The sequence below is a fragment of the Haliotis cracherodii genome, unplaced genomic scaffold, assembly GCF_022045235.1.
Source record: "Haliotis cracherodii isolate W230 unplaced genomic scaffold, xgHalCrac1.p SCAF_17, whole genome shotgun sequence".
NCBI classification, from domain to species: Eukaryota; Metazoa; Mollusca; class Gastropoda; order Lepetellida; family Haliotidae; genus Haliotis; species Haliotis cracherodii.
In genome coordinates, this window is record NW_027266272.1 from 22,876,799 (window position 1) to 23,020,977 (window position 144,179).

General features: G+C 42.3%; 3 protein-coding genes across 3 annotated transcripts; 2 read left to right on the forward strand and 1 right to left on the reverse strand.

Annotated features, from left to right (window-relative positions):
- Positions 1 to 2,811: 2,811 nt before the first annotated feature.
- LOC139464968 (ATP-dependent RNA helicase DHX8-like) lies at positions 2,812 to 33,617 on the forward strand. Its single transcript, XM_071246606.1, has 22 exons — positions 2,812 to 3,193; positions 4,602 to 4,687; positions 5,352 to 5,507; positions 6,371 to 6,543; positions 8,352 to 8,417; positions 8,644 to 8,887; positions 9,671 to 9,769; positions 10,009 to 10,119; positions 10,952 to 11,243; positions 12,466 to 12,563; positions 14,047 to 14,194; positions 15,803 to 15,984; positions 16,914 to 17,108; positions 17,670 to 17,855; positions 20,287 to 20,373; positions 22,612 to 22,735; positions 24,101 to 24,423; positions 25,622 to 25,915; positions 27,271 to 27,399; positions 28,294 to 28,490; positions 30,638 to 30,817; positions 31,970 to 33,617. The coding sequence occupies exons 1-22, from the start codon at positions 3,100 to 3,102 to the stop codon at positions 32,205 to 32,207; spliced, it is 3,702 nt and encodes a 1,233-aa protein (XP_071102707.1). The 5' UTR covers positions 2,812 to 3,099; the 3' UTR covers positions 32,208 to 33,617.
- A 9,378-nt stretch (positions 33,618 to 42,995) lies between these two features.
- LOC139464969 (bcl-2-like protein 2) lies at positions 42,996 to 78,390 on the forward strand. The gene is made up of 3 exons (XM_071246607.1): positions 42,996 to 43,074; positions 48,461 to 49,059; positions 73,431 to 78,390. Exons 2-3 carry the CDS (start codon positions 48,619 to 48,621, stop codon positions 73,569 to 73,571), a joined length of 582 nt encoding a protein of 193 aa, XP_071102708.1. The 5' UTR covers positions 42,996 to 43,074; positions 48,461 to 48,618; the 3' UTR covers positions 73,572 to 78,390.
- Positions 78,391 to 141,865: 63,475 nt separating this feature from the next.
- LOC139464691 (uncharacterized) lies at positions 141,866 to 142,941 on the reverse strand. Its single transcript, XM_071246208.1, has 2 exons — positions 142,384 to 142,941; positions 141,866 to 142,258 (listed from the first exon to the last, which is right to left on the reverse strand). The coding sequence occupies exons 1-2, from the start codon at positions 142,939 to 142,941 to the stop codon at positions 141,866 to 141,868; spliced, it is 951 nt and encodes a 316-aa protein (XP_071102309.1).
- Positions 142,942 to 144,179: the final 1,238 nt, after the last annotated feature.

The window sequence follows — 144,179 nt, forward strand, 5'->3', positions numbered from 1 at the left end:
TGCGCTTCCCTGATGATAAAGGTTAATCGTGTGTACATAAACAGATCTATTCCGGAACAAGCCGAATGTAGGTTACGGAAACATGCGAGTGGTGACGAATGAAAATTCGATGGTCATGAGTTTGAATCCCGTTTCGTTCCGTTTTTATTTGTTTGTCAGCACCATGACAGTGCTCGTGGATTTAATTGGTTGGTTGGTTTGTTGTTTAACGCCGCACTCAGCAGTATGCCAGCTATATGACAGCGGTCTGTAAATAATCGAATCTGGACCAGACAACCCAGACAACGTAATTGGGATCGATGACATGCATCAACCAAGCCAGCGAGCCTGACCATCCGATCCCGTTAGTCGCCTCTTACGACAAGCATTGTCCCCTTTTACAGCAAGCATGGGTTGCTGAAGACCTATTCTACCCTTCACGGGTCCGTGGATTTAATTGGGTTATAAATAAAACGGCATCTCAGCAAAACGTCACCGATTGGCGAAAACGTCACCTCGTTAGGCGTGGCGACGTTTTCGCCAATCGGTGCCGAAAACGGCTACTAATGCCTGGCGAAAACGACTCCTTATTTTTTATCTTTTACCTTATCGTTATATAAAATAGAGGTGCCGTTTTCGCCCGAAAATTAGTAGCCGTTTTCGCCAAATAAGGTGCCGTTTTCGCCCGAGACTTTGGTGACGTTTTGCGGAGTTGCCGTTTTAGCTTGTATCCGACTTAACTTGGGTTTTAAGCGTCTATGGCTTTCATTCCAAATTCAGCTGACACGCCTTTACAGAATTGAAATACTGTTCAAAGCGGCGTTAAATCAAACTCATTCATTAACAATTCAATTTACCAGTTTCTTTGTGGTAAACGTACATATAGTTTCATTGCAAATGATAGTATCAAGTGATAAATATAAGACAATAACATAGTCTGACCCCGATGAAGCAAACTGCATATTTATCAGAACACCGGTGGCTTGTAATATATTCTTGTACAGAATGTCGCAACACTGCCTATTTGGATGGGGCTGCAACGGGATTGAAGTGAAAGACAGGCATCGGTGTAGCAAGGCGTTATTGTCCCCACGTACGTCGGATTATTAATACTATAATATAATAAAAAAAAATGTCACTTATTCATTCATTCATTCATTCATTCATTCATTCATTTGTTTGTTTGTAAGTCATTCTGCTGTGGGGGTAAAACTGCAGGTGACCTCTTGAATCACTGATAGTAGTGTACTAATGGAATATATATAACATTTGATATTGAGGGTCTATATTACTAGCGGAAGACATAATAAAAATATATATTTTTATGTTTAATTTATTTCTTAGACGGGCTGCTTTTCATTCGGGGTGGATGGCCCGTGAAATGAAAAATAAAAAATGTGTGGCCTAACAAACAATATAGAAGTTGTTATTCACGAAAATGTGATGTCTTCAAGTTTTTCAAACTTTGTAGTGCCTGTCAAAGACTTGAATCAGTAAAATTAGAGCTATACTCCAGTCAACTCCCCAAACAAATAGGCGGTTAAATTTCATGATTATGTCCATGTATTGGTATTTGTCAGTGATCATGGCAGGAAACAGCTCAGTATCACCAACTCAAGGTCACTCAAACATAATTGATTGTGGTTGGGCTTGGAGGGGGTACTCGGGTCGGGTGGGTCCTGAGTAGAACCCGGGTACCCACAGTATACCCGGACCCGTGGTTAGTCACGTGACATATTGTTTAATGACGAAAAAACACTTTTACTCAGTGGTTACACTACAAGTCGCTAATGTTCCCATTTCTTTGATGATGCACACATTCCTTTTGACTTGTATATGTTTGAGTAAAGATAAAGCTTCAGTCAACTTCAGTGTATGCATGATTCGATCGTTTCATAAGAGACCATGTATCTGTTATACGGTCTCTGGTTTCATACATGTATCTAAACAGTTAAAAACTATTCCCAATTGGACATTTTGTTCCAAACTCTTGAGACCCACAGAGGGTACCCGGGTAGGGTCGGGTAATAGGAGGTTGGGTACCCGGGTAGGAAATTTGGACTCGTCCAAGCCCTAGATTGTAGGGATTTTCACTTCATCACCTCCATCAGATGTCCATGGTTCTTCCTTTCTCCATTCCATGTTTTGTTTGCCGTTTCATCAACTTCATATCAGATCATATATATCACTCTGCTGACAATATAAACTCAACAGTTTTTCGACAGTAATACACACAAACACAACGGGTTGATTTCCTTACAAAGAGGCTGATGCGTAAGGGAAGATTGGTATCAAGATCGTGATAACATTCGTTAGCTCGACTCTGTTTTCATCAGGAACGTTACGTATATCATTACATAATTTTAATGTTAATAACCTCAGAAAGAAAAATGTACAAGATAAAGAAAGTAGTTTATGCCGTTATTGTAATGAAGGCTATGTTGAGGGTGAGTTTCATGTACTTCTCATTTATAAATATTATCAGTTTCTTAAAAATAGATACCTCCCTATGATTTCAACTATGTACAAAGATGAACAACTGATGAACAATTTGTTGAACTCCCGCAATGCTAATACGTACAATATCATCTCTGTCAATATTCCTAAAGAAGATTTTTGAAATTAGACGTTAATATTATATGTAAACTGATTATCACCTACTCGTGACTGTACAATGTTGATACAAAAAACCCTACTTCTGTACTATAGGTCATATGGCCTAAAATATTGAATAAACTTGTCGGTCTGTCTGTCTGTCTGTTAGAGTTGTCTCCCCTTGACGACTCTTTGGCGTCACGAACTAAGGAAATCTATTTCCTGTTATTACCGGAAGTAAGAAATAAGACGTATGATAGCTGCAAATAATTTGCAACAAAGTCTGTTCCCGAAAATTTGAAATAGGACCAACGCGATTAATTGATGTCTGACGAAAGTCACAACACTAAAGCCTAGCATCATGTAATGTCAGATAATACCACGTGACAACGGGTGATATAGATTTGACAAGATTCAGGTGTTGAGTGAGTTATGCACGAAAACATGGCATCCTTCGAATAAACTAAAACTGCCTACCCATAAGTAATCGTATTTTTGAGACACAGGTCAAATCTCATTGACATCATGGACGAGCTACAGAAGCTGGAGTATCTGTCTTTGGTGTCCAAAGTATGCACAGAGTTAGAAAACCATCTTGGGATAAATGATAAAGATTTGGGTAAGTGGCCCTACTGTTTTCAAATAATCCTTGAATAAGTGATAAGCATGGTACGCAATATTATAGGTGTAGTTAATTTATAATGGATCATAATAGCGCACGGTAACTAACCTTTAAATATATCATACGCAATATGTTTCTTGTTCTTTGTTCAACTTTTATGTTTTATGACACATCAGTTAGAATTTATCGAGTTAGGTAAACCCCAAACATGTTATTTGTATCAGGACAGGCAACTATACTATCGCAGTTTCACTATTTTGCTGTGTGATATGCATGGAATATGTGGTTTTATATCATTTTTTGTTTTGGATTATACATATTCACTTAAATCAGTGTTCATATGATCTAGGTTGGGTCAAGGGACATTGTCCAAACAAATGGGTTCTTTCCTAACCAATTATTAATGGAGGTAGGGGTAATTCCATTTCAAAAACATTCCAGAAACTATCATAAAAAGGTTAAAGTGTAAACTTATGAGTAGCTGTGACATACTGCAACAAGTCCAGTGTTTGCTCAAACGATTAAATATCGTGATTAGATTTGCGTAAGTAAACAGTCGACAAAGGGGGTGGATTATGAGATTAACTGATGCTGTGATAATATAGAGCATGCAATAATATAGAGTCATGCTATAATATAGAGTCATACTATACTTGTCAGATTGTGTAATCATTATCCTTTTAAATTTGTCCTGGAACAGTATGGTGTGACACTGATCATAATCAGTTGCAGACGTAACGTGTACGCGTGACGGCTCTGCCGTATCTTGTACGCGAGACTGGTGGCGTCCGCAGTACTCAGTGAAGCGCTTGATACTAATTAATTCAATCACCGTGGCTGTGCTGTCACCCGCGTCCCCCGCGAAAGTAATTAAAGCGCTATGTAAAATCATCCACTGCCGAGGGGGACCACAACAATCCACCCAAGGTCGTGACTGGCGGGTCGCATGTGCATTGGGGCATCCGCCTTCCTATTTAATGGCAAGAGTGTAGTTCGGCCTCGTTTATGCCTGTTATGATTCATTGTGACGCAAATTTGCCATGAACACGGTAACCGCAAGCTTATAACTACCAGATTCTTTGTCGCCTATAACATGCATAAAGCTCAGTAGAATTCAATATGGCATGAACATGATGAATATTGTTAAATTAACTAATTAGCTTTTGTCTTTTTGATGACAATGATGTAACATTATAAATGTACAATGGTATACAGGACTATTAGAAAATGTTAAATTTTTTGGTAATATTGCTACTAAACATGGAAGACTATGAACATTGAATGTCATACATATTGAGAATGTTTTTCAGTTTTATATGTTTAAAAATACAGGATATGTTTTTAACATTTTTAGTCTGTTGGTAATAATTGAACTCATAATGACTTTCTGTAATTTGGGTTTCAGCTGAATATGTGATTGATCTCGCTGAGAAACATGACACATTTGAAAAATTCAAGAAAGCCTTGGATGAACGAGATGCACAGTTCTCAGTGAGTAGAAAGCTACTCATTGTCAATACTTGACAGGCTTGTATACAAGACATTCTTCCATCACCCTTGAATACACAAAGCTGCTTTGAGCTGTAGTGGGGTCGCATGTTTATTGTTGAGTCTAATGAATTATGTCCATGTACAACTCACGGAAGTAAAATCTGCCCTTCTCTGTTTTGGGAGGCCTCCCACCATTGACTGACACTGATGCAGAGCCAATCATGGTCACGAAGCAAGAGGTATAATAATGCCTTGACAGGATATTTCTGTAATCTAACCATGATAACAGGAATGCTTCAAAACAAAGGATATTTTCTGTGCCAGGTTTAATTCCCAAACATGACAAAAGACATCTGTCTTTTCAGATAGACCGGGAATTTGTGTGGACCGGCTCAAGACATATTTGGTCCCAAATCTTAATCAAATGTTGATAAATTTGCCCAAATTGTCTGCCAAAGGCACTTAGTTTTAATGCAAGATAAATCCCTGACAGTTTGCATTAAATGAATTTCCCTGGTCTCCATTCAAAATGAGGGTTGACGTATTTATTTTTTAACCCTAAAAGAAACATTTAACACAACTTGACCTTTGAACAACAGGTTGCTTATGAAACGTAGTTGGATGTTTTCTGTGATATTAATAGTAAAGATGTTGACTTTTTCAGGACTCTCTCATTGCTAATCTTCTACGTCTTATCAAGAAGATGAAGCCCAAGGTGAAGGAGCCTGAGATAGCTGATGAGAAGAGCGCCTCTGATGAGACAGACATGAGGAAAGCTCTGTATCCCGGCCTGGCGATGCCCAATAATCCAGAAGTCAGGGTAGGCTGTCTACATGATATGACTGGAATACTGAGCTGAGTTAAATATCACACTCGCTCGCTCACTCACTCACTCACTCACTCACTCACTCACTCACTCACTCACTCACTCACTCACTCACTCACTCACTCACTCACTCACTCACTCACTCACTCACTCACTCACTCACTCACTCACTCACTCACTCACTCACTCACTCACTCACTCACTCACTCACTCACTCACTCACTCACTCACTCACTCACTCACTCACTCACTCACTCACTCACTCACTCACTCACTCACTCACTCACTCACTCACTCACTCACTCACTCACTCACTCACTCACTCACTCACTCACTCACTCACTCACTCACTCACTCACTCACTCACTCACTCACTCACTCACTCACTCACTCACTCACTCACTCACTCACTCACTCACTCACTCACTCACTCACTCACTCACTCACTCACTCACTCACTCACTCACTCACTCACTCACTCACTCACTCACTCACTCACTCACTCAAGAAGTCTTTGGGAGAGATATGCAGGACTTTACTTTGTCTGGGGTGTGTGTTCAGTTGTCTAAGGTGCAGTGGTTAACTGTGCATGACTGTTCCATGCCAAAATCCAGTGGTAGGTTTGAATCCCATATTCACTACCTCGTGATTTTTGGTTTGTTGGCTGATTGATCCATATTCACTACCTCGTGATTCTTGGTTTGTTAGCTGATTGATCGGGGTAAAAGTACATGTCCCTTGCATTAAGCTGACACACTGTATAAATCTCCTAAGCAGTGATTACTTCACTTACTATGTCCTTATTCAGTCAACAATCCAAGCAACTTGCCTCAGCCTTTCATATTGTACACTTTCAGAAAATGCTTGATGGAGAGGTGAGCGCAAAGCAGGTAGAAGTGAAGACTGAGGTGGTTACGGAGGAGAACGGCAAGGGCTGGGGTCGAGGTGGAGATCAGAAAGTGGCTTCACAGATGATGGACGAGCTGGAGGCGCTCCTCGGGGGCAAGTTGCCGGTCAAGGAGGAGACAAGGTACTGTACTTCTCCTTAGTCACATAACCATCTTCAGGATGTCACAAACTTAAAAGTGTCACATGTCTGGTTGAGGGCAGAGGGGTGACTATTAGTTACACTTTTGCTTGATAAAACCCCACAAGTATTCCTCCCTGATCTGCCCCTAACTTTTTACACAATCCTACCTCCCCTAACCAACTACCTAACCTCTTCTCACCTACTCCCAGTTGCAGGATAACAGTGTGGTTAAAGCAGGCCCGTGAAGATCCGGGGTAGAATAGGTCTTCAGCAACCCATGCTTGCCGTAAAAGGCGACTATGCTTGTCGTAAGAGGCGTCTAACGGGATCGGATGGTCAGTCTCGCTGACTTGGTTGATGCATGTCATCGTATCCCAATTTCGTATATCTATGCTCATGATGTCAGTCACTGGATTGTCTGGTCAAGACTCTTTTATTTACAGAGCGCCGTCATATAGTTGGAATATTGCTGAGAGCGGCGTTAAACAACAAACAATCAAAATCATTGAATATGGTTTTAATAAGGGCCCCCCTCTGTCAGTTTTCTAGGGGATCAAAGTGCTTATAACAAATACGGTAACTCATCACGCTAAAGGCCCAGATTCAAATCCCCACATGGTACAATGTATAAAGCCCATTCTGGTGTCCTCTACCCAGTGATATTGCTGGAACAATATTCCATACTCCATGTTTGAAGATAACGATGAAAGTCAACTTGGCCTCGTTCCACAAAATGATCTTAGCCCTAAGATGATCGTAACTCCTATACTTTAACATTGGCTTACGATTGTCATAGTGCTTAGATCGTTTTGTGGAACGGGACCCAGGTCCTTAATTTGTAGCCATCTTTTTTGACACCCATCTTCCAGTGGCAAGGATGCTGATTGACAGTAAAAGTCCAGTTTCCACCCTTGCCAAACTGGGCTGGAATTTTGTGGCTCGATCGTAGCGCCACCAGTGGCTATTATGAGTTATGTCCCTTCTATGCCCCACCTATAGGCCAACCAGATTCCACCTCTCATACCACTTGCCTTTGCTTCAAACAAGATGGAAGGGCCCAGTCAAGACGATCTGATCGATAATCAAGTCTTGTTTTGTAATAAAACGGGTCTTACCTCGTGAAGTGCATGAAATTATTTGAGCACCTTGATGAAAAACATGAAAATATTTGAAAAATATCTGATGACGCCCAGTTGACGGTACACATGCTTTGCAAATCCTGCAGTCGACGGAAATCTGCATGTTGAATTCCATGTTGTTTATCATGTTTATGAACGGGATGTCTAGGTTGTTATGAGATTTAGGGGCGGTCGGGTAGCCTTGTGGTTAAAGTGTTTGCTTGTTACACCGAAGACCCGGGTTCGATTCCCGACATGGGTGTGATGTGTGAAGCCCATTTCTGGTGTCCCCTTCCTCCCCTCTCTCCCTCCCTCCCCTCCCCTCCCCAGATTCCGGGGTAGAATAGGTCTTCAGCAACCCATACTTGCCGTAAAAGGCGACTATGCTTGTCGTAAAAGGCGACTAACTGGATCGGGTGGTCAGTCTTGCTGACTTGGTTGATACATGTCATCGATCCAAATTGCGCGGATCGATGCTCATGATGTCAATCACTGGATTATCTGGTACAGACTTGATTATTTTACAGACCGCCGTCATATAGCTGGAATATTGCTGAGTGTGGCGTTAAACAACAAACAAACAAAAATCCTGTAAGTGGAATGTTAGAATCAGTGTTTTTTTGGCCTAGGTATGCTGTGTTCAAACACTATGGCATACAAATTTCTAACACTGTCTTGTATTTTTCACAGGACAGAGAAGGCAGAAAAGAAAAGGAGAAAAAGTCGAAGTCGAAGCCGCAGTAGAGAGAAAAAGAAGTAAGTACAAATGCACTGAACAGTCTTACCTTTGAGTAGTGAAAAGTAGGTCACTTCGACCTAGCTGAAGACCTGTGACATTGCTTACAATAGGTCACTGTGACCTAGCTGGAATATTGCTGACTGTGCAAAAGGCATCCTTGATACATAGACTTGTCTTTATTGTGTTTCTTGTGAGGAGAGACATTGAGAAGGAAAATATGTTAAATTTGTTTTTCTTCAATAGAAAAAAACGTGACCGAGATCGATCTCGTGAGAGACGAAGATCCAGGAGTAGGTCACGTGATCGTCATCGTTCCCGTAGTCGGAGTCGAGAGAGACGTCGCCGGTCCAGGAGTCGAGACAGAGATAGACACAGAGACAAAGAAAGGGACAGAGATCGAGATACAAAGAAGCGAGACCGAGATCGAGACAAAACTAGAGATAAAGACAAGTACAATGACATCCCAATGGAGCCAGTGGTGGCACAGGTAGGCGATGGTTGCTTCTCTGAAAGGGAGACCTGAGCCGCTTTGTTTCAGGGCATCATCGTGCCCATCAAAGAGTTTTGTGTAAAGGCCAAATTATTTCCATGCCCTGGTGAACTGTAGGAATATGAACAAATCAGGTGGTCCCTAACTTTCTTTGGGTAGTATATTTCAGTATTTACTGGAAGAAATGATTTTTTACAACTGAATTCCGGTCCACCAACTCTACCTGGTCTACCTCACCAACACCCCATATACTATCATTAAAATCTGGTCATATTTATTAGACCCGTGAAGATCCGGGGTAGAATAGGTCTTCAGCAACCCATGCTTGCCGTAAAAGGCGTCTATGCTTGTCGTAAGGGGCGACTAACGGGATCCGGTGGTCAGTCTCGCTGACTTGGTTGATGCATGTCATCGATCCCAATTGCGTGGATCATGATATTGATCACTGGATTGTCTGATCCAGACTTGATTACTTACAGACTGCCGTCATATAGTTGGAATATTGCTGAGTGCAGCGTTAAACAACAAACCATGCCAAATTATATTTATTGGTGTAAAAACTTCAAAAGACAATAAATCATGACAAATTGCTTTTCCCTTCCACCACATTTATATACATAATTTTTTTATACCTATACATATATTTTGAAATTTGATTTTTGTTTGTTTTTGTTTTTGACCTGCTGACCAGAATGTTTGGGCCAAATAAAGTCTGGACTGATGAAGTCTGACATTTTGTTTGTGAAATGCTGTAGTCACAGAAGAGTTGTCTCCCTTCAGGTGTACCATGGCAAGGTGACGACGATCATGCAGTTTGGATGTTTTGTTCAACTGGAAGGTCTGAGGAAGAGATGGGAGGGTCTTGTACACATATCTCAGGTAAGTAACTGTTGTTAGTTCAACAACTTTTCAAGAATTTCTCCTTCTTCTGTTGGTCTTGGTGTGGAAACACTCAAGAACAAAGTTTCCAGCTTTAAAAAAACATTGAATGTTATTAATATACAATTTATTGTAATATTTTAAATTGTTTTGCATATCATCATTTTCCATTCTTTTGAATGCACATATTTGATGCTTGCATTCGCAACATCTTCTCATATAACTGACCATTCTCACAGCTGCGCCGAGAAGGGAGAGTGACCAACGTGAGCGATGTGGTCAGTCGAGGCCAGAAGGTCCTGGTCAAGGTGCTGTCCTTCACCGGCAACAAGACGAGTCTGTCCATGAAGGTAGGCACCCCGCAGGAGCCACATTGTGGCAGCCTGTCATATCTGAAACAATTAATGATGAATGCTACGATTTAATGAAACATATCAGAGACTTCTATCAAAAGTCAAAAGCCCAAAGTCAGGAGGAAATGTTGGTAAACACTCCCCAAGATTGGAATTAAACATTCCCAATTCATGCTGTTATAGTTACAACTATAGTCTGGAAGGTAATTTAAGGTACCGACGTTTACTACAATATCTGAAAAACTATCGGACCTACTCCAGTCAAAGTTGGTATGAGATTATTAAACAGTCATACATAACTGGATATTACATTTAAAGACAATCAGTGCATGAATAAAAAATCTGTCTATTTAGCTATCACTATATTTCATCAACAACCAGACCTGTTCGTCATGGGCGGAACGAGCATTCATTGAAACGTCCATCTGCGTAATGCTACCCCTGCGTCACAGGGCCATATGGCACAGTTGAACCAATCAACTCAACTCGAAAGGTTGCACGGGAATCACGCATGCACGAATACGGTGTTAGCGTTGGGCTTTGTAGAGGTGATTTGTATTTCACTGACAACAGGGATAACAAAAAGGAAGAGGATTTGATTCTAAGGTTTATGTTGCATTAAATGAAATGTATCATTCAATGTTAAAACACCTCAGAATTTAGGAAAATAACTTTGAACAAAAGAACAATTGTTTCATAATTTTCTGCTATGGGCACTTGTTTTCCAATCCTGGATAAATCCCTGCATGCCTTCTTTGCATATTTACTAGTGGTTCACAATACAATACATCAATTTACAACCACTGTATCTCAATTACATCTCACTCAGGATGTTGACCAAGACACAGGGGAGGACCTCAACCCCACCAGGAGTCGCAACATCGGCGGCGATGTTGGAGGAGATGACATTGAGGCCCGCAACCCTGACAGGCCGTCCACAATACCGCTCGTGGATGCTCCTGAGAATGATGACCTCTCTACAGACAGGAAGACGTTCAAGCGAATCTCATCGCCAGAGCGATGGGAGATCAAACAAATGATGGCGGCTAGCTGTATAGACAAGTCACAGCTGCCTGACTTTGACGAGGAAGTCGGACTGCTGCCGAAGGAGGATGACTCAGGTGGGGACGTGTTTCTAGTTGAGGGAGCACTTGTTTGTAGTTCAGGGATAACATGTTTGTAGTTCAGGGAGCACTTGTTTTGTAGTTAAGGGGGCACGTGTTTTGTAGTTAATGGAGCACTTGTTTCTAGTTTGGGGAGCACTTGTCTGTAGTTCAGGGAGCACTTGTTTTGTAGTTGAGGGGGCACATGTTTTGTAGTTCATAGAGCAGTTGTTTGTAGTTAAGGGGGAACATGTTTTGTAGTTCAGGGAGCATTTGTTTTGTAGTTCCGGGGACACTCATTTTGTAGATAAGGGGGCACATGTTTTGTAGTTCAGGGATATCTTGTTTGTAGTTCAGGGAGCATTTGTTTGTAGTTCAGGAAGCACATGTTTTGTAGTTCGGGGGGCACATGTTTTGTAGTTCGGGGGGAACATGTTTTGTAGTTCAGGGAGCACATGTTTTGTAGTTCAGGGGACACTTGTTTTGTAGTTAAGGGGGCTCATGTTTCGTAGTTCAGGGAGCACTTGTTTGTAGTTCAGGGATAATTTGTTTTGTAGTATAGGGGGCACTTGTTTTGTAGTTCAAGGGGGCTCTTGCTTGTAGTTCAGGGATAATTTGTTTTGTAGTGTAAGGGCACTTGTTTTGTAGTTAAGGGGGCACTTGCTTGTAGTTCAGGGGGCACATGTTTATAGTTATGGGGCACATGTTTTGTAGTACAGTGGACACTTGTTTATTGTTCAGGGGGCACATGTTTTGTAGTTAAGGAACACTTTTCTATGTAGTTCAGGGGGCACTTGTTGAAATATTTGGAGTCACAAGCTGCCAAGAGTAAAGATGACATGTGGTTGGGTCTCTTTTGAGCATAAGCGCAACTGGTGATTTCTAAGAATGATACTTTGACCAAAGCATGCTACTTGTGCCCCCTAATCCACCACTACAAAAAATGAATGGTACAACACAATCCCAAAAAATTAATTAATACGCGGATTAGTTTCATTTGCCCTTGACCTACGAACATCACAACATATGCAGATGAGCTTTTTGAAGTGTGTTATTCTCCTACCCAATGACAAGAATTTTTCACAACAATATTTCAAAACCTAGACTCATCGTGGTAAAGAAATATTTCTCACAACAGGTAATGAAGGTAATGAAGCTTTTGTGTTACTTTCTGTCCTCCCTCCAATATTCCTTCTGTCACTCTATCATCTCCCGCTAACGCTGCTGCTTGTCTCCACAGATGAGGATGTGGAGGTGGAACTGGTAGAGGAGGAACCGCCCTTCCTTCAGGGTCATGGTCGGCACTGGGTCGACCTCAGTCCTGTCAAGATTGTCAAGGTTTGGCCAAAACTTATTGTTTAGGTGACACTTGAGTGTTTCTGAAATCAAGCAAAATTTTTTTTATGGGTTTGAATAAAATCAAAGTGATTGGCGATGAAGTACTTACACATTGCAACAAAAAGCAGGTGTAAATTTGTTTAAATATAAGGACTGTAGCAGGATGAGAATGCAGCCTATGCTGTAAACTACAGTTATATTAAACTCAAAGGGACCACAATATTAGTTCGTAATAACCGTGACCCTTGAATATCCAGGATAGAATAGGTCTTCAGCAACCCATGCTTGCTGTAAAAGGCGACTAATGGGTGGTCAAGGTCGCTGACTTGGTTGATGCATGTCATCGATCCAAATTGCGTGGATCAATGCTCATGATGTCAATCACTGGATTGTCTGGTCCAGACATGATTATTCACAGACTGCAGTCATATAGCCAGAATATTGCTGAGTGCGGCGTTAAACAACAAACAAATCGTAATAACCGTAGTTTGTAATAAGCATATAAACAGCATATATACAACAAATGGCCTGCACTAAGTTCGTTCTATCGATCAGTTCGTTATAGGAGTGTTCTTTATAAACGTAGTTTACTGTATGCCGTGGTCAGATTCCTGTAAAGTCTACAGAATAACTTTGCCCTGTGGGGATTCCAGGTTGAAACTGGCCCCCAGTGGTGACTAAATGGACCGGGTTGTCAGATCTGATGATATTGTTTTCTCAGCGTCAGAGTACCCTAAACAATCTCATTAAAATCAGATATAAGTTTTCGCTACCGCTAAACAAAGATCTGAGGACATCCCATTATGGGTCACGTCATTACGACCTTTCGCAAATTTTGACTGACCAATGATATGACTGACAAGAAATCAACATTAGCCAATCAGAAGGCAGCTTTCTTGAGCTTTACGACACTAGTTTCAAACTGGCGACTACGCTTCGAAACATATTTTGACGTATTCTCGATTAAAAAAATTAAAACTGATAAGAAGAACATTCTGGAATGGCTTATAGATGCTTAGATTGTAATGGATATAATCATAAAACCCGTAACTGTCGTTCGGAATACCCCATGTTAAATATTTCTTGGTTGCATGATTAGAAAACACATTCCGACTGTCACTTTCATAATCTGGTAAGCGACGCTCTGATTGGTTGGATGAAAGGTCGTTTTGACGTGACACGTAATAGGATGTCCTCAGATCTTTGTTTAGCAATAGCGAGAAATAAGCTCTTATTTTAAAGAGATTGACCCTGACAGCATTGATCGTTGCTAACAACATCAATCACTGGATTGTCTGGTCCAGGCTTAATTATTTGCTGGTCGTTGTCATATTGCTTGAATATTTAGTATGGCGCCAAACAGCAAACAACTACGGCAAACACCATATAAAGATACCAACCCTTTTGTGACAGAAATGAATAAAATAGAAATAAGCAAATATTGGTGACTGCAGATTGATTTACGATATATATCATCTTTCAGAATCCTGATGGTTCTCTGGCGCAGTCGGCCATGATGCAGAGTGCGCTACAGAAGGAGCGGAGGGAGTTGAAGCAGGCGCAGAGAGAAGCGGAGATGGACTCCGTCCCAGCCGGACTCAACAACCACTGGATCGACCCCATGCCTGAAAGTAAGATACTGTTGTCCTTTCCAGACCTGCATTAACACTCGTTATAGATATATTTCAAATTAGAGATAGAATTATGACAAAATATCCTGAGACCACATCCCCAAAACTTCCTACCTTAAACATCGTGACATATTGGCAGCTCTAATTTTACTGATTCAAGTCTTTGACAGGCACTACGAAGTTGGAAAAACTTAAAGACATTACATTTTCGTGAATAACAACTTCTATATTGTTTGTTAGGCCACACATTTTATATTTTTCGTTTCAAGGGCCATTCACCCCGAATGAAAAACAGCCTGTCTAAGAAATAAATTAAACATAAAAATATATATTTTTCTTATGTCTTCCGCTAGTAATATAGACCCTCAATATCAAATGTTATACATATTCCATTTGTACACTACTATCAGTGATTCAAGAGGTCACCTGCAGTTTTACCTCAACAGCAGAATGACTTTCAAACAAACAAACAAACAAACAAACAAATAAATAAATAAACATGAATTAATAAATAAATAAACATGAATTAATGAATGAATGAATGAATGAATGAATGAATGAATGAATGACATTTATTTTTATTTCAAACAACCTTGTGTGGCAAAGCTCGAATAAATTTGTGAAACATAAGATTAAAAAAGTGTGGCCTTATGACATTACAGGGCTAATGTTGCCTCTTCATTGGGTGAACAGTGAGTAAGTGTATATTGACTTGATAACACCCTGGCTGAATCAGTATTTGACCCTTGAAGGGGCAAGAAGTAGACGTGAAATGTTGCTACAAACAATAAAGAAGTTGTTATCCATAAAAAGTCTAGTGTTCATATGTCATGTTTGGGACCGTGGTCTAGTGGTAGAGCGTATGCCAGGAGAGCGGAAGGTCCGGGTTCGATCCCCGACCTCGTCATACCAAAAGACGCTAAGAGATGCTACTTGTTGTTACCCTGTCTGGCGCTCGGCATTAAGGGGCTAGAGCAAGGACTGGTTGGCTCGGAGTCAGTATACTGTGTCTGAGTGGGGTATTCATGTTAAACTGAGACATGGTGTCTCAGTGGGTTAGCACTATAAATCGGCATCAGTCCGGACTAGTACAAGCAGCCACGCACGTGCATGCACGTCGCTATATAAGTGCAATAATCTTGGACGCGATGTTAAACCCCATTTCACCTCACCACCTCACCTCATGTTTGGCTTTGTAGAAGGCATGAGTCCTTATCAAACAACAAGGGTTCTATTCCTCCATAAACCTTAGACATAGTTTGACAATAAAAGTCTGCCCAAAGGTACTATGCTTTCTACACTAACATTAATAGAACAATCTGTTCTAGGGCAATTATGGGTACAATGTGTGAAGCCCATTTCTGGTGTCCCCCGCCGTGATATTGCTGGAATATTGCTAAAAGCGGCGTTAAACCATACTCACTCACTCACTCTAGGGCAATTACCATGGTTACATTCTGAAGCCAATGACAAATGTATTTCGTTTCTTCTAATTATCACATCCTTTAATATCCAGGGAAATGTGTATAATGTTTTATTTGTAGACATAATTCAAGACTTGATAAACATATGTTGAGGATGGCCTTTTGACTGTAAATATGTGTACAGGTGATGGACGAAAGCTGGCTGCGAACATGCGTGGTGTGGGGATGGCCCCGAACGACGTCCCTGAGTGGAAGAAACACATCACGGGGGGCGCTAAGGCGTCGTACGGCAAGAAGGAGAAGAAGTCCCTCCTGGAACAGCGGCAGAGTCTGCCCATCTTCAAGCTGAAGGACGAACTCTCCAAGGTAAGGGAGACAACTCTTGAGCTGATCCACTAGATGGAAGGGGAATTCTGATGGTGTCACTTAAAATATAAAAATGACCATTGATTGGCTTTGCAGAATCCTTAATTATCAAGTGTATTATTATGTCTCCATTTTTATCCTGGACCATTCACTGCTATAGCTTTGTGTTGAGCCGTATACGAATAGTATAACTCTAAAAATAGCTGTCCAATCTAATTACGTTTATAACGAACACGCTTTTAATGAACTGACCGATATAACAAACTTAGTTTTTAGTCCCGGCCATTTGTCGTATTCCTTATAACCAGACCGCCTCCGTGGTCTAGTGGTAGAGCGTCCGACCGGAGAGCGGAAGGTCCAGGGTTCGATCCCCGACCGCGTCATACCAAAAGACGTTAAAAGATGGTACTTGTTGTTACCCTGTCTGGCGCTCGGCATTAAGGGTTAAAGCAAGGACTGGTCGGCTCGGAGTCAGTATACTGTGTCTGAATGGGGTATTCATGTTAAACTGCGGCATGGTATCTCAGTGAGCTAGCACTATAAATCGGCATCAGTCCGGTCTAGTACAAGCAGCCACACATACACACACACACACGTGCATGCATGTTGCTATATAAGTGCAATAATCTTGGATGCGACGTTAAACCCAATTTCACCTCACCTCAAGTTCAGACTCAAGTATTTTTGGGCCACTGTCTTATGGTTTGAATACTACTTAATGTTCTGAGGCAGTGGTGAGGATAGTGGTTAAAGCATTGGCTCGTCGCCCCACGATTCCCCACATGGGTACAAAGTGTGAAGCCCATTTTCCAGTGTCCCTGCTAAAAACGACGTAAAACCAAACTCACTCACTCCCTTAATTTTCGGCGTCAAGCAAACTAACAAATAAACAAAACAAATTGAAATTAACAGATGTAACTTGTCTGCAGGCGGTCAATGACAACCAGATACTGATCGTGATTGGAGAGACTGGTTCAGGGAAGACAACTCAGATCACACAGTACTTGGCTGAGGTGGGCTACACCACGAGGGGGAAGATTGGCTGTACACAACCCAGGAGAGTGGCAGCCATGTCGGTGGCCAAGCGAGTATCAGAGGAGTTTGGTTGCCGTCTCGGACAGGAGGTCAGTCATCTGCAGTTTCAGACATGCATCTTTGTTGGGTCTAAGACCACTTTGCACCAAATAATACCTGCTGACATTATTGTCTTTTAACTTTGCCTTAAGGGGGCAGTGGGGTAGCCTAGTGGTTAAAGCGTTCGCTCATCGTGCTGAAGACCTGGGTTTGATTTCCCACATGGGTACTATGTGTGAAACCCAGTTTCCAGTGTCCCTGAAGTGATATTGCTGGAATATTGCTAAAGCGACCTAAAACCATACTCACTCACTCACTATAATTTTGAGGAGGATAAGTAAATATATTTTATGTTCTAGAGTATTGAAAATCTTTCCTCACATTTTCCTGATATATTTATGAGTTTGTGATTATTACACATTTCCAGTTTTGTTCATTTGGCAAACATTGATTTTTCTGACAATCACAAAATTTGATTATTTAAAGATCACTGTCATACAGCTAGAATAATGCCAAGTGCCTCGTTAAACAACAAACCAAGAAAGATGCAGATGTGACCATGTCCCATGTCAGCAGGAGTTTGTTCACTTGTCCTGACTGTTTTTGCACAGGTTGGCTACACCATTCGTTTTGAGGACTGTACGAGCCCCGAGACGAAGATCAAGTACATGACAGATGGTATGCTGCTGCGAGAGTGTCTGATCGACCCTGACCTTGTCCAGTACTCCATCATCATGTTGGACGAAGCCCATGAGAGGACCATCCATACGGATGTCTTGTTCGGACTTCTTAAAGCTGTGAGTCTCCTTGAGCAGCATTGTTTCAGAACCTGGGGCTAGGGATGTTACCGGGACTGTAACAATGGTTGTAACAAGGGCTTCAACAAAGGCTGTAACAAGGGCTTTAACAATGGTTGTAACAAGGGCTTTAACAAAGGCTGTAACAAGGGCTTTAACAAAGGCTGTAACAAGGGCTTTAACAAAGGCTGTAACAAGGGCTTTAACAAAGGCTGTAACAAGGGCTTTAACAAAGGCTGTAACATGGGCTTTAACAAAGGCTGTAACAAGGGCTTTAACAAAGGCTGTAACATGGGCTTTAACAAAGGCTGTAACAAGGGCTTTAACAAAGGCTGTAACATGGGCTTTAACAAAGGCTGTAACAAGGGCTTTAACAAAGGCTGTAACATGGGCTTTAACAAAGGCTGTAACAAGGGCTTTAACAAAGGCTGTAACAAGGGCTTTAACAAAGGCTGTAATAAGGGCTTTAACAAAGGCTGTAACATGGGCTTTAACAAAGGCTTTAACAAAGGCTGTAACAAGGGCTTTAACAAAGGCTGTAAAATGGGCTTTAACAAAAGCAGTAACAAGGGATGTAACAAGGGTTGAAACAGAGGCTGTAGCAAGTACTTTAACAAATGCTGTAGCAAGGGCTGTAACAGAGTCTGTAGCAAGGGGTGTCACAGAGGCTGTAACAAGGGATGTAACAAGGGCTGTAACAAAGGCTGTAACAAGGATGTAACAAGGGCTGTAACAAAGGCTGTAACAAGGATGTAACAAGGGGTGTAAGAAGGGTTGAAGCAAGGGATGTAACAAAGGCTGTAACAAGGGTTGAAGCAAGGGATGTAACAAAGGCTGTAACAAGGGTTGAAGCAAGGGATGTAACAAGGGCTGTAACAAAAGCTGTAACAAGGGCTGTAACATAGGCTTTAACAAGGGATGTAACAAGCGATGTAACAAGGGCTGTAACATGCTGTAACAAGGGCTTTAACAAATGCTGTAGCAAGGGCTGTTACAGAGACTGTAGCGAGGGATGTCACAGAGGCTGTAACAAGGGCTGTAACAAGGGCTGTAACAAAGGATGTAACAAGGGATGTTAGAAGGGCTGTCACAAAGGCTGTAACAAGGGCTGAAGCAAGGGATGTAACAAGGGCTGCAACAAAAGCTGTAACAAGGGATGTAACAGGCTGTAGCAAGGGATGTAACAGGCTGTAACAAGGGCTGTAATAGGCTGTAGCAAGGGATGTAACAAGGGCTGTAAGAGTCTGTAGTAAGGGATGTAACATAGGCTGTAACAAGGGCTTTAACAAGGGCTTTAACAAAGGCTGTAGCAAGGGATGTAACAAGGGCTGTAAGAGGCTGTAGTAGGGGATGTAACAGGCTGTAACAAGGGATGTAACAAGGGCTGTAGCAAGGGATGTAACAAGGGCTGTAAGAGGCTGTAGTAAGGGATGTAACAGGCTGTAACAAGGGATGTAACAAGGGCTGTAGCAAGGGATGTAACAAGGGCTGTAAGAGGCTGTAGTAAGGGGTGTAACAGGCTGTAACAAGAGCTTTAACAAAGGCTGTAGCAAGGGATGTATCAAGGGCTGTAAGAGGCTGTAGTTAGGGGTGTAACAGGCTGTAACAAGGGCTGTAACAAAGGCTGTAACAGAGGCTATAACAAGGGCTGTAAGAGGCTGTAGTAAGGGATGTAACAGGCTGTAACAAGGGATGTAACAAGGGCTGTAACAAGGGCTGTAGCAAGGGATGTAACAGGCTATAACAAGGGCTGTAAGAGGCTGTAGTAACAGAGGCTGTAACAAGGGCTGTAACAGAGGCTATAACAAGGGCTGTAACGGGCTGTAGCAAGGTATGTAACAAGGGCTGTAAGAGGCTGTTGTAAGTGATGTAACAGAGGCTGTAACGAGGGCTGTAACAGGCTGTAGCAAGGGATGTAACAAGGGCTGTAAGAGGCTGTAGTAAGGGATGTAACAGAGGCTGTAACAAGGGCTGTAACAGGCTGTAGCAAGGGATGTAACAAGGGCTGTAAGAGGCTGTAGTAAGGGATGTAACAAGGGCTGTAACAAGGGCTATAACAAAGGCTGTAGCAAGGGCTGTAACAAAGGCTGTAACAAGGGATGTAACAACCAACATGACATGTTCAAGTAATACACACACACTACTATAACATTAGGACCACATTGTGAAAATTATCCTGATACAGTTAAGCTGATTTAAGTCCAAGCGGCAATAACAAATACCATTCCTAATATTACATCCTTTAGACAGACATAAAAGTTGAATGTTTCTTGTTTCCCTGCTGTGGTATTGTTGCTGGAATATTGCTTCGTGTGGAGTAAGACCATCTAGTTTTGGAAAACTACCCTTTCAACCCATCACAGTTGGAGTCCTAGGAATTGTCTATGACTCTTTGCAGTTTCAGTATAAAGATGATGTTTTGTCTTTACAGGCTGTGAAGAAAAGGCCGGAGTTGAAGTTGATAGTGACGTCGGCCACCCTTGATGCTGTCAAGTTCTCACAGTACTTCTTTGAAGCTGTAAGTCATCACTTTTAGGCAATACGTCCCATTAGTTTTACAAGTGCAGAGTCTGTGTGATGTGGGGGCAAGGGTGGCCCAGTCGTCTAAGGCGCCGCGATTCGCTGTGCAGAGTTGCGTCCCCTGGACACGCCAGAAACCTACGATCGTGGGTTCAAATCCCGGTTCGCCCCGATTATGTTTCTCGGTTTGTCAGCACCATACCCGCGCTCGTGGCTTTCACCGAAGTGGTAAACGTCTAAGACCTGCATAACTTTGGGCTTTCCTCCCACATTAAGCTGACACGCCGTAATATAACTGGAATACTGTTAAAAGCGGTGTTAAGCCAAACTCACTCACTCACTCATTCAGTCACTATGTGTGATGTAAGAGCTGGCTAAGATGGGAGCCATGATTGTGTCACCTCAGACTCACCTGGCTGGTTGTCAATTATCATTTAGTCATCCACTGTAATAGTATTGATGTTGAAGTGCAGGCTACAGGGACCTGGTTTCTGCAAAGCTTTAACACAGATGGTCATATCACTAAGATTGCTGTGTTGAGCGAGGCACTGGCATTCTATGATCAGTCCCCGCTGTATTCTGCGATTCTGTGGTGGCAGAATATTTGGCAGAAATGTGCCCATCTTTCAGAAAATCACATTTTGTGCAGAACTCTTGTAGAATTTTGCATTTATCTGCCGTAGAACACATGAAATACGCTGCAGAATTTTAACATGTGGATCGAAAGCTGGTTATGAACTTTATTTTTTCCTATTCAACTGTAAAATTGCTGCCTACAGTCATACAGCTGTAACATTGCTGCCTTCAGTCATACAGCTGTAACATTGCCATCCTACAGTCATACAGCTGTAACATTGCTGGCTACAGTCATACAGCTGTAACATTGCCATCCTACAGTCATACAGCTGTAACATTGCTGCCTACAGTCATACAGCTGTAACATTGCTGCCTACAGTCATACAGCTGTAACATTGCTGCCTACAGTCATACAGCTGTAACAATGGTGCCTACAATCTTACAACAGTAACATGGCTGACTACAGTCATACAGCTGTAACATAGGTGCCTACAGTCATACAGCTGTAACATTGCTGGCTACAGTAATACAGATGTAGCATCGCTGCCAACAGTCATGCAACTGTAATATTGTTGGTTACAGTCATACAGCTGTAACATTGCTGCCTTCAGTCATACAGCCATAACATTGCTGCCTACAGTCATACAGCTGTAACATTGCTGGCTACAGTCATGCAGCTGTAACATTGCAGCCAACAGTCATGCAGCTGTAACATTGCTGCCTACAGTCATACAGCTGTAACATTGCTACCTACAGTCATACAGCTGTAACATTGCCATCCTACAGTCATACAGCTGTAACATTGCTGCCTACAGTCATACAGTTGTAACATTGCAGGCTACAGTCAGACAGTTGTAACATTGCTACCTACAGTCATACAGCTGTAACATTGCTGCCTACAGTCATACAGCTGTAACATTGCTGCCTACAGTCAGACAGTTGTAACATTGCTGCCTACAGTCATACAGCTGTAACATTGCTGGCTACAGTCATACAGCTGTAACATTGCTGCCTACAGTCATACAGCTGTAACATTGCAGGCTACAGTCAGACAGTTGTAACATTGCCATCCTACAGTTATACAGCTGTAACATTGCTACCTACAGTCATACAGTTGTAACATTGCAGGCTACAGTCAGACAGCTGTAACATTGCAGCCTACAGTCAGACAGTTGTAACATTGCCATCATACAGTCATACAGCTGTAACATTGCAGGCTACAGTCATACAGCTGTAACATTGCAGCCTACAGTCAGACAGTTGTTACATTGCAGGCTACAGTCATACAGCTGTAGCATTGCAGGCTACAGTCAGACAGCTGTAACATTGCAGCCTACAGTCATACAGCTGTAACATTGCTACCTACAGTCATACAGCTGTAACATTGCAGCCTACAGTCATACAGTTGTTACATTGCTACCTACAGTCATACAGCTGTAACATTGCAGGCTACAGTCAGACAGTTGTTACATTGCTACCTACAGCCATACAGCTGTAGCATTGCAGGCTACAGTCAGACAGCTGTAACATTGCAGCCTAAAGTCATACAGCTGTAACATTGCTACCTACAGTCATACAGCTGTAACATTGCAGGCTACAGTCAGACAGTTGTAACATTGGTGCTTACGCTGTGTTATTGGTCATCTGCTTCTTTGTGCAGCCAATCTTCACGATCCCCGGGCGAACATACCCAGTGGAAATCCTGTACACCAAAGAGGCAGAGACTGACTACCTGGACGCATCCATGATCACCGTCATGCAGATCCACCTGACAGAACCTCCAGGTGAGCACTTCCACCTGGCTCCAAGTAGTGCTGACTGAGTGATTACACATAGACACCTGGTTCCAAGTAGTGCTGACTTAGTGATTACACATAGACACCTGGCTCCAAGTAGTGCTGACTGAGTGATTACACATAGACACTTGGCTCCAAGTAGTGCTGACTTAGTGATTACACATAGACACCTGGCTCCAAGTAGTGCTGACTTAGTGATTACACATAGACACCTGGCTCCAAGTAGTGCTGACTGAGTGATTACACATAGACACCTGGTTCCAAGTAGTGCTGACTTAGTGATTACACATAGACACCTGGCTCTACGTAGTGCTGACTTAGTGATTACACATAGACACCTGGCTCTAAGTAGTGCTGACTGAGTGATTACACATAGACACCTGGCTCCAAGTAGTGCTGACTTAGTGATTACACATAGACACCTGGCTCCAAGTAGTGCTGACTTAGTGATTACACATAGTCACCTGGTTCCAAGTAGTGCTGACTTAGTGATTACACATAGACACCTGGCTCTACGTAGTGCTGACTTAGTGATTACACATAGACCTGGCTCTACGTAGTGCTGACTTAGTGATTACACATAGACACCTGGCTCTAAGTAGTGTTGACTGAGTGATTACACATAGACACCTGGCTCCAAGTAGTGCTGACTCAGGGATTACACATAGACACCTGGCTCCAAGTAGTGCTGACTCAGGGATTACACATAGACACCTGGCTCCAAGTAGTGCTGACTTAGTGATTACACATAGACACCTGGCACTAGGGATAGAGACTCAGGGATTACACATAGGGAACACTGTGATAAGTCAGTCATGATCTGTGATTGATTTGAGACACGTTGCACAGTTAAATGAACACAGTTGTATATCTAATTAGGCCCTGGGGGGCACAGGTGGCCCAGTCTGACACTCCTTAATTAAGAATTCACTTCAATATTTCTGTGTATATGGTGCGGATTTACACAAATTGTGCCACCAGTTTTTTATGTATTTGACTCCAAAAAGGCAAAAACATATTGTCAATTCTTACAAATGAAAAAATCAACAATAATAACTTCACAGACTGCTTGTTTAATCATCAACACATACGAAACTCAAGACAACAAAACAAAATCAGAAACATTGTTCATTGCCATAATGCAAGGCTCCTCCCATTCTATTATCAGCCAATCAGGAAACAGTAGTCCATTAGTGGGCATGGCCAAATGTCCTTTCAGTTGATGGAAACATAAACGCAAAAATGTGCTTGGTTGGCCAACACAAAGAACATGGAATCACTTTCTAGTTATGTCAATCGCTCTGTTCTTCATCTCTGTCCACCATGATGCCTGACTGTCTCTGTACCACACAGGCGACATCCTGCTCTTCCTTACTGGTCAGGAGGAGATCGACTCCGCATGCGAGATCCTCTACGAGCGGATGAAGGCCATGGGTCCCGAGGTACCCGACCTCATCATTCTCCCCGTGTACAGCGCCCTGCCCAGCGAGATGCAGACCAGAATCTTCGAACCGGCGCCACCTGGATCCAGGAAGGTTGTCATAGCAACCAACATTGCGGAGACGTCGCTGACGATTGATGGCATTTATTATGTGGTGGATCCCGGCTTTGTGAAACAGAAGGTGTACAACTCCAAGACGGGCATGGATCAGCTGATTGTCACGCCCATCTCACAGGTAGGTGGGACGACATGGGGGAATGGGGGAAACAGTCGTTGTTTTCATGATTATTTCTTAAACTTGGCATTTTGTTGAATATTGAAAAACTGATTGTCGTATAGAGCTTTCTGTTTGGTAACAGTTTGTACTGTGATATTTCAACAATATTCAGCATGGAACTTCCTCAACATACCCATGTACCATATTCAAACACAAGGGTTCCTATAATAAGTTAACATCTGGGCGGCGTTATCCTAATGTTAGTAAGTTAACATCTGAGTGGCGTTATCCTAAAGTTTATAAGTTAACATCTATGCAGCGTTATCCTTATGTTAATAAGTTAACATCTGGGTGGCGTTATCCTAAAGTTTATAAGTTAACATCTATGCAGCGTTATCCTTATGTTGATAAGTTAACATCTGGGCGGCGTTATCCTAAAGTTTATAAGTTAACATCCATGTTGCATTATCCTTATGTTAATAAGTTAACATCCATGTGGCGTTATCCTTATGTTAATAAGTTAACATCTAGCGGCGTTATCCTTATGTTAATAAGTTAACATCCATGTGGCGTTATCCTTATGTTAATAAGTTAACATCTAGCGGCGTTATCCTTATGTTAATAAGTTAACATCCATGTGGCGTTATCCTTATGTTAATAAGTTAACATCTAGCCGCGTTATCCTTATGTTAATAAGTTAACATCTAGCGGTGTTATCCTTATGTTGATAAGTTAACATCTAGGTGGCATTAGGGGGCACGGTTGGCCCAGTTGTCTAAGGCGCCGCGATTCGCTATGCAGAGTTGCGTCTCTTGGGCACGCCAGAAACCTATGATTGTGGGTTCGAATCCTGGTTCGCCCCGATTATGTTTCTAGGTTTGTCAGCACCATACCAGTGCTTGTGGGTTTCACCGAAGTGGTAAACATCTGAGACCTGCATCACTATGGGCTTTCCTCCCACATTAAGCTGACACGCTGTGATATAACTGGAATACTGTTAAAAGCGGCGTTAAACCCAACTCACTCACTCACTCTGCGCAGCATTATCCTTATGTTTATAAGTTACGACTGGGCGTTAATAAGTCTAGGCAGTGTCTAGATAAGAATACTGTAGAAGAAAATCCAAAGGGAGACCATGACCCTGTTTATTTCCAACTCTTGTAACATTGTAACAAACACTGTAACACATTGTAACACATTGTAACACACATTGCAGGCCCAGGCCAAGCAGCGTGCAGGCCGAGCCGGGCGGACCGGTCCGGGGAAGTGTTACCGTCTGTACACGGAGCGAGCCTACCGAGACGAGATGCTGCCGACCAACGTCCCGGAAATCCAGCGCACCAACCTGGCCTCCACCGTGTTGTCCCTGAAGGCCATGGGCATCAATGACCTCCTGTCCTTTGACTTCATGGACGCGCCACCCATGCAGACGTTGATATCGGCCATGGAGCAGCTTCATGCCCTCAGTGCTCTGGACGATGAAGGATTGCTGACCAGGCTGGGCCGGAGGGTAGGTGGTCATTGTGTTAGATTCTATTGGTATTGTGTTATTGAGTGAGAGAGTTCACCTCACACCAAGGTCGGGAAGCAGTAGAGGGTAGGTGGTCATTGTGTTAGATTCTGTTCTTATTGTGTCATTGAGTGAGAGAGCTCACCTCGCACCAAGGTCGGAAAGCAGTAGAGGGTAGGGGGTCATTGTGTTAGATTCTATTCTTATTGTGTCATTGAGAGAGAGAGAGAGAGTTCACCTCACACCAAGGTCGGGAAGCAGTTGAGGGTAGGGGTCATTGTGTTAGATTCTATTCTTATTGTGTCATTGAGTGAGAGAGTTCACCTTGCACAAAGGTCGGGGAGCAGTAGATGGTAGGGGTCATTGTGTTAGATTCTATTCTTATTGTGTCATTGAGCAAGAGAGTTCACCTTGCACCAAGGTCGGGAATGGTGGAGGGTCATTGTGTTATTCTATTCTTATTGTGTAACCTGTGAAGATCCAGGGTAGAATAGGTCTTCAGCAACCTATGCTTGCTGTAAGGGGCGACTAATGGTATTGTGTGGTCAGGTGTGCTGACTTGATTGAAGCATGTCATCATATCCCAATTGTGTAGATCGATGCTCATGATGTCAATCTGACGGTCGTCATATAGCTGAAATATTGCCGAATGTGGCGTTAAACAACAAACAAACAAATCTTATTGTGTTATTGAGCGAGAGAGACGCTCACCTCACACCTAGGTCAGGAAGCGGTAGACAGCTGGTGGTGCACTGGTCACATGACACCACGGACACTATCCACGTATAGCGTGTCACAGCTTTCTGGCTAATGTTGAGACTTTTTTTTACTTCTTTGAGGACTCCCCTTCCCGAGGCAAGGGCGTTAACTGACTGTAAAAGTCCAGTTTCCGCCCTTGCTGAACTAGGCTGGAATTTCTGGGCTTGATCGAAGTGCATCAAATCATGTGAGCACCTTGATTAAAAACATGAAAAGATTTAGAAAATATCTGACGGTACACATACTTTGCAAAACCTGCAATCAACCAAAATCTGCAAATTGCTGGAGTATTGCTGACTGTTGCGTTAAACAGTAAACAGAGTTTGCAATATGATTACCTTGTTATCTAACAGTTAGAATTTTGGATAAGTAATAATGGTGATTGAGGCAGGTAGGGTTGCCTAGTGGTTAAAGTGTTCGCTCATCAGGACGAATACCAGGGTTCGATTCCCCACTTGGGTACAATGTGGTCATTTCTGGTTTGCCCTGCTGTCACATTGCTAGAATATTGCCCAAACAGCACAAAATCATACTGACTGACTCACTCCCCGAGTTTATGATAAATGGTAATTATTGTCCCCCCTCCCCATCCCCAGATGGCCGAGTTCCCCCTGGAGCCCATGCTGTCCAAGATGCTGATCATGTCCGTCCACCTCACCTGCAGCGACGAGATCCTCACCATCGTCTCCATGCTGTCTGTACAGAACGTCTTCTACAGACCCAAGGTAAGGAAGGACAGACGACAGGAAAATGTGGACATGGTGGACACACAAACTGGTCCAGGTGTCGACCCATGAAGATCCGCAGAAGCATAGGTCTTCAGCAGCCCATGCTTGCCGTAAGAGGCGACTATGCTTGCCGTAAGAGGCAACTAATGGGATCAGGTAGTCAAGCATGCTGACTTGGTTGATGCATGTCATCGTATACCAACTGCGTTGATCGATGCTCATGATGTCAATCACTGGATTGTCTGGTCCAGACTTGATTATTGACAGTCCACCATCTGATGGTGTTAAACAAACAGGGTTGAAAATGCAGTAAAGTTTATGCTTCACTTTTGAATCATCTTGAATTTTGAAAATACCTTGAACATGTGAAAAAAATAGTAATTTGACTTGAATTTTCATGCATTGTACTTAAAACTGAGCTTTAGAAGGTTGCGGTCAGTGCACATCATTTAACCACTGACAAGATTCTGTCCTAGGAACCTGTAATCTGTAACTATTTTACTCGCTATAATTTATGCAATACAGAACATTTATGTTGCTTTTTAATTTTATTTATCATTTATTAAAGGATGGGGGGTGACTTCGTCTTAGATATAATAAATGCCCAGTCCCTAAATAGTACCCGGTAAACCTTTTTTATTAGAAATAATACAACTGTGTCATGTGTTCATGCCCCCTCCCCACCATAAAGCTGTAATAAATTTGGCGACTCCCCCACTCCCCTCCATCTCTTTTGCTGAGTCACTTTTTCATGACATCCCCCCCCCCCCCCCCCCCCCTTTTAATCTGGGACTAGTGGACAAGCAAGATTTATTAAGGCTGGGTTACTGCACTGATGTGATCTCAGGCTTCAGGAATGTTATGGCTGTGTTTTAATCACCACTGTAACAGGACAAGCAGGCTATAGCTGACCAGAAGAAGGCCAAGTTCCACCAGCCAGAGGGGGACCACTTGACTCTGTTGGCCGTGTACAATTCCTGGAAGAACAACAGGTTTGCCAGCCCGTGGTGCTACGAAAACTTCGTTCAGATCCGGACACTCAAACGAGCGCAGGACGTCCGCAAACAGATGCTGGGAATCATGGACAGGTTTGAACTTTGACCCTTCTCTAGGATCACAACAGCCTAGCTAGGTCAATGTGCTGTTGGGGCTATGACTGTCATGGGTCTGTTTAAGTATGGTAGCTGTGAATTCACAATAGGCTGAGTGAGGTCGATGTGCTGTTGGGGCTATGACTGTTATGGGTCTGTTTAAGTATGGTAGCTGTTAATTCACAATAGGCCGAGTGAGGTCGGTGTGCTGATGGGGCTATGACTGTCATGGGTCTGTTTAAGTATGGTAGCTGTGAATTCACAATAGGCCGAGATAGGTCGATGTGCTGTTGGGGCTATGACTGTCATGGGTCTGTTTAAGTATGGTAGCTATGAATTCACAATAGGCCGGGTGAGATGATGTGCTGTTTGATCTATGACTGTCATGGGTCTGTTTAAGTATGGTAGCTGTGAATTCACAATAGGCCGAGCTAGGTCGACGTGCTGTTGGGGCTATGACTGTCATGGGTCTGTTTAAGTATGGTAGCTGTGAATTCACAGTAGGCCGAGTGAGGTCGATGTGCTGTTGGGCCTATGACTGTCATGGGTCTGTTTAAGTATGGTAGCTGTGAATTCACAATAGGCTGAGCTACGTTGACGTGCTTTTGGGGCTATGACTGTCATGGGTCTGTTTAAGTATGGTAGCTGTGAATTCACAATAGGCCGAGCTAGGTCGACGTGCTGTTAGAGCTATGACTGTCATGGGTCTGTTTAAGTATGGTAGCTAGTTCACAATAGGCCGAGCGAAGTTGGTGTGCTGTTAGGGCTATGACTGTCATGGGTCTGTTTAAGTATGGTAGCTGTGAATTCACAATAGGCCGAGCGAGGTCAGTGTGCTTTTGGGGCTATGACTGTCATGGGTCTGTTTAAGTATGGTAGCTGTGAATTCACAATAGGCCGAGCGAGGTCAGTGTGCTTTTGGGGCTATGACTGTCATGGGTCTGTTTAAGTATGGTAGCTATGAATTCACAATAGGCCTAGTGAGGTCGCCGTGCTGTTGGTGCTATGACTGTCATGGGTCTGTTTAAGTATGAGAGCTGTGAATTCTCAACAGGTCTTTTCTACAATGCAGTCTTAGTGCTAAGAAAATCGTAATTCCTACATTTAACCGCAGTCTTATGACTGTCGTAGTGCTTAGATTGCTAAGAGAAACAGAACAGTTCCACAATTTTTTATTAATCCTACAACTATCGTGTGTCTAATGTAAAGTATGGCAGCTACTATCATAATATTGGAGCTATGACTATCGCAATGGAGGACTACAATGGAGGACAAGATTGCTAGTTCTATTATAGGCCACTATAGATCTCTAAAGGAGGCTGAGTTTGTCCATTTAGTTTGTTAAAGGCTGCTTGATTGATGGAATCATTATATATAGACTGTATGTACTTCACATCATAAAGATATGTGTGGGTATTTAGAAATAAGAAGTGTGGCCCAGGTGATCCGTGTGTATGTTAATGATGCTAACACTGTACAAATAATGACTCTTGACGACGCAGAGCTCCAAAACACTTTTTGAGCAATTGAGTTCTGACTCTAGGGTTTCTATTTTAATTGGGTTATTACATTTTTCCTTGGGTAACCAATATTTTTTCACTCATCTATTCATCACTCTATTGGGTTTTTCACAAAATTAGTGAACATTTTAAGATTTAAAAAAAATAAAATAAAGTTTTAGATGTATGTAACTGTTTTAGATAGAAAGGCTTGACTCGAAAAGTAAATTTGCTCGTAATTGTGTTTCGGAAATTAGCTCCTTTGCACGCATACTGAAAAAGCTTCATCGGGTATTTAAGTGAGCTATTTTATAAATTTGAGTTTTTCATTTAATGCATGCATTTCTGTACGCAAGTTAATTGAAAGTAAATGGGTTTTGAATATTTTTGGAGGGTATTTTCGCAAATACGTGGTTTATCTGTAGCTCTGTGATGTCAATATGTGAAAACAAGGACTCGAGGACCCGACCCCTGAGGTGTGCCGGTCAGACTGCCGAAGGTAGTTAGGTTCAGAATGTATTGTTTCGTCACATGTTGTGGATTAACCAATTGAATTGCAAGGTTCTTAATACAGTTATAACATTTGGGGATATTATTTGTTACTTCTTAATTATGAACCACAAATCCTACCCTCTCCTCCTGCAGACATAAGCTGGATGTGGTGTCATGTGGGAAGAACACGGCGCGGGTACAGAAGGCCATCTGTTCAGGTTTCTTCCGCAACGCGGCCAAGAAGGACCCACAGGAAGGCTACAGGACGATAGTGGACAGCCAGGTGGTGTACATCCACCCCTCCAGTGCCCTCTTCAACAGACAGCCTGACTGGTAAGTGGGGCATGAGGTCGCCGAGGTCTGGGGGTCATGGAAACAGCCTCTGGTCCAGCGGATAGAGCATCTGCCCCGAGATTGGGAGGGTGTTGGTGGTTTGATCCCGGCCGCGTCATAGCTAATGCAGCTATAAGATGGTATATATACGGGTGGCCCAGTCGTCTAAGGCGCCGCGATTCGCTGTGCAGAGTTGTGTCCCTTGGGCACGCCAGAAACCTATGATTGTGGGTTCAAATCCTGATTCGCCCCGATTATGTTTCTCAATTCTATCACCACTTACTTTATGGGCTGTAACAATTCACCAATACCTATGATGATAACGATCGATACTTAGGTACACACGATACTTGAATTGTCATAGAAAGAAACTAAAAGAGTTACGTGCCATAATGGCAGAAATAGCACATCACCACCTGTAAGCATGGCAGAACACGTGGTAGCTGAGGATTGTTACATTTAATAACCATCCCTTCATTTAAACCTGTTTTGTTCTTTTGGTTTTCTTTGTTAAAGATTTTCAGATATCAATACGTAAATGTATGAAGAAAGAGGTTTTAGAGCTGTTTGTCAGTGATTTCATCTAATCTTACCATAGCTTAAAAAAATAAAAGAACTGTTTTTTGAAAATATAGTCGGGTGGGCGGTGTCTTTTTTTTCCGGGTTGTTCAAACTAGTATGTGACTAATAAACAGTTGTGTACAATCAACCTGGGAAAGGGCCTCGCTACATAAAAGTATTCCTACATAAATGTATTCCTACGTAAGTAAAATACAGGAATACAGTATTTGACTACTGTTGGACTGATGTTTTTGTGTAAAAATCGAAATAAAAACAAAATGTGCGTCCAACTTTATGATGATGCGGGCGGTGCCTGAGAACCAAGACCATGGGCGGATACAGAGGTGGGGTGCGCACCCCCCCCCTTTTTATTTCGAAAAAAATCTTTATTTCTGTATAAATTACCACCAAAGACAATAAATAGATCTTAATTGTGCACCCTCCCTTTTCAAAAAAGCTGTATCCACCCATGCAAGACTATTATATTTTTTAGCCTGTTTGATGTGGTGGATCATGATACACATTGCACCGCAAGATATCAGGCGATATTCAGCTCTAGTTACTAAAGACTTGCCCTATGTCCACTTCCAGGGTGGTGTACCATGAGCTGGTCCTCACTACCAAGGAGTACATGAGAGAAGTGACGGCCATCGACCCCAAGTGGCTGGTGGAGTTCGCCTCCAAGTTCTTCAAGTTCTCCGACCCCACCAAGCTGAGCCGGCAGAAGAAACAGCAGAAGATCGAGCCCCTCTACAACAAGTACGAGGAACCCAACCAGTGGAGAATCTCACGCGCTTTCAGGAAGTTCCACACCAAAGTCACCTTCTAGACTGTGGCCTAGTTGTGTGTGATGCTCCTCTCCCTGTCAAGGCCCTTATACTGCTGTCTTTGAACTGGAGGTCATTTTGTGGAGGTCATTCAACAATTTTCCATATGATGTGGATGTGTTTGCTGAAGAATACTCTATATTAATTCATGTTTTTACCAAGCTTGTACATAATATTTTCTGTATAGATCTATGATCTATTCATCTTGTGCATATATCATCTTCATTAGTAGGGATGGGATCGGGTGGTCAGACTCGCTGACTTGGTTGATGTGTGTCATCGATCCCAATTGCGTGGATCGATGCTCATGTTGTCAATCACATGATTGTCTGGTCCAGACTCGATTACTTACAGCTGGAATATTTCTGAGTGCGGCGTTAAACAAAAAACAGACAAACAAACATTAGTAGTGAGGGTTGGACCCAGGGGGAATCCAGGTTAGATTTAGTCCTCGGGAACCTTTGCTGGTCATAAGAGAAGGTTGCACGGGTGGCCCAGTCGTCTAAGGCGTCGCGATTCGTCCCTTTGAGCACGCCAGAAACCTATGATTGTGGGTTTGAATCCTGGTTCGCCCGATTATGTTTCTAGGTTTGCGAGCACCATACCCGTGCTCGTGGGTTTCACTGAAGTGGTAAACGTCTGAGACCTGCATCACTTCGGGCTTTCCTCCCATATTAAGCGGACACACCGTGATATAACTGGAATACTGTTAAAAGAGGTGTTAAGCCCAACTCACTCACTGAATAGATCGGGCAGTCAGACTAGACTCTATTATTTACAGGCCCCAACATTTAGCTGGAATATTGCTGAATGTGCTTGAAGTGCAGTTAAACGAAGTTAGCATTTGGGGTAAGAGTTGCCTCCCTTTTGCCAGGATTCATTCACAGACTTGTCAGTCATGATCCTTGGTCTGCCCGGAGATTTCATCATGTTAGTAGTTCCCGACCTGTGCACTGGAATACTGTTCAAAGTGGCATTCAACCCAACTCCATCTTCCCCAGGGAAGATAGTTAACTGGCTTTCAAAGTCTAGTTTCCACCCTTGTTTTCACCCAGTTTACGAACCGGATGTCAATTTCCTTACGCGATTTTGATTGGACCTTAATTAAAAACATGAAAAGATTTGGAATATAAATTTATATGTTGATGCTAAATTGGCAGTACAGGTGCTTTGCAAATCCTGCAATCGACCCAAATCTATCCACAGCATATTACGAACCGGATGTCGATTTCTTTACGCGATTTTGATTGGACTCTGCATAGACTCGTTTGTCCAGCCAAAATGTAACTCCATAATACAAGCCTAGTTCGGCAAGGGTGGAAACTTTTAAAGTCAGTTAACTCTCTTGCCTCGGGAAGATGCACAACTCTCTCATTTACTTGTTTAGAGGTGTATAGCTCATTTACATATGTCAGATCAATACTTGTCATAGAAATGTTAAATAAAAACATGTAAATAGTATGAATGTGTGATGTTCTTATTGTTAATAGGGCTGTGAGTATTTCAGGGGAGATAACTCTTACATGTTTATCTGGAAGTGTTCATCAAAGTAAAATGTCTTGTTGGTGTGGCATGCCAACATGGAGAAATTTTCTTCCCATAGTGTTAGAATTTTATTATCACATATTTGTTCTGAGTAGTTGATTGAAATGGGGATTTGATGGTCATAATGGCTGGTGTGTATGAATAATATCCCAAGAACCAGGAGACTGATTGAGTGTAACCTTCTCTGCCCCTCTGGACGATCAGCCTTGGTTTGCTTCGTCCAAACTGGATGATGAACAGAGTTGTAATATTGTTATGTTCTCTAAAATACATTTACCAAGTTATGTTAAGCAATGATAATTTGAGAATATTGCAAATCGTGAATGCTGGTGTTAAGAGGCGACTTAATGAATGGGGTGACTTGGTTGATTGTGTATCAACATGGATTGTTACTCATAATGTCAATCGACCCCTGAAGACCCAGGGTAGAATAGGTCTTCAGCAACCCATGCTTGCTGTAAAAGGTGACTATGCTTGTCGTAAGAGGCGACTAACGGGATCGGGTGGTCAGGCTCGCTGACTTGGTTGATGCATGTCATTGTATCCCAATTGCGTGGATCGATGCTCACGATATCAATCACTGGATTGTCAGGTTCAGACTCAATTATTTACAGGCCGCCGTCATATAGCTGGAATATTGATGGGTGCCGCGTTAAACAACAAACAAACATAATGTCAATCACTGGATTGTCCGGCCCATACTCTATTATTTAAAGGCCACCATAATTTAGCTGAAATATTACTGAGTGGCCACTCTTCACCCCTGTGCCCGATCCGCTCTTCACCCCGGTGCCCGATCCGCTCTTCACCTCGGTGCCCGATCCGCTCTTCACCCCGGTGCCCGATCCGCTCTTCACCCCGGAGCCCGATCCGCTCTTCACCCCGGAGCCCGATCCGCTCTTCACCCCAATGCTCGATCCGCTCTTCACCACGATTACCGATCCGATCCCCATAGGTGTGGAATCCCTCTTTTTAAAAATCTGATCAACCTTTAACATCATAGCTTTGGTCACATACAAAAATATACTTCATTAACCTAGCGGTTTCAGGGAGTAAAACTGAGTAATTTGATTGACAGGGGTATGTGAGATCACAGGCCATAGCATAGGTCATAGGTCATACTTCACATCTCTTTCCGATCGTACAAGATAAAAAAGGTTGTAATAACATTGTGTGTTTAACATGGGATCTGTGTTTCAGATGTTGAAAATGTGACTATGTACTGCAGGTTGATGGACGAATGATAGACCAAGTCCATCTGACAAAATATATTCTCTGTCCAGCGAGTACGCAGGACGGTATTATGAGGCAAGGAAAACCTATTCACCGATCCGATAAGTAACCCATAAATGTTTTACCCGATGATATTACGTCTAACGCGCATACCCATGCATATAGAATGTCAGGACACTCAAAGCTCCGGGTCCCGTGAAGCTCCGGGGTAAAATAGGTCTTCAGCAACCCATGCTTGCCGTAAAAGGCGACTATGCTTGTCGTAAAAGGCGACTGACGAGATCGGGTGGTCAGACTCGCTGACTTGGTCGATGCATGTCATCGAATTGCATGATGTCAATCACTGGATTGTCTAGTTCAGACTCGATTATTCACAAGCGCGGCGTAAAACAAACGAACAAATAAAGTTCCGGGTATCATTTGTTAATATTCTCCAACAATGGAATCCTCACAGTTATAGGACCCATGAAGATCCGGTTTATCAACACGTTCTTGTAAGAGGCGACTACGGGATCGGGTGGTCAGGCTCGCTGACTTGGTCGATGCAAGTCATCGTATTCTCCGACGCTCGTGTATAATGTCAATCGCTGGATTGTCTAGTTCAGACTCGATTATTTACAGACCGCCGTCATATAGCTGAAATACTGAGTGATGTGTTAAACAACAAACAAACAAACAAATCACAGAAATAGAGATACGAGGGCTGATTGATAAGTTCTAAGCCTCACATACAATAGAATGAATTACGTAATAGTGGATTTTTGTTGTTGTGGACATTAATGACGTCACCGAAGTATATCCACAATCACAATATCGATTGAGCAAATTGTTTCACTGTGACAAGTCAGGGTACAAGTGTCAAGCCCATTTCCGATGTCCACCCACCGAGATATTGCTGGAATATTGCTAAAAGCGGCGTAAAACCATACTCACTCACATTATCCCGCGCCTACCGGCCCTTACATTCGTCAATGTGCCCTGGCAACAACCAAACCGCTTTCAACATTGTTCAATAACGGTGGAGAAAACTAGATTAATAAATGAAAATCACATGCGAAATTTAGTTCTCAAAGTTGATTGGTTCGATACGCCAGCAGGAACCTGTGTCGATCTTCAACGCTTTTTCCTGCTCTGATCGTAAACCAAGTAATAACTATAAGAAACACTTTAAAAAAATAAAAAATGATAACCTGGCCAGCACGGAAATGAAAATCACAATACGTGCACGCATGACGCGTAGGCAACGGGCCTTCCCTTTGGACGAAATGTCAGGAAGCATATCGCATGACCTTGACAACAGTGACGGTATGGCTTACGCGTTCTGGAACAAAGGGTACTGTATTGTTAAGTTTAGTTAGTGGCAAATGACGTGGTCGCGGCGTCGTGTAGGGTATATTTGTCTTTTGTCTATCGTTGCTAATCAGTGGGTATTTTGTGATGTTATTTTCCTAAAGCCTGCGTGTTCATTTTGATATGAGCTTTGCACATTGATAAATGTGACACTATGGTTTATGTCCCAATGACAGTGTGATGTGGGCTGTGGTGTAGAGCTGTGTGTGGGCGTGTTTGCGAGTTTTGTGTTTGGTGTGTGTGTGTGTGTGCAGTGTGTGTGTATGTCGCTGTGTCGAGGGGTGTGTGTGTGTGTGTGTGTGTGTGTGTGTGTCGCTGTGTCGAGGTGTGTTAATATATGTTGAGTGGTGTTGTGTCTAGATGTGTGTCTCTGTGTCAAGGTGTGTGTGTGTGTTCATGCATGTGGTGTGATGTGTGTGTCGACATGTGTGTGTTGTGTGCGTCGCTGTGTCGAGGTGTGTGTGTGTGTGTGTGTGTGTGTGTGTGTGTGTTTGTGTGTGTGTTTGTGTGCGTGTTTATGTATGTTGAGTTACGTTGTGTGGATCGAGTTGTGTATTTTTGTGTTAATGTACCATCAATTTCGGTTGTATCAAACGTTTAAATACACCGTTAGTACGTTACTTATGGAGGTTTTGCGTGCGTGCGTGCGTGCGTGCGTGTGTGTGTGTGTGTGTGTGTGTGTGTGAACCTGTAACTACACCAACATGCCTAAAGATATATGAGTTAATACGATAAAATGCAGGGTTCCGATAAATAAAACAAACATTGTATTTTACACATAAACCTACAAAGCACAAAAGTGCTTCACAAAATGACCGACAGAAGGGATGCGTTTTGCAATTATGACTCGCCAAACATTCGAGTCGAGAAACCTGATGTTTTCATCTACATGCAGCTATGTCAATGCACATGACAGGAAACAAAGTGCTGTTTGATGACAAGGAGCTGGGAAAAGTATAGGGGAATTCCCTAATTTAATGTCACATTGGTGTAAATTTTATGCTAAAAATATCTGCATTTCATGACGGCTTTGTACAACCCATTTTAATGAAACATAAATATTATTGAACATTAGGGTTTAATATACGCTTTAGTTAATGAGGGTTTAATACGTGTCCAGAACAAAAGATTGACATCAGTCCAAAAGACCCTCTGTGGTTTGATTTACACAACATTTCATTCCATACAATAGCAATGGGTATTACGTAGATCTATCTATCTATCTATCTATCTATCTATCTATATATCTCTCTATCTATCTATCTATCTATCTATCTATCTATCTATCTGCTTTTCCAAGCGTGAAGAATAATATGTGAAGAAAGCATTCAATTTTAACTTTAAAGAATCGATTATAAATGCTTACATTGCTATAACGACTCCTAAATGCATTTCAAAGCATGGGTGGCCCAGTCGTCTAAGGCGCCGCGATTCGCTGTGCAGAGTTGCGTCCCTTAGGCACGCCAGAAACCAATGATTGTGGGTTCGCCCCAATTATGTTTCTAGGTTTGTCACTACCATACCCATGCTCGTGGGTTTCACCGAAGTGTTAAACGTCTGAGACCTGCATCACTTCGGGCTTTCCTCCCACATGAAGCTGACACGCCGCGATATAACTGGAATACTGTTAAAAGCGGCGTTAAACCCAACTCACTCACTCACTCACTCGCTCGCTTCAAAGACCTTCACGGGTCCAGCTACAGTTAGATTACTTAAATGCTTTCTGCATATATTATAGTTTATTTCCAAGAGTAAAACCGACACTTTTGAAACTACTCGGACACCCACCAAGGTACTTCACTGTAGTTCGGTTATTGTTAGCTGAAAAAAATAATTCCAGTTAAAATCATCTTAACACCTATATCTGTAAGTGAAAATATTTCTTTCTATTTCCGACGTTTCGTAATCACCACATATTTAGGATATATGTCACTGTAGGCTTTCCCGAGTCAAAGCGTTCGTAACGTTACATCGTAACTGTACAGTTTACTATAGGCTTACGAATATCGTAGTGCTACTTTCACCTTGTGGATCGAAACAAGGCATTGAATCAAGCTATAGTTATCCCTGTGTGCGTGCGTGCGTGCTTACTTGCTTGTGTGCATGCGTGCGTGCGTGCGTGCGTGTGTGTGCGTGCGTGCGTACGTCCATATCAAACATACGTACTTTATCCTCTCCGAGGTCAATACACTCCGGCCAATGACGCCTCGAGTGCCTGGATCTCACTAGTGATGTAAAACGTCCCCACGGGAGATCTGACAATATCATCATTCGAATTATGCTTGCCAGGCAGTTCAGGATCATCTTCCAGTCCGTGACCTCTCCTCTTGAACTTCGCTGCCCAAGTCTCAGCAGTGGCAAAGGAAGGGGCATTGTGACAACCCTTAATGTATAAATTACTCTTATACAGTTAAAGGTGTCACGATGTCAGTATGGCTGACTATTGGAGATACTTGATGACAGCGTGGTACAGCCAATATTGTCACCAACAGAGAACACCTTGTCACTCCGATGCCTGCAGAAATAAGTGTGAGTGAGTATGGTTTTACGCCGCTTTTAGCACAGAACACCAGAAATGGGCTGCACACATTGTACCCATGTCGAGATTCAAACCCGGGTCTTCGGCGTGACGAGCGAAAGCTTTAACCACTAGGCTACCCGATCGCCCCCAGGTTCTTTCGGTCAACCCACGTACTTTGCTGTCAAATACAATTATACTGTTGAAAGTGCGGGGAAAAAAAAAATTTAATATCTATTTATTCATTTAACCTTAGCATCAACCAAATATACACATTTTCCATGTATGTGTCAGTGATACCTGAATCGAGAAGTCTGATATCACAAGCGAAAGTTGCTATAAGTTGTCCTCACATATTAAAATTAAACAGCGTTGAGTACAGTGAAGACATTCATGGGATGTTACGACGGCCAGAAATCGTATGTGTACAGACACAGCTGGCTCAACTCGCCAGGGGAGTTAGAGAAGCACCGTGGATAAAGCGTCGGCTGGTCTCCCCGACGACCTGGGTTCTATTCCTAGCTTGCGCACAACTATTCGATCTTAACATGTAAAGGCAAATCTTGGTGTCCCCGCAGTGACGTAACGAGAGTACTTGCAGCATCTTCCCGGAGGAACGGGAGTTAACTGACACTGAAAGTCCAGTTTCCACCCTTGCCGAACTAGGCTGGAATTATGGAGTTATATAATTGGCTGGACTGACGAGTCTATGCATTGTCCAGTCACAATCGCGTAAGGAAATCGACATCCGGTTCGTAATATGCCGTGGATAGATTTGGGTCGATTGCAGGATTTGCAAAGCACGTTTATCGCGAATTTAACGTCAACATATATTCCAAATCTTTTCATGTTTTTAATCAAGGTGCCCACGTGATTTGATGCACTTCGCGAAGTAAGACCCGTTTAAGAACAATAAAGATCTTGATTATCGATCAGATCGTCTTGACTGTGCGCCGCCATTTTGTTCTAAGCAAATGCAAGTGATATGAGAGGTGGAAACATTTCAATAGGAGGGATACAGAAGGGACATATCTCGTAATCGCCACTGGTCTCGCTACGATCGATCGAGTCCAGAAATTCTATCCTTGTTCGGCAAGGGTGGAAACTGGACTATTAAAGTCAGCTAACTCCCTCGGGTAGATGACTTACAGCTGCGTAAAAAGAACTCTCACTCACTCACTAACTCACTCACTCACTCACTCACTTAACCACCCACCCACCCATCGTATACGTGGATCTTTTTATGATCTCCATGCTATAGATTTTCACAAGATAAGGTAACTTTTAGTTTCGTATATTGAACTGAAATAGATTACTGAGACTTTTGTCCCAATGGAATTAAACAGGTGACGTGTAGCTGGTACAACCACTATCTGATTTCCGGGTTTTCATCAAGTTTCAGAGTCATGCACATGTCATTGTTACTGAGCGTCTGTGTGTTCGCTGGTGTAAAGATAATCCGTGGGATTTCCCGCACCACTTGTATAAAGGTGTCAGCGTCACAGAACCGTTTATATTACAGTGAGTTATGATCTGAAAACGACGCCCGCATGTACTTGTACCAAAGTTCAACCAGGGAGTACAGTGCGAGAAATATTTCCTTAAAAGGTGAGACTGACATATGTCCTGTTCATTTACACTGAGTTCTTCTCTTATTGGCCTTACGATTTACAAAACAAATTGCTGGCTGAACATGCTGTGTTTCCTTGAAAAACATGGGTGAGAAAAATGCAATTGTTCTGTTCCTCCTTCCATAGGGTGTCTGGGTTAGAGTTGGTCCTCGGCAACCCATGCTGGTCTCCCCGTGGGGAGTCAGGGTTAGAGTTGGTCCTCAGCAACCCATGCTGGTCTACCCGTGGTGAATCTGGTTAGAGTTGGTCCTCGGTAACCCATGCTGGTCTACCCGTGGTGAATCTGGTTAGAGTTGGTCCTCCGCATCTCATGGTGGTCTCCCCGTGAGGAGTCTGGGTTAGAGTTGGTCCTCAGCAACCCATGCTGGTCTCCCCGTGGGGAGTCAGGGTTAGAGTTGGTCCTCAGCAACCCATGCTGGTCTCCCCGTGGAGAGACTCCTAGCAGATACTTATTTTGTATCACTTACAGCTAGATTGGTCAAAGGTTTTCTGCAAATATTAGAGTTTATTTCCCAAAAATTTCCGACACAGTTCGGTATGAAACCCTTCTGATACCCACCTAATTACGAAACTCTTGTTCGGTCAAAAGTATATGTTTAAGACTTACCACCTTTTCTTGGTTCTATTTCCGACTTTTCTTAAGGCTACCCGCCCACAACATAATTAGGACAGATGTCACTGTAGGCATGGAGTCAAGGTAATGAAATCAAGTTATAATTATCACTGCTTTGGTGTTGATGTCGCTAGATTTCAGATTTACGTCACAGTCAACAACTGATACTGTACTATTCAAAAGAGTGAGTCAGTGAGTTCGGTTTAACGCCGCTTTCAACAGCATTCAAGTTATGTCGCGGCGTGTCAGCTTTATGCGTGAGGAAAGCCCGAAGTGATGCACGTCTCGGACGTTTACCACTTCGGCGAAACCCACGAGCACGGGTATGGTGCTGACAAACCTAGAAACATAGACGACTGGGCCCCCTACTCAAAAGAGTGAGTGAGTGAGTATGGTTTTACGCCACTTTTAGCAATATCAAGGCGGGGGACACCAGAAATGGGCTTCACACATTGTATCCATGTCGGGAATCGAACCCGGGTCTTCGGCGTGACGAGCGAACGCTTTAACCACTAGGCTACCCGACCGCCCTACTCAAAAGATGTTACAGAACACCCAGTTTGTTCATGTGACAATAATTAATGTGTCATGGCATGATAGATTAACTTTAGTCATATGAGTGAGTGAATATGCTTTTACGCCGCTTTTAGCAATTTTCCAGCAATATCTCGGCGGGGGACACCAGAAATGGGCTTCACACATTGTACCCATGTCGGGAATCGAACCCAGGTCTTCTGCGTGACGAGCGAACGCTTTAACCACTAGGCTACCCGACCGCCCCTTTAGTCATATGAAGAAAGTATAGAGTCTGGAGCGGGTAAATTAGTTGTTGACACTCCACATATAGTTCCTGTAGCTCAAGATGGGCGGCCGACTAGAAGCAGTGTTCATCTTTGAAAAGAGAATGTAGAACTATTTAACATGGCTGTAAGGTGTTTCGGGTGCTTGAATGCTAACTAACTATTATCAATAAAACAATTGCCAAAATTTCATCCTTGGAAGCCTATTCTCGGAATACAGAGGAAATACAGAGATATTATTAATACTTTGGATCACAAAAAAACCCCAAAAAAACCCCAAACCAAACAAAAACCAAGAAAAAAAACCATGTAGTTATTTAATCAATATCATGGTATGGTCCAGGGCCCCGTTCCACAAAGCGATCACAGCGCTAAGATGGTCGTAAGCCTATGTTAAAGCGTGTGAGTTATGATCACCTTAGCGCTGAGATTGATTTGTGGATAGAGCCCCTGTGCGGTTGTTTCGCTTTCGGTATTGAAGCGTCCATAAAATCAGTGTTCAACACCAAGCAAGAGAGCCGTCAAAGTAGTGGTATCAGCTATGATATATATAGCGGTATATGTAGTGATAAATGTGGTGGTATGCGTTGTGGTATATGTGGCGGGATACATGCTGTGGTATATGGGTGGTATATGTAACTAAATATGTTGTATATTTGCTGTTATACGTTGTGATATGTGGTATATGTGGTGGTATATTTAGTGGTATAAGTAGAGATATATGTTTTTGTACGTGTATTGGTATATTGTGGTATATGTAATGATGTACGCACACACGACGCATGCGTGAGTGTGTGAATGAGAGCCAACGTTTGCGTGCGTGTGTGACAGTGGTAGATTTAATGGTAGATCAAGTAGGGCGCGTCCACATACGCAAGCGCACTCACGTGCGCATAAGCGCGCACGCACACGAGCATACACACACACACACACACACACACACACACACACACAGAGTTTGTTACACAGTGATGGGTAAGTTCGTCGCGAGACAAGCATTTGGCGCACTGAGGTCACGGTGACCTCCGAGGTCCGTTACCGGTCAAGGCGTCATTTACCCACGTCGGAGATGTCTGTCTCGTCGCTACATAACAGGATGTGTCGTGGGTATATGCATGTTGCGACGTATTACTTGACACCGAGCATCAACGAGAATGGCGAAGCATTCAGTCTACATACGTGAGTACAGCACATTTTGCTATTCCCCATACTTCTTTAACGGAGATTGTTGTTTTGTGGAAAAAGGATGTTGCAATCAACAGGGCTGATTCGCAATGCCCATATAGAGTACACCTTGGACACTTAAGCGTCAGTGCCTGCCATCGATTTCAAAACCCTGGACGACACAGGTGAAGCAGTCGCAATAAAATCAGATCTTAGTTGTTGCTGAAGGTGTGAGGTGAGGTGAAATGGGGTTTAACGTCGCGTCCAAGATTATTGCACTTATATAGCGACGTACATGCGTGTGTGTGTGTGTGTGGCTGCTTGTACTAGACCGGACTGATGCCGATTGATAGTGCTAGCTCACTGAGATACCATGTCGCAGTTTAACATGAATACCCAACTCAGACACAGTATACTGACTCCGAGCCGACCAGTCCTTGTTTTAGCCCCTTAATGCCGAGCGCCAGACAGGGTAACAACAAGTACCATGTTTTTACGTCTTTTGGTATGACCCCTCCGGGCGGACGCTCTACCACTAGACCACAGAGGCGGTTGTTGCTAAAGAACTGAGATCTGATTTTAATTAGGGGGAACCCGCGTTGACCGTGGTAAAACCCAGGTTAATCTTGGTTGAGCAATGTCAGCACAGTCATGTTAACTGATTTATATCCTACTTCGGTTGACCAATGTTAGCACATGTTAACTGATTTATGTCTTACTTCGGTTGACCAAAGTAAGCACATGTTAACTGATTTACGTTATATTGACCAGAGTTAGCACATGTTAACTGATTTATGTCCTACTTCGGTTGACCAAAGTAAGCACATGTTAACTGATTTACGTTATATTGACCAGAGTTAGCACATTTTAACTGATTTATGTCCTACTTCGGTTGACCAAAGTAAGCACATGTTAACTGATTTACGTTATATTGACCAGAGTTAGCACATTTTAACTGATTTATGTCCTACTTCGGTTGGCCAAAGTAATCCTGGTGACAGAAATCCTGGTGACAGAAATCGAAATGGTGTAACCTCGGTCACTCAAATATCATTAATGTAACGCACGTACGATTTTACAACCCCGTGGATCACAGCGCGTCAGACCAAAAAACGTCAAAAGATGGTACTTGTTGTTTCCCTATCTGACGCTCGGCATTAAGGGTATAAAACAAGTGTCTAAGTGGGGTATTAATGTGAAACTGTGGCATGGTATCTCAGTGGACTATAAAATCGGCATTAGTCCGGACTAGTACTTGGACACACATACACGCACGCGCGCGTTAAACCCCACTCAACCTCTACTCAAGACCCCGTGCTCCGTGTTTATCTAGAACAACGTGTCTAGATTGTAAATGTGTCCTCTTCAGGTGTATTTGTTCCGTTACAAACTGACAAAATCATGACACGTTGGACATATGACAGACCGTCGCGGATATGGCTACGGACGTTTCCGGGTGTGGTTGTGAGTCATTTGTTGTGAAGGGAACTCTATGTGAGAGAGAGAGAGAGAGAGAGAGAGAGAGAGAGAGAGAGAGAGAGAGAGAGAGAGAGAGAGAGAGAGAGAGAGAGAGAGAGAGAGAGAGAGAGAGATGCCTTATGCTATAGACAATGCTATAGACAGTTAACATCATATCCACAATATGCTGAGGTTAATATGTCTGGTGAGATCCATATAAAGCCTGACCCCCTAACATATGCATCTGATCACACTTTTTGCATGAAAAGTGACCCGTGAAGATCCGGGGTAGAATAGGTCTTCAGCAACCCATGCTTGTCGTAAAAGGCGACTAACGGGGTCGGTTGGTCAGGCTCGCTGACTTGGTTAATGCATGTCATCGATCCCAATTGCGTGGATCGATGCTCATGATAACAATCACTGGATTGTCTGGTCCAGACTCGATTATTTACAGACCGCCGTGATATAGCTGGAATATTGCTGAGTGCGGCGTTAAAGAACAACAAACAAACAAACAGGCATGAAAAGGAAACATCACAGCAGCATATATATTGGAAATGAATCCCGTGCTTTCTGAACACAACGATGCTTTCAATTCCATTATCTACATGTTATAAGGCTTTCAAAGGAATGTAGAAATCCTCTTTCAAAAGAAGTATGAAAAACATACAAACTTTAACTATAAAAATATTACCCCCACATTAAGCTGACACGCCGTGGTATAACTGGAAAACTGTTAAAGCGGCGTTAAATCCAACTCACTCACTAAGTTGTAAGACCCGTGAAGAGCCAGGGTAGAATAGGTCTTCAGCAGCCCATGCTTGCCGTAAAAGGCGACCCTGCTTGTCGTAAGAGGCGACTAACGGGATCGGGTGGTCAGGCTCGCTGACTTGGTTGATGCTCATGATATCAATCACTGGAATGTCTGGTCCAGACTCGATTATTTACAGACCGCCGTCACATAGCTGGAATATTGCTGAGTGCGGCGTTAAACAACAAAACATACAACCAACTAAGGTGGAATATTGTCAGTTAGTCGGTATTGATAAAAACAGGAAATCTAGTCATTGGAAAGATGGATGACAAACACACTAATGCCAACAATCTACTCTGAAGAACAAACAAATGATTGACATATAAATGAAAAAGCTTGTATTCAAAAACGCTTTCTGTGACAATATTGCCACGGCGCTGCGCATAGCCTGAAAGTGTGGCGGAACTGTTATTTGAACAAAGCTATAGAATCCATAAATATCCGGCCTTCACCTTTGCTAATAAATATCAATGACAATTGATTTCATATATCCCAAATTGACAGTTTGGTTATAAACAGCAATAGATATAAAAAAAACTATGAGCAGGTTACATTTACAACTCAGTTAAGTACTGCATTTTGAGATAAATTTACAAATTAATGTAGTACAGAGATGTTGCTTCTCAGCGTGAAAGTCTAAGGTAGTAGTTTCCTAACAACTAGCTCGTCATGACTCGGCCCACACTGGCCGTCTGTCGACGCATATGGAGTGGACGCGCAGCGAAAGTTTAATGTAAAGGTCCCACTTCTTTCTTCATCCCGGTTTTTGTGCGCTCATCGGCCATATTGAGTTCAATAACACCTCCCTTTGTATTTTGTCAAGCAACCAATATCATTTTCACATACGGGCCTTGACGAGTTTTCGAAATATTTGTTTTCGGATAAAATATTTTTCGACAATGAATACACTCACGAAGTGTTTGGGTATTTATAAGTGCCCTACATAAAAACAAATACCAGTATATATTCAAGTTAATATTAAAGTCTTTATTAAAGACAAAATAATTCTTAGCTTGTAATTTGAAATGTCGTATCGTTAGACAAACAGGACATAAACTGATATATGCACCTATTCGTATGTGACGTAATTCCAGGATTTTATTTGCTTTTTCGATACAAACCCGAAATCGTTTGAGATAGTGAAACTAGCCATGTTCATCCTAATTATGTCATTGTCTTTGAGAGCGTAAAAAGCAACACTGAACCACCCCATTCGTCACCACTTGCCCCTTTCCGTAACCTGCAAGAAGACTTCATTCGTGACATTCGTGACCAACTCGTGTTATTCCGGGACAAGTCTTCTTGCAGGTTACGGAAAGAGGCGAGTTGTGACGAATGAGAAGACTTGTCCCGGAATAACACGAGTTGGTCACGAATGCACTGAACCACCCCATTGGTCACCACTCGCCCCTTTCCGTAACCTGCATGAAGACTTGTCCCGGAATAACACGAGTTGGTCACGAATGTGAACCATCCCGCTCTTTCCAGATTAACCTTATCCTAAAACCATGATGAGAAAGTATGTGAGCGCATGGGTTCGAATCCCGGGTGGGACTGCATCCGACAAAATACTGGAACTAAGAAAGTGTAATCCCAATATAACATATGTTACATTTAACCGCTTTCTAAAAGAAATTCTCTGTTTATAATGTGGGCTGACTGACTGTATCTGACGGGACGTTGTAATCACAATCTCATTAAGACCAGAGTTTTTACTCCGATGCGATGCCCCTCACATAGAAACGTATCCGATCGTAGTGGGAAAAAAATGATTTTAATGAGATTTTAGTCATTAGTACCGTGTGTGCAAGGCTATGTCTATTTGTATTTAGAATAATTAGAAACAAACATACAAGCATGTTTGTTTAACAACATATATCTGTATGCTACTTTATATCTATTACCTGTTGTTGCTAATGTTAATCTGCTTATCACAACATATCATGCATATATATCTCATCACTTGCTTGTAGACACACCAGCTTGATGGGGGCATGCGTGGCCCAGTCGTCTAAGGTGCCGTGATTCGCTGTGCAGAGTTGCGTCCCTTGGGATTGTGGGTTCAATTCCCTGTTCGCCCCGATTATGTTTCTAGGTTTGTCAGCACCATGCCGTGCTCGTGGGTTTCACCGAAGTGGTAAACGTCTGGGACCTGCATCACTTCGGGCTTTCCTCCCACATTAAGCCGTGGTATACCTGGAATACTGTTAAAAGCGGCGTTAAACCCAACTCACTCACTCACTCACTCAAGCTTGATAACGGTGTAAGAATCTACATAGAAACGTCGCTATATGCAATAAACCAGAAGTTGTTATCCATAAAGCTGTACTTTTTCTTATACGAGGTGATAGGTGAACGAATAGAAACAAACTTGCTAGATCTGCCTATTTGCCCAAATTAGTAACCCCTTTCGAAGGATATTAAAAAAATTTAAAATATATTTAAATAAATTTGAATCAATTTGCTATGACGCAACAGAATAACTGCTTGAGCTTTGGTTGAATCGTCGTGCGACAACAACGCGGACATGTGAACTTAGCAATTAAGAATGACTAAAAACATTATGATCATACTGAATAAAGTTAAGGAGGGAATGAAAAACTGGAAATATATGTTATTCTGTTTAATTTGGGAATTCAAGGCGCAGTTAATTATGACTCATTGAATCGGTTTGTGGTTTCACTAAAATAGATTAATACTCTCACATTAAAAAAAAAAAAAAAAGAGACAAAAGGGATTGCCCCGGTACCAGTCTTATGTCTTATGGCTCATAATTTCAACGTTTCTTCGGATATTGTGTGAGACAAGACCGGACTGGTTTCATGTTTGTCTGTTAACTGTTTTATCTGTGAATGTATAATTGGGATTTTGACGAAGATTATAAATGGAGAAGAAAATACTGATTTGAGTGTAAAGATACAACCAGAATAATCTTCCGGGTTTGTCAATATATATGTGAAGTAAACATCACTTTGAGGAACAATTTTAATAGATTATTGTTTTAACATTGGTAACGTGTTTACTCCGAGTTCGACAGATGATTCTAGAATGTTCTGCGTGATATGTTATTAGTCAGTATTCAAGTAGCAGCGTAACTCACAATTTCAACAATATCATTGGCTCCTACAGATTCAACTTCGACCCGTGACCTTTGACCGGCTTCATTCAGCTGACAGACGGGCTTAGTGGGAAAGGAAAGGCTAGTGGAAACCGGCTCCGGCTACTCTCTGTAATGGTGTGTGAAGCTCCCACAGACATTTACGAATATCCAGCAATGATTTGTGAAAATGTATTTCAATAATAATCCAGGAGACACAATGGATACGCGGAATATTGTTGTGGACTATGTCAAATATCGTCTGGAACGAAATGGCTACGTGTGGCAAAATGGACCTGCGATGGAAAATGGGGCTAGCAGAGTTTGCAACACTATGCGTAGTATAGGCGATGAATTCGAGGAGAGATACCGGAGTCAGTTTGAAGAAATGGGAAATCAGTTGCATATTACGCCAACTACAGCGTATCCAACATTTCATGCAATTGTCAATGAGCTATTCGCGGATGGTGTGAACTGGGGCCGAGTGGTCGCTTTGTTTACTTTCGGGGGCTCCCTCGCAGTGAGGTGTTTTGAGCAAGATATGCCCCAGATTGTGGATTCAATAATTGACTGGGTTTCTACATATGCAGACAATAATTTATCACAATGGATTTCCGGTCAAAGTGGATGGGTAGGTATTGTTTTTCAGAAGATTTTATTTCAAACAATAGGCCTAGATGCATGATCTCCAAGTGTGTCTTATGAATGTTTCTTGTTTACGTTTTTGTTTCTGGGTCGGCTTCACGATTCACTGAACGTGAGAACAATGCATGCCCTGCCACGTGACATTCACCACCTGTCCACCTGACATCTGCAATCAACAATATTAGCGATAGTGAAAATCCTTTTGTCATAATTTTAAGGTGACAACCGGATTTCTTTGAGAAGAAAATCAGCAACCTATCTAACATAACCAAATCAAGACAAAACCTGTTGCTGATGTAGACCTATCCAGCTGAATGAGAGTTCCAAACTGAAATTAAATAAATAGACATGCACCGAAAAACAAAAGCAGGTAAAAGATTTAAAAGCAGAATTCTTTCTTTAAATTTTAAAATGGCAGATTTACCATGAAAATTTGGCATGCGTCCCAAATACTGTTTTAAAAATAACATGACAAGTAAGCAAAATTATTTATTTCATATCGTAGATTTGCTTAGTAAGAACCATGTATAACAGATACTAAGCTGTGAAATAATATATTCAAGTTTGATACCAGAACTTGATTCTAGGTTACCTGATATGCGAATGTATATTTATATGCTAGCTTAAACTATGTCAAAGGTACGCCCACAATTGGCATTCCGGGTACTTTACCATTGGCATATGTTAGTGATAGGCTGTTTCTATTGACAAGAGCTGCATAACGGCTTTGGTGGAATGTTTTGTGGTGTTTGATATCTCTACCTGGGAGTGGAGAATGACACGCAGATTCATTGGGTTACAACACATTGCCTCAATTCTATATTTACATGAACAGAGATTTGCTCCTTCATGAATAACTGTATGTATGTGTGTATGTGAATCATAATGTTTTGTCTTGTAAATATTGCATCTGGTCAGTAATAGAATATTTTCTGCAATAAATACTATCTTATCATGATTTGAAAGTGGAGAACCCCTCCATCTCTAAAGTTTAACTTTAGGGTTATGACAATTCCCATAGATTTTCATTTAAGTTGGAAAATTGCATGAACAATATGGATTACTGGCAGTGTTTGAATCTGATGACTCCAGGACCCAACAAACCTTCAACTTTACAAGTACCCCCTGCTTAATTTTGAATTCTACGAGGAATTCATAGCTGTACATATCAATTGACATATTAACCCATGTATCTTCGGGATCTCAATCATGGGATAAAGGGATTACAAAGTTGATATTTTATGTACAGCTAAGAATTCCTGTGTACAGAGTATGTGTGGCATTATATTTCCATTTTTGTAATGACAAAAATGGTAAAAATCATACATACCGTAAAAATTGAGTGATAAAGAATTGGTTTTGAACTTCATTGTTTTTAAACCATGTTGAAGATAAATTTAAAATGAGGTTTTGAATTTACAATGGATTCTTGTCATATTACTAACAGTCTGTTTACATTTAAAAAAATGTGATCTAAAATAAAAATAAGATGATTATCAGTATCAGTGACTGTCATTATTGTTGATTATGTTGAGTAAAGAAGTAAAAGTGATTGAAGTGATCAGCTGTTGATGGAGATGGGGATGAGAATATCCAATTTATTTTTCCAATTCTAATGGGAGACTGGGTATGATAATATTTGATGCTGTTATTATTCATTGCTAATTCGATAACTCATTAATCCACAACGTCAAAGTAGTACTGAACTTTGATATTTGATGTTTGCATTACCTCAACCACATGATAATGGTCATACGTGTAATTTGGTTACCCTGGGCAGTATGAAAACAACTGATTCTATTACCACATGGTAATGTTATTAATAACCAGCTCTCCTATTGAATTTCATAGGCAATAACAGCATGCATTCCATTTATAACATTAACTTTTCACCGCTTGACCTACCTTTAAGTAGGTTATGATGCAGATGAACAGAATGCCGAGCGTATGTGTCACGAGGTAAACATGGTAGACGAGGTAAATAAGGTAAATGACTTGCAACACACAACTATTAATAAGTTTATAGCCAGTGAGAGGGGCTTTGACTTTTTGTCGTAAGTTTTTGATGCAAACATTTGAAGTATGTTCATAATTCAGATTTCTCATCATCCAGCTTAAAGCTATTGTTCAGGGATATTTTGAAAAAAAACTTTCCCAGTGTTTGAAAGTAAGGGTGGTCCTGGGCCCACTTGCAGAAGGCGATCTTAGCGCTAAGATGATCGTAACGCCCATACTTTAACATAGGCTTACAATAGTCTTAGCGCTAAGATTGCCTTGAGCAAGTCGGCCCTGGAGTACTAGTGTTGTCTTTGAATCTACGGATCATGAGTCAGTTTGGGTTTTTAACATAGGGTCACAACAGGGACCCATTGTCGTTTAGGCTCAATTTGGAACCCTGACTATATGCTGACATAGACATATTTGCCTTGGGCATGTTGGGTGCAGTGGAGCCTCTCTCCCAGTATGAAAGTAGAATACAGTGTTTGTTTGTTGCTTTGTGCTGCACTCTGCTATATGCCAGCCATGCGACAGCAATCTGTAAATGACTCTATCCTGGACAAGATCAATCATGAGATTGACCTACAGGATGGGGTTACCATGTCATGACGTGCATCAACCCAATGTTATTTGTATCTTGGTAACCAAAGAGGCCTAAGGGGCTAACCATTTAATATTCGAGGAGTGGCCTGTGATTTTATCTGCGACAAAAATTACATTGTAGCAATGTGTTTTTTAGAAAAAGATATATCCTGTTTTGCAGTTATAGCTGAAAAAATATCTGGTCTCAATACAAAATTCCAGCCCCCACCACCCCACCCCACCCCAACCCACCCCACCCCACCCCACCCCACCACCCCGCTCAGAATATCAAATGGTTCATCCCTAATGCAGTTTCAAAATCGTTTCTGAAAGATTCTATGAACATGATTAATGTTAAGTTAGTAACAGCAGATTTCTAACATTGCACAATTGTGTGAAATAACCTGAAATGTTTACTCACCCCAATAAGTACAACACAGGAAGACGACCCATAAAAAACATGAAATTCTTCTAGCTCTAAGGATAGCTTTAACTGCAGAGTAATCTAGATGCAGACTCGGGCTAGCTGACGAGATTTCTGTCCCCGCTACACCATGTACAAATTGATTAATTGCATTTTCATGCCTTGAACATCTAGAAGTTTCATTAATCTGACTTACAACAGGTGCAACCAGGATATGTGGAATTGTGTTAAAACCTCAGTTTTGCTTTTACCTTTGTATTTTTATACCATATTCACTGTGTTGAGCGCACTGCTCCAATAAGTGCCCGTGGACCAACTTTTAACCAGTTGATGGGAGCAAAGGTGAAAGGTATGCCAATGTGATTGCCATTTCTGGTTATCATACAAGAAGATCACGCTCAGTACTTACCATGACCACAACAGGAAACAATATTGAGATTTTCAAACATCTTGTCTGGTAACCTATTATTGCCAAAGTTTTAGTTTCATTGACGCTTTAAGTAATTTTGTTTATTGTCTGCTCAGTCTTTCACATTGATGTGAAGATCCGGGTTAGAACAGGTCTTCAGCAACCCATGCTTGCCATAAAAGGCGACTGGGCTTGTCGTAAACGACATCTAACGGGATCGGGTGGTCAAGCTCCCTGACTTGGTTGATGCATGCCATCGTATCCCAATTGCGTGGAACGATGCTCATGATGTCATTCACAGGATTGTCTGAACCAGACTCAATTATTTACAGATCACCGTCCATAGGTGGATATTGCTGACTGACATTGATGTGTCTAGTTTTGTTATGAACCCCCCTTTATAAATTTTCTTAATGACCAGGGCCTCGTTCCTCAAAGTGATCTTAGCGCTACAATGGTCGTAAGCCTATGTTAAAGTATGGTACTTATCACCTTAGCGCTAAGATTGTTTTGAGGAATGAGGCCCAGGGCATTTATCATGCTTATTACAGCAAATACGGTAGACTTTCAAATAGGGTCACAGAGGTCATAGTATTTATTGGTGAGAGTACCAACTGATCGTCTCCCATTTTGATGAACTTTTTTTGTTACTTTCTATTTTGGCTATTTATGAAATCACGTGTCTGCCTGTTTACCAAGCGTGGCAACTGAACACCCCCACACATTCCTGCTGAAGGTATGTTATCAGACTCTTTGTGGGCTATCAACAGCCACCCCTTTCATTATCTTGCTGTTGCTGATTCCTCGGTCACAGTCACACTGTAAACAGCAAATGCAGACATCTTGTAAACTGTGTGACAATTCACTGATAACAAGTGTCTGTAGTCAGGTCTAATGTGACACGATCAATGTCAAAGAACTATATTCAGTGTTTGAAGTCAAAGGCGGGTCCTGGGGTCTTTGAGGTTCCATATGTTCCAATGGTATTTGAATCTAGGGACCCGTCAACATGATCAACTTTTAGCCTTTACGATAGGGTTGTGAGGACGCCATGACTTTCATGCATTATGTCAACCATTGATAATGATATTGAAACCAAGTTCCTCACTCAGCGTTCGAGAAATTTGAATATTATTTTTAGCCTGTTTTATTTTCTTCATGATCGTGATATTTATTTTGTACAGGATCAGTGCATGTTTGACCACCTGTTTAAATTTAAGATGTGAATGTACCTGATACATTTTCACAGGCATTTATTGGGTGGGAGAGCACATTTGTCAGATCTTGTTCGCTGCCAATAGTTAAGTAATTAAGCATTCTCATGGTCATCAGGGGTTCTCAGGTGTTTGACAATCACTTTTTGATCTGAGCAAAATCTGTCCCATACTTGTCTGTTGACATAATTTTCATATTTTATTCATGACTTCATGATTATCATTACAGTTTTGTGCCCCCAAACAAAAAAACCCACTGAATCTACTTGTTTGAAATGGTGTCTTGGCATCAATTTCAGTAGATTGTAAGTGTAAATATATGAACTATTGTTAGCTGGATGTACCAGACCCATCAAAACTTTACTCGGGCTTTGGACTAGCAGCTGAATTTGAAGACTATGATCACTGATGATTAGCTTGGAAAGGAAGATTAGAAATCAACAGAAGTTTCATTCGTATTGGGCTTCAAACTAGGTGTGTATGTCTCAGACAGCTTTGCCTGTTGACGCCCTAAATATCTGTTATTCGTCATTACGAAAGATTTAAATATTTCAAGCTAGGGTGCAGACATAATGCCTTTGGCCTGCATATAGAGTGTATGACGGCGATGTCACCACACACATGCATAGCATGCTGGGAAAGTTGCAGGTGCCCTGGAGGGAGTCGTCAGTTTGCAGCCAAGCATGGCAGGATACCACGGGAACACCTAGCCTTGACACACGAAGGTGATAAATATCATGATGTATTGACACTGCCATTTGTGAAAGTCGGTCAACTTTTTTTTCCAAAGATCAAATTTCCAGGCAGTGTCGGCACAGATCGATAGTGGGACTTCAGTGGTGCAGCAATTGTAGACCACCTGGATAAGCAGATAATTGAAGTAATTGTGAAACGAATTAAATCTAAATGGAACTTGTATTGATCTCTGATCCAGCACAGTGAATTTTATCCTCTAGCATCGCTGTCCTGTGATTCAGTTGAACCGTTAATGAAAATACCTCGGTGGCAATAGATTTCATAAGCAGGGCCGATATTGTACCAATACTCATCACAAATTTCACCAAAAAATGAAAGTAAAGATGTTGTGAAGGTTTCAGAAGTGTTTATGAATCTTGTGCAATATGACATCTTCATATGTATACAACTGTCAGTCTTTTCTTACTTCAGCAACCCATGCTTGCCGTAAAAGACGACTATGCTTGTCATAAAGGGTGACTTACAGGATCGGGTGGTCAGGCTCGCTGACTTGGTTGATGCATGTTATCGAAACCAAATTGCTTGGATTGATGCTCATGATGTCAATCACTGGTTTGTCTGGTCCAGAGTAGATTATTTACAGACCGCCGTCATATAGCTGAAATAGTGCGGCGTTAAACAACAAGCAAACAAATAAATTAGTTATGCCACTCTTCAAATCATTTTGAGTAGGCTTTGAGTGTTGTAACTCACTATTTTTTTCTGATTTATATCAGCCTCCAATTTGGCGCCTGTAACTAATGAAAGACCATATCTTATATTTTTTGTGTACAAATCAGTTGTTTCTAACAGAGTGATGCTTGTTCCATGTAATACTGAAACAGGGTTTTATACCGAATAACTGCTTACATTCCTACTTTAACGCCATCAACTAGATCTTGTTAAACAACCAGGATGTTGTCGAGGAACATTGAAAAACCAACATCCTCGTGTGAGTCAACAGATGAAATTGTGCTGATGTTTATATCGGAGTACGCTTGCAGTACTGTATGAACAAGTGCCAAGTTTGGCTGCTCTCAGTTCCGTATGGTTCACAGGTGGTTGAGGCTAAATATATTGGGGGAAGTATTTGGTGCTGGTCGTGCTAGTAAAGTGCTTGGCGTTATGGGTTTTAGTTTCAAGGATTTGGAGGGTTAACGTTGTAATACAGCGCGCTTTACTTTGACCATAAAACAGTGTTGTATGTGAATGTAGGCCACTGAAATTTCATTTAGACTGTCTCTGAGGTTGTTGTTTATGAATGTTTGTTCATATTCTTGGTTCATGCAATATTTATTTGACAGAGCTAATACCAGGGAGGGGATAAGAACATTTATGACTTCCTTCTGTGTAATATAACTTTGAAGGTGACTGGCCATTTGAGGACTGAAGTGGCAGGTTGGGGCTAGTAAATAGTTGCAGGGCTTGTACATGTGGTAGTTTTGTCATTATCGATTATAGGGAGCACAGTGTTAGAAATTGGCACTAGTCCTGTAGTCCTTGCCAAACTGCCCAATAGTTAAGGTATCATAAGGACTAGTAGAAATTGGCCATTTTTGAGGGTTTTGCTATATGTTATTATTATAAGGACTAGTAGAGTAAAACTGTTAGTTTCTACCGCTGGTCAGCAGTATTCAAAATTAAGAGAGTCAAGAGGGTCCTTGAGATTGTCTGCTATGGTATTTGAATTCAGGGACACTTTAATGTTTAACTTTTAATATTAGTGTTCTGACAGTCTGACAATGCCCTCTTGATGTCCATGCTAAAATCTGTCACAGATTATGATCCTTGATCAGCATACAAGTGCTTGTTCACCTTCAGACTTGGTGACTTGTCAAAGGACACATTGCATTCAGACATTTTCATGATTTTGTCACCTTTTCATTGGACATTCTTTGATATTGTTACCAAATTTGAACAAAATCTGAATGACATTTTGGATGACAATCAGTCAATGTCCTTGAAAAGGAACTGATCTAAAACCCTGGTTAGACTGTTCTGACAGCATGGATCGTTGATTGTAATATCAATCACTGGACTCTCTGGTCCAGACTTTTATAGGACGCTATCATATAGCTGGAGGATTGCAGAGTGCGATGTTAAACCAAAAAAACAAAAAAAATGCTTGTGGTTTTCATAAACTGGTAATGTAGATAAGATATGGATAAATTTTATTGTACGTCCACATCCACTAGGGTCCGGATGCAGAAACAGATTAGCACATCATGACAGTTCAGAAGTGTAGCAATGTGAATCTCTATGTCAACGTAAGAGGATGATTTAATTAATATCTGTTCTTTTGCCAACACCAAACAAATTGTGAACAGTTGCCAACTTTTATGTGTATATACAGAGTTGAGCGGACAGTGTTTTCTTTTGGTGCAAGGAGTCAAAACTTTGTGTACTAATGAAATCAAACACATGTTGCTTCATGTGAGAATTTTTGGTTAAGTAACTATCTTCTCATTCAATGTTGTTTGGAAAACAACCTGTTTCGTGTTGAAAGTCGTAAACAGACTGACAAATATGTGTGCCTTACACAATTTACATACTTTATTTACACACCTGAGATGCGAACATGTGAACGCATTGTAAATTTATATATACGCACATATGTATAGTTACACATGTGTAAAATTACTTACGTTAGTAAATGTTGTGCATGTGAATGGGGTATTAGACTGATACACTGTGATATAAATAAAGTACTAATCAGCACAGTGTTCAATGGTGTTAGGCTTGTACTCAACTCCATCATTTCTGAGCAACTTCCAATGTCGCTAACACCTGTCAGATATGGATTACATAAGATTCATGTTGTATATTGTCAACATGGTCAGTAGGCAATATGATAGTCAATAGAACATAAGCCTGTATCATTAATGATTGGCTTACACAGATCCAAGGTCATTCTGTCACACCAGGGTCACCATCTGGCAGTCCTGGTGTCAGTGTTGTGGGGTATAACTGGTTTATATGCCAATACACAGATAATTTATCATGATATATTGTCCATATTAGACAAGTCTAGTGAAAGGTCTGCGTTTTGCATATACCACCATGGCAGGATGTCTGTGGTTTTGTGCAGATTATTCTGGAGTGGTGATAGGTGTGGCAGATATTGTTTAATCATGGAAACAGGTGTGTGAGATATCTTGCAGCTGTGACAAGGGTACCATCAATAATGTCCACAGTCACATGACACTACTGTTGGCTTATTGACAAGCAAGGTGTAAAATAAATAAGTAAAGGCTTACCAACATTACAAGATCCGTTGCTTACAAACATTTACAGATGCAGTGTTAGAACACTAGAAACAATCAGGATCCTTTACCATGTTTACATTGGTGGGATTTGTGCTTCAGTATTTCTGCCTATGAACTGTTGAGTTGACAAGTCTGAACTTGGCTTTTAGAATAATTTTTGGTATATTTTAGTGTTAAATATAATAAGGACTATTTTCAGCAGAGCTTCATAGGTGGAACAGAATTTTGCTTGACTGGCTGTGGACCAGTGAGTGAGTGAGTGAGTAAAGTTTTACGTCACCTTTGGCAATATTCCCGCAACATCACAGCAGCGTGGGTTATGACAACAAGGACACCCTAACATTTATGCTTAGTTTTAAAAAATATAGAAGCATGAAAACTATTGCAAGTTAAAATTGTCGAAAGGTTAATACATGTATACAGTGTTAGGGTTTGAAATTAAGCATGAAAATCAAGGGGGCCTTGAGGCCCAGTGGTTAAAGAATTTGCTTGACATGCTAAAGGCCGGGTTCAATTCCCCATATGGGTGCAATGTGTGAAGCCCATTTCTGGTGTCCCCAGCCATAGTGTTGCTGGAATATTACTTAGCGTGTCCTTAAAATCCAAACTCACTCACTCAAGGGGTCCTTGTCATAACCAACATGTTTAAAGATTCCGGGGAGTCCCTTGATCCCTATTCCATAACAGCAAGCTTAAACTAACATTTAGTCTATGAAATCTTATGTTACACAATACCTTTCTCGACTCTAATATTAAACAAATAATTTTCCCGATGCTGATTTGTTGAATAGAGCTAGCCAGAGCTAGCTAGACTTGCTTTTGTATACATATCTAGATTATTTTGTTTTTCTTAAAATAAATATATTCCACAGTCATGGTGCAGGACTACAGCAAGCTTTAAGAACCCCTTTAGTTTCTAACTCTATGTTTAGAAACACTGCTATGTAGTACTGTTGAGTGTTTGAAGCACTCCCCATACAGGAAGTACCATGTATGAAGTGAAGTGTTGCTGATAACTCTCTTACATCCTGATAATCAGTGATAATGGCGAAATGGTTTTATTTCCCATTCCACTTCACTTTTCGGTCAGTGGGTCAATCTGAAATTTGATAATCATATGAAAAAAAAATCGGTGGACACTGTGAAAGCAATAATAGCTACTAGACAACAATGTCCAACAGCAGTTTACTGTTCTTTATTGGTTTTAAGTAGCCTTGGGCTAACAGGCTAGTTCTGTATAAGGAGCAGTCAGCTTGTACTTGGACCCCTTGTGTGACCTGTCAGCTTTATTGTTGGTATGGAGTTAACCAGCAACTGATAGATAACTAGCTGGGAAAAATGACCATGAACGATCTGGCCCTGTGCCAACATTCCTGTGAGTTAATTACATGCTTCGAAACAGCTCTAATAGGCTGATAGAGTCAGGGTTGTGTACAGCGCTGGCTAAGGTAAAGTATTAGGACCTCTCACATGACTTGAGATTGAGGAAGACACACGATGAGAGTCGATGTGGGGGGCGGGATAAAATTCTTCCGTATTACATCCGTTACAGCCTTGAACTAACTGCATGGGTCGGCATTTTGACCAGGCACTGATTTGGTGTCTCTGTGGTCAAAGTGTTTGCTTATTATTCAGGAGGTCCTGGTTTGAATGTCAACTTGCATACAGCTTATGAAGATTATTCAGATGAGATGCCATGTGTGTTACAAATACAATGATATGAAAATGCTACTTCATAATATCTCACTCTTTTTTTATCAAAGAATGTGGTCAGTCGGGCATGTCCAATCGTAAATGATGATATTGTCAGAAATGAAACACACATGTACACACACACACACACGCATGCACACACGCACGCAAGCACACGCGCATGCAAGCACATGCATGCAAACGCACATGCATGCAAATGCACAAACACATGCACACAAACACGCACACAAACATACACATAAACACGCCATACATCCAAGATTCAGAGTCATTCCCTGACATTAGAACCATACTCATAGCCTATCGATAACACTAACAATCCAGTATACTCCATTGCAACATATATGCACTTGTTGGTCGTTGTCAGTGGGTTCATTATTAACATTTCCCAAACACACCTGACCTTTAGCTGTATTGATTCACAGATGATTATGCCCGTCTAGTTGTCGTGATCTTGAGGTAGTTTGGATGTTCGCATGACCTGTACACTGTAGCTTGGCTTCCTAATGACCATCTAATACCATGTTTGTGTAAACGATGACAGAGTTATTGGTAACGATTGTCATCACACTAATAGGTAGATTCACTCATTACTTCTGCGCTGCCTATTCGGCATGTCTGCCGTCTTATCAATGCAAGTTGTACCATCAGTTATCTAACATTGCTTTCGTTTTCATCTTTTTACTGGCATGTCTGTTGAATTCTACGTTCTGAACAGATCTTAATTGAAAACTGTAGTATAAGTTTGCTTTGAATGTGGAGTTATTGATTTGAAGACGTGATGGTTGAATAGGCTTGAATCTATTGTACTTTCCCTTGGGAAGTGACTTGCGCTGTGTGGGCTAGTCATGTGTGAATATTGTACTGCTGTTTGAATCTACTGCTCTATGAATCGGGCTGAAGTCTCTATGGATGAATGGATTCTCCTTAACTTGAATGTTTACAAGCACCTGTTATTGGCACTGGTCCAAAGTGTAGCCACCCAGATCATAGCTAAGGGACGAATCAGGAATATCTCGCCCCTCAATAACCAGAATGTGTACAAACATTGGCAGTCATCCAAAGTGTTTTCACCTGGGGTCAATTCTTAAAGGGAGTCTCACTGTTTGGAGTATCTGGCTCAAATGACAACAACGGTATCAGTAGGAACACACTCAGTGTCTGATAACCCAATTAATTATAACCACAGAAGACCCGAACATGATACAACTTCTATGATCAGTTTAGTCTAATAAACCAATGTATAATGACACTAGCAGTGGTTCAAGTTGAGGGTGGTTGTAGAGTCGTTGCTTTGTTTCAACACAGAATACAATACCTAAAATTGATACAATTTGATCTCTAGGGTACAGCCCGGGCATGGGAGACCCAGTTGTCTGAGGTGCTGCAAAGTCAATGTGAAGAGTTGCCTCCCTTAGGCAAACCAGAAATCTATGATCTTGTGTTCGAATCCCAGTTCGCCGATTATGTTTCTAGGTTTGTCGGCACCATACCGATGCTCGTGGGTTTCACCAAAGTGGTAAATATCAGTGACCTGCATCACTAGTGCTTTACTCCCACATTAAGCTGACACTGTGTGATATATAAAACTGATGTGAATGACCCATAGGTTGCAGTTTCTATGGTTCCCATCCTGCCATGATACTGAAGTAATATTGTTGAGTGTGCCATACAATATGATACACTGTCACTTGATTTTTCTAATTGGATCTGTTTATCTTCTTATATTTGACTGCTATGGTTGTGTCTCAAGACTGGATGTATACTGCTCCACTTTAATAGGGGTGTTCTGGGTGTCAGGGTGGCACCAAATTTGACTTACCTTCGTGGAGATCGTGCCAAAGTATACTACAAAAAAAAAGTTGAGGACCACCCAATTCTTTCATATTACTATAGTTGAGAATCATGTGGGGCGGTCTGGTAGCCTAGTGGTTAAAGCGTTCGCTCGTCATGCCGAAGACCCGGGTTCGATTCCCGACATGGGTACAATGTGTGAAGCCATTTCTGGTGTCCCCCCCGTGATATTGCTGGAATATTGCTGAAAGTGCCGTAAAACCATACTCACTCACTCACTCACTCACTCAATATGAATCATGTGGTCCTTAACTTTTTTTGAGTAGTATATTTCAAGTAGAAAAAAACATACCATATTTCAATACTATTACCTCGGAATTTCGTAACAGTATGAAATATTTTGAAATTTTTATCAAGAGTTCCAGTACAGAATTCCTGACTTGTTTTGAAATTTTTCCTGTCTGTCAAATTACTTCAAATAAATCTGCGTGCTAACATGGCTAATAGGCTGATATGTATATCCTTGTGATCAGGTGGAGAGTTTAGCCACAGAGGTTATAGAATAACACAAGTGGAGGCTAGAGGGGCTTTGAGCTTGCCGCAGTAGTGTATAGATATTTGGTTCTTGTCCAACTGTTATTGACTCACCTTTTGAAGTTGGATAAGTCAAGACTTGAGTAGCAGAATACCTTTACCTGGGGGGGCGCTTGTTTGGCTTTGGAAAAATTCCAAAATATCTTCATGGAGAAGTTATTATTTTCTGCTCCAGTTCTAGTGGTGTCTGTCTGTGAGTGAGTGAGTGAGTGAGTATGGTTTTACGCCGCTTTTAGCAATATTCCAGCAATATCACGGCGGGGGACACCAGAAATGGGCTTCACACATTGTATCCATGTTGGGAATCGAAACCCGGGTCTTCGGCGTGACGAGCGAACGCTTTAACCACTAGGCTACCTGACCACCCAGTGGTGTATGTAGTGTACTATGGTAGGTGTGTATTGATTCAATGACCATACCCGTCACTCGCGCTGTAAATCAGGTGCCTGTATTCTTGGGGTCAGCATGTTTAGTAGTTCACCAAATGTCCGGTGCACGGGATACTCTGTGCCACCAAATCAGTATCGTATCATGTATCAACAAGGGTGAGACTAACATGGTATGAATAGTACCAAAAAAAAAATGTTTTTACTTTCTGCTTGTATTTATAAGAGCTTTCAAGACTGTTTAGTAGACATTTCTTATGATTATGATTTTTTGTCTCTTTTATTCAAGCCACTGTTTTATTATTTGACTATGATCTTACATATATATTTTAGTTGGGCTGCTGTTAATTTCCTTGCGTATATATCTGAAACCCAGATTTTCCTTTATTATATTTCTTTAAGTTTGTGAGCACCATCCCAGTGCTTGTCTAAGTGGCAAACGTCTAAGACCTAGACCCGTGAAGATCCGGGGTAGAATTTATCTTCAGCAACCCATGCTTGCCAGCAAAGGCGACAATGCTTGTCGTAGGAGGCGACTAACGGCATCGGGTGCGCAGGCTCACTGACTTGGTTGATGCATGTCATTGATCCCAATTGCATGGATCGATGCTCATGATATCAATCACTGGATTGTCTGGTCCAGACGCGATTATTTACAGACCGCTGTCATATAGCTGGAATATTGCTGAGTGTGGCGTTAAACAACAAACCAAACCAACGTCTAAGACCTGCACAGTTTGGGCTTTCCCCTCTTATTGCTGTGTTGTAAATCTGTGAAGATCCGGGTTAGATTGATATCTATCGATAAATGGATTGTGGTGTGCCATTAAAGCCCTACAGTGTTGTCATCAACTTGTTGTTGATGGTGATGTTGTTTCCTATCTCTGATTTTTTTGTTTATTTTTCTCTTTCCGTCAACAAGTTTCTCTGGGCAATGTGTCGATTAGTGTTGGCAATGATTTCTTGTCACGCACTCAGGGGCAAGTTCCCAGCATGGGGTGTCAAAGGATATTTTTGCAAAATTGCTACAAAGCACCTACTCACTCACTCTCACCAGCGAGCTGTGCTGTTGGTCCCAGTTATATTGATTTGAAACTCCCCATGGGTTCTTAAAGTCATCTAACAGACTTATGTTTTTATGTACGATTAGCCAAAAGTTGAAAAATGAAAATAATCAAAACAAAAATGCGTATCCAATATCCATGTTACCGAACCAGCAATTTCTAGAAAGTGTCAACTTCATTTTCAGAATGTCAAATGGACTATGAAAAAAACGTCATTGTCATACATCATGATACATGTTGGTTGGTTGGTTTGTTGTTTAACGCCGCACTCAGCAATATTACAGCTATATGACGGCGGTCTCTAAGCAATCGAGTCTGGACCAGACAATCCAGTGATTAATATCATGAGCATCGATCATGCATCAACCGAGTCAGCAAGCCTAACCACCCGATCCCGTTAGTTGCCTCTCATGATACATGTACACACAAGCTTTCTGCAAGGCAAGAAATAGCCAGTAGTGTTTGTGCCTCAAGGTTACCTGATGTAAAGGGGACTGCCTCCATGGTCTAATGGTAGAGCATCCGTCTGGAGAGTGGAAGGTCTGGGGTCCGATCCCCGCCCGCGTCATACCTAAACACATTAAAAGATGGTACTTGTTGTTACCCTGTCTGGTGTTGGGCATTAAGAGGCTAAAACAAGGACTGGTCAGCTAGGAGTCAGTATACTGTGTCTGAATGGGGTATTCATTTTAAACTGCGGCATGGTATCTCAGTGAGCTGGCACTACAAATCGGCATCAGTCCGGACTAGTACAAGCAGCCACACACACTCACACACATGTCCATGCACATCGCTATATAAGTGCAATAATCTTGAATGCGATGTTAAACCCCATTTCACATCACCGGATGTAAACAGCCTGCTCTACAGGATCATATCAATATTTGATTTGCTGTCTTTCTCTAGGAACTCTGAGCTTGAAGGGCTACAGTGTCAAATTACTAAAGTTTTTGTTGATAATGGCTACAAACAGCTACTATTCAGAGTGATTGTAACATGCTACAAAATGGCCTCTCTTTCAATAGAGTTTATTGCTTATACATTTGTTAACTTATGAAAAAGTTGCAGTTTCAGTGTCCTGGTGTATTAAACACCAACTCAAGCATGTCTAGTGAAAAACACAGATCACGAAATGAAAATCTCTTATTTTCATCTGGACTAATGCTGTTATTATCAGCGGTAGAAACTAACATTTTTTAATCCACTAGTCCTTAAAACATGTATAATGATATCATATAACAAAACCCTTTAAAATGGCACATTTCTTCTGGCCCTTATGATACCTTAACTATTGGCAAGAACTACAGGACTAGTGCCAATTTCTAGTGCTGCTTATAATGGGATCAGTAATGTTTTAATTGAAGTGCTCCAAGCATAAATATGATGTGCAAAGCCTGTGAAATTCTTTCAGTTTGATATTTTGCAGTTGTCTGACAAATTTTTGTGAGGCAAGTTCTTTCTTTTTGGCTACTGAAACTAATTACATTTGTGGAGACCTGTTTTACTTGAATGTTTAATATGTCTTGTTGATGCTGGAGGAATGTGTCTTGTTGATGCTAGGGGAATATGTCTTGTTGATGCTACAGAAATATGTCTTGTTCATGCTGGAGGAATATGTCTTGTTCATGCTGGAGGAATATGTCTTGTTGATGATAGAGGAATATGTCTTGTTGATGCTGGAGGAATATGTCTTGTTGATGCTGGAGGAATATGTCTGGAGGAATATGTCTTGTTGATGCTGGAGGAATATGTCTTGTTGATGCTGGAGAAATGCCTCTTGTTGATGCTGGAGGAATATGTCTTGTTGATGCTGGAGGAATATGTCTTGTTGATGATAGAGGAATATGTCTTGTTGATGCTGGAGGAATATGTCTGGAGGAATATGTCTTGTTGATGCTGGAGGAATATGTCTTGTTGATGCTGGAGGAATATGTCTTGTTGATGCTGGAGGAATATGTCTTGTTGATGCTGGAGGAATATGTCTTGTTCATGCTGGATAAATATGTCTCCCTGCTACAAGTAGTCTGTAAACATGAGTAGAGCTGCACTGATGCCATTGTGTGCTGACCTCCATTACATACAGCAATGAGTACCAAGGTATGCCCTGTAGGAGGTTGTTGAAATACAGCAAGTGGCTGTTATCAGCAGTTTTTGTGTGTCCTTGGTTCCTGAGGAATCAGAGCCTCTCCTACCTGCCTGGGCACTGTTCCACAAAGCAAGCTCAGCGATCTTATCGTAACTCTTTTACTTTAACATAGACTTATAGGCGTAGTGCTGAGATCGTCCTCACTGGGTAGCTGGACATGCCCTGCAGAATCTTGTCTCCTCTCCCCCCCCCAGCACTTGTTGCTCCTGGGTTCAAGTTAAAGGGTCCTAGGCTGACACAGTTCTTGAAAGAAAGTCACATATGAACAACATTCTACAAAGGATCCCACGACTATCATTAGTATTAAAGAACCCACAAGCAGCACTAGCCCTGTAGCGCTTGCCAAACTGCCCAATAGTTGCACACATAGTTATGGGATGACTTTCTGAGTAAAGTACAGATTCTCATGCGTGATCTAGACTACCAGTTGTCGGACTTTCATGTGCTGGCAATTAGGTGCCTCACTCTGGCAGTATGGGTTCGAATCCCGAACGGGACTCAACCCAAAAAAGTACAAGACTGTACTTTACTCAGAAAGTGTTATCCCAAATATAACACTTGTTACATTTGGCCACTTTCTAAATGGCATTGTGTGTTCATTCTGTAATTGTTCCAGTCTTCAAGATGCCGTATACTTGACTCTGGGTAAATGGCTTGTGTAAAATGCTATCCCTAATATCCTGTGATATTACTGAAATGCTGTTCATTAAACCAAACCCACTCCTTCACACAACAGCCAAATAGGACATAGGTTGTAGACATTTATGACTTTTATGAGAATATAAGGCACTATAAATGGAAAATGGTAAGTTCAATAAGACAAATCTTAGGCTTGCCAACTGGTGATATGATCTCTAGCACTGTCATTTACAAGCAATATTCAACTACATGTATTTATGATGTGGGAGAACAAACAAATCTTACTTTAGCAGACTGGTGATATGGATTAGACCCAAATAATTTATGGTGTCCTCCAACTGAATATGCCGAACCAGATATTGCCTGAAACAGTATTGATCTTGTGGTTGTGTAAAGCACACACAGTATATACTACATAGCTAGCTAGTGGTGTGGAAAGTGGTATAGCCTATAGATAGCTAGTGGTGTGGAAAGTGGTATATGGGAGGTATTGGGGAAACTGTGCAATTGCTAATTGATTTGTGATATTGTGTACTGCGTGTATAATATCAGTCAAGATAACATACCGTATTACACCCCATTAGTATAAACATTATGAACACTAGGATTGTTGTTTTAATGGTATATAGAATTGAGATAAAACATGAAAGTCAAGTTCCTTGTAAATTATTATTATCATCATCATCATCATCATCATCATCATCATCATCATCATAATCATTGATGTTGTTTGCTCAACACCCTCAAGAGCATTGATCTGAAGTAAGAAGCACTATGTTGAACCCATTCACTATATATATGATTCTTCCCTTCAGTACTAGAATGTAATTGATCAGTGTTTGAATCCCAGATTGGCCTTGCTTATGATCCTTGGTTTTGACAGCACACTGTTTATTTGTTTTTTCCACCAAGTACCGGATACGGCCTTGATGACTCAGTTGTGGTAACATTGCAGGAATTTATCATGGAAAAAAAACATTTTTCTTGAAAAATTGGAAATATTTTTTAGTCCTAATTTTCGTAATTTCGGAGGCACTACGGCATTGTATCCAATACTTTAATGCCGTTTCCTTTTTATTGGTCCTGTTATCAGTGAAATACATGCCAACTCTAATAATATAATATAATATTAGTTATTATTAACATGAATTGGGAAAATCTTATTTTAAAGATGGGAATTTTTACTGACATTTGCTGCAGACTTAGAAACGAATATCGGAATATGAAATGGTCTAGGTAGTCAATATATCCCTGCACTGACTCAACAAAAAAACACTTCTCTTATGAGTAAGTCATCTATAGTAATGATATCAGACCTTGAATGGTAGCAATAACATCAGAATATCAATATATTATATTGTCATTAACATTCTGTTGGGGCGTGTTTCGAAATGTATTGTGAAATGGCGGTGATGGTATTTATGCTTTTATAAGTATACAGTTGTAGGTGTTGAATGTTCGAGGTGAATATTGTGATGCCAGTTCATGGCTTAAATACAAATACTTCCTTAGTATCAGCTGCTCTGGCATCTCAAAGTGTTCCCCCCTGGTTAATTTTTAAAATCAATGTGTGTTAATACTGTCATCCAGACATGTGAAGATCCGGGGTAGAATAGGTCTTCAACAACCCATGCTTGCCATCAAAGGCGACTATGCTTGTCGTAAGAGGTGACTAACAGGATCGGGTGGTCAGGCTCGCTTACTCGGTTGATGCATGCCATCGATCCCAGTTGCGTGGATCAATGCTCATGATATCATTCACTGGAATGTCTGGTCCAGACTCGATTATTTCCAGAATGCTGTCATATAGCTGGAATATGGAGCGCGTATGTATACAGTGTACTTGTTAATTTTAGACATGTTGATTTGTGTTATTGATTTTCTTAATCGTGTTTATTAATCAATATGTCAAGAGTGTTGAGATGATTGATCGAGAGGTAGGAGTCTAAATAAAAAAATGCTGATTTGAGGTTAATATGCAAAAGAACAAAATTACAAACCAGATGAAACAAAACTAACAAAACAGTTTTAGCCTTACCAGAGCTACCACTATGAACTTATGGAACTAAATCTGTTATCATTGTAAAGAAAGATACTAAAATATGGTAAAAGGAAAAGATGTCTCTAATAAATTGAAAAGTTTGAAAATCTACATGAAAATCTGGACATTTGTTGCCCAGTCCTTATATATTCAGGAAATAATGCTGGATATTCAATCCTCACCTGGACTACCCGGACCCGTGGTTAGTCACGTGTTAAATTGTTTAATGACAAAAACTCACTGCTTGGTTACACTAACAGTCGCTAATGTCCTCATTTCCTGACGGTGCGCACATTCCTTTTGACTTGTACCGTATATGACCGCGGATAAGCCGACCCCGTAGATAAGCCGAGGTGCTAACTTGACCATTGAAATACGAGAGAAAATGATATGACCCGCAGATAAGCCGAACCAGGAATTGAAAGGCAAAAAACACTGCGAAGATGGACTGCAAGACATGTGCCGGTACTCGCAGATATTCAAAAATATAAGATGAAAAACGTTGTAATTATATTGAAAAAGTCATTATTATTTCTAATAAAGATTTAACAAACCAGTCATCCACTTTCATAATGTGGGAAGCTGTTTCTCGTTGTTTTTTTTAATCTCATAATGATCGTTATATGTTGCCATCAACAACAAGCGCCATTTTGTGAATCGGTGTATATAGAATTATGAACCCGTGAGAAAATATATCAGCCAGAGCGAGTTTGAATTCAGCATCGTAAGCATGGCGTATTCGTTTCAAACTCATGATGAGAATGTCAGTCAGTAAAAATATACTAACTTTTATAACCCCCTTTACACCACTATTGTATGTTAATCCAATTGAATTAAATAAACTATCATACTATGAACACCATCACTTACTCACAGGCTTCTCCAGTTTATTAACCTAATCTCTCGAAAACAAAGGAATTAAGCCCCTACTCCCAACACGATCGCTAAGCACCCACAACTTGAAAATGTTTGTGTAAACAACATGACAATACCAATCGGCCCGATATTATCAATGCTCATTTCCTTGTGTACCGTGTTGCTTTTTAAACAACAGGAAGCAATCACAGTGATCACCGTTTGTGACGTCACAGGAAACAGCTGATCACATGTTTTTGCAAATGGAGAACGGAATAACTCGCCGATACAGTTGTTTATTTGCCTCTTTCAATAAAGGTAGACACTTGTTCATTATCAATTTATGAACTTTGCAAAACGTACGTAATAGCTATTGGCGATTTCATCTGGGGATTATATATTATAGCTGTGAATTACATATATTGTTACATGTAAAAATTGTGGAGTTTACGAAGAACGATAAACTTTGAACATTCAATTGAAAACTTATTATCGGAAGTAGTAACATGTATAACAATTTTTTAATAATGACAACATTGGTGTATAATAATAACTTTATTGATAATTTATAACAATAATGGCTCTAGTCGTGGCAACTTCCAAACTTTCGGGAAGTTGTGATCTATCGGACCGTCATTCAGGCGATGTTTCTGACAGATTACGATCTGAAAAATACTATCATGAAAGTGTATCCCGTGGATAAGCCGACCCCTTTCTACAGAATCTTTTTTCTGGTCCTCAAAATTCGGCTTATACGCGGTCATATACGGTATATGTTTGAATAAAGATAAGGCTTCCGCCAACTTCAGTGTACGCATGATCTGATTGTTAAATATATGTATCTAAATAGTTTTTGCCAGGGCTCCAATCAGACATTTTGTTCCCAACTCTTTGTGAACTCCTAGCTCCTTCTTGCGCCCATGTGCAGGATGACATTCGAGTCAGGGTGTACAATGTGTACTCATGTGTAGGCGTATTCAGTGTATTCAGAGTATTCAGAGCATGTAGGCATTCATTTTGTCCTTGGGGGGGGGGGGGGGGGGGGGGGTAATCTCAAAACTTTCTGCCCACCTTTTATTCCTCAGGCGCCTCATCGTCATGGTTACAGCATGTAATTAGTCATGCTATACACTATTATGTTTCTGAGTTTAATCAGGGTTTGTCTAGGGTTCCCCTTGAGGTGATACTCATCAAGACTTGAATGTACGCAGTCGGCAGGTTGATGTAGGTAATCACGAACAATTGTGTGGATGACAGCCTCCCAATGCCTATTTACGCTTAGACAACGTTTCAGTGCAGGTAGATACAATCACAGCTGATTGATCCGCTCATGGCTGCACTGATACATCACCTTAGTATGCTGAAAGTAAATAAACCCAGTGGGGATCCTGGGTTAGCAAATGTCCTCAACAACCTATGCATGTCATAAGAGGCGACCAATTGGATCGGGTGGTCAGGTACAGTGACTGGTTGATTGCATGTCATTGTAGTCTGTCTTACAGACCCTGATACAAATATTTATCAAATACAGCCCATGCAAGTCTATAATGTTTGGCAAGTCTAGATCACTGCAGTATCTGAAAATGAAGAGAGTCCCTGGGCTCCTTTTTATTATATTTTTATTAAGATAACTGAACAACTGTTTTTTTATGTAAGATGTGTTCATTTCAGAGACTAGATGTTAGTCTACGTGTCATTGTACAGGATGGCAATATCAATCACTGGTTTGTCATATCCAGATACAGGCCAGCAACATATAGCTGTAATAATGCTGAGTGCAGCCTTAAACAACAAACAAACATAAGAGTAAATATTAACTTTGCATATCCAATATTTGGCATAAAAGTTGAGGGGTCCTTGTGATTGGGAGTTACAGATTTAGGGGTCCCTTGGTTCAGAGCCTGTGGCAGCAAACCTCAAGCACGCCTATAACTTTAAACAGTGCTTTGTGATTAGATACTTGTCAGTCATACCAAGGAAAGAGTCACAGAAAATTCCCTGTTTGTCAGTCATAAACCTAACGTTGAAATTTCCAGGCTAAATCAATGTTATGAGGATACTGTTAGCCAGAAGAACCTGTTGTCTTTGATAAACATTGATATGCCGTTGTAACAGTTGAGCCAAAACGGTGAAACACACAACTCATCATGACCATGTCGATCATATGATTGGCAAGGTGGCCCAGTGATTTGGCATCGCAACTCACTACGATCCACTAGTCATGGGTTTGAACCCCAGACAGCGATAGAAGTAGTCCTACAGTCCTTTCCAAACTGCTCAATAGTTAAGGTATCATATGGACTACTAGAAGTTTGCCTTTTGTAAATGTTTTGTTATTTGTCATTATAAGGACCAGGGGACAAAAACGTTTCTATCGCTGCTAGGTATGTTTATGTTACGTACCTTGTCTGTCATGGTAATCAGTGTCTGAAATTAAGCACCAAAGTCATAGGGTCCTCATTGTCATAGCTTTAATGTTAAAGGGTAAACATTTTGGGGTCCCTAGATTCAAGTACTGCAAGAACAAACCCAAGAGGGCAGGAATCCCTTCATTTTTAATACTGATACAAATAAGATAAAATATTTTGAAACCATCCCTGCATGGAGATCAATAAAATTGATTGGGTTTTGTAGCAATAATCCATGGAGAGATATTTTTGTGCAATACATTATTTTCTTCCTCCTCACCTGGTGTTGTGTATTCCATGTAGGCGCCATTGATTCCGTCACGGGGCAGATCACATTGGTTGCTAGGATGGCAGAAGCAGCTATTGTCTATTTTGATGCAGTTTCTCTTTAGGCGACTTTAAGTTCAGTGTCCATTTGTTGGAAACATTCTTCATTGATGAGTTTCAAAATAGTTACCAAGATGGGATGATGCGAATGGAACGTTTGATTTGATTTGATTGAATGAGACTTTGAGAGCGAGGGAATGAATGGAGAAAGAGAGAGAGAGAGAGAGAGAGAGAGAGAAAGAGAGAGAGAGAGAAAAAAGGGGTGAAGTATCTGAGGAATGGCTGATCGAGAGAGGAGAGAAACTAATACTAAATAACTAAAGGGATTGAATGAAGGATTGCATGAGAAGGAACATATGAAGGATATACATTTTACATGTTTAAATTGGGCCAAATTGTCAGATAAGCTGCAGAGTTGTGTCCCTTGGGCATGCAAGAAACCTATGATCACAAGTTCGAACCCCAGATTAACCCTTATGTTTTCAAGTTTGTCAGCATAATAACTCTGCACAGTTTCATTAAAGTGTTAAACCTGAAAGACCTGCATTAATTCTGGCTTTCCTTCCACCTCAGTAATATAACCATGATTACTTAAACTGGTGAAAGCTACTCGTAAACCACGACTCACTATCTTGGGGCAGATTTGTCACGAAATGAATTACAACTGGCAAAGGTGTGACCAACAAAGAAAATTCAATTTACCTGAAGCTAAACAAGCTTGCAAAGCCTTTGTTCCCCCATAGTGCTTAACATACCAATATGGATTCCATTTGTGTTACATGTCCTAAATATGTTTTTGAAGTTTCACAGTATCCATGGTTTACAAAGAGTAATTTCATATCGTAAATGTAAAAGGTGACTATGCTTGTCGTAAGAGGCGACTACGGGATCAGGTGGTCAGGCTCGCTGACTTGGTTGATGCATGTCATCATATTCCAACTGCGTGGATGCTCATGATGTCAATCACTGGATTGTCTGGTTCAGACTTGAGCATTTACAGACCGCTGTCATATAGCTGAGTGCGGTGTTAAAGGGAAAGTGTACACGCAAAAATCACTTTCTTTCTTTTTCTAAACAAAACGCAATTTTAGAATTAGTTAGTATCTGTGTTTGAAAATATACACTCATTTTTTTTCACAGTGAAAGTAGGAAGCTCACAATAGTGTGAAAGTGATATGCCGTTATGAGGCCTTCGTTTTACGAGCGAAATAGGCCTGAGTTATCCCCCTTAGATTATGACGTAATTGGTGCCAATTCAACTGGGTCCCTGTCTATTCTCAACGCAAAAGATATCAAGGACCAGTTTGCGTTAAAACAACATGGTCTACGACACACTCCGGCGCAGTGGTGTCTCAGCATAACACAATTCTGGCTGGCATCTGAGATGCTAGAATCACAAAACTGTACCTACACCACGTGAAGCGGCTCTAACAAAGCATGATGACGTCATAATGTTTATCAATTGGCACCAATGACGTCATATTGCAAGGGGCATAAGCCTTGGTGTTTTGTTATGGAAATAGAACACTTGGTAAATGTGAAAAATATGAATCGTTTTAGTGCAAAAAATATGTTAATTAAATATGATGTTTTTATATTTTTGTCTATGACACTTCTATGTTAACACTTTTAATGTGGAAAAAGTACAAGAAAAAATGGTTCATTTCCGTGTGAACTTGCCCTTTAAACAACAAACAAGCAAAACAAATCGTGTCATAATTTTGTTACAATTTTCACTTACACATTCTTTTCTATTTTTCAGGAAGGGTTTGTAGCATTTTACGAACAAGGCCCAGAGAAGCGAAACGAGAACCCTTGGCCTTCATTACGGCAGATCTGTGGATACGCAGCCGGAGCCATAGGGGTACTTACCCTGGGAGCCATTCTCACGCAGAAGTCCTGACGCTAGTAGGGACAACAACACCATGCGACCAAACTCTCTGTCAATACTTTGGAGATAAATACGTGTGATATTTATTTCCTCAGTTGTGAAATCTGGCTTTAAATGTGTGGACCCAAATCAGTTCTCTAGCGGTATTTGGCTTTGTTGTTGTCTCTGTCTGTGTGTCACAACATGATTAGTTGGACTCCCAGAATGCAACAGCCATACAGGAAGTGGATCAACAGTTGAACTAAAGTTTGGTGTTTCTCCATGTATTGTGTATACATGTGCACAGAATCTTCTGGATGACCTCATACTTCCAACATGTCAGTTGGGAAAAAGACAATGGTATAAACAGTTTTAAAATTCTTGGGGGGGGGAAAACGCCATGAAATGGATATGGCATTTTTCTTTTGTGAGATGCTTATGACATGAGCAGTGAGCACATTATGGCTGAATGCTAACTAATTCACAAGACGGGATAAACAGGGATATATATTGAATTATTAACAGCAGGCGTCAGACATGTGCGACACTTATTCACTTAAGTGAGTCATAATGGCGAAGTGATTTTAATAACTTTTCAGGGAAGTTTTTACAAAATTTGTAGGATACATGTTCATCTGATGTTATGAATGCCTTTTATTTATTTCCTACACAACAACTCATTCATTTTATTAATTAATTCATCATAAATATTAGTCGCTAGCCAATCGGTTCTCTTCAACCGTTTCCTTTGTTCTTTATTATGTTGTTTTCATCAATCTGTTTCTGATGCAGGCATGTTCATTGTATGTTAATGTCATGCAATGCCAACTGAAACGGTTTTTGAGTATTATGAAGAATTTTATTGACCTATTTCTGTTGTTACATATTAAGTGTAGAAGGCCTGACAAAGATTCTGATGTGGATGTGCTTGTCTGCTGCAGTACCTTTGTAATTGAGGTTGTTAGTTTAAATGAGATTGGGACGAAACAGTGAAATACTGTTATTTGCAGAAATAATTGGTGGAGCTGGAATGCAAATGTATTTTCTTTGCTTTGTTAAATGTTAAATGCTATTACTTATAATTTATATTTACCAGTCGATAAAAGAAATCATGAACACATGAAAATGAGGTACTTTTAGTTGTCCTATATTGAATCATATCATACAAACTCTTAAAGAATATGACATGTGAAGGCACCTGACAGATGACCTAGCTGTAACAATTGACCTACACTACCCTGGGCCCCGTTCCACAAAGCCATCTTAGCGCTAAGGTGATCGTAACTCCCATACTTTAACACTGGCTTACGATAGTCACAGCGCTAAGATCGCTTTTTCGAACAATGCCCTGGAGAAGTTTCCGAGGTTGTGACGAGATTCACAACATCAAACTTAACTCTTAAAGAACCAGTTTAGATCACCAAAAGGAATGACGAGGGACTTGGTTCAAACAATTATCAAGGGCGGATACAGCATTCTTAAAAGGGAGGGGTCCAAAGTATCAAAATCCTCTCTGTGTGCCTCTGTGTGTGCGTGCATGCGTGCGAGCGTGCGTGCATGCTACAATGAAAAGGCAGGGGACTCTCTGAATCCGCCTATGATTATGGTAAATTAGTGTCTTTTTTACAATTACATGTGCTCCCCATACCAATAGCAGGGGCATGGGTAATGATGGCGCCACTCAGTTCACTCCCTATCAATATTGAGGGCAAAATATTTTATTTATTGATTGGGGGAACAGATTTTATTCAAAAGTCCTCTGGAGAATATCCAGAGTTTGGCCACTACAGCTGCAGTGATAAGGCTGTGGGTGAAGTTGGGTCAAGGACCAATGTTTGATCGCACAAAGATTGTTGTTACTCAGTTGATAACTAAACTGTACGTGCATGACCTCTGACCCTGCAGAATGACAAGATGTCCGTTCTGCCCCAACCTTGGATCGACATGCTTCTGTCTCAGAACTTCATTGCAATATTCCAAAGTTAGATGAATGTGGAGGATGTCTTCGACACAATGTTCAAGACATACATCTAACATTATTACTCAAAACCCAAAAACTTTTATTTGGCAAATTTCTACTAGTTATTATACCTTAACTATTGGGCAGTTTGGCTAGGACTACAGGACCAGTACCAATTTCTAACGCTGCATTATTTTTTGTCTTATCCTTTAATGTGAAACGGGAAATATTAGTGAACCTCTAGATTAAAATAACAGCCGAAAAGGTCTTGTGCCCTCCTAAAGTTTATAAAACTGATTATGAAGATTGTTTTAGTTTGGTGATTTTTAGGAATGGTAAGAATATAAAATTACTTTTGTTTCACGAAACATATTTTTTCTTGATGCGATGTCATTTCCTGTTCCTTGCGGACTTGTTTCTTGACATATTTTTGTAGGTCAGAAGAATGTTTGAGTTAGATGGTCCACAAGACATCCAGAATGTGCAATTATGATGATCCCTCTTAATATTCATGTGTATATGGGGTCTTATAGTCTGAAAACGACACATCCCACGCCACAATAATGTTCTTCAGATGCCATGTTTAATGTCACAAGGTACACAGCAGTATTCAGTACCATGAAAAATGTAATCAGCAGCAAGAAAAGGTCTTTTCTGGGTAGTTTTGAACATTATAAAAGTTAAATTAATCAATTCGATATTTTAGATAAAGAAACATAGTGTATCAATCAGGGTCTCTCGATTATGGGTGGAAGATTGATACTGTGATTAAGACACACTTGTGCCCATTTAGTGACCAGGGCCACCTTTCCACAAAACAATCTTAGCACTAAGATGGTTGTAATTTCTATATTTTAACATCGCTTGCGATACTCTTAGCACTAAGATGGTCATAATTTCCATACTTTAACATCGCTTGCGATAGTCTTAGCACTAAGATGGTCATAATTTCCATACTTTTAATATCGCTTGCGATAGTCTTAGCACTAAGATCGCTTTGTTGAACGTGGCCCTGAAGTTGGTTATTATTGAAGGAATGGAAGTTCATGAGGAAGATAGACCTGGAACTAAATTGAAATAAATTTTGACAGTAAAACTGTCTACAACTGATCACTTCTTTGATAAAATAGGTTTAGTGATCATGTGGATGGTTTGATGAACGCAGGCTTTAGAACTGAAGTTAGATGACTCACTGTCTGAACCTTTGTCTAGAAGTTGATATCGTTGTGAAGGAGACGAGATATGTCTTTGATTGGTATGAGAATGTTCATCCCAAACCTGGATGAGTAGGAGGTTATCTTGAGGTGATCACATTCATTTTGCAATTGTTGATTTGAGATTGTTGTTTGTTGTAAATATAGTTTACATTGTGATGATATTCAAAACCTTGCGTTTGGACACCATATGAATATAATACTTTTGATAGGTGCCAAATTTATTTTGACTTTTGATGTTGTACGATTGCATTGATGATTGCATTGATGTGCTGTGGAAAGCACCTGGTTACCATTATGTAGTGCTAGATTTACTTCTGGAAAACCACTTTGAGAGTGTTATCATGGTTATCAGATTCCACTTTTAGGATGTACTCGTGTTTATCATTTCAACATATACTATGGATTTTCTTTTTCAAGCATTTTAAATTACACAAGTTTGACAGAGCCAAAATACATCAGTTTGAGGTCATTATTATTAGTGTGTTGTGTATTTGTGCTAAGTCTCCTCAAGTGCTCTGTTAATAATCTTCAAAATGTGACAATATGAAGGCTCATTCTAACAGGTGCATGATGCCAAAATGTAATCAATAGAAATTATAATATGGATAAGAGTTGGAACCGTTTTGGCATCAAGTGGCTGAATAGTGTTGTCATGCCGATAGATTCTGATGTTAATGGCAACATGGTATATGTATATATATATCAATCTATATCCACATCACCTTCAATGTCAGTATATATATCTTCCCTCCATGTTCTGATGGGTCCAATAATTCATATTCACATGGAATACCTGGTCATTGAGTCTGTGGGCATCAGTCTATATGTGGTCTCTGAAGATCATATAGTGCTTAGATTGATACCTGGGTAATGATTTCAAATTATTTAAAAATGTTTAGTTCAAAGATTAGACGTTTGAAAAAGTTTTACTTTGAAATTTGAACCCATGGGTCGAGTTTTGGCTTCATGTGAAAGCAGGTTTATTTGTTTCAACCTTTGCATGGTTGTTTTTGGTTATGTTTAAGAAATGTTATATTTTTATGTCATATTTTGAATATTAATAGCAGAAAAAGTTTATTCACAAACATACTGATTTTCTTGTATATGTTGCAGAAGCAACTCGAGATGACAAAAACCCTTGATCATGTCAAGTTTGTAAAGAAGCCTATATCTCTTGTATTGTTGATATCATTGTCCTTATAGAAGAATGTCATCTGGTGATTTATAAGATAATCCTTGTTTTTGGATAGCCTAACTTTCAAGAATATTTAAAACATCTGAATTATTAACCATTATTTGAGCCAAAATGGATAAAACATTAAATTATTAATATTGTTAAGTCCTATGTTCATCCTGTATACATTAAAACCTATTAAGATGCCCTTTTGTTTTAGGAGTCCCTGGTGTTCAGTGTCTTATTAGATACTGCTTTTGTTGATGTGTTTTTGTGGCAAACTATAATTTGGTAGAATCACCATGACAACAGTGATGAATGTACAAAGGAAAGGGCAGTTAGTTGTGGCTGGTGGTTCAATTGTTACTTGTTAAAGGAAAGACAACCACACATGTAGATGTGAATCAGTTCAGTCCAGTAATCCATGCATCTCCGTGTCTTGTGACTGTGTTATAGTGTAAAATAAGATCATACATTTCATGAATAAAAGAAAGAAAACATCCCATGTTTTGACCTTATTAAACTTCATTATGGTGAGGATGTTTTTATGCTAAAGTCAGCTAACACCCTTTGTGATTGCTACCAGTAGCACAGGACATGTTTATCCTTTTCGCAAACACCTGGTTTCATCACTGATTTGCAATGACTCATTCATATAATTTTTATCTCTGTTGTGCCTTTCGCGCCCAATGGAGTCTGTTTCGGCAGATAATCGAGATTGATTATACTCTGGTGTTGACGATTTGAATTTACTCATTGAACCCAAATAGAGAATTGAAGGCAGATTTGGTTTTCGGTTTGTTGTTTAACGCCGCACCCAGCAATATTCCAGCTATATAACGGCGGTTCATAGTGGTAGCTCTGGTAAGGCTAAAACTGTTTTGTTTTGTTTCATCTGGTTTGTAAGTTTGTTCTTTTGCATATTAACCTCAAATCAGCATTTTTTTATTACACTCCTACCTCTCGATCAATCATCTCAACATTCTTGACATATTGATTAATAAACACGATTAAGAAAATCAATAACACAAATCAACAAGGTCTAAAATTAACAAGTTCATGGTTATCAAGGAATAATTGATGGTATGACCCAAATACACCCACAAATTCATATCTTTGCACTCTGTCAACACTGTATACATAGGTCCAGCTATTCCAGCTATAAGACGGCATTCTGTAAATAATCAAGTCTGGACCAGACATTCCAGTGATTGATATAATGAGCATTGTTCCACGCAATTGGGATCGATGACATGCATCAACCAAGTCATCGAGTCTGACCACCAGATCCTGTTAGTCGCCTCTTACGACAAGCATAGTTGCCTTTTATGGCAAGCATGGGTTGCTGAAGACCTATTCTACCCCGGATCTTCAGCAGATTTGGACATGTGTTACACTAGGCTACCTCACTGTACCAAATTGCAGCTAGGCACCACACTTCACATTAGTCCTCCTATGTAACGACTGCCTGTAAACTGTTGAGTCTGGACCAGACAAACCAGTGATTAATATGACCAGCAGTCACTGAGCTTGACATAGGATGACATGGTAAATATCACAGATTGTGACTACTGTTTGTTTGTTGTTTAAGCCACACTCAGCAATATTCCATCTATATGATGGCGGTGTGTAAATAATCGAATCAGGACAAGACTGTGCCATGATTTTTATATCATGAGCATCAGTCTATGTAATTGGGATATGATGCATCAACCATGTCAGCGAGGCTGACCACCCGATCCTGTTGGTCGCCTCTTATGACAAGCATGGGTTGCTGGAGACCAATTCTGATCTGGAATCTTCACAGGATTGTGACTATTGACCGGTTGGGGATTCCAGATCAAATTGGTCCTGGATGACTAATGCTTGTGGTAGGAAGCCACTAAATGGATCAGGTGGTCAGGCTTGGTGACTGTGTGTTAAATGTGTGTAATAGGAATCACTGTCTGATTCTCATCTCATTCAGCATATCATGACCACTACAGACGCCACATGACCATGACACGCCCACATGACCATGACACGCCATCTTGACAATGATTCGGCTGGATGACAATGATTCCACAAGTCATCAATACAGGGGACATATCAAGATATTTGACTTTGCTATTTTGAAACCAATTCGATAGGTTCATTCAGTGTATTTTTATCCTGTTCAAATGTGAAATTATGATTTAACAATACTCATTTTCGTATGGAATCTTATATAGACTGCCTGATCGCTGTTAAACCACCAATAAAAGTTTTGTAACAAAATGTGGGATCGTCAGTATGTCGTATTAGAGACTAGCAAGCACAGGCAATCAACGCTGAAGTTTATTTGCTGTAAACATTACTTTCGTTAGGGGAAACATAAGAGACATAATATGATACATTTCAAGTGGTTGGCTATTCCTGTGGTCTGTGTCATCTTTCATAAATGAAAGAAACGCACGAATCGCATAGGCGGGTCCAGACGGGAGGTTGAGAGGGTGGTGGTGCAGGGACATGCGCACAAATGAGCGGACGTTGTTCTTCCTGTAGACTGTGTCATCTTTCATATTGACATATCAGAATTGTGAGTCGTCTGTTTTAATAGTTCGGTACAATACTGAAATAGCATAATGGTGAGCGCCGATTTTACCAATGTTTCAGTAATCAGTGAGTGAGTGAGTGAGTGAGTATGGTTTTACGCCGCTTTTAGCAATATTCCAGCAATATCACGGCGGGGGACACCAGGAATGGGCTTCACACATTGTACCCATGTCCCGAATCGGTTTCAGTAATCAAATGGTGTGTCAACCTGATGTGGAGAAAAGACAGACACGGCCATGGCGCTAAAAACTAGAATACCGTAAATCCGAATCGACGCTGGAGCGTTTGTTTATTTTAGAAAGACGTACACCTGGCGACTTTTTTGGCAACTTCCATGTAGGCTGGACGTTTAATTTGAATAAAACGTATGTGGTTTGCGTTTCGTATGATAACGGCGTGTGAGTGTGTCAGACCCGGCGTGTATTCAAGGCAGGCGTCTATTCAAGGACTTACGGTAATAATCGGGCTTCGAACCCACCACATGTGGGTGACGTACTGCTAAGGGACATAGCGCTCCGTATACCTCGCGAAGACTAACACAAAACAACCCCGTCCCACTCAAACGACTAAAACTTCAACGGAATTCAAGAAACATTTTCTGAATATGACGATCCTCAAAATGTATTCGTTATATCCGAAATTTGATATTCATATAAAGCAAAAGGATACTGTAATTCCTGGTGATTAAACGACGTGCTTTACCTGGCATACTGTTTAAAGTGGCGTCACACCCAACTCACCCACTCCTTAGGCATTGCACCAGCAAATCATCGAGCCTGACCAACACATCCATGTATTTCCATCTTACGACAAGCAATAGACTGATGGGGACTTAGTCTAACTAAGGGTTCGATATATTGGACTTCGTTATAACAGGAATTGTCTGTAATTTATATATCTAGAATGTTCTCTCAGTGTCCAAAATGCACCTAAACCAACTAAGATTTGTCCTTGAAAAACATACGCGCCAGTAGGCTTGCTTATTTTAAGAAAGCGTGGATTACAATCAGCTTTATAATCTACTAAGATGCATCGGTCACATTCACTGCGTTTTTAACACAGAGGTAATATTTTAAAATCATGAAACTTCACTTCTGATCCGATATCACACAGACATACGGAAACGGTCGATGTGTGCCGAATGATACAGTGATCCCATCGACAACAATCGTGACTTGACTACTGACTTGTGACCGACTTTACATTCATTGTTTTCAGTCTTTGTTCAAAAGGACGTCGTTTCTTTACCGAAAAATGATACTTTCCCGACAGCGTAAACAGTCCCATATAAGTGTCATCAGCGAGTCAGCTTCTTATTGAAAACTGACATCAACATCTTCGCATCAAAGGCGTTGCAAGCCGAGATACCTGGGGTCATACTGTAATAGCCGAATGTCGCTTAAACGGAGCTAGCGTGTAAGGAATGCATATGTTCAATTTCAGCTCACACTGCGAGGGTATTTCTAAATTCCATTGCATGACAGGACGTATTGATGATACACCCAGGAGTTTTAATGTAGCTGTTAAAAGTACATGGTGTCCCCGTGTCTTGAGAGTGACGCCTTTGAGGACATAAAACGACATTGTTAACAGTGTTATTACTGCAGTATGTCATGTAGACACGCCTTGAGAGGTAAATGCGTCATCTTCATTTTTAGACGCACGATTCAGACACACAAAAATATATCATTAGATTGTTTATGTAACCTATATTTTTCTGGTCTACAATATACGTTTACGACATGTAAATAAAATAGTGTCATTTATTATCTCCATACATGGAGGCTGACACGCGGCACCCCAATCCGTGGCGGTGAAGGTCAAAGTATAATACAGGTTTAAGGCTGAACATTGCGAACCGTATTTGTTACTAGAGTTACGCTACTCAAAAGATGATGTTTTCTGCAGTTCTTCATGTCCGTCGTCATAATTCACAGCACAGAGTGGCATCGTATATTCTGTGTGTCTATGATTGTTGGTCTGTTGGTACTGCTTTCACCAGAGTGGCTATCGTCAAAACGAACTGAATTACTGTGGGCGTTTTTTCGTATTGAGCCGACACGCCGTGGTCTATAGCGTACCTTAGATGTGCCAGGATCTGCCTATTCGTGGTATATAGCGTCCCTTAGTTGTGCCAGGATCTGCTGATTCGTGGTATATAGCGCCCCTCTCTTGTGCCAGGATCTGCTGATTCGTGGTATATAGCGTCCCTTACGTGTGTCAGGATCTGCTTATCGGTGGTTTAACCCTACATTCATGATCACTGGCCTGTCAGCAACATACCCGTCTTCGGTACTTTCACCCAATGGCAAATTAGTATGCGAACCGCACAACTATTGGTGTTTTTCGATATTAAACTCGCAAGCCTTGATTTAGCTCACATGGTACTCAAAACATCTTTAAACCCAACCCACTCACTTAGGTTACGGGAGAAGGCATTATAACGTTCTGACAATAAAACTGCGTAGGGCGACTTACAACGCCTTCTGGACTTAACTCTTGACCTATTTTAGAAAATACGAGTCTTCCAAACCACCAACTGGTGACATTCCAGCTAGTGGGACATTAACATTCCACAGCCAACGTTGTGTCTGCCCCGGGCCTGGTCGGGTGTTACTAACACACTGAAATTGCTGGGGATAGCGAGGTAGTCTAGTGGTTAAAGTTGGTTGTTGGTTGGTTTGTGGTTTAATATTCCAGCTATATGACGGCGGTCTGTAAAATAATCGAGTCTGGACCAGACAATCCAGTGATTGGCAGCATGGGCATGCAATTGGGATAGAATGCCATGCATCAACCAAGTCAGCGAGTCTGACCACCCGATCCCGTTAGTCGCCTCTTACGACAAGCATAGTCGCCTTTTACGGCAAGCATGGGTTGCTGAAGACCTATTCTACCCCGGATCTTCACGGGTCTAGTGGTTAAAGCGTCAGTTCTTCACGCCTAACAGTGTAAGACCGCGTTCGCTTCCACACTACAACCAACAGGCTCTTGTGTTGTCGCTTGAATGTTGTTGATCAACATACACCACGAGTGTCAGATATATGAGTGATCCTAAATATGTTTACACGGATACATACATGTATAGGTTAGTGCATGTCTGACACTCATGGGGGCGGTCGGGTAGCCTAGTGGTTAAAGCGTTCGCTCGTCACGCCGAAGACCTGGGTTCGATTCCCGACATGCATGGGTACAATGTGTGAAGCCCATTTCTGGTGTCCCCAGCCGTGATATTGCGTAAAACAATACCCATACACCCACCCATCCACCCACCCACCCACCCACTCACTCACTCACTCACTCACTCACTCACTCTGACAAGGGTGATATTAAGGGAGCTACAGATACTTAAGCAACGACACAAGGGTGCTACAATCGTGATGATAAAAGCTTTTTTTTTCCGGTGATATAAACAAGAATCACAAATACCTATCTTAAACCTTAGAAATTCGTTTGTTTAAAGACAAGTCCAGAAGACTAGTGTCGCCCTTATTTCACTAGTCCTAGGTCATAGCAAGTCCTGCCTAAACAAGACAAACATGTTTACTATGTTGATATTTTCTGTCAGTTGTATTCAGTTGTAGTCTACAGTAATAGGGGAGCAGTGATAACTTTTCACTAGTGACAATAAAGAAACAGAGTGTGTCCTCTTATTGTAGTCTGTCTTACAGACCCTGATACAAATATATCAAATACAGCCCATGCAAGTCTATAATCTTTGGCAAGTCTAGATTACTTCAGTATCTGAAAATGAAGAGTCTCTGGGCTCCGTTTTATTATATTTTTATTAAGATAACTGTTGTTTTTTTCTGTACGATATGTTCATTTCAGAGACTAGGTGTGGGTCTACTCGTATTGTTAAATGGGAGCTTGTTAATTACTATAGGGAGAAAATACTTTACAGGGGCGGTCTGTTCCGGATACTCTGAAAGAGTACAAACACGAGGAACACTATAATTAATGAATGCAGTAGTAACGTACACATTCTTCCATCTCGTAAAACGATTCGGTTTTAGGTTAAAGGTTCGGTTAACATCTCAAAAACTGCACTCGTTGACTAGTACCTGCCTTGATGGAATTAGGGTTCAAATATACTACTCAAAGTTTTCTAAGTATCGCGACTTTAAAAGGTCATTGTGTTCATCTGTTGAAATAGCCAAAGCCAATATTGCGTGAAGACATGTTTAATAAACAAGTCCGTTGTCACGTGTCACACAATGACGTGATCTTCACCCCACTCAAAACGTGACTGGGTATTATAGGTAGAAACGTTAAAGCTATTGGCGTTCCGCAGGTCATTTCTGTGTGCGGTGGCAGTCAGGATAAACCTATCTTCCTGTTGTGTGTGATAGAACGCTGCCGACCACCTGCATGTCGCTGGGTAGCTGATCCAAACGTTTGGTGTCGATTCCTTGCCCTGCTGATCACACTTTGCACGACACCAAACACCTTTGCAACGTGATTTTGTGTTGACCCAGTTTCAAGCATGCCTCTGCCTGGTTCTTCGGTCGTCAACGACGTCTTTGATGCTGAGGGGGCATAAATGCATTCAGTTGTTGCAATCTTCAGCAGCAACTGTTGGTGTGCTCTCTGATAATAATGTGCAGTGATTCTGTCCCGATACATCCAAACACAGATTTTCAAGCGGCTCCTACGCATCGTGCCCATGATTACATGCGTCTGTCCATTCATAATGGAACTGAGGTCCTATAGGTTCTACTACACCAAATCAGAACCAGTTTGGACAGTGCGGTTTTCGTAGGGAGCCTTCAGTGCAGATCGAGAGATATCTGCAGGCTGTGATTGGAGGATATTCTGTAAGATCGTTATGTCTTTCAAATGTACATCCATCCAGTTATTAAAACTGACCATGTTTTTCTATATTTAGTACTGTCTTTTTCAACATGATGACTTATGCTGAATGTGACAACAGCTATTTTCAAGTAGGTGACATTTGGTGCGAAACTGGGGGTGGTGTGTTTAGCTTCCTGTACTCGGAAAAGGAGCTGGCTAAGCTAGTCATTTTTTAATTTTGTATTGCTGCTCTAAGGCCAAACTGTGCACACACGTACAGGTAATAGCTGTTGAATGCTTAGTTATTTAAAAAAAAATATATCCGGGTAGGAATCGGCAGGTGGCTGCAAGAGGTTATATGTATTTGGCAGTGAACTTAGCCGCTAGCGTTTAAAATACCACATCTTCACGTTATTTTCTTTCATTTTGTACTGGTACTGTACGTGCGATGCACTCGCTAATAAATATAAACGTCATGAAACTGCCGATTCTGTCCCCGCGATATTTCTTGATTCTCTTTTCAAGTGGCGAGGGCTTTTGCGTACCACCGTCAATTTTTCCAAAATTTATGTTGTCATTATTTTGTTAACACTAAGCTTTTGAATACGGCTCCGTATTGTTCAACGTAAACAAATAATTCAATAATGGTGCCATTTATTTTTACCGTTGCCTTTGTCTGCACAACTGAGGCCTCACACTGTAGGAATTGATCAACATATGTAAACACATAGCGTTCGTCCGTATACTTTAAATTCTCTAATTTATGTTATACACATAAGATCTATTTAAATCTGTCGTTAAACTCATTCACGCACGGTACTTTGACAAATGGATTGTGTTACGGCCGTGGGAAGCTACCCTCCGACCTCGATTCAGTCAATACATGTGTACCCGTATTGTCGTCTGCGCCATTGCTGTCGTCTGCTACGGGGAACGTATCAAAATCCGATTTCCAGTTAAATTTCAAAGTGCTATATCATTTGCAATAACCCTACCGTACTTTAACAAACACAAACACAGTATTGTATACATATTCTTTTCACATTGGTTATGCATGGATGTCAGAATTTCAGCGCTTATGACCCAAACATTTTTTAAATATTTGGAATGGTCCCTCACACATGTGCAGACGTTCATCAATATTGGAGGGTTCTGTAATCAATCTATGTGTGTTACTTAACATCTAGCTTAGCAGCATAAGTCTGCTTAGATTAAAGAGCGCTCAAAGTGCCACTTGGACGTGAGACTGACGTCAATATGATACTGTACCATGCCTTGTAAATTATTAGTCATGTCGCTTAATGGTTATTTCTGTATGTGCTTGTTCTAGTGGTAATTAATTGATTTCCGTTAATCACGCAATGTGATGCAAGGCATATCATGATATATACTGCAAGTCCTCTGAAGACTGCACCCAAAACGCGAATTGCGCTTCAACGATAAACATTTCAGCTTTTGAGGTACTTTAAGCCTTGATGTAATTATTCCCCGTTTCTTCTGATACCTATGCTGCGATGAAATTATCATTCATAATTAAGTACACTTCATTTGATTTTATCACGCATGTGTTTATATGCGCTGTTTAATATCGCGTGAGTCACTGTGCGCATTGGTGAATTTCGTTCAGCACTCCCCGAATATTGCTTGTATATACACTGGCTTTTGCTGCAACAATGGGATGGTGATAACGACAGCCGGCGAAAGTAGTCGCAGATGTAGAAGTAGTAAGTGCCGTCGTATTGTTGTAGTAGTTGCAGCAGTAGAGCAATGCTGTACTGACGGTAGCAAAGTATTTGTTGTGGCACCAGTCCGACTTAGGAGTAGCAGCAGCCGTCCAGTAGTAGTAGTAGTAGTAGTAGTAGTAGTAGTAGTAGTAGTAGTAGTAGTAGTAGTAGCAGTAGTATTAGTATTAGTAGTGGCAGTAGCAGTAGTAGTAGCAGTAGCAGCAGCAGCAGTAGTAGTAGTAGTAGCTGTCCAGTAGTAGTAGTGGCAGCATTAGCAGTAGCAGCAGATGTCTAGTAGTAGTAATAGTAGTAGCGGTAGTAGTAGTAGTAGTAGTAGTAGTAGTATTAGTAGTAGTAGTAGTAGTAGTAGTAGTAGTAGTGTGTGTGAGTTGAGGTAACGCCGTTTTGAACAGTATTTTAAATAGTTATATCATATCACGGCCTGTCAGCTTGATGTTGGAGGAAAGCCTGAAGTGATGCAGGTCTCAGACGTTCACCAATTTTGTGAAACTCACAAGCATGGGTATGGTTAGTGGCAGTGGTAGTGGTAGTGGTAGTGGCAGTGGCAGTGGTAGTGGCAGTAATGGTCGTAGTGGTAGTGTTGGTGCCCTGGTGTCAATTCATAATGGATGACAACAATATAATTTCGTAGTGTTTTGTTGCCAAGTAACCAAACGGTTATTGTTATTGAAATTATGCTAATAAATACGTTCGGGTTTAATTAAACAAGGTGGATGAAACGGAATACGTATGAATGAATTGGATGACACTGTCTGTTGTTAATACCTGATGTTCCTCGTCACCTGGTTTTGTAAGTGGGACAAGAGCCATATTACCCCAGTAGAGACACAGCAAACCTTGTCAGCAGATGCACCAACAGACACTATGATGACGTGTGTTGACGTTATGACGTGTATCCCATCTTGACGTGGGTGCTCTAAAAGAAAGCTGTCATATCGACACCAGTTTCCCTGCAGATCAAACTTTATTCAGTTCGAGCGCACTGTCCAATCTCTGAAACCCAAATTCCCTGTTACGTGCTAGAGCTGCACATACCCTCTTCAAAAAAAGAAACGCACAGATAGTATGTGGTTCATTGAACTACACGAAAAATCCGGTTTATAAATTCAATATATGTTATTGGAAAATTTTGTTGGCCTGATATTCGATAAACGGTGCATCAAAACGCAGCCATTGTCGATTTGCGATGTCTTAAACGGCATTGTTTTCACACGTGTTCAAAAATGTTATGGAGGAAAACAGAAAAGCAAAATGCACGTGCAAGTTATGGCATTCGTAACTCGTGGTAGTGGCTATAAAAAGGCAAGCATAAGCCAATAATTTGTCATTCAATTGTCAACATCTCGTGTCACGGTAGACTAGGTTCATAATGCCAACATCAACGCCTTTCCCTGGCCGTCGAGATCTCCAGATCTCAACCCAATCGAACACCTCTGGGATGAACTCGATCGACGTGTACGTCAACGTCAGAACACGCCGCAGACACTCCCACAGCTGACCCACGGGTTACAAGCAGAATGGCACAGAATTCCGCAGGACAGAATTCGTACACTTATCCAGTCAGTGCCGAGGAGAAGCAGAGCCATGATTGCTTCCTGGGGCGGCCACACGAGATACTGAGTTCAGCGCAACCTTGTGGCCTTTATGTGACATGACAATGAACAGTTTTCTATGCCTTTGTAAAACATGTAACTATCGAGCTCCAAAATGTCATATTTGTATCTATGATATGAAATTAAATATATCGACTTTATTAATTACAATACATTTACTAAAAATCTACCTGTGCGTTTCTTATTTTTGGAGAGTGTATATACCCCTCTGGACAAAAATAAAATAATTAAGCATAAAAATATATCCCTTACAGGGACCGCGTATGTTTTGAACCGTCAGCACCACCACCCTCATAGTCCATGCCACTTATATATATATATGCTTATAACGAACTACGGTTATAACGAACTAAAATAAGTCGTCCCTTTGAGTTCGTTATTACCGTAGTTAATTGTGTACTTACCATATGTTTCTGAAAAATGTTAGCCACATTACATAAATCAATATCATGATATGACTGGCTGCTGAAAACCTACCCCGGATCTTCACGGGTCGGGAATTCTTGAACGTAGTCAGGGTCTGTGAACCCGTGATGGAGGAACGTACACGTGATGGAGGAACGTACCCGTGATGGAGGAACGTACCCGTGATGGAGGAATGTACCAGTGATGGAGGAACGTACCCGTGATGGAGGAACGTACCCGTGATGGAGGAACGTACCCGTGATGGAGGAATGTACCAGTGATGGAGGAACGTACCCGTGATGGAGGAACGTACCCGTGATGGAGGAACGTACCCGTGATGGAGGAATGTACCAGTGATGGAGGAACGCACCCGTGATGGAGGAACGTACCCGTGATGGAGGAACGTATCCGTGATGGAGGAACGTACCAGTGATGGAGGAACGTACCCGTGATGGAGGAACGTACCCGTGATGGAGGAACGTACCCGTGATGGAGGAACGTACCAGTGATGGAGGAACGTACTCGTGATAGAGGGACGTACCAGTGACAGAGGAACGTACCCGTGATGGAGGAACGCACCCGTGATGGAGGAACGTACCAGTGATAGAGGGACGTACCAGTGATAGAGGGACGTACCCGTGACAGAGGAACGTACCCGTGATGGAGGGACGTACCCGCGATGGAGGAACGTACCCGCGATGGAGGAACGTAACCGTTTTATTTTTTTCGGGAGAAAATTCATCTTTTATTATAAGCTGAGGACAGAATATTTTTGCTTCATTTTTGGGAACAGAAAATGTACAATAAAAATTAATCCCAATACCCGAAAATACAAAATGGTGTCGAGGTGCTGTTGGGATCTTCCACACCATTACACCGCCAGGTAGTTGTATACACTGGGGCAAACACGGTGTATTGTCGTGACACAGTCGCAGGCACCAGTGCCATGAATGTTTCATGCAAATTGCCTACATATAATCATTGCTCTCTGCAAGTCATCCTACTTCTGTGTTCAAGTTAAAGAGAATAAATATTTCTAAAGAAACGATAAGAAGGAAAGGTGAATATTTCATGAGTACTTCTGAGGCGACATCATCTAAAAGTGTTGCCACGTGTCTGATGTTCGGTTGAGTAATTGTATAAAACTATCAAACGAAACTGGAGATCCCCCAGGCATTGTTTTTTAAGCATCTTGAGTCATCAGTGCGATGGAGTCTAACGCAAATGACTGTATGCTGACCAGCCGGAATGTAGCATTAATAGAAGTCGACAAAGAAGCTGGAAAAAATCATTTTACGCATCTTGTAATAAATGGCTAGCCAGATGAAGAATTCTGAAATGTTTTACAAAGTTCATTGATGCCCAGGAAAAAGAATCTAGTTGAGAATTACGAAATACTGAACGTGTTTATTTTAGTCTGGCCGTTGGTGAATGTCTATGTATTGTACATGGAATGTTTCATCATTGAACTGGTATTGTCTTCTCATTGAAATTGTTGATTTTAAACTTATGTCCATGTTCACTCACGGTTCGATATTCGGTTGTCTCGAACATTGGATAACTGGAGGTTAACTCGAGGTCCGATCTCCGTCTGATGTGTTACCTCCCTATTTTGACACTTTGGATGTTTCGAACATGTATAACTCGATGTTAACGCACGGCGGTCTCCGTCTGATGTGTTACGTCCCTATCTGAATACTTCGTTTGTCTCGAACATGCATAACTCGATGTTAACGCACGGTTGATCTCCGTCTAATGTGTTACTTCCCTATCTGAATATTTCGGTTGTCTCGAACATCCATAACTCGATGTTAACGCACGGTCGATCTCCGTCTGATGTGTTACCTCCCTATCTGGACACTTCGGTTGTCTCGAACATTGCGTAACTCGAGGTAACGGATGATGGAGCCCTGGAATCCGTTTGACATGTACCCCCTGGACATAGTTTGTGACGATGTTTTATCACGGTTCGACCTACCTGACCTGTTGCCGCCCAGACGGCCGACATGCCGTTTGTACCTTAAAACCCGTGGACATGGCGTACGTGTTGTAGACTGGGCTTTGATATCTTCAGCAAGTTACTTGTGCTGTGTTTTAATATTTATAGCTCTCACCCACGTTAGAAGTGTACCATCTTCCCGAGTCAAGGGAGTTAACTGAGTATCAAAGTCCCTTGTTGCGGGAAGATGGATGTGCACTCCATCTGAAACACATGTTTTAATAATTTACCTCCGCTAAAATCAAACAAAAGTAGGAACGCTTAGTGGTCATAGCGTCTCGTCAAGGAGAAAGTCCGGTTTCGATTACATAATTGCTGCAATTTGTGAAACCCACCGTTGGTGTCGAGGCCGGATATTATTGGAAAATATCACACAACACAGAGACACAGTCGCCTTCCTTATTCATTCTAGGTAGTCTCAGGGTTGCTTTGACGTTGAAGTTTACCGCCACACACAATATTCCATCCGTATGATAATTGCCTGTCAATAATCCAGACTGGACCAGACAGACAAGTGCTCGGCATTTTGAGCAACACACGACATCCGGGTGCGATGACACACGATCTACCAGTCATCAAGCCTGACCGTCCGTAGGCTATCTCCCAGACCCAAGAGAATAAAATTGAAAAAGGAGTCCAACTCAAGTCTGGAATGATTTGGCAAGCCTAGATTGCCCCATCTCTAGGAAATTAAGTGAGTGTGTGAGTATGGTTTTACGCCACTTTTAGCAATATTCCAGCAATATCACGGCGGGGGACACCAGAAATGGGCTTCACTTTGTACCCATGTCGGGACTCGAATCCGGTTCTTCGGCGTGACGAGCGAACGCTTTAACCACTAGGCTACCCGACCGCCCTCTACGAAATTAAGGATTGATCTGGGCTCCAGTTAGATTTTTGTTGTTGATGTATGTTGTAGATATATATATATATATATATATATATTTTAAATGAGATAACTTTAATTCAGGGGCTAATTGTCAGTCTAGACCATCCGATCTATATTTAGTCGTCCCTTACCACCAGCAATTCTAACTTCCCGTGGGTTGAGTTGCCTTGACATTGTTGCTGCAAACCATATTGACGTAGGGAAATATTGACAAGCCTCTCGTGTGGACCCCCCCTCCAACCAAGACCCCACCCCCTCAATGACACAGATGTATTGTGCTGCAGTCAGCAACATAACGCCACATGCGGGGCAGACTGCATCAAGCAGTGCCTTATCAGTAAGATTTATACCACAGTGCAGTCACTTGACTCAGTGAAACAATTTGACCGCATTTTGCAGGCTTATCTTAATTGTATTAATGAATATTTCACCACGATTGACATTAAATTGGAATTGGGTATTGATTTTAACGTTACCATGGATTGTCCGTCCATTGCTGCCGAACACGAACGGCATCCATTCATGAATTTTAAGTACCTTTTTATTCAACGAAAAATTCAGAATTTACAAAATCAGGATATGGTCTGTGGAATTATTAAACCAAATGTTTGACTTGGAGTGATGCCAGTATCTGATAGCCTCGTGTTAAGAATTGCAGCATCTGTGTAAATAAACACTGTAAACTGCCGTGATTGGCCATAAGTGAGTATGGTTTTACGCCGCATTTAGCAATATTCCAGCACTATCGCGACGGGGGACACCAGAAATGGGCTCTACACATCGTGTCCATGTAGGAATCGAACCCAGGTCTTCGGCGTGACGAGCAAACGCTTTAACGACTAGGCTACCCCTGCAACTCCAATGGTCATAAACACCGTAGGTGGTGGTGGTGTGGGGGATTACACTGTTGGAGACCACGGATGGGCTGACAGGTGCGTCATCTACCCGAGGACCCGTGAAGATTCGGGGTGGAATAGATCTTCAGAAACTTATGCTTGCCGTAAAAGGCGACCAACGGGATCAGGTGGTCGTCGTCTACCAATTGCGTGGATCGATGCTCATGATGTCAATCACTGGATTGTCTGCTCCAAACTCGCCGTCATATAGCTGGAATATTGCTGAGTGCGGCGTTAAACAAACAAACAAACATCTTCCCGAGGCAAGGGAGTTAACTGACTATGAAAGTCCGCTTTCCACCCTTGCCGAACTGTCTGGTGTTATGGAGTTGTATTTTGGCTGGACTAACAAGTTTTTGCTTAGTCCAATAAAAATCAATAACGAAATCAACATCCAGTTCGGGAGCTGCCCTGCAAAATGCGGTCGATTGCAGGATTTGCAAAGCATGCGTACCGCCAACGCGGCGTCAACAAATATTTTCCAAATCTTGTCATGTTTTAGACAAAGGTGATCACGTGATTTGACGCACTTCGCGAAGTAAGACCCGTTTTATCACAATATAGATCTTGATTATTGATCAGATCGTCTTGACTGGGCGCCGCCATTTTGTTGGAAGAAAATGAAAGTGATATGAGAGGTGGAATCTGATTGGTCAATAGAAGGGACATAGATGGGACATAACTCGTAATAGCCACTGGTGGTGCTACGATCGAGCCCAGAAATTCCAGCCTTGTTCGGCAAGGGTGGAAACTGGACTTTGATAGTCAGTTAACTCCCTTGCCTCGGGAAGATGAGTAACCTTGTGAGGGGAAGATATATGTGTGTATGTCGGGGTTGGTAGCCTTCCAGACAAGGTGAGCTACAGCAACACCCCATGGGCTGAGGGATATCTCACTGACGTCATAGTACATAGTTGTCTCCCCTGTGGAGTTCAATCGCATTAAAATCAGATCGCTATCGCTAAACAAAGATCTGAGCACATCCCATTACGGGTCACGCCAGAACGACCTTTCATCCGACCAATCAAAGCGTCTCTTACCAGATCATGAAAGCAACAGTCGGAATGTGTTTTCTAATCATGCAACCTCGAAAACACTAACAAGGGGTATTCCGAACGACAGTTACGGCTCGTATGACTGATTCCGTTAAAATTATCTTCTATCTCTCGCTTCCGTGGGATAAATATTTGAACGGAGGAGGCGTTGCACAGGACGTGGGAAGAACTGCAATACAATCCCAAACATATATTAGACATTCCGGAATGTTCGTTCGTTCAGTTTTGCAAAAAATTTAATCGACAACTGTGTCAATATACTTTCAAGCGTAGTCTGAAATGAAAGTCGCCAGGTTGAAACAAGTGCCATAAAGCTCGTGAAAGCTGCTTTCTAAATGGCTGATGTCGACTTCTTGTTAGTTATTTCAGTGGTCGGTCAAAGTTCGCGAAAGATCGTTCTGACGCGACCCGTAATGGGATGTCCTCAGATCTTTGTTTAGCGGCAGCGAGAACTTAGATCTGATTTAAATTAGATTGAGTGTAAGTTGTGCTGACCCCCCTTTCACGGGGTACCGTCATTCAGACAGTGCGGAATCCGGGTTTGAACTGGTCCCTAGTAACCTTGGTAGCGCGCAGGTCACAAATCAGGCGAAGTTAAGCAAGTCGGTGGCGGAGAGTAGGTGGATTGGTGACAGTGTTCGACAGCTTGAGTCCTGAGAGTTTCTAGGGTCTCAGTCCTGCCACGCACAGAAGAACATATAGCAAATGTGGTGTCTCCTTAAACAAGTGACTTTGTTCGAAATATGCCTCTGGTCACCCAGCTGTGGATGGGTACCCGTTAGGATGAGATGGTAATGTGACTGTTAACCTTTTGAGCAGGTGTCCGTGTGTTATGGAAATATAGCGCAATATAAATGACCTATTATTATTATTATTATTATTATTATTATTATTATTATTACTGTAAGAGTCCGACCTTACGACTTTGATTACTGTGTCGTGTATTCATGGCGTGGATCAATGCTCATGCTTTCGACCACTAGTTTTCCTGGTCGAGACTATTTCAAACAGGCCGATGTAATATAGCTGGAATATAACAGCCGCGTTACGCAACATACACTCACTCACTCACTCTTTCACAACCGACGACGATGATTCTCCCTCGACCAATAATACCACAGTTGGTAGAAACTTGGCGGACAAATGATACACAACGGGGTATGTTATAGTCCAATCGTCGGCTACCAAAATGGCAGCGTCTGGCATAAAGCGTACATGACATGACAAGCGTAGATTAATTAGAAGCTCTCTTAGAATATTTTTTTTTATAATTTGGGAATCCAGTTGGAGGCAAATACCAAAAAGCAAAATATGTTATTTTCTATGAAAAAACCTCGAGTCCTTCAGTGTGTATTTTAACATACACAAGACCCCTGTCAAGGTTACTTTGCCCAACTTGCACCCGGGTGAGCGGGCGTGGGTTTACCCTTCTTTAAGCAACACTACAGGCTTGCACAAGTCTCTTAGGCAATAAGTATTAGTTTAAATAATAATCTCTAAATGATGTAAAAAAAATAAGAACAAGTTGTCTCTACAAGAGACTGGAGTCCAAAAACTGTCCACATATCTAGACTTGCCTATTAGGAGGATAGAATTACAACACACGGTGACCCATGCACCTTTCTTTCAGTACAGCCTTGGAGCAAGGCTAGCAACAGTACAGCTGGCGGGCAGACCAGACAGGGGCACCACATGAGCAATCGAACCCGGTCTTCGGTGGGGCAATCGGACGCTCTAATCACTTGGCGACCCTATCACTACACCACTGCGAAAAAAACCATGCCATTTTATCAATCCATAACAAACAAAGATCAATTTCAGAGATGACATTTAGATAAAAAGAACATTTGGTTTCAAGGAACCACTTCTAATCATCCAACAATTGTAATAATTGCGACTGCTCATACATGTTTACGACCCATTATGGACATCGTTTCAAGTTCAAGTCTCTTTAGAGCCACTTTCATCCCGAGTTGACGACATGGATCAAGTTCGACCAAACAGCCTCAGGTACCACCAGCATCGCATGTTATTATCCTTCTTATCTTTAGTCAAAGATACCAGATCCGGAACTGATACCTGTTCAATAGAAAAAGGACACCGAACCAACACCACAATGCCTCAGTCAGTCGGTTGTTTACGGCCTATGTTCGTGCAGGGGGGTTGTAGGTTTCACGTTGGACATTCCACAGATGGTTTTGCAGTGATTTATAAATTCGAGCGCTTGTGTCGATCTTAAGCTGTAAAATATTAATGAGAATCGTGAATAATATATATCTGTAAACCGCCTTAGTGCAACTACATGAAGTATATTAATGTGGAATGTGAAATTAATGATAGTCACCTTTCACACTGACATTTTGTGAATGTGGTAATTAGCCCAAGCGCTGATCATAAGACTATGGAATGTGTTTGAAGGGAGACTACTCCCGGGTCCGTTGACAGTCTTATCAAATACGAAGTAAATCGTTACAAAAAAGGCTTTCTTTGTTAGTTAGTTGAGGATAGTCCGCCTTTAAGTAAAGTGCGTTGCCGTTGATGTGGTTGTCATTAATATATAACTCCTGTAGTTAGAAAGTATATCTGAGGTTTGAGTGTTCTCAATAGGTACGAGACATGACTTTGGGTTTCTTCTGGGTTGTACAAAGCGACTTTAGCGTTAAAGGGGCACTGATCTAACGCCATTCCCCGGACTGGTTGTTGCCTTTGTTATTGTTTTTTCCCCCGTGAGTACCCGGATGATACGCAACGCAACTGAGCGTGACCAGAGACTGGGCTACCGTCTGCAAGGACAGCTAAATAAACTTGGAGGCTGGAGGCAATATTTGTTTTACGCATTTTTGAATAAACACTGATTGGTTAAATGTGATCTATAAAGATTCGACAAAGGGCGCATGTTAATTAATTTCTTCAGCCTAAACAAACAGACAAAAAGAACGGCGGAGGTCATCGGAAGTCGTCATTTGGAAATACCCCAGATGGTTATAGTTTAATACTAAAAAAAAGTATCCATGCAGTGAAAGCATTTTCGGATTTCGGATTGCGTCGATAATACGATTACTACTCCCTTGTTGTCATCCACGTTTTCTCGTATAACCCTACACTTGTGTATTTGTCGTCATTCACTTGATGCTCAGTTAATGAATTTATTACAGGTACAATTAGTGGTAGCACCACTTAGATTACCTGACAAAGGTTTTCATTTGGCATTTATCGTGTCTGGGGTAATTATTCAATCTAAATCCAGGTTTGAAGTGAGGTGAAATGTGCGTTATGTAATATGCACGTGGCAGCCCAGCAAGAGATGAATGATCAGTTGATTTACTTTTTTTGGTAAATCAACGGATCGTTCCTAGTCATCAAAGGATTAACAGAAAATACGTTGATTGATTAATCACTGTTATCTTGCACAGTGGATATGTCAAAAGTGAGTGTTTACATGTCTAGGTTTACAGGTCATTTCCTTTGTAAGTGTGTATATATTACCGTCAATTTGTAAAATGTGATTCTCTCAGGCAATTTATAAAATGTGTAAATATTTCAGTCATTTTGACTTAAAAATCTGTCCAGATTGATTAAGACGATCAAAAGGGCCTACAAACATCACAACAGATTATTATGTAGGATTAGAAGCCAAACAACATAGAAATGTACTTTTCAACGTAACATTTTCAGTCTCTTGGTGATGACATTAAACATCAAAATGTTTGGAATTCGTTATCATAATAATACAGATGGAAATGTTTTTCAGTCACTTTGTAAAATAACTGAATATTTAGACGTTTAATAAATATGTTACACATTTTGACAGTAAAAAAATATACACACTATAAAAAAAGCTATGCTCAGATGAAATATTTACTTTGTGTTGCAAGTCAAAATAGTGTAAACGAAAATCGCAAAATTACCAAGCAAGTGACTTATCAAAACTTCGTCACCATTACCGATGCTACCCACAAAGATCCTACATTTCCTTATTATCTCGAAAACTGTATTTCATTTTGTTGATCAGTGTGACCATACGCCCTTATTACTACCGGTATCCATAAAAGTGACTAATGCGCTTACGAATGGCGCAGCAGAGGTCGCGAGCTAGTCTAGATTTCTGCTCTACATCCGGGTACTCACTGGGAAAAAACAATAACAAAGGCAACAACCAGTCCCGGGGAATTGCGTTAGATCAGTGCCCCTTTAAGGTCATCATAATTCCCATAACTTAAATAAGGCTTAAGGCCGTCGTAGTGCTAAGGTTTTTTTTGTTGTTTTTTTCAACGACATCCTGGAATCCAATAAATGAGAAGACAGGAACTATTTGTTGGATTAAATAATTTATAAATTTTACTGTTAGGCTGAATATGTGAAAGGTTATATAACAAAGTCAGTTTCTTTTTTTCTTTTTTAAAAACACCCAAACAGAACCAATGACGCTTTATCTAGGTCCACGACAGAAAGGGCATTAAGACGGTGAGAGGGGGAGTTTGCTTTTTGACGTTTTGAGAACAGAGTTAACATGTCACATGTCGACTTAATATTCTTCGGGAGCCCGAAGTGGCACAGGTACTCGACGTTTACCATGTTTACTATATTTACCATGTTTACCATGGGCATAATCGGGGGAATACGAACGATCACTGGATCCAGGCAGCTAAACACATATGTCTGCCTGGCGATATTGTGCGCCGCGGACAACTTGGCCATCAGTGCCCGAAACGCAGGTGTAACAATATTAACCGGGATATTCATACAATGAGACTTGAGGTGAGGTGAGGTGACTGACTCCGAGCCGACCAGTCCTTGTTTAAGCCCCTTAATGCCGAGCGCCAGACAGGGTAACAACAAGTACCATCTTGTAACGTCTTTTGGTATGACGCGGTCGGGGATCGAACCCCGCACCTTCCGCTCTCCTGGCGGACGCTCTACCACTAGACCAAGGAGGCGGTCTCAATGAGACTTGAACTCCACAGATGAAACTATCGTGTTCCACATAAACACTATAAACCCACCGTACAGTGTTTTGTATTATCAGGAACGAGCATGTACAAACATCCCGCAGGTTAAAGGCAGTCATCGATCACGCATGCCAAGCGCTGCTTTTTACCCAAACGACGCTTATATTGTTTTGTTATTTTTAGCTTCAATTTCCATTTTCCATTTTGAACTAATGTCCAAAATAAAGTATATCAAGAGTTTGAAAGACTATGAAAGAAAAACAAAAGCATGTAGAAAGTCGGTATGTACTAGTATATATTTCATCAGAGTTTTAACATAATGTGTTAAACTACTCATGGTATCCAAGCAAAAACTTTACCAATGGCTGAGACACAAAGTGAGTGAGTGAGTTGGATTTAACGCCGCTTTTAACAGTATTCCAGTTATATCACGGCGTGTCAGCTTAATGTGGGAGGAAATCCCGAAGTGATGCAGGTCTCAGACGTTTACCACTTTTGTGAAACCGACGAGCACGGGTATGGTGCTGACAAACCTAGAAACATAATCGGGGCGAACCGGGATTCGAACCCACAATCATAGGTTTCTGGCGTGCCCAAGGGACGCAACTCTGCACAGCGAATCGCGGCGCCTTAGACGACTGGGCCACCCGTGCCCCCTGAGACACAAAGACACATGGGAGTAAAGAAAGACAAGTTGCACAATATCACTGTCACAACACTTGTTCAACATGACTTTAAAATCTCTTAAAGCACATTCAAAACCACTTTATCCCGACTATGTCCACCTTGTGCATTACCGTACGCCTGAACACGACGGCGCACCGATGACGTCAAACATCAGATGACGTTGGGGTGATCCGCTGCCATTCCTCAAGGAGAAATTGTTAGGATATTTAAAGGTTGGCTGGAGCTGGCATTCCGTTTAATAACATGCGCATGATTGCCATTGGTATTGTCCGCCATTCCGACAAAAGAGCTACCCCAAGCTGGGTGGGTGGTGGCGGGTGCTGGGTCTCTGGCGCACACTCTCCGCCCGTGAGTGAGTGAGTGAGTATGGTTTTACACCGCTTTTAGCAATATTCCAGCAATATCACGGCGGGGGACACCAGAAATGGGCTTCACACATTGTACCCATATCGGAAATCGAACCCGGGTCCTCGGCGTGACGAGCGAACGCTTTAACCACTAGGCTACCCGACCGCCCCTCATGCGGAGAACATGACGGCCAGGGTAAAACGTGAATGTTCGCGTTGTTCAGAAAGGTCTGTGTGTCTTGTCGTAAGCCATCACGCAATGTCTTGCTGAAGACAATGCCACGTGGCTATTGCAGAATGACAGGTTGTACAACGGGTTTTAAAACTTCATCCCGATATCTCTGAGTATTCAGATTTCCCTGAATAATAACGAGCCTCTTTTTGATATCACCGCTGATAGCTCCCCAGACCATGACGCTACCGCCTCCACAATTTGGCGCTAAACGGTCTGTAACTCGTCTGTATCCTCGCTGCCGACAATCATTTCTGTACAAGCAATGTCTGCCCTCATCGGAGAACGTCCCCAGTCTTGCACTTGCCAGCGTCGAACTCGCCTGGCCCATGTCAGCTAGTTACGTCGGTGTTGATATATATCTCTCTACGGTAGGGTCGACGTGCTCTGATACCACGTTCTCTTAATCTCCTGTCTGTCGGCGGGCCCTGTGTCCTAGTGCCGTCGCCGTCGTCGCCTTCGCTATAATTAAGCGTTCCGGAGATGAATGAACCGGATGTGACGGTCGTCAGTGGGCGTGGTCACCCGTGGTCTCCTGCTTCTACGCCTGTCTGATGTCTGTCCTGTCTGTTGTAAACGTTGCATCAATCTGTTAATGGTGACACGGGTGCATCGAAACGTTCTTGCAATAGCGGCGTGCGTGACTCCCTGTTGCGCCATACTTACGACTCTCTCCCTCTGTATAGCCGTTAAACGTGTTATATTTTCTGGGTGCTTTGTTTATAAAGTGCCTCTTGCAAGTTCTCTTCGTTATACGCAGACTATAGTCGTTTTGGCAAAATGCACGATTTTCACAAAAAATAGTCTGTTTTTTGTCACCGAATACATTTGGTTGTACATGTGCGACACACCTAAGTCTTAATAATATTGATTTTGCTATGAAAATAGAGGGAAATATTTTAAGTGGTATACTTTCTATTGAACATTACTTTATTTTCTACACATAAGTCCTGACGGGTACAGTCCGTCGGCTCCAACTGAGAACGACGAATGATAACATATGTGTGTGTTAGGTTTAATGCCGCTTTTAACAGTATTCCAGTTATATCGTGTCAGCTTTATGTGTGAGGAAAGCCCGAAGTAATGCAGGTCTCAGACGTTTACCACTTCGGTGAAACCCACGAGCACAGGTATGGTGCTGACAAACCTAGAAACATAATCGGGGCGAACCGGGATTCGAACCCACAATCATAGGTTTCTGGCGTGCCCAAGGGACGCAACTCTGCACAGAGAATCGCGGCGCCTTAGACGACTGGGCCACCCGTGCCCCCGAATGACAACATAACTCTCGGGAATAGTCTATTAAACGTCAATAATATCAAAGGCAGAATACCCTGTACCCAACAATATCTGCTGTTTGTTATTTTTTCCCATTACTGGAAAAAGTTGTTAAGGAACTATCATCCTGTTATGTGTGCAAGTTGACATCTTGAACGGAGGGGGTACAACGGCAGGAGGAACAGCGCAAACACGTCCTGCAAGTGCTACATGGTATACGTCGTTGTTGACTGACCAGATGCGCTACTCAGCTGATGCGAAACATGATTTTTAAGGTGTATGATTTCTTTCAATCTGAAGCAGAAAGAGGAAAACCCTTTATGCTATTAATAAATACTTGAAACGAGTTTCTAAAGCTCTTGGTATGTCTACCCAACAAGCTGAAAAATGTTGTCCGTCGACGGACTCCAGCAATCAGGCGAAAATCAAAACCATGTGGGTTGATAAATGTTTCGGAAAAATCAAGTCAGACGTGCAGTTGTTATAACTGGATTCCGAAAATAATTACATGTCACTAAGACTCTTGAAGAAAAATACCTTGAAACCGAACATGATTTAAGTGTTACAAAATACAAACCATTGCAACTTTTGCATACATTTGGATTCAGATACATAAAGATAAGCGGTGAAAATATGTGAAAGATCTGGCATCCTGCGTCTCCGAAATCATTACCGTCGAACCACCAAGCAGACATGTGAAGAAGGATATGAGCCTGTTTTCCTAGATGAGACGTGGATAAATGCCCCCCCCCCCCCCCCCCCCCCCCCCCCCACACACACACACACACACAGCAAGCAGTCAGTGGGTACCCGTTGGGGACTGTAAGGAGTCTGGGGAAAAGTTACCAATAGGAAAAGGTGAAAGATTTATCGTTCTCCATTAGGGCTGGGACGGATAACTCGGGTACTCGGGTCGGGTAGGTACTTAGTAGGACCCGGGTACCCACAGGACTACCCGGACCAGTGGTTAGTCACGTGATATATTGTTTCATGACAAGAATTCACAATATAAATACATGGTTACACGACAATTTTAAGTCTCAAATGTTCGCATTTCTTCATGACTATGAACACGTTCCTTCTGACTTATATATGTTTGAACAAAGCGAAAACTTTAGTCAGCTTCAGTGTATGCATGACCACATCGTTTTATACGTGTATCTAGTTACATTCTGCTAGGGCTACTGTCAAACTATTCCCAATCGGACATTTTGTACCTTTCTCTTGACACCAACAGCGGGTACCCGGGCAGGGTCAGGTAATAGGGGTGCGGGTACCCGGGTAGTAAAATTGGACTCGTCCCAGCCCTATTCTCCATGCTTGCTGGGCAAGTCAGGGTTTTCTCCCAGGCTGTGACCTCGTCTTTCGAGCCAAGGCCAAGGACAACAGGGATTACCCCACAGAAATGAACGGCAAGGTATTTCTGGAGTGGGTGAAAATTAAATTGGTCCCTTCTTTACCTGCCATGGCCCTATGCAGGATCAAGATATCAAGGCCCCGACGTCTAATAGCCTTGAAGGAGATATGATGACGTGGCTGCAACGGATGAATATGACCTTTCCTTAAATGGGTTACAAAACCACAACTCAATGAAATCATCAAATCAAGGTCAAGGTCACGCCATCTTAAGACTTGTCCCCGACCGCTACGATCTGAACCCAATAGAGGTGATATGGGGTATCGTCAAAGGTGACGTTGAACGATTGAACACAACGTTGAAATTGCGGATTTTGAAAAGCTAGTAAATGAATCCCTTGGTTGGGTAACCGTGAGTCAAGATACTGGTCATGTGGTGGACTTCAGCAAGCAACAGTTCCTCCTACAGTGGTGACCATCAGCAGTGACACAAACAATTCCGACGACGAGGGCTGTGACTTGAGCGAGTCAAAATTATCATGAGACGACCCATCTTACGTTGTCGTTCCCTGTATCGTTGTGTAGCACGTGCAATACGCGTTTGCGCTCTTCCGCCAACCGTTGTGCCCCCCTCCGTTCAAGTTGTCAACTTGTACACACGACAACATGATAATTTCTTAAACAATTTTTTTCCCAGTGATGGGATGAAAAAACAACAACAGCAGATATTGTTGGGTGCAGGGTATCCATTGCCGGGTATCGTATTGACATTTAACAGACTTTCCCGAGACCAATATTTTGCAATTCATCGTTCTCATTTGGAGCCAAACTGCAGTGTCGTGTGCAGAAAGGGACTTCCGTTGTGACGTATTAATCAAGTGCTACTTTAGGTCTTCCTGATTGCACATTTTTTAAGCCTTCCTTTCAGAGAAATTAAATACATTTTTTTGTTAGTTTTGTTAGTGGGCCAGGCATGATTGTGAAAGTTAGTAGTGAGCTTGGATAATTTTGCGTAAAGGATCTGTTTACATGTATTCCTGCTATCTGTTTCACGTGATTCATACGTCGGGACGTTTCCTCAATCCCCGTGACGGTGAAACTCGGCCACGGATATGGGACTAATGCATTTGCTCCTCGTACTTCCTTGACTGTCAGAGTTCATTCATCGGCGTCAAACGGAAAAAACGTCTGCTTGCAGCTTTGATTGATAGTGTATGTGAGGTGGTTTAACGCCGGCTCTATCAACACGTTTCTATTTCGGGAATCAAATCGGGCGTGAACGCTTTAATCCCGCTACACACCCATCCACTTATGCTTCATCTTTGAAGATTCCATCCTTTGTTTATGTGTGTGTGTGTGTGTGTGTGTGCGCGTGCGTGCGTGCGTGCGTGCGTGCGTGCGTGCGTGCGTGTGTGTGCGTGCGTGCGTGCGTGTGTGTGTGTTTTTGTGTGTGTGTGTGTGTGTGTGCGCGTGTGTGTGCGTGCGTGTGTGCGTGTGTGCGTGTGTGTGTTTGTCTGGTGTTTGCTTATGCCTGTGAGGTGAAATAGGGTTTAACTTCGAATCAAAGATTATAGCACATGTACGTGTGTGTGTGGGTGCTTGTATTAGTCCGGACTAACGCCGGTTTATGGTGCTAGCTCACTGAGATACCATGCCACAGTTTAACATGAACACCCCACTCAGACACAGTATACTGACTCCAAGCCGACCAGTCCTCGTTTTAGCCCCTAAATGCCGAGCGCCAGACGGTAACAACAAGTACCATCTTTTAACGACTTTTGGTATGACGCGGCCGGCTATAGAACCCCGGACCTTCCGTTCTCCGGGCAGCAGACCCTCTACCACTAGACCACGGAGGCGGTGCGTGTCTGTGTGTGCGCGTGTGCGTGCGTGTGTGTTTGTGTTTGTGTGTGTTGTGGTGTGTGGTGTGGTGTGGTGTGGTGTGGTGTGGTGTGTGTGTGCGTGCGTGCGTGCGTGCGTGCGTGCGTGCGTGCGTGCGTGCGTGCGTGCGTGTGTGTGTGTGTGTGTGTGTGTGTGCGTGCGTGTGTGTGTGTGTATCTGACCAATTGTAATCAGAATAGTCCCTACTGCGACGTTAAACAATATTCGCTCTCAGCAGCAGACAAGTGACCACACCAATACCTCATCTGAAGCGCTTATCTTTCATTTAGCTTCTGCTCAGTCACGTGTTGCAGGACAACGCGAGACCATTAAATAATTCAAGTTACAGTAATAATTAATACGCCTGTCTCCAGGCTTGTTAATTTATCATCTATACACTCATAATTTTCAAGAGATAGGGGTCTAATTGAAATTGTGGGATCTCACAGATGCTCGGCCATGTTGAGTATTGTGGTGATGGAGGGCTTCTGTCTTCACATATATCAACAGGCGCCTGAATTATTGACTCACTTTAAAGGTCTTCGTTGAAAAACACGTTAACCAATCATTTATTTAAAAAAATGAGCAGTGAGAAGTCAGCCACGAATTCCTAGCTGCTAAATTTGGGATTGTTTAAATCAATTACATGTTGTGAAGACTAGAGATGAGCATCACCTAGTATCTTGGATACATACGTATCACAATACAGATTGAGGGTACCACTTGTATCACGATACACAAATACATTGGAAAAAGATTTATGAAATCACTGAATATAACTCTAAAACCTCTGGATTCATACATTTACATTATTATTAATCAAAAACGAAATATTGTCAACAAAAAGGAATAAGAACAAAACGGGTTTAATGAAGGGATGGTTATTAAATGTAAGTTTAATAGCGGGCGGGTCCTCTTTCACCACGTCCTCGTGTTCCGCCATGGTCAGGGGCGGTCGGGTAGCCTAGTGGTTAAAGCGTTCGCTCGTCACGCCAAAGACCCGGATTCGATTCCCGACATTGGTACAATGTGTGAAGCCCATTTCTGGTGTCCCCCGCCGTGATATTGCTGGAATATTGCTAAAAGCGGCGTAAAACAATACTCACTCACTCCGCCATGGTCACAACGTGCGCTATGCTACTTCTAGCTTTACGGGGGGTAACTCTAACAGTCTCTGTTCTATTTATAGCGCACCACGATGTCACAACCTGACGATTCTAGTACTGTCTGTACCTAAGTATCGATGATAACGTTGCATCCCTAGTGAGGACTCTCAGCGGGTGCACACCCGATCTAACCTACCCAACTCCGCCCTCAGGCCCCTACAAATCATACAGCCACAAACCAATACTTGCAATCAGGGCTGATCTGGGATTCGACCCCGCGACAGTATAATTCTGGCTCGCCTAACAACAGTAAATTGAACACTTCCTGTAGAGACAACAACTTCATTTTACTGTAAAGGAGACGTTTCGGTATAGATCCATGTACCGTTGTCAAGCAAGGCTGAATAAGGAGAATGGTACAGAATATACAGAATACACGCACGCACACACACACACACACACACACACACACACACACACACACACACACACACACACACACACACACACACGCACACGCACACGCGCACGCACCCGCACCCGCGCGCGCGCACGCACACGCACACGCACGCACGCACGCACGCACACACTTTGCCCCCTCATCTGGATGATGATACAGTCCTAGTTGTATTTATGTACTTATTTACCCTTGAAGAGCCGGGGTAGAATAGGTCTTCAGCAACCCATGCTTGCCCTAAAAGGCGACTATGCTTGTCGTAAGAGGCGACTAACGGGATCGGGTGGTCAGGCTCGCTGATGCATGTCATCGTATCCCAATTGCGTGGATCGATGCTCATGATATCAGTCACCGGATTGTCAGGTCCAGACTCGATTATTTACAGACCGCCGTCATAACGTGCGGCGTTAAACAACAAACAAACCAACCAAAACCGTACCTATTACAACATTCAGAATACGTGGTCGTGCCACTTTCATACATACCACAACCAAGGAAACTACGTGACATGTCACTATACAAACAAGGAAGTGTATTTCACACACAGGCCAGTTCCTTGTATAAAGATGTCATGGAAACAAGGTCTATTTATATAACTGTCACAACACGACCCTGACCACATCAACCATGCAGTGCTTTGAAAACTAGGTTCCCCTGGGATATCATTAAGAAATACAGTAAACTACGGTTATAACGAACACGCCTATAACGAACTGACGGATATAACGAACTTACTTTTTTGGTCCCGACTATTTGCTGTAGTTACGCTGTATATATGCTGATAACGAACTACAGTCATAACGAACTAAAATTAGTAGTCCCTTTGAGTTCGTTATAACCGTAGTTTACTGTAGATAGATAACTATAGTTAGTCCCCGCAACTAATGTTTCAATAATCTTGTTTGAAAGGAATGCCATTTGCGACGAAACCTCTATAATTTACATTTCAGCTACATATCCTTTAAAAGATGTTATTTATTATATCATTATTGGTCATGACTTAATATTTATGTGTCTGTCTCTTTGTGCTAAATCGACAAAAGTCATCTGGTTCCACTATGACTAAAATAGGTTTACTGTCTTCTATTGTCGGGGGCACGGGTGCCCCAGTCGTCTAAGGCGCCGCGATTCTCTGTGCAGAGTTGCGTCCCTTGGGTACGCCAGAAACCTATGATTGTGGGTTCGAATCCCGGTTCGCCCCGATTATGTTTCTAGGTTTGTCAGCATCATACCCGTGCTCGTGGGTTTCATCGAAGTGGTAAACGTCTGAGACCTGCATCACTTCGGGCTTTCCTCCCACATTAAGCTGACACACCGCGATATAACTGGAATAATGTTAAAAGCGGCGTTAAACACAACTCACTCACTCACTCACTCAAATTCTTCTATTGTCCTACTTTGAATTAAGATAAGTTATCAGAAAATATACAAACATAAACAGTAAGACGTTAGAACGCCCATCTTCCCTCATCTCCTCCTGAGCTAGAACAAGATGCCGAACACACGATACGATACGATACATCGCCGCCATGTAGCTAGACTATCGCTGACTGCGGCGTAAACCAACATTCCCCACTCACTCAGTTGTAGGACCCACTTTGTGCGTAACTTATTATTTAGCGGTATGCAATTGATAAGGGGGCATGGTTGATCCGTGATCCGGCTGTCTGTAAATAATCGAGTCTGGACCGTGACAATCCAGTGACTGATACCATGGGTATCGATCTACGCAACTGTGATACGATGACATGCATCAACCAAGTCAGCGAGCCTGACCAACCGATCCCGTTAGTCGCCTCTTACCACAAGCACAGTCGCCTTTTAAGACAAGCATGGGTTGCTGAAGACCCATTCTGACCCAGATCTTCACGGGTACCTACGACGTTTCGCAGTAGACATCCCTATGACCTAAAGCTGACACTCCGTATTACTGGTAACAAACATACCGATTCAAACATCGTTAAACCTAACTAACTATTTTTATTGCTTAACGGAATGGAAACTTTCTTAGCAATACAGGTAACTCGCCAACTAACGATAGCTTCGACAGCCGCCATAATAATATGTGTATTGGCGCCAAATGTATGTTTCATTTCCTCTTTGGAAATAACATTTTCAAACATTGATTTAGAAAATCGGTCAAGATGTTAGTGGTGAAATGTTTATCTCGCCAGCAGAAGTTCCTGATAAATATCCCTCAACACATTCTGGCAACAAAAACAACAGATGGCTAGTGCATTATTTTGCTTCCTCTCAGAGTCAACATGATAATGATTGGTCAACACAGTCACGTGCCCTGTATGGTCAGTGGCATATCACTCGAGAACGACCCCATGTTTGACCTTCACTGCTGGCTACCAGTGATTTGCAGCTGTCCGTCTAATGGTCGGTCAATAGTTCCCCCTCTAGCAGTGCAAACAGTATGTGATAGTAATGACTACTAGGGCTGGAACGGGTAGCTCGGGTACTCGGGTCGGGTGGGTCCTGAGTAGGACCCGGCTACCCACAGGTCTAGCCGGACTCGTGTTTGGTCACGTGATTTATTGTTTCTTGACAAAAATTCACTTTATAACTACATGGTTACACGAAAATTTTAAGTCTCTACTGTTCGCATTTTTTCATGACTATGAACACGCGCATACATAAGTCACGCCCACTCATGAATATTGTAGACTTAAGACAATTGGAGGTTTAAGGGCACAACACATGTTCCTTCTGACTTATATATGTTTGAACAAAGCTTAAACTTCAGTCAGCTTCAGTGTATGCATGACCACATCGTTTTATACGTGTATCTAGTTACATTCTGCCAGGGCTACTGTCAAACTATTCCCAATCGGACATTTTGTACCTTTCTCTTGACACCAACAGCGGGTACCCGGGTAGGGTTGGGTAATAGGGGTGTTGGTACCCGGGTAGTACATTTGGACTCGTCCCAGCCCTAATGACTACCAAAGTCCAACACGGACGAAACAACGCCTTATTCATGGTTTTGCTTATTGTCATGCAAGGTCTTGGTGTAAGTAATCATTTTTTGACGTAACGCTAATTTGTCCCTTTACTGTTTGTTGTTTAACACCAGACTCAGCAATATTCATCCTGAATGACGACGGCCTGTATATAATCGAATCTGGACCAGACAATCCAGTGATTGATGTTGTGAGCAACGGTCCACGCCGTTAGAGTACGAAGACATGTCATCAACCAAGTCACCGAGTCTGACCAACCGATCCATTAAGTCGACTCTTACGACCGGCAGAGGTTGCTGGGGACCAACTCTAAGCCGGACTCCGCAAGGGGAGACCAGCATGGGTTGTAGGGGACCTACTCTAAGCCGGACTCCGCAAGGGGAGACCAGCATGGGTTGTTGGGGACCAACTCTAAGCCGGACTCCGCACGGGAGACCAGCATGGGTTTTTGGGGACCTACTCTAAGCCGGACTCCGCACGGGGAGACCAGCATGGGTTTTTGGGGACCTACTCTAAGCCGGACTCCGCACGGGGAGACCAGCATGGGTTTTTGGGGACCTACTCTAAGCCGGACTCCGCACGGGGAGACCAGCATGGGTTTTTGGGGACCTAATCTAAGCCGGACTCCGCACGGGGAGACCAGCATGGGTTTTTGGGTACCCTACTCTAAGCCGGACTCCGCACGGGGAGACCAGCATGGGTTTTTGGGGACCAACTCTAAGCCGGACTCCGCACGGGGAAACCAGCATGGGTTGTTGGGGACCTACTCTAAGCCAGACTCCGCACGGGGAAACCAGCATGGGTTGTAGGGGACCTACTCTAAGCCGGACTCCGCACGGGGAGACCAGCATGGGTTGTTGGGGACCTACTCTAAGCCGGACTCCGCAAGGGGAGACCAGCATGGGTTGTTGGGGACCTACTCTAAGCCGGACTCCGCACGGGGAGACCAGCATGGGTTGTTGGGGACCTACTCTAAGCCGGACTCCGCAAGGGGAGACCAGCATGGGTTGTTGGGGACCTACTCTAAGCCGGACTCCGCACGGGGAGACCAGCATGGGTTGTTGGGGACCCATTCTAAGCCGGACTCGGCACGGGGAGACCAGCATGGGTTGTTGGGGACCTACTCTGAGCCGGACTCCGCACGGGGAGACCAGCATGGGTTGTTGGGGACCCATTCTAAGCCGGACTCCGCACGGGGAGACCAGCATGGGTTTTTGGGGACCTACTCTAAGCCGGACTCCGCACGGGGAGACCAGCATGGGTTTTTGGGGACCTACTCTAAGCCGGACTCCGCACGGGAGACCAGCATGAGTTTTTGGGGACCTACTCTAAGCCGGACTCCCCACGGGGAAAATTAAACACGGAACCTTTGAATATGTACAGTTTAAACCTGTGAACTCGCACTCTAGTTTCTCAAATACAGACAACGATTATGAATGTGGCAGAATCTGTAGTACCACACAGTTGGTGCGAATTGACAAAGTACTAAATGCGATACTTCGTTTGTCTCGAATCTATGATTAACTCGAAACTATTCAGTGGCTCATATGACCTCGACCTAACAAGGATTCACTGTATACACAACTTTGAAAACACAACACAACCGGGTGTTGTTAATCCCGAAAACAGCATGTATTTGTAATAATTAGAACACACTTGCACGTCAAACGAGACATTGGCGCTCAAAGGATTTTCCTCGCTTGTTTACTAAGCCGCAGGGTCGGAAAAACTCACATTCTACATCCTCACCCGCATATCTTGAATAGTGACCTGATGAAAGGTCAAGGTCGCTGCATGGATGTCACCGAACCAGTCACAAAATAACCCTGATGAAATAGGAATGCATTTCCTTGGAGGTGATTATTAACCTAATTGTAATCATCCCAAACAGCGCACTGACCAACCACTTTCATTTGTAGCTTCCTGGTCAGAAATACTGCTGGTGAAATATTGACCAATATTGACGGACGATGAATCACGGGAGTTGTTAATTAAAGCTAATGGAGGGTGGTCAGTGGAAATTAACAGATGATGGGAACCTAGGCAATAGTATTACCGTATTCGACGAAATAATCGCCCACGGCGCTCTCATATTAAGAAATAGGGGGCTCTTATTAGAATACTATTTTGGTGAAAAAATAAGAGTTGAAGGACAAATTTTGTTGTTATGCTGACAGCCTGAAATGTTTATGTACGACAGATATATTTATCCAGAATTTAATTGCCCATAATTGAGGTTGCAGAAAACACATGAGTGCGTATTATACGCGGATAAATAAGTCGTGTGTACATTGATCAATTGGAAGGGGTGCAAATTGAGATTGTTCACTAGCCAGTATATTTTATTAGAGCGGGGCGCTTATTACGTCGAATATGGTAAATCACAAAAAAGATTGGGATGTTGAATCAGCCATCAGCCACCATACAGTTGTTGAGAGATTAACGACTCTTTGGGGTTTACGTACATAAACGGAATTAGATATGACACTGCAATCACAAGAGTGGTACTGGTACTAATGGATCCCATCATCTGTGAGACATACATGTATCATGCATCAACTGATTTGGGGAGATTTTATTAGAAAACGTTCGTTTACAAACAATAAGATATGACGTTATTGTACAAAGTACTCATGTAGGCAATACTTCATTGTAGAGGTCAAACTAGTGCGACAGCGTGAGTGAGTGAGTGAATATGGTTCTACGCCGCTTTTAGCAATATTCCAGCAATATCACGACGGAGGACACCAGAAATGGGCTTCACACATTGTACCCATGTCGGGATTCGAACCGTTGTTACGAGCGAACGCTTATACCATTAAGCTACTCCACCGCACCACGTGCATGTAAAGATAGTGTATAAGTAATCGAGTTGAAGACCTGCGATATATATTTTGGACGGTTTGTTTCGTTACAGTAACAGTAAATACTGCATATTGTTTTGACGTATAAACACAAGATACTAATCACCATCGCAAGAATCCCGGTAACCAAGCCCCCGTTGGTTTTATGTGATCGGTAAACTTATCAATGTTATGATATATAGATAGATAGATAGATAGATAGATAGATAGATAGATAGATAGATAGATAGAGAGAGAGACTGAGATATATAGAGAGAAACAGAGAGGGAGAGATAGAGAGAGAAACAGAGAGGGAGAGAGAGGGAGAGATATAGAGAAAAACAGAGAGGAGAGATAGAGAAACAGAGAGACGCAGAGAGAGGGAGAGATAGAGAGAAAAACAGAGAGGGAGAGAGAGGGAGAGATATAGAGAAAAACAGAGAGGGAGAAACAGAGAGAGACACAGAGAGAGGGAGAGATAGAGAGAGAAACAGAGAGGGAGGGAGAGATAGAGAGAGAGAAACAGAGAGGAGAGAGGGAGAGATATAGAGAAAAACAGAGAGGGAGAAACAGAGAGAGACACAGAGAGAGGGAGAGATAGAGAGAGAAACAGAGAGGGAGGGAGAGATAGAGAGAGAAACAGAGAGAGAGAGAGAGAGAGAGAGAGAGAGAGAGAGAGAGAGATGGCTATCAATTGTAAAGTTAATGATTATTATTTCGGTTACAAAGTATATCTGTATTTTCATTGAACGGTAAACTTATCAATGTTTGTTCACCGCTGTAAACACGGCTGTCTCATAAGTGTTGGGGAAATACATGTATCTCTTACACGTCTAATTGGTGCTGATGTAATTCTTATGTCATGAATATTTCATTTGTTGTTTAATGGCCGTGCTAGATAACTATAATAACACAAGGTAATTTCAGGTTTTTTAAATATACACATACTCTTACAAAAGACAGACACGTTAAGACGCGAGGCACTGTTGGATGAAATGCAAGCTTTTTTCAAAGTACAAAAAATAAATAAAGAACAAATAAAACAGAGGAGATGATTAAAATTGTTACATAATTGATAACAGAATAAGTTTTTCATGAAAATAAAATAAGCATCGTTCGTCTGTCTCCCAGGCCCAAGATAAAAAGTTTAAAAGGAGTCCAACTCAAGTTTAGAATGATTTAGCAAGTATCGACTGCCTCAGCTCCTGAAATTAAGGTCTGGTCTGGGTTTTTATTATTTTGTTGATATAATTTTTAAATAACATAACTTACTTAATTCTGGGAAGTCCGAAGTGATGCTTTAATAGAAGCAAAATGAGTTAATGTTGTTGTTTTTTTCAAATGTATCTGTCAATGTTTTATGATTTAATAATTTCATTTAAGAGCCATGCAAGAAACCTCAAACGCATGTAACTATTTTTAACTTTTAAAATCACGGCATTGTTAAAGGTCAGGGCAGACAATCTCCCAACCCGCCGGTCCCGGTGATTTTTGTTCCTGAAGACATAGCTCCACCCGTCTGTGTGGCAGGATGTCTCGAAGATAAAAATGTCTATTTTAATCCTGAGTAAACAAGAAGTGTATCAAGTCTACCGCTGGTCAGAGATAGCCAGTAGTGGAGAGAGAGAGAGAGAGAGAGAGAGAGAGAGAGAGAGAGAGAGAGAGAGAGAGAGAGGAGAGAGAGAGAGAGAGAGAGAGAGAGAGAGAGAGAGAGAGATTATTTAAAGATTTTTATTTCGCTTAAAAATTAGTTCTGTAATTTCATTGGTTGAGAAAGAGTCACACATGTGTGTGTGTGTATATATATATGTGTGTGTGTGTATATATATATGTGTGTGTGTGTGTGTGTGTGTGTGTGTGTGTGTGTGTGTGTGTGTGTGTGTGTGTGTGTGTGTGTGTGTGCGTGTGCGTGCATTCGTGCGTTCGTGCGTGCGTTCAAAATTGGTTAAGGCCTGAAGGTGTAGCCACGGCATGTAGTGCTTGTAGCGAGTTCTGCTCAAGTCGACGTGTGGTATATGTTAACGAGTTACAACAGGCGTGTGTATGTGATGTATGTTGCGAGTCCTTACTGGTGCAGACAGACGTTTGTAGTGTATGTAGCGAGCTTCAAGAGATGGCGGCGTGTGGTTGATATTGTTGTTTGTTTGTTCGCAGCGGGCGTAGGCAGGGGAATTAAAACGTAAGCAATCATATTCCAGTACTTATTTTTCTTAACACTCATCATGCTTATCAAACACAAGGAGACCAGTGTAACATACCTAAAACAGAAATATTAAAAGAAATCATTGTCCATAACACATTTAAAGTATAAAACAGTTTCATTATTGTGATCAAACCTTGATATCTTCATAAAACAAAAATTGTCAATGCAAGAGAATAACCAGTCTAGATTATCCACCGAAACAGATTCCAGTTGGTGTTAAGGACAAAATAGCTGTGGAAATGAATGGACCACTGAAAATCAGTTATGACGCCAGGTGTTCACGAAAAGGGTAAAGGACATATAACAAACAAACAACAACATCGACCCGACTCGTCAACGACAATTATGACACTGGTAGGCGGGTCAACCTGTAAATTAACAAAAGAACATGTAACATAACAACAGACTGAAAGAAGAACACACTAAAGTATTTTTTAAAAATTATTTATTTTATTTTATATTTGTTATGATCTCAAAGTGTAAGCACTTGCTTTTTGTGCTTCGTGGGATCGTCACTGGTTTGTTATTTAACGCCATACTCAGCCATTCTCCAACTATACGGCTTCTGTCTGTAAATAATCGAATCTGAACCAGACAATCCAGTGACTGACATCATGTACATCGATTTTCTCAATTGGGACAAAATGACGCATAAACCACGTGAGTGAGTCTAACCAACCGATCCCGTTAGTCGTGTCTTACGACAAGCATGGGTTACTGAAGACAATTCTAACGCGGACCTTCACGGGGCGTGGTGTGTACGTGGGGAGGTCTGGATAGATTTCGTCAAAGGAAGAAAACACGGAAATGTCAACGATTTAGAGAGGCCCCGGATGTACGTTATCCGAGATGTCACTCGCATCGATAGGCGGATGATGAACGTATTTATTTTGTCTTAGAGGAAAAGATACATTTGACAATGGGTAGCCTGGTGTCAATATTGTTTTTCATTATTATTATTTCTGTTGCTAATACAAATGCATGAATAAACATTGACGTATTTGAAAAGATAATGTTGGTTACGGTTTCTGGTTTTTAGAGCAATTGAAAAGAACAAAATCAGATAAAAAAACCATACGTGTCAGTAAACACTAGGCGTTCAAATCGACACCTTTTTCGTTTGTGTCTATGTATACATTCCCTGTTTACTCGAAAAAAGGCAAATAAGAGTGAAAATTCCATGTGAAGTTTCCTCATGCACTTTTACACATCAACTCAAACTAACAGTACCGCATTCGAACCAATAAGGTCCCCGGGCGTTATTGTAACAAGTTAAACAGAACAGATGTCCCTCGTTTCTCTGATAAATCCAGTAAAATTATCACATGATGCTTGTGTCATCATCTGAAACAGGTAACGCGTGTCATTGTTCTGTTTTTGACAAAGTTGGTGATGATTTGGCAAGCGACACTCCATCAAGTCATGGTCTCGTGGCGAGGTTGGTCGACCACAGCATGGGACATATGCCTTGATGTTGCAATATAATACTGTCAGGAGAGCGGGACCCGGAAGTGCACGAGATCGTCTGCTTTCTCCGCCCTCTGTGTCACAAGACACTGATTCCCGCCCTGTATGAAACGCCCCCTAGTGGCAAGACACGTACCCACATCATAATGATGATGGGACGAATTCGTGAGGGGTTAGTTTGTACTGCGAGGGCGGAAGATAATCCGATATCTCAACATCTCCCTACACTAGCTGTAATTATATCGATAAATACTTAGATAATCATGTGCATGTTATCTTCAGTTTAACGCATTTTTTCCCATGGCATTTTGTATCCAGCATCAATCTAAAACTTTGCACTTTTAGTAAAGTTATCCCCACCAACAATGGTGCCCGATGTCGTTTTGTAAAGTCGGTAGAAGTTGTCCCCGGTAGAAAGTGTATTCCATGTTTATGTAAAGTCGGTAGAAGTAGTCCCCGGTAGAAAGTGTACTCCATGTTTATGTGAAGTCGGTAGAAGTGGTCCCCGGTAGAAAGTGTACTCCATGTTTATGTAAAGTCGGTAGAAGTGGTCCCTATTAGAAAGTGTACTCCGTGTTTATGTAAAGTCGGTAGAAGTGGTCCCGGTAGAGAGTGTACTCCATGTTTATGTAAAGTCGGTAGAAGTGGTCCCCGGTAGAGAGTGTACTCCATGTTTATGTAAAGTCGGTAGAAGTGGTCCCTATTAGAAAGTGTACTCCGTGTTTATGTAAAGTCGGTAGAAGTGGTCTCTATTAGAAAGAGTACACCATGTTCATGAAAGTCAGTAGAAGTGGTCCCCATTAGAAAGTGTATTCCATGTTCATGAAAGTCGGTAGAAGTGGTCCCCAGTAGACAGTGTACTCCATGTTTATGTAAAGTCGGTAGAAGTGGTCCCCATTAGAAAGTGTACTCCATGTTAATGTAAAGTCGGTAGAAGTGGTTCCTATTAGAAAGTGTACTCCATGTTAATGTAAAGTCGGTAGAAGTGGTCCCCATTAGAAAGTGTACTCCATGTTAATGTAAAGTCGGTAGAAGTGGTCCCCAGTAGAAATAGTACACCATGTTAATGTAAAGTCGGTAGAAGTGGTCCCCAGTAGAAATAGTACACCATGTTTATGTAAAGTCGGTAGAAGTGGTCCCCATTAGAAAGTGTACTCCATGTTAATGTAAAGTCGGTAGAAGTGGCCCCATTAGAAAGTGTATTCCATGTTTATGTAAAGTCGGTAGAAGTGGTCCCCATTAGAAATAGTAAACAATGTTTATGTAAAGTCGGTAGAAGTGGCCCCATTAGAAAGTGTATTCCATGTTTATGTAAAGTCGGTAGAAGTGGTCCCCATTAGAAAGTGTACTCCATGTTAATGTAAAGTCGGTAGAAGTGGTCCCCAGTAGAAACTGTACACCATGTTTATGTTACGTCGGTGGAAGTCGTCTCCAGTAGAAATAGTGCACACATTTATATTCGAGACAATAGAATTAGTCCCCAGTAGCAATAATGCACAATGTTTTCGTAAAGGCAAGTGTAAGTGGTCCCGAGTAGAAATAGTACATTAATTTTATGTAAAGGTGAGTATTTGGAGGTCGGTATAAGAACGCGACGTTAAACCCCATTTCCCCTCACCACCCACCCCCGCCGATCCCTCCTCCTGTTTAAACACCACGGTTGTCAAGCAGGATTGGCATAAATAGACTCCGAATACATTTGCCTATTTTATCGGACATGTTTGTGTTTCTGTCATGGTGGGCTGGATCATCGGGAAATATTACCTGACGACGACATTGATTTCCGGCAACTCCCCCATTGACGGCTACGACGTCTCCTCACAACGACGCCCACTACCACCCACATCATCAAACATCACACATTACCTGTGCGTGGCAAAAAGCATTGTCAGCTAAATAATTAAATAATATTGTCAACTAACAAATTGATATTAAATCACAACTATTTAACCCCCGGGGGCCACGATACCATTGTCCTTCTCTCAGTAGAATCAATTCCATCTTCTATATGGAAATTTGGCATCCTCTAATTATGTCACGCTTTGACCGTAAATCATACATCAAGTGGCTTGTGCCTGTGTGTTTGTGTCTGTGTGTTTGTGTCTGTGTGTTTGTGTATGTGTGTTTGTGACTGTGTGTTTGTGCCTGTGTGTTTGTGCCTGTGTGTTTGTGTCTGTGTGTTTGTGCCTGTGTGTCTGTGCCTGTGTGTTTGTGACTGTGTGTTTGTTTCTGTGTGTTTGTGTCTGTGTGTTTGTGTTTGTGTGTTTTCGCCTGTGTGTTTGTGTCTGTGTGTTTGTGCCTGTGTGTTTGTGTCTGTGTGTTGCTGTCTGTGTGTTTGTGTATGTGTGTTTGTGCCTGTGTGTTTGTATCTGTGTGTTTGTGTCTGTGTGTTTGTGTCTGTGTGTTGCTGTCTGTGTGTTTGTGACTGTGTGTTTGTGTCTGTGTGTTTGTGTCTGTGTGTTTGTATCTGTGTGTTTGTGTCTGTGTGTTTGTGTCTGTGTGTTGATGTCTGTGTGTTTGTGACTGTGTGTTTGTGTCTGTGTGTTTGTGTCTGTGTGTTGCTGTCTGTGTGTTTGTGACTGTGTGTTGCTGTCTGTTTGTTTATGTCTGTGTGTTCATGTCTGTGTGTTGCTATCTGTGTGTTGCTGTCTGTGTGTTTGTATCTGTGTGTTGCTGTCTGTGTGTTTGTGTCTGTGTGTTGATGCCTGTGTGTTTGTGTCTGTGTGTTTGTGTCTGTGTGTTTGTGTCTGTGTGTTTGTGTTTGTGTCTGTTTGTTTGTGTCTGTGTGTTTGTGCCTGTGTGTTTGTGTCTGTGTGTTGATGTCTGTTTGTTTGTGACTGTGTGTTTGTGCCTGTGTGTTTGTGACTGTGTGTTTGTGTCTGTGTGTTTGTGTCTGTGTGTTTGTGACTGTGTGTTTGTATCTGTGTGTTTGTGTCTGTGTGTTGCTGTCTGTTTGTTTGTGACTGTGTGTTTGTGTCTGTGTGTTTGTGTCTGTGTGTTGCTGTCTGTGTGTTTCTGTCTGTGTGTTGATGCCTGTGTGTTTGTATCTGTGTGTTGCTGTCTGTGTGTTTGTATCTGTGTGTTGCTGTCTGTGTGTTGCTGTCTGTGTGTTTGTGACTGTGTGTTGCTGTCTGTGTTTGTGTATCTGTGTGTTTGTGACTGTGTGTTGATATCTGTCTGTTTGTGACTGTGTGTTGATGTCTGTGTGTTTGTATATGTGCGTTGATGTCTGTGTGTTTGTATCTGTGTGTTGCTGTCTGTGTGTTTGTGACTGTGTGTTGATGTCTGTCTGTTTGTGACTGTGTGTTGATGTCTGTGTGCTTGTATCTGTGTGTTGATGTCTGTGTGTTTGTATCTGTGTGTTTGTATCTGTGTGTTGCTGTCTGTGTGTTTGTGACTGTGTGTTGCTATCTGTGTGTTTGTGACTGTGTGTTGCTATCTGTGTGTTTGTATCTGTGTGTTGCTGTCTGTGTGTTTGTGTCTGTGTGTTGCTGTCTGTGTGTTTGTGTCTGTGTGTTGCTGTCTGTGTGTTTGTATCTGTGTGTTGCTGTCTGTGTGTTTGTATCTGTGTTTTGCTGTCTGTGTGTTTGTATCTGTGTGTTGCTGTCTGTGTGTTTGTGTCTGTGTGTTGCTGTCTGTGTGTTTGTGTCTGTGTGTTGATGCCTGTGTGTTTGTATCTGTGTGTTGCTGCCTGTGTGTTGCTGTCTGTGTGTTGCTGTCTGTGTGTTTGTATCTGTGTGTTGCTGTCTGTGTGTTTGTATCTGGGTGTTGATGCCTGTGTGTTTGTGTCTGTGTGTTGATGTCTGTGTGTTTGTGTCTGTGTGTTGCTGTCTTTGTGTTTGTGACTGTGTGTTGATGCCTGTGTGTTTGTGACTGTGTGTTGATGTCTGTGTGTTTGTGACTGTGTGTTTGTATCTGAGTGTTTGTGACTGCGTGTTGATGCCTCTGTGTTTGTATCTGTGTGTTGATGCCTGTGTGTTTGTGTCTGTGTGTTGCTGTCTGTGTGTTTGTGCCTGTGTCTTGATGTCTGTGTGTTTGTGACTGTGTGTTTGTATCTGTGTGTTTGTGACTGTGTGTTGATGCCTGTGTGTTTGTATCTGTATGTTGATGCCTGTGTGTTTGTATCTGTGTGTTGCTGTCTGTGTGTTTGTGTCTGTGTGTTGCTGTCTGTGTGTTTGTGTCTGTGTGTTTGTATCTGTGTGTTGCTGTCTGTGTGTTTGTATCTGTGTGTTGATGCCTGTGTGTTTGTGACTGTGTGTTGCTGTCTGTGTGTTTGTGTATGTGTGTTTGTGTCTGTGTGTTGATGCCTGTGTGTTTGTGTATGTGTGTTTGTGTCTGTGTCTGTGTGTTTGTGTCTGTGTATTGCTCTCTGTTTGTTTCTGTCTGTGTGTTTGTGTCTGTGTGTTGATGCCTGTGTGTTTGTGTCTGTGTGTTTGTGTCTGTGTGTTTGTGTCTGTGTGTTTGTGCCTGTGTGTTTGTGTCTGTGTATTGATATCTGTGTGTTTGTGACTGTGTGTTTGTGTCTGTGTGTTGATGTCTGTGTGTTTGTGACTGTGTGTTTGTGTCTGTGTGTAGCTGTCTGTGTGTTTGTGACTCTGTGTTTGTGTCTGTGTGTTTGTGTCTGTGTGGTTGTGAATGTGTTTGTGTCTGTGTGTAGCTGTCTGTGTGTTTGTGCCTGTGTGTTTGTGTCTGTGTATTGATGTCTGTTTGTTTGTGACTGTGTGTTTGTGTCTGTGTGTTGATGTCTGTGTGTTTGTGACTGTGTGTATGTGCCTGTGTGTAGCTGTCTGTGTGTTTGTGACTGTGTGTTTGTGTCTGTGTGTTTGTGTCTGTGTGTTTGTGTCTGTGTGTTTGTGACTGTGTTTGTGTCTGTGTGTAGCTGTCTGTGTGTTTGTGCCTGTGTGTTTGTGTCTGTTTGTTTGTGACTGTGTGTTTGTGTCTGTGTGTTGATGTCTGTGTGTTTGTGACTGTGTGTTTGTGTCTGTGTGTTGCTGTCTGTGTGTTTGTGACTGTGTGTTTGTGTCTGTGTGTTTGTGTCTGTGTGGTTGTGACTGTGTTTGTGTCTGTGTGTAGCTGTCTGTGTGTTTGTGCCTGTGTGTTTGTGTCTGTGTATTGATGTCTTTTTGTTTGTGACTGTGTGTTTGTGTCTGTGTGTTGATGTCTGTGTGTTTGTGACTGTGTTTGTGTCTGCGTGTAGTTGTCTGTGTGTTTGTGACTGTGTGTTTGTGTCTGTGTGTAGCTGTCTGTGTGTTTGTGTCTGTGTATTGATGTCTGTGTGTTTGTGACTGTGTGTTTGTGTCTGTGTGTTTGTGTCTGTGTGTTTGTGACTGTGTGTTGATGTCTGTGTGCTTGTGTCTGTGTGTTTGTGTCTGTGTGTTTGTGTCTGTGTGTTTGTGTCTGTGTGTTTGTGTCTGTGTGTTTGTGTCTGTGTGTTTGTGACTGTGTGTTTGTGACTGTGTGTTGCTGTCTGTGTGTTTGTGACTGTGTGTTTGTGTCTGTGTGTTTGTGTCTGTGTGTTTGTGTCTGTGTGTTTGTGTCTGTGTGTTTGTGTCTGTGTGTTTGTGACTTTGTGTTTGTGTATGTGTGTTTGTGTCTGTGTGTTGATGCCTGTGTGTTTGTGTCTGTGTGTTTGTCTCTGTGTCTGTGTGTTTGTGTCTGTGTATTGATGTCTGTTTGTTTCTGTCTGTGTGTTTGTGTCTGTGTGTTGATGCCTGTGTGTTTGTGTCTGTGTGTTTGTGTCTGTGTGTTTGTGTTTGTGTCTGTGTGTTTGTGCCTGTGTGTTTGTGTCTGTGTATTGATGTCTGTTTGTTTGTGACTGTGTTTGTGTCTGTGTGTTGATATCTGTGTGTTTGTGACTGTGTGTTTGTGTCTGTGTGTAGCTGTCTGTGTGTTTGTGACTGTGTGTTTGTGTCTGTGTGTTTGTGTCTGTGTGTTTGTGTCTGTGTGGTTGTGACTGTGTTTGTGTCTGTGTGTAGCTGTCTGTGTGTTTGTGACTGTGTGTTTGTGACTGTGTGTTTGTGTCTGTGTGTAGCTGTCTGTGTGATTGTGACTGTGTTTGTGCCTGTGTGTTTGTGTGCTGTTCTTATGACTGTGTGTTTGTGTCTGTGTGTTTGTGTGCTGCGTTTATGTAAAATCTTTATGTAAAATCGGCAGTCAAGTGCGTTTGTGTCGTGTCAGGTTCATGTTGTATGGGCTATGGTTCTCTTCTTGCGTTTATTTGGTAGTTTGTTGTTTAAAGCCGCACTCAGGAATATTCCAGCTTTATGACGGCTGCTTGTCTCACTCACTCTTAGATCACATGTATATTCGTCAACGCAATGATTGTTTGTTTGTTGCTGCACCCTGTCTGGCGCTCGGCATTAAGGGGCTAAAACAAGGACTGGTCGACTCGTAGTCAGTATATCTGAGTGGGGTATTCTTGATTAACTGCGGCATGGTATCTCAGTGTGCTAGCACTATAAATCGGAATCTCACACACACACACACACACGCACGCACGCACGCACGCACGCACACACGCACACACACACGTGCATGCACGTCGCTATATAAGGGCAATAATCTTGGACGCGACGTTAAATCCCATTTCACCTCACCTATTCTAGCCCGAAATTCCAACCGAGGTCTTTGTCTTGTGAAAGATATACTAATGCCAATACCCAACTGTGCAGTTATTGACGGTTTAAATGTGCATGCGGTACAAGAGACGTTTTTTCCCCGATCGGGGCCGACGTAGTAGATGTCCATGATGAAGGTGCACATGACGCCGTGGTACAACACGTCCCGACCACAGCAGCTGACTAGAATGACGGATCGAAATTCGAGAACAATGAACACAGACCGCAATAAGTGCTTGACCGGTAACCGCCAGAACGTGCGGGTTATCTCGACATCGTATTCGTGTTATCATTACCCGACGGCGTATCGCAGTGCTAACATTTTTTAACAACTGCTGCTTTGTCTGCTCCAAACATAGTTTTACCTATTTGATGCTGATGTAAGATACAAAACCAGTCTATTACAAAAAAAAAGAAAAATGAGACTTTCTGTCGAAGTTAGGATGAAAAAAGCACACGACTAGATATTAAAAAAAACACACCTGTAATAACTTACGGCGTCCCAAGTGGGTGTTTCGGGGCACGTAGGCCATCGGTACCCCGTGCTTGTCGCTAGAGTGGATGAGGATCGGTCGGTAACAATGTCTGACCAATAATAACGCGATATTATAAGTCTCGGTTTGGGATTAAGCAGCAACTGGAACTAGCGATCGATAATTACCTTTAAGCGAAAGACACGAATCCACTATTACCTGTCATCATCCATGGTACTCACACCCCACAAATCTTCACCTTCCTCCTTAATACCTTTGTTGCCATGGATTAACACATTTAACACATTGTGTTATGACTTGATCTGTGTTTATCCTTCCTGCAGACAAGTTCTCACTCACCATTGTCACTGCGATAACCGTAAAATATCTACGAATATTTCAAAGAGCATGATACGATCCTTGATCGAACGTTGTTTGATCAGGTTACAACATTCGAGACCGCTACAAGAATTGTTTGATCGGCATTACTTAGAGGTGAGGTGAAATGGGGTTTAACGTCGCGTCCAAGATTATTGCACTTATATAGCGACGTGCATGTACGTGCGTGTGTTTGTGTGGCTACTTGTACTAGTCCTTATAGTGCTAGCTCACTGAGAAACCACGCCGCAGTTTAACATTAATACCCCACTCAGACACAGTATATTGACTCCGAGTCGACCAGTCCTTGTTTTATCCCCTTAATGCCTAACGCCGGACAGGTAACTAACAAGTACCATCTTTTAACGTCTTTTGGTATGACGCGGTCGGGGATCGAACCCCGGACCTTCCGCTCTCCGGTTGGACGCTCCACAACTAGACCACGGAGGCGGTCGGCATTACTTGGACGTTGACGGATGACAAAGTAGACGTTTCGGTATAGATCCTTATACCGTTGTCAAGCAAGACTAAAGAAGTTGTTATCCATAAATTGTGTCTTCGCTGCACGGCTTTCAGAAAGTCTCATGATAGACACGTGGAGGTCATGTCATAAGTGGACGGAGCAGGGACAAAAATGATGTCCGATGTCATTCCCTATTTTGACTTGTACCATGTGTTTCCGTGTTCTTTTCAGGCGAACACTTGACTTGCCTTTGTGTGTGTTTGTGACTCGTGTCACCGGTGTGGACTCTGCTTTTACATCTTTAGCAGTGGTTGTGGGACGTCGCTTATATTTATCCGACTCGCTTATCACTCACTCTTAGATCACATGTGTATTCGTCAATGCAATGTTTGTTTGTTTGTTTGTTTGTTGATGGACTCAGCAATATTCCAGCTATATGACGGCGGTCTGTAAATAATCGAGTCAGGACCAGACAACCAAGTGAATGACACGCAGTTGGGATAAGATGACATGCATCAACCGACTCACCGAACCTGTCAATGCAATGATACTCAAAGGTACAGTCATATTCCCTGGCAAGGGAGTTAACTGACTATAAAAGTCCAGTTTCCACCCTTGCCGAACTAGACGGAATTTCCGGGTTCGATCGTAGCGCCACCAGTGGCTATTACGAGTTATGTCTCTCCTATGGACCAATCACTTTCCACCTCTCATATCACTTGCATTTGTTTCAAACAAAATGGCGGCGCCCAGTGAAGGCGGATCCGATCGATAATCAAGATCTCTATTGTAATAAAAAGGGGCTTACAGCGCAAAGTGCATCAAATCACGTGATTTGGAAAATATCTGTTGACACGAAGTTGACACCATGCTTTGCAAATCCAGCAGTCGACCGAAATCTCCAAGGCAGTTTTCGAACCGGTCGTTGATTTCGTTACGCGATTTTGATTGCACTATGCACAGACTCGTTAGTCCAGTCAAAATATAACTCCATAATTCCAGCCTAGTTCGGCAATGGTAGAAACTGGACTTTCCAAATCAGTTAGCTCCCGTGCCTCGGGAAGATGAAGTACAGCCGTAATTTTACATTGAAAGACTACCTGAGATTCGAACCTCAAACTTCTTTGTTGTTTCATGAAACCGGAAAGTTACGAAAATGTGCTATAGCTATGTAAGGTAATGTCACAATGTTTTGAAAAGTCGCAAAACAGTGACAAAATGTAATTGAAAGCTTAGTGTGGTGATTTCATTAATAAAGACATGTCATATTTAAACCGTGTCCCGATAAAGATGAGTTGAGTTGAACCCTTGTTGGGCGTGAAGCATGTACACTGTTATGTGTGAGGAATGCACTGAAGTATCAAGTAGTATGACCGAGGTTATGGCATCTTCCCGAGGCAAGAGAGTTAACTGACTATAAAAGTCCAGTTTCCACCCTTGCCGAAATAGGCTGGTATTATGGAGTTACATTTTGGCTGGACTAACGAGTCTATGCATAGTCCAATCAAAATCGCGCACCGAAATCGAAATCCGGTTCGTAAAGTGTCATACAGATTTCTGTCGACTGCGGGATTTGAAAAGCATGTGCACCGCTAACTCGTTGTCAACAGATATTTTCTAAATCTTTTCATGCTTTTAATCAAGGTGCTCATGTGATTTGATGCACTTCGCGATGTAAGACTCGTTTTATCACAATACAGATCCTGATTATCAATCAGATCGTCTTGACTGAGCGCCACCGTTTTGTTTGAAGCAAATGCAAGTGATACGAGAGGTGGAATCTGATTGGTCAATAGGAGAGGCATAGAAAGGACATAACTCGTAATAGCCACTGGTGGCGCTACGATCGATCCCAGGATTTCCAGCCTATTTCGGCAAGGGCGGAAACTTTTAAAGTCAGTTAACTCTCTTGCCTCGGGAAGATGAGGTTATGGGTATTCATGGCCTGTGGATCCTGGTACAACTAAGGAACGCAACTCTCTATTGCGAAATTCGGCGCCTAAAACAAATGGGCAAGGTGTTTTCCCGTTTCGAGTGACGAGGCCCCATGCGATATAATACAAGGACGTTTTACTGTTATATCACGAGACCCTGATATGAAAAATGAGAAGGATATTATATTGTCATCCTTATCATGAGGCCCTATAACATATAATATTATATGACATATAATAAGGATATTATAGTGTTATATCAAGAGGCTCTGATATGACAAATAATAAGGATTTTATAGTGTTATATCATGAGGCCCTGATATGGCAACACAAGAATATTATACTGTTATATAAAGATGCTCTGATACGATATATGATAAGGATATTATAGTGCTATATCATGATGCCCTGATATGACAACAAAATAAGTATATTATAACTGTTATATCCAGAGGCTCTGATATAATATATAACAACTGATATGATAAACGATACAGATATTATACAGTTATATCATGAGGCCATGACATGATATATAATAAGGGTATAATTCTGTTATATTACGAGACCTCATTACAACATGTATTAAGGATAGTATAGTGTTATATCAGGAGGGCCATCAAACGAACAGCGTTCTCCAGGGACTTTTTATAGCACTGAAGCAATATAAACAAATGCCTGCCAAGCTTATTTCCGCCCTCTGCGTGTCCCATAGGTGACCTGTGACTTCATTGACTGTGATGTGGCCTTCACAGCCATGTTTGAATACAACGTTACTTCTCAGTGAACAGCAAACACCTGCTTTACATAACACGCTAATTTAATCTTGTAGAGGTGTATCGTCAGCGAATAACAGAGCCGAGAACATTGTACATTGCCTATAGTAAACAGGCCATAGGTACCACTTGAGCCGACGGCTGTGGACGAGTATATTTAGAGAAAGGATTGGCGGTTGAAGGAGACGCTGGGTGCAGTTTTTAGGGAGAATCGTCCCTGAAATAAAGTGTGAGGTGAGGTGAAATGGAGTTTAAAGTCTTGTTCAAGATTATTGCAATTATATAGCGACGTGTGTGTCTGCTTGTACTAGGCCGCACTAATGTCGATTTTATAATGCGAGCCCACTGAGATAGAATGCCGCAGTTTACTTTGAATACCCTTCTCAAACACAGTAATTCTGACTCCGAGCCGACCAGTCCTTGTTTTAGCCACTTAATGCCGATCGCCAGACAGGGTAACAACAAGTACCATTTTTTAACGTCTTTTGGTATGACGTGGCCGGGAATCGAACCTCTGACCTTCCGCCCTCGAGGCGGACGCTTTACCGATACATCACGGGAAAGGGGATGAGCACAAACTGCTATAGCTGAAAAGTGTATGAGTATAGTCTGCTAGAGCTGAGAAGGGTATGGGTATAGGCTTCTAGAGCTGAGGAGGGCATGGGTATAGGTTGCTAGAGCTGAGAAGGGGATGGGTATAGGCTGCTAGAGCTGAGAAGGGGATGGGTATAGGCTGCTAGAGCTGAGAATGGAATGAGTATAGGCTGCTAGAGCTGAGAAGGGTATGGGTATAGGCTTCTAGAGCTGAGGAGGGCATGGGTATAGGCTGCTAGAGCTGAGAAGGGGATGGGTATAGGCTGCTAGAGCTGAGAAGGGGATGGGTATAGGCTGCTAGAGCTGAGAATGAGATGAGTATAGGCTGCTAGAGCTGAGAAGGGTATGGGTATAGGCTTCTAGAGCTGAGGAGGGCATGGGTATAGGCTGCTAGAGCTGAGAAGGGGATGGGTATAGGCTGCTAGAGCTGAGAATGGGATGAGTATAGGCTGCTAGAGCTTAGAAGGGGATGAGTATAGGCTGAGAGAGCTGGGATGGGGATGAGTATAGGCTGCTAGAGCTGAGAAGGGGATGAGTATAGGCTGAGAGAGCTGAGAATGGGATGAGTATAGGCTGAGAGAGCTGAGAATGGGATGAGTATAGGATGTTTATTTGATATCATATACTGATTAAATACCTGGGTCTCGTTGTACAAAACAACCTTACCGCTACGACTGTCGCAAGGCTATGTCAAGGCATGGAAGTGACGTTAACCTTAATGCTAAGATCGTTTTGTACAACGACACCCAGCCATGTATACGATTCAGAAGTCCTCCCCTGCAACCTGTGCTGGACGAAATGGATCGGGTGGTCAGACTCAGTGACTTGGGTGATGGTGTGTGGTCATACACGGACATCAATCTCATTAAAATCAGATCTTAGTTCTCGCTACCGCTAAACAAAGATCTGAGGACATCCCATTACGGGTCACGTCAGACCGACCTTGCGCAAACTTTGACCGACCAATGGATTGACCAATCAGAAGGCAGCTTTCTCGTGCTTTACGGCACTAATTTCAAATTGGCGAATACGCTTCGAAACATATTTTGACAAATTCTCGATTACAAATTTGTAACCTGAACATAAGAACATTCTGGAATGGCTGACAGATGGTCTAGATTGTATGGATTCAGTCGTTAAACCCGTAACTATCGTTCGGAATATCCCGTGTTAATGTTTTCGAGGCTGTATGATTAGAAATCACATTCCGACTGTCACTTTCATGATCTGGTAAGTGACGCTCTGATTGGTCGGATGAAAGGTCGTTCTGACGTGACCCCTAATGGGATGTCCTCAGATCTTTGATTAGCGGTAGCGAGAACTAAGGTCTGATTTTAATGAGATTGACATGGACATTCATTTTTGTATGTGCGACAGACAGACAGACAGACAGACAAACAGACAAACAAACAAACAAAAACACAAACAAACACACAGACAAACAAAGATTAAATAGCAAAATTAGAGATTAATGAGCGTATGAGAGAGATTATCATAACCCTCCACACTTTCCCCACCATTATTTTCGCGTACAGAAATATGACACGTTCCCATTTACAATTCAAATTTAAATATTTTGATCAATCAGACGCTTTGCTTGTTTGGAACACCTTCACATATTCCGTAAGACTAAAATGTTGTGTCCTACAGACTGGCAATATTCTGTTTGTAACTAGATTAGTGTAAAAGAAACAACAACAACAAAAACAAAACAAAAAAAAAACAACCAAAGAAAAAACAAACTAGATTAGTGTTCGGGGAAACAGCTGGGAGGTGATACAGTGTTCCTGACAACTGGCCACGTTTAACGAGGGTCCTACTGGTCAGTCTGGTCGTGGACAGCTGGCCGCACCTGGCAGATTTTTTGACATTGACAAATTACTGTTTGACAATCACTTAATATTCCCCCGCATCGTTTCTCATGCAGCACGTGCGGGTAATATAGACATCAATATCATTGTTGACAGGGAATATTTGTAATTGTCACATCGCCCAATTAGAGTTAAATCAGCCGGAGAGATATGCGATGTGAATGGATATGAATTATCGCCTGTGGCTGCTGAACTACTTAATTAGACGTCACATGTGTCTCAATTCTTGTCTGCGTGGGTTTCACCCAAGTGGTAAACGTCTGAGACCTGCATCACTTCGGGCTTTCCTCCCACATTAAGCTGACACGCCGCGATATAACTGGAATACTGTTAAAACCGGCGTTAAGCCCAACTCACTCACTCACTCAGTCACCTAGACCGCCGTCATATAGCTCGAATATTGCTGAGTGCGGCGTTAAATAACAAACAAACAAACAACTTTCTGTGACCAATCGGTGACCCAGGAGAAACTACGGAATCTATATAATCTGTTGTTGTTGCTCTATTACCCGTCATTCTTTAAGTCGTACTTGTTGACAGAACCATCAACTCGTGGGGGTCACACTCCTGAAGCCAGTGTCTGTACTCGACATGTGAACGTAGCATGACAACTCAGTGATGTCAAATAACTTAAATCAGAACCCGTGAGACTCAATAACGTCCCACGGACTTCCAGCCAATTAGCCAACCAAATCCGAGAAAAAACGACAATACCCACTGAGACACACATTCCCATCTGTTATCCCAATATAATCATATTGTCCGCCCCTGTAGAATAAATGACCCTTATGGGTTCAGCTATCATATTATTCATCTACTTCTGTCGTCGAAAGGAAGGGTTAGATAGTCTGATCGGTTAAATGGTCATGCTCCTTGATTTGGCTGGTCACGTGTCATCGTGCGCCGGTGGCCTGAGCAGGTGCTCGTGCTTCATTCAATGGTTTGCCACGTGCAATCCCGATCGGCTTCATCCGCTATGAGACCCATGAAGATCCGGGTTTGAATAGGTCTTCAGCCACCCATGCTTGCCGAAAAAGGTGACTATGCACTTACTCACTCACCTACCCATCAACCCAAACCACCAGCCACCTAGCCATATCCACCCATCCACCTACCCACTCACAACTCACTCACCCACCCACGATCCGTGAAGAATAGGGGTAGAATATGTCTTCAGCAACCCATTCTTGCCGTAAAAGATGACTATTCTTGTCGTAGGAGGCGACTAACGGGATCGGGTGGTCAGGCTCGCTGACTTGGTTGATGCATGTCATCGTATCCCAATTGAATGGGTCGATGCTCATGATGTCAATCACTGGATTGCCTGATCCAGACTAGATTATTTACAGACCGCCGTCATATAGATGGAATATTGCTGAGTGCGGCGTTAAACAACAAACAAACAAAACATCCGCCATGATAAACTGTAATATTGTTGACTGGCGCATAGCATGTATTCCATTCAGGCTTTATCCCATATTCCCTGTATGCTTTATCACTTGGGGGCACGGGTGGCCCAGTCGTCTAAGGCGCCGCGATTCGCTGTGCAGAGTTGCGTCCCTTGGGCAGAAACCTATGATTGTGGGTTCAATTCCTGGTTCGACCCAATTATGTTTCTAGGTTTGTCAGCACCATACCAGTGCTCGTTGGTTTCACCGAAGTGGTAAACGCCCGAGACCTGCATCACTTCGGGCTTTCCTCCCACATCAAGCTGACACGCCGCGATATGACTGGCATAATCTTAAAAGCGGCGTTAAACCCAACTCACTCACTCACTTTATCACTTGTTTTTTGTTCTAAAATCAATATTTTTAAAACAGAACATGCGATGCGAGAAATCCTAAGCAATTTCGTTTTCGGTTTTTTTTTGCAAACTGTGTGCTTATATGCGTTTTAGCTTATGTGGTAGTGTACTGCGTGCTCTATAACTGTATGATTTATCCGTGATGTCTGTACACTGTAGCACGATGAACGTCAGCTCAACAGGTGTTCGATATTAATCACCAAATAAGTTGATCACATGACCAAAGTAGTGGTCACATGACGGAAGCCTCGACAGATGGCCAATAGGGTCATGTCAAGCTGTTCGCCGCTATAATGTCGCGTTAATCTATTATATCTGATAGAAGAGTCACGTTTCTAACCTGACCTGTATATACTGAGGTATTATGAAGTAAGATTTATATATATCTGTAGCAGTTATCGAAAAAATATCAAACTGTTTACAGTTTATTTTGTCGAGGTGAGGTTGGGTTCGAACGTCGCGATCAAGATTATTGCGCTTTTACAGCCATGCGTATGCCCGTGTGTGGCTGTTTCTACTAGTCTGGACGTATGCCAGTTTTATAGTGCTAGTCCACGAAGATACCACGCCGCAGTTTAACATGGATATCCCACTCAGACACAGTATATTGACTCCGAGCCGACCAGTCCCTGTTTTATTCTCTTAATCTTGAACGCCAGGCAGGGAAACAAAAATCGGATTTCTGAACGTCGTTTTGTTTGGCGACAACCAGGGGTTCGAACCACCGACCTTTCTCTCTCAGGGCAGCGCTCTATCCACTAGACCACTGAGACTGTCGGTGTACTGGGGCATTTGTTGATTGTATTATAACAACATGAACTAAAGTCAATTTATTTTCTACGTTTCCATTTAGGAAATAAACGACGAGTGGGAGTTGTTTATCGTACAATAAAACACAGCAGGGAAAATATGCCATGAGGGGCGCAAACTCGAGTGGTTTATTCGCCCTGCAGTGTTTTATTGTGCGATAAACAACGACCACGAGTCGTTTTATTTTTTAAATGACATTTCACATTATGTACAGCCTCTGTTGAATGTTAATATAATGTACAAGCTTCAAAACTATATACCCGTAATTTAGTAATCATGACTCCCCGAATAGAATCATCCCTAGGCAATGTCGGACAAGTCCATTTTATGAACAGGTGGGTATGTTTGATATTACCTGTACCTTTCCCGTACCTTTTCTCCCAATGCGATCGTTCGGCCACTGCGTTTATCTACGTTTGCAAGCTACATCTATGGGAAACAACAAACCAGACACTTCCCTCTAAAAATGTGACGTCCTCAAGTTGCAAATGCATATTCGAATCTCCAGAATTGACGCCATGATAGAACAACGTTTTATCGTGAAATACACCATGCTTCGTTCTTCATTGTTCTTTGCGATTTATCTTGCAGACCATTGTGACGTCATTGTTACCATGACGACACAATCAAATGACATCACTAATGGCTCTGCTGAAGTGTTAGCAGTACTTTGGCGGCACGGGTGGCCCACTCATCTAAGGCGCCGCGATTCGCTGTGCAGAGTTGCGTCCCTCGGGCACGAAACCTATGATTGTGGGTTCGAATCCCGGTTCGCCCCGAATATGTTTCTAGGTTTGTCAGCACCATACCCGTGCTCGTGGGGTTCACCGAAGTGGTAAACGTCTGAGACCTGCATCACTTCGGGCGTTCCTCCCACATTAAGCTGACACGCTGCGATATAACTATTCCTTCTATGTGAGGCTGAGAACTCAGTCCTCTGTTATCTAGCATGTAAAACGTGATATTCCAGTGTAATATTGTCATGCTCAAAGCGGAGTTACAACTCGCTCACACGCTGTGTGCTATGTCGCTATGATGTTTACTATTCCCTATATGGACCGCCTCCGTGGTCTAGTGGTAGAGCGTCCGCCCGGAGAGCGGAAGGTCCGGGGTTCGATCCCTGACCGCGTCATACCAAAAGACGTTAAAAGATGGTATACTTGTTGTTACCCTGTCTGGCGCTCGGCAATAAGGGGCTAAAACAAGGACTGGTCGGCTCGGAGTCAGTATACTGTGTCTGAGTGGGGTATTCATGTTAAACTGCGGCATGGTATCTCAGTGAGCTAGCACTATAAATCGGCATCAGTCCGGACTAGTACAAGCAGCCACACAAACACATACACGTACATGCACGTCGCTATATAAGTGCAATAATCTTGGACGCGACGTTAAACCCAATTTCACCACACCTCACCACTATTCTCTATATCATTAAATCCTGCACCTCCTCAAAAACTGGAGCTGTCTATCTTCTACTACGTAACCTACCCGTGCTGTAATGACGTTTTGAAAGCTGTCATCTGTATTCGATACTATACAAGCAGATGCTACTGCAGAAACAATAATATCTGACCTCATGTGGTAAACACGTTTTCGAAAACAGCTACTTATTTCAGCGCGCATTAAACACCAGTCTATTTTAAAACGGTCTCATCTGTCAAAGAAACGAATAGACAGAACCTATTCTATCATTATTTAAGTTAACATTGAAACAATTATTTCACTATAAATCACACTCGAGGTAGTTAATTCTCAATTCGGAAGAAGCGAGACTCCGTGAAACACGAATGTTTTTGCACATGACATATTTGCTAAAATACTGCACCCATCGCCCAAGGCAGTGCTTGAAAACTGATGTTACAAGATAACATGAGGCTTTTTTAAAAGTTGTCTATTGGTTTGTCCTAAGGTCGTGGTACCTAACGTATACTAGGTGACTCATTGCTTTTTTTACCCGACTGGCAATTTCTTATAAAATGAGTAATTATGTGGGTTTCGGTGGGAAACCAAAAGCCCGAGTATGGTGGACAGAATTATGGCGGAGACATCACCTTCTCTCCCTCAATTACGTCCGTGAGAAAGCGATACAGCGATGCCACGAGACGAAAAAGCGATACCACGAGACGAAAAAGCGATAACACGAGACGAGAAAGCGATACCACGAGACGAGAAAGCGAATACCACGAGACTTGAAAGCGATACCACGAGACGTGAAAGCGATAACACACACGAGAAAGCAAATACCACGAGACGAGAAAGCGAATACCACGAGACGTGAAAGCGATACCACGAGACAAGAAAGCGATACCACGAGACGAGAAAGCAATACCACGAGACAAGAAAGCGATACCACGAGAAAGGAAAGCGAAACCACGAGACAAGAAAGCGATAACACAGACGAGAAAGCAAATATCACGAGACGAGAAAGCGAATACCACGAGACGTGAAAGCGATACCACGAGACGTGAAAGCGATAACACACACGAGAAAGCAAATACCACGAGACGAGAAAGCGAATACCACGAGACGTGAAAGCGATACCACGAGACAAGAAAGCGATACCACGAGAGATACCACGAGACGAGAAAGCGATACCACGAGACAAGAAAGCGATACCACGGGAAAGGAAAGCGAAACCACGAGACAAGAAAGCGAAACCACGAGACGAGAATGCGATATGGTTACTCGTCTCGCGCTATCACTTTCTCGTCTCATGGTATCAGGGTATCGTGGTATCGCTTTCTCGCGGGGTCATAATTGAAGGCGAGAAAGCGATGCCCCCTCTCGGCCACCAAACAGAATAATGCTGAGAAACGGGTTTCACCCTGGACTTTAACCTACTGTTTGCTTTAGTTGATTTTTATATTATTTATGACATCATGTAATGTCAACCACAAGAGATTTCACTTGTACTCAATCAATCCTCGGGCCATCTAGCATGAAGAACGGGAGGCAAATTGTTTCCAGTATAATATTTTCATGCTCAAAGCGGAGTTATACAACTCTCTCACTCACTGTGTGCGTGAAGAACGATGTCACCGTGATGTTTACCCTTCTCTATATCATTAAATCTATCTACAAAATATAACTTAATTATATCTTTAGCAGTAGGCTAGCCACGTAGTCGCTCTTAGTGGCAGTGGGGTATCCATATGATCGCTCTTATGGGCAGTAGGATAGCCTTGTGGTCGCTCTTAGGGGCAGTGAGGTATCCATATGGTCGCTCTTATGGACAGTAGGATAGCCTTGTGGTCGCTCTTAGGGGCAGTGGGGTATCCATATGGTCGCTCTTATGGGCAGTAGGATAGCCTTGTGGTCGCTCATAGGGGTAGTGGGGTATCCATATGGTCGCTCTTATGGGCAGTAGGATAGCCTTGTGGTCGCTCTTAGGGGCAGTGGGGTATCCATATGGTCGCTCTTATGGGCAGTAGGATAGCCTTGTGGTCGCTCTTAAATAAGTGGGGTATCCATATGGTCGCTCTTATGGGCAGTGGGGTAGCCTTTTGGTCGCTCTTATGGGCAGTGGGGTAGCCATATGGTCGCTCTTATGGGCAGTAGGATAGCCTTGTGGTCGCTCTTAGGGGCAGTGGGGTAGCCATATGGTCGCTCTTATGGACAGTAGGATAGCCCCGTTGTCGCTCTTAGGGGCAGTGGGATAGCCTTTTGGTCGCTCTTTGGGGCAGTGGGGTAGCCATATGGTCGCTCTTATGGACAGTAGGATAGCCTTGTGGTCGCTCTTAAGGACAATGTGGTAGCCATACGGTCGCTCTTATGGACAGTAGGATAGCCTTGTGGTCATTCTTAGGGACCGTGGGATAGCCATATGGTCGCTCTTATGGGCAGTAGGATAGCCTTGTGGTCGCTCTTAGGGGCAGTGGGGTAGCCATATGGTCACTCTTATGGGCAGTAGGATAGCCTTGGGTCGCTCTTAAATAAGTGGGGTATCCATATGGTCGCTCTTATGGGCAGTAGGATAGCCTTTTGGTAGCTTTTTGGGGTAGTGGGGTAGCAATATGGTTGCTCTTATGGGCAGTAGGATAGTCTTGTGGTCGCTCCTAAAGGCAGTGGGGTATCCATATGGTCGCTCTTATGGACAGTAGGATAGCCCCGTTGTCGCTCTTATGGGCAGTAGGATAGCCTTGTGGTCGCTTTTTGGGGCAGTGGGGTAGCCATATGGTTGCTCTTATGGGTAGTAGGATAGCCTTGTGGTCGTTCTTAGGGGCAATGGGATAGCCCCGTTGTCGCTCTTTAGGGGCAGTAGGATAGCCTTGTGGTCGCTCTTTGGGGCAGTGGGGTAGCCATACGATCGCTCCCAGGGGCAGAGGGATAGCCTTGTGGTCGTTCTTAGGCCTGAGAGATAGCCCCGTTGTCGCTCTTAGGGGCAGTAGGATAGCCTTGTGGTCGCTTTTTGGGGCAGTGGGGTAGCCATACGATCGCTCCCAGGGGCAGAATGATAGCCTTGTGGTCGCTCTTAGGCGCCTGTAGGGTAGCACCGTTGTCGCTCTTAGGGGCAGGGGGGTAGCCATATGGTCGATCTTAGAGGCAGTAGGATAGCCCCGTTGTCGCTCTTAGAGATAGTAGGATAGCCTTGTGGTCGTTCTTAGGGGCAGGGGGATAGCCATATAGGCGTTCTTGGAGGCAGTGGGAGAGACCCGTTGTCGCTCTTAGGGGTAGAAAGAAAGCCTTGTGATCGTTCTTAGGGGCAATGGGATAGCCCCATGGTTACTCGTCACGCCGAAGACCGATTTCCGATGCAGTTTGTAGAACACTTTTCTGAGGACCCTCTCCATACCTCACTTCGTTATATAGCTGTACACTGTTGCTAAATCGGCGTAAAACCACATTGAACCACTCTCCCGCTTCACAATAATAGCAAAACCAAAAAAACCCCAGATGTTACTAGATACCGATCAAGACTAGTGCTCTAATAATTGAATAGTAATACACGCGCTGAATCGCTACTTTGTTCACAGAACCAAGTCCTACTGTGTTACAAGCAACAGCGAGCTCATGGCTGTTATCGGATCAAAATGAACAGGTCACATTATACTGTGTAGATGCTCCTATTTTTGGGGTAAGACAATATCCCGTCTAAAGAAGTCGTTGAGGGAACAGACAAAACAGATAATGTTGATGCATGTCTGCTGTTTTTCTTTTGTTTTTGTTTTAAAAATAAATAAATATATTAATATTATTGATGATTATATGACACGAATGTTTCTCTGATAGGAGACGGCGGACATTTTCCTTTTCTCAATCATAAGGCAAATTTATTTGTTCCAGCATATGTTTACAACGCTACAGACTGAAAAGTGTTTTTGAATTGATATAGAAAAACCGTGCTTAATTTAATGTCGACTTTTATCTTACAATATTTCCAAACATTTTCATCCAAAGCCTTCATTTTATATGGCTTTCGCAACTGATGGTATTGTTAGCCTTAAATAGATAGGCCCCATTGTCTACGGCTCATGTGTAGGTCTTGAGTGATTGAGTATGGTTTTACGCCGCTTTTAGCAATATTCAGCAATAGCACGACGGGGAACACCAGAAATAGGCTGGAGAATATTATTCACACATTGTACCCATGTAGGAAATTGAACTCGGGCCGTCGGCGTGACGGGAGAACGCTTTAACCGCTATGCTGCCCAAACGCCGTGTGCCTTTTATGAAATTGAGACATCGTTTCTACGTAATATGGTAATTATTTAATGGTAGATATATACAGATATAGACGCTAAACCTAGAGACCGGCTAAGTGTGATATAACCGACACAAACTGGCTTGAACTGCCATTTGACCAGTTCCTAGTATATGACGTTAATATCTGGAATCCTTCTACAAAATGTCCATTTCCGCAGTTACGCTGACCTCCGGCTTAAATTGCGTCTCCTAGCTTTCCCATCAAATCGGCTTTTGTTTATTCGATCTAAAAATACCAAGGACGCTTTTATCCCTGGAGAGTCTAACAGAAACAGAGAGCGAAGAGATTCATATTGATTCTGGGAATCTGCCAACTCAGCAAATTTCACTCGATATTTTGTCGTCAACATTCTCCAATGAACGAGGACAAATGAAAGGTTTACCTAAACAAGGCACTTCTGCCATGTATACAGCCAACAGAAAAGTTGGATTGGGTAAACATGAAAAATAGGAATGTGGGAACTCAGTTCCTGGAGAGGCTTGGCACAGTATGTAGGCCCCGGCCAGACATACTTGTTGAACTAACAGCCTGTGGTATATGTTTCAATGTTGACGCAAGGCAGACAATTTAATTATTCAATCTAGGGCAGATAATTCGAGTGAAACAAAGCAGGGTCTTATTTCAGCTTTTACGCATGTGTAGGCCCACACTGACCCCGATGGGAAACCGAGTAAGAACTGGTCCCAAGCAACCTTTGCTTGTCGTTAGGCGACTGCTAAATGTATCGCACACGAACACGCACGCGAACGCAGGCAAACACACGCACAGAATACCGACCTTACGTTAAACAGAGACAGCTCTTACAGCCTTACGCCCATCTGTGTCAGTCTTGTAATAAGCGCTCTATCACCCACCCTCCCCCACCCACCCACCCACCACCCCACACCCCTCCCCCGACCCACACACTGACACACGGCATAAAACACCGCTTCAGCCTTAGTAGGCATTCGACTTAAATAACACTGTCCAATAAGGGTAGCCTAGTGGTACAGCGTTCGCTCGTCACGCCGATGACTCGGGTTCAATTCCCAACAGGGGTGAGCCCATTTCTCGTGTCTCCCCGGGGCGCAGCGATTCGCTGTGCAGAGTTTCGTCCCTTGGGCACGCCAAAAACCTATGATTGTGGGTTTGAATCCCGGTTCACCCCAATTACGTTTCTAGGTTTGTCAGCACCATACCCGTGCTCGTGGGTTTCACCCAAGTGGTAAACGTCTGAGACCTGCCTCACTTCGGGCTTTCCCCCCACATCAAACTGACACGCCGCGATATAACTGGAATACTGTTAAAAGCGACGTTAAACCCAACTCACTCACTCACTCACTCTGGTGCCTCCCGCTGTGTTGTGGCTGAAATATTGCTAAACATGGCGTTAACCATACTTACTAACTCACTACTACTAGTTGAACTTTTATCTGCTGTAGTAGTTTTAAACCCTACTTACGCACTCTCATCTTGTTCTCTTTTTCACTGAAAACACAGCCCAACCAGGAATTAAAAGTGTATAGGAAACGTTCTATGCACACATGAGACAACGATCAATATAGTAGCAGCTTCAAAGAAATATTCGCACGCGTTCAAGTCTCGGTGGTTTTCAATTTTCAATTTTCAATTTTTTGAAGATTTCAAAACTCGTTCAATTATTCAGTGAGGACGCAGTTTAAGAGAGAACTCCCTCGTCAGCTTCCGGCTCCACTCTGTCCTCTCAAGGAGCGACAGCGCTATCCAACAATGCCATGATTTTATTCGAATTGTGTGGAATATTGTCCATACATAAGGGATTTGGTCATGTTTGATCACAACCAAGGATATAAAAGTGAAAACCCATTTGATGATTGAAATTCAATTGTGGCGAGATGTAGTTGTGGTTGTCGTTCTCTGGATGCGTCGTATAAATGTATTTATTTCATCTCATTGAAAGCAGCTGAGGAAAGTCTTCTCGAAAGAAATGAATGCCATTTCCATACAAGCGATATGGTAAGCAAGCATATGCCGTCATTTGGTACCGACTTAATAATGTCATTGTTGGAATAAACCAAACGCATCAACGACCAAATGTCAAATACGTTGTCTGTGAAGTCAAACACCCGATAACGTTAGTCGCCTTTTACGACAAGCAAAGTCGCCTTTTACGGCAAGCATGGGTTGCTGAAGACCTATTCTACCCCCGATCTCCACGGGAAGGCAGAGATGTACAATACCATCTCTGCAAACAGCAGGTCAACGGTGACGTCAGTGGTGGCAAGCACCCACAGTATAGCCCACACAACGATGGAGATTTAGCAGATGGGAGACCCAGGATGCAACGACAACGCCATACACATATTGCAAACAACGACATATGGGATGTGGACAGATGTGGCAGCGACCTGATGTGGGCGGCAATATCCCATACTTGTAAAACACGCCTGATTCAAGTGCATGGCAACTGAACGGCTCTACACTATTGTGACGAAATCCTACAGCGACACGTATTTCCCACCATGGCCCATGTCTTCAACACGACAATCCTTGACCACATACGGCACGTGTTTCAGCAGCTTTGCTACCAAACCACAATATACAGGTCCTACATGGCCTCTAAATCCCAAGATTTAGAACCGATAGAGTGAGTGAGTTTGGTTTTTACCCTTTTTCAGCAATATTCCAGCAATATCACGTAGGGAGACACCAGAAATGTGCTTCACACATTGTACCCATGTAGACAACCGAACCCGGGTCTTCGGCGTGACGAGCGAACGCTTAAACCACGAGGCTACCCGACCGCCCCTGGTGCCGATAGAACACTAACGGGGCGAGTTTATTCGCCATGGACAGCGTCATCCTGAACAACAGACACTGCAACAACTTGCAGATGCAGTACGGGCAGGGTGGGCTATTGATCGCTAACGTATGATCCGTACTTCCATTTCGTCCTTGGACAGGAAGCGCAGTTACTACTAATTGTGGACACACGAAATATTTACCTCTGATGACTTTGACCACTGTCATTTTCCGTGTAATGGCATATATACTGCTCGGGGAGGTAGGGTAGTCTAGTGGTCGAAGCGTTCGCTCGTCACGCCAAAGACCCGGGTTCGAGTCCCCACATGGGTACAATGTGTGAAAGCCTGTTTCTGGTGTCCCTTGTCGTTATACTGAAAGCGAGGAAAAGCAATATACTCACTCACAATATACCACCCACGTGTCCACTGTTGTGATGTTTGTGGTATGGCATCACTCATCAAGTGAGTGTTTAGATATGCAGTTAATGTGTGTAAAGATATGCAGTTAATGTGTGTTACTTCACGCATTATACATCTGGTTATGCGTTTCTTTCTGTTGTTGAGTATACACGGCCAGCCACTTTTATATTGGACCAAGGACATTTGACGTTCACCACGAGAAACACGTGAAACGAACTCGAACATTCATGGTCCTGACAAACAGAGGATCATAATTGTCATGAAGAATGGATTCGAGTGAGTGAGTGAGTGAGTTGGGTTTAACGCCGCTTTTAACAGTATTCCAGTTATATCGCAGCGTGTACGCTTAATGTGGGAGGAAAGCCCGAAGTGATGCAGGTCTCAGACGTTTACCACTTCGGTGAAACCCACGAGCACGGGTATGGTGCTGACAAACCTAGAAACATAATCGGGGCGAACCGGGATTCGAACCCACAATCATAGGTTTCTGGCGTGCCCATGGGACGCAACTCTGCGCAGCGAATCGCGGCGCCTTTGACGACTGGACCACCCGTGCCCCCTATAATGGATTCGAACCTGCGAGAATCGGCCCCTGTGAGGCTGATAGATACATAGAATATTTAAATCCATTGTTCACGCAATGCAAAAAAATACAAAAAAGTCAAATCATAAAGATAAAGCATGCATTCATTATTCACAAGCTAAACTCCCGCGCCAAGATATTGCTGGAATATTGCTAAACCATACTCACTCACTCACTCACTCACTCACTCACTCAAAAGCCTCTAAAATATTTTCCCTCTAGAATGTTATATTTGTAACAAGACAAGATATGATTATTAATACTACAATACACGAAAACAAAAAAGATTTATTACTACGCAGTAAGGTTGGGTTATCTATCATGCGGTGTCAATAAACACTAGATATAGTTAATAGAAAAACGTGTGAATGTGATCCGCTGACAGTAACGACGCAGTACAACATCAAGCCGCGACATGAACATGTCATGCCAACCCCATCGACGGACTGTAGTCTAGACAAGCCTCTAACGCGGTACCACCAGTGAAGGGAGGGGGGAGGGGGCTGTGAGTGGCGGCGGGGGGGGGGGGGGGGGGGGGGGGGGGGACCTGTTGTATGTACACCACCATAGACGTTGCGTCATAATGACATAATGGTCACGGAATTTAATTTCACAGAAACGTGAGTCAATTTCCGAGAATTATTCTGCGCAGAGCAGACAGAACAGTGCAGTTCCTATATACACACGTGGTTTCTTGGTTTCATTTCGGTAACCTGTACACACGTGGGAGCTGTTACATCACAAGGTCGGTTGCAATGGGAGACAGACCTGTGTTGGTTACAGGGACATAAACTCTGCAGCGGTTGACAAAAGGGCAGATATTTATCCAGTTTAATTATCGGGACTAAATGGCCTCGAAAGCATGGCTGTGCCAGAGCTTACAGCATGTACGGTCCTTTCAACCACACGTTTGAAAATACCCAATGCCTATCTATGTTTTGTCTTTGATAGGCTTGAGTCTTTTTTCTTTGCTTGTTAAAACATGGAATATTTTATACCTTTTCAATGTGAATAAATTTAATGGTTTGTCCAGATTTAGGCTTTAAACATCACTCATGTAGATGACTGTATCCCTGACACAGAAGAATGTGTGTTCTTCCTGTTCTTCCAAGTTGTGACACAAGCCTCCTAACACGGCCTCCAAGTTGTGACACAAGCCTCCTAGCACTGCCTCCAAGATGTGACACAAGCCTCCTAACACTGCCTCCAAGAAGTGACACAAGCCTCCTAACACTGCCTCCAAGTTGTGACACAAGCCTCCTAACACTGCCTCCAAGTTGTGACACAAGCCTCTTAACACTGCCTCCAAGAAGTGACACAAGCCTCCTAACACTGCCTCAAAGATGTGACACAAGCCTCCCAACACTGCCTTCAAGTTGTGACACAAGCCTCCTAACACTGCCTCCAAGTTGTGACACAAGCCTCCTAACACTGCCTCCAAGATGTGACACAAGGCTCATAACACCGCCTCTAAGAAGTGACACAAGCCTCCTAACACTCCCTTCAAGTTGTGACACAAGCCTCCTAACACTACCTCCAAGTTGTCACAAGCCTCCTAACACTGCCTCCAAGTTGTGTCACAAGCCTCCTTATACTGCCTCCAAGTTGTGACACAAGCCTCCTAACACTGCCTCCAAGTTGTGACACAAGCCTCCTAACACTGCCTCCAAGTTGTGACACAAGCCTCCTAACACTCCCTTCAAGTTGTGACACAAGCCTCCTAACACTCCCTTCAAGTTGTGACACAAGCCTCCTAACACTGCGTCCAAGTTGTGAAACAAGCCTCCTAACACTGCCTCCAAGTTGTGACACAAGCCTCCCAACACTGCCTCCAAGTTGTGACACAAGCCTCCTAACACTGCTTCCAAGTTGTGACACAAGGCTCCTAACACTGCTTCCAAGTTGTGACACAAGCCTCATAACACTGCGTCCAAGTTGCCACACAAGCCTCCTAACACTGCCTTCAAGTTGTGACACAAGCCTCCTAACACTGCTTCCAAGTTGTGACACAAGCCTCCTAACACCGCCTCCAAGTTGTGACACACGCCTCCTAACACTGCCTCCAAGATGTGACACAAGCCTCCTAACACTGCCTCCAAGTTGTGACACAAGGCTCATAACACCGCCTCCAAGTTGTGACACAAGCCTCCTAACACTGCCTCCAAGTTGTTACACAAGCCTCCTAACACTGCTTCCAAGTTGTGACACAAGGCTCCTAACACTGCCTCCAAGTTGTGACACAAGCCTTCTAACACTGCCTCCAAGTTGTGACACAAGCCTCCTAACACTGCCTCCAAGTTGTCACAAGACTCCTAACACTCCCTTCAAGTTGTGACACAAGCCTCCTAACACTGCGTCCAAGTTGTGACACAAGCCTCCTAACACTGCCTCCAAGTTGTGACACAAGGCTCATAACACCGCCTCCAAGTTGTGACACAAGCCTCCGAACACTGCCTCCAAGTTGTTACACAAGCCTCCTAACACTGCCTCCAAGTTGTGACACAAGCCTCCTAACACTGCCTCCAAGTTGTTACACAAGCCTCCTAACACTGCCTCCAAGTTGTCACAAGCCTCCTAACACTCCCTTCAAGTTGTGACACAAGCCTCCTAACACTACCTCCAAGTTGTGACACAAGCCTCCTAACACTGCCTCCAAGTTGTGACACAAGCCTCCCAACACTGCGTCCAAGCTCTAAGTTGTCACTCATGCCTCAGTCTGACCACCCCATTCATTACGTGGCGACTTACGACCAGCAGGGGTTGGCGGGGGCCCAGTCTAACACGGAATCTCTACTTGCGGTCTGTTCTGCAACCAACAATATTGGTTGGCCAAAGATAAAACTATTAGTACAATATGTTCTGATTGATCCATCCTGCCAATATGGATAAAAAACAGTAGGGGGTAAAATTGTTGTATATTGAGGACTCAAATTACCTCACCATAAGACTTGATTCAACTAATTCTTAGATTCAACCACTGAATCAGATACGATACTGAAAGCGTCATTTCTGAAAGTCTCACTGGGTGTTTCCGTTTCCGTAAACACTGCAAGACTTAGAACTGACTGGCGCTTAAAAAGGTGTAATGCGCTAGAATTTATGATTAAACTGGATTTAATCATTTAACTTTGCAAAGTGCAAGTTCGTTAGTCATGGTCTGACGTCAGCTATTATCACGCGAAAGTGACTGTTTCAAGTGGCCATGTGACCTTGGTCAGCAGACGTCCTATGTGAGGTTTGGTCGTTTGGAAATATCACGAAATATCTCCTTCATAAGGTGCTATTAATAAATGCTGGTCAGTCAGAACTATGAGTGATCGATATGGATTTATTTTATTCGTTTCCATGGTTTTGTC

Bases quoted from the DNA above. Each gene is read 5' to 3' on its own strand.
- LOC139464968 (XM_071246606.1), top strand. From the start codon at position 3,100: ATGGACGAGCTACAGAAGCTGGAGTATCTGTCTTTGGTGTCCAAAGTA. The intron at 8,418-8,643 runs GTAAGTACAAAT...TTTCTTCAATAG, and splicing joins CGCAGTAGAGAGAAAAAGAA to AAAAAAACGTGACCGAGATC. The intron at 30,818-31,969 runs GTAAGTGGGGCA...GTCCACTTCCAG, and splicing joins TTCAACAGACAGCCTGACTG to GGTGGTGTACCATGAGCTGG.
- LOC139464969 (XM_071246607.1), top strand. From the start codon at position 48,619: ATGTATTTCAATAATAATCCAGGAGACACAATGGATACGCGGAATATT. The intron at 49,060-73,430 runs GTAGGTATTGTT...TCTATTTTTCAG, and splicing joins TTTCCGGTCAAAGTGGATGG to GAAGGGTTTGTAGCATTTTA.
- LOC139464691 (XM_071246208.1), bottom strand. From the start codon at position 142,941: ATGAGCCTTGTGTCACAACTTGGAGGCAGTGTTAGGAGGCTTGTGTCA. The intron at 142,259-142,383 runs GTTAGGAGGCTT...CACATCTTGGAG, and splicing joins TGACACAACTTGGAGGCAGT to GCAGTGTTAGGAGGCTTGTG.